Below are 144,179 nucleotides of genomic sequence, written 5' to 3'. Positions count from 1 at the left end.
GGAGGACAGAAAAAAAGAAACAAATAGAACAAAAAAACCCCTCCAGATTAGCCAGAGGAAAAAAAAAATCTGCAGGGGTTCCAAGGCCAAGAGACCACCCAGCCCCCACTGGGCATTCTACCCAACATAAGTGATCTAAATCACTCCTCATGGTCTTCAGGCTTCACGTGAAAGAATTTCTTTAACCAGGGAACACCAAACAAAACACACATGTTAATTCTCAAAAATTCCATCTGTATTCTCAGATAATTGGGAAGTGCACAGCGCCAACCTTACATAGGTGTGTAGATCATGTGACACACAGCTCACTCAGGATCATCCCTGAGTAGAATTACCATAGAGATGTGTACACGTAATAGTGGCATCATGGGACGATGGGATGGAGATTCAACACTATTAAATACATTTTGAATGTGAAAACATATATCATAGTGTTCAGCATAAGTAAAAACAACAAATAAAGAGTCCCATCTGGCCCTACAAGATGCAAAAGGCACTAAAACAAATTTTATAAAGAGACCAAAAACTGATGGCTATAACAATTACTTTCTGGATACTTTGAAATGCCATGGCTCAAAGCACTGTATACAGGTAGGTTGAGTAAACCAGTGAGATTCTCTGAGTGGCTAAATGCTGAAAATTCTTTACAAAGTGTTAAACCATAGATTCATATGGTTGTCCTATGGTGTTTTATAAAAAACTGTCTAATAAATTAGTTAAAATGTTAGCAGTGTTTAAGGATGCTACAGAAAGTAACATATTATCAAAAAAGATTACACAGGGTTGTTTTTTCCAAAAAAGAATTAAGAACATTTTAGAGGGTTCGTTCTATGGCTCAATCTCCTTGATGAACAACAATGTCAAGATCCTGGTGAAATTTAGAATAGAGAAGGTTCTCCCTTCTATGATATCACAAGATTAAATAGAGGCAGACTTCTTTTATCAAATTTATACTACTGATCCCTCACAGGTCTTGCTACCTCCGGGAAAAAAAAAAAAGCTTTTGATGGAATTAAATGGAAATATCTTTTTACTTTGGCAAATTTGGTTTGGAGCCTAACATATGCACATGAGTTAAGTTATTATACTCTAGTCCAGAGGCTTGTTCTTGTATAAATAATATACATTCAGACCATTTTACTTTATAACATGTAACTAGTCAGGGCTCCCCATTATTAGCAATGCTATTGAACTACTAGCTATGTGCTTCTGTAACAACCAACGTTAAGGAGATTATAAAAGACAAACTTAAAAAAAGGAATTTTATAAGATGATGATATGATTCTCTATATTAGTTTCCCATATTCATCATTGCTTTGAATTTATTGGAGTAATTATATTATATCCCTGGATTCACAACTGAACAAGAGGGAATAATCTTGTACATCAGATTAAACTGGATCTCTTTGCTCTGATTGTCTCAGGTCAGTTTAAATATCCAGATATTATCCTTACAAAAAAAAAAAGCAGAAAATGTAACCACAAACATCTATTCAAAATGAATTGTTCTAATGTGATAGAAGGTATCTTGTTTAATGGTATCCAGTTTGATGGAAAACATAACAAAAGTGTTAATAAATTATTATCTTAATGTCTCTTTTGAGCTTAGAGAATTAACAATGTGAAAGTGAATATTCTTCTTACGTTTCTATATCTTGTTCAGAGTATTTCAAAAAGTATTGACAAATCTTTCTTTAAAAAAATTATATATACATTTTACCTTCAGTTAAAAAGCAAACATAATATACACAGTAGGTTTAGCTGAACCATTTTGCTTTTCTAAAGACTGCAACCGGAAACTCAACAGCTCACAAAAAAAGCCTTACTTGATTCCATTAAATAAAGCCTATTTAAAATGTTAAGTTTAAATCTAGTACCAAACCTGAATATGTAATTTACACCTATGCATAGTGATACTTGTTAGGAACAGAATTAAAAATGTCTATGCATGCAATTATTTTGTGTTTATTTAATGAGGCAGAGAAAATAGGTTATTAAAAGCTAGACAAATATCAAGGTCAGACACAGAAAAGACTAACTAAACTCATTTTTGTGGAAAATAGAAATGTGTTGTCAAAAAGAGCAGAGCAGAATTTAGTAGCCAAAGTAATAATGAATTGACCCGTAACCAAACCAAACATGAGGTCATGCAACAAGGGTTAGTTTTTGAAATTCTTAAGCTAAGATACTGTGATGGCTGTCATGTGTCATGTGACGCTGATCACATGAGAGAAACTAGCTTGGTTACCAGTAAACAACATGGTTGGCACCATCGAAAAAAACATCAAAAAAAGGTTATTGCAAAAAGCAAAAAATAGAAAAAACACTCATAAATTGGCAACAGGGTGACATCACCAACCAATTACAACCTGTCTGAAGAAGGGGCCTCACTTGCCTGCATATTGTAATCAGTTCAGTTAGCCAATAAAAGGTGTGATTTTGCTTGACTTCTCACTGGTTAATAGCTGAAAAAATTCATGCAGATTGGACAAATATAAACTATAAAATGTATAAGATTCATGAGAACCAGGTTACACATCAGTAATCAACATGTGTGTGGCTGCAACACAGGCAGGATAGAAAAGCTGGCATAGCATTTGTTGAATGAGAAGGTGTATTCTGTCATTTCTGCATTAAACTACAGTGTGAGTGAGGTACCCAGGCCAACTAATGCAAAATGGTCATAGAAGGCTCATAAAAACATTAACTTGAACAGAATCCATTCTGGATATTTTGTTAATAATGTCAACGTTGTGTATCTTGGTGAAGATAATGATGTATGCACATGCTATAAGAATGTTGCTGGAAAGATAATGTAAACACTGTAAACTGTGTAAAACAGCCTGCGTGGATGGAAAGTGAATGGAAATGATCAGCCAGAAGACTCTCTGGAGGTAAAATATTTAGAACTAAATGAGAAATCCATTGCAGAAATGACAAGCATATAAATCAAATTCTGACCCTAAAAGAATGTCTAATGTAGAAGGGTCAAAAAACGATTTTGAAATTGAGATAAAAATGAAAATATAAATGAATGAGGTCATGAAGACCTTAGAAATGGATATTAACACTGGTGGCTGTCAGGTCCAATGTCTAGGGGTTAGAGGGGAAAATTATCAGGATGGGCTGGAATCCCTTGCTCATCATTTATCCATGTATAAGAATGTAAATATTTATAAAACATGCTTACTCTGAAAGAAAACACAGGAAAATAGTACCAAGCTTTATTTTAATACAAGTAGAGGACATGCTGGACAATAGGGAGAAGAACAGTAATTGATTTACACCACATATTAGGGACCAGGTTACATATTTTAGGTCCATGACTGGAAGGAACATCAGGGAGTTAAGATGATCAGTAAAGAGCTACTGCTAAACTTCTGTTAATGATGAATATGTGAAGATTTTAAAGAATATTTTGCACTAGTAGGCATTTTTCATAAACAATTCACATATACCTTTTAGGAGTATGGTCTAGGTTTCTCGTTGTTACATAATAGGTTGAAAAGCTAATGCTGACCAGAAATAGACATAGGCACTGGCCGAGTGTTGTCTACATGTTTCTTCTGTGTTCACATTGATTTTTCTTTGGATTCTTTGATTTCTTTCTCATATCCTATAGATAACTGTATTATAGTGCTGCAATTGGTGGCTCTAAAGTGATTGAGGCCTATTTTGTGGCCTCATACATGTCCTGGAAGAACTGCATGTACCATCATTTAGAATTCGAACAAGCAGTGAAATTTAAATCAGTAGTCATACAAGAAAATCATGAAAAAAGAGAATATTAAGCTTAATAGAAAAGGGGTATGAAACTAATATTAATTTCACTTTCATTCTGCACTGTATTTAGACAATAATTCAAATATCAAGATACATCATAAAATTTGATGCCAAGATATTTCAGTCTTCAGTATGGACAATGAAAAAGAAACAACAGTTCTTTTATTTATTGTTGCCTTATTAAAAAGCCCTAAGCAATTCTCCTTTGGCTTAGCTCTCCTTCTCAGGGGTGGGGTTTGATTTGTCTTCAATTTTGTTTGGTTATAAATTGATCTATTTGTATGGAATGATTACAATAAAAATTAATAAATAAAATTTAAAAAAAAAAGAAACAACAGTGCACTGAAATGACCCAGTCACAGAGCAGACCTCAATCCTGTACAACCTAAAAAGAGAGATTTTCATGCAGTTTAACTAAGCTTAATCTTTGTGATTAATTATTATTTTGTAACCCTGAATTTAATTTCACTATTAATCTGACCATATTATTTTGTATTCTACTTTTTGTATGGTTGCTGCCATTTTGTTTCTGTCATTGCATGGGTATGACCATATTGTTTGTAGTTGCTATTCTGTTTAGCTGTCATTTAAAAGAGAGATCACCTGATGCACTATGTTATCCTAGCGCACCTTTAAAAGATGGTAGCATCCAGCAGCATGCATTTGAGCTTTTGAATTCAGCTCTCTCTAGGCTGATAATTTTCATTTCCATCAAACGATGTGGCATCCTTTCGAACAAAAAGTTCCTCAGAAAAGTATTTGTTAAAGGTAATTCACACTTGTGTCTTCTCATTTAACTTTTTTATTTTAATTTTTTTTTCTACAAATAAGCCATTTGCTTTTCACTTAAATATTGTTGATCATATTTTCTGACATGATTTTGTCTTAATTTCAGCCTTTACGTCAACATAAAACTGAAAGCTGAGAGGATCTGTAACTTTGTAAATCTATTGTAAATAAATATTACATTATTCTGTTAAAAGTGTTTAACATCCATCCATCCATTATCCAACCAGCTATATCCTAACTACAGGGTCACAGGGGTCTGCTGGAGCCAATCCCAGCCAACACAGGGCACAAGGCAGGAAACAAACCTGAGGCAGGGCGCCAGCCCACTGCAGGGCACACACACCAAGCACACACACTAGGGGCAATTTAGGATCCCCAATGCACCTGACCTGCATGTCTTTGGACTGTGGGAGGAAACTGGAGTACCCGGAGGAAACCTACGCAGACACGGGGAGAACATGCAAACTCCATGTTTAACATGAAATAGTGAATAATTACAACAGGCAGCAGAAAAGTACATTATAATTTGGCATTGGACAAGTTTTTTGAAATTTCAAAATCTCCCATTGAAAAGCATTGACAAATTTTTGAATTCAAAATCTTAAAACAGAGAAACATTCTGTGTGACTTCCATTATTGATTAGTTTGCAAAGGTTACCTCAGCATGCATATTTTGTATATTTTCCTATTTTTATTCAGTTGGCAACTACTCCTAATGGCAAAATGGGCCCCTGAAACAAATTAGTCAGGCACTGAGAGAGGCATGTATGCGGAAGCTGGACCTTTGGTCCACCTCACCTCACTTATCCTGCTCCTTGATGTAACTTAACCACACTCGTAAAAAAGAAAAACAAAACACCTATCTAGAAGTTAATCTAAGAGGAAAAAAATGATGTGTCACTCTGTAAGCATGATGTGAATGTTACACCGGCATTTTATGACCATCATAATATTTCAGTATTACTCTTAACACTGTAATTCATTGCCAGGGCTTCAGACCAGCTCTCCATCATTGTCCAAGGCAGCCAACAACTGTAACTTGACACTTCAACAAAGACTTTATCTCTCATTTGTTACTTATTTTAAAAATATTATATTTAAGAAATTTAAATTATAATTAACTATAAAGCTTTACAACTAACAACAGAACATCAGTCAATCCCATTTTGACAACTGGACTCTACTGTCAGTAAAAAGTTATTGTGCAACCACATGCCTATTTGGACTCTTTTTTTAACTACATGACATTGTAAGGTACTGTAAAAAAGCACATATTTAATGTAGTCTTCGAACATATAAAATCTTCTACTATCACTGTTATTATTGATGTTATTGATAGTAATGGTTACAGAATTATAGAATAAATAAAAATGCAATAACAAACTCCTCGATGAATTAACTCAAAGAAATTTTAAATGCTCCAGCTTTTGAATCAGTTAAAGTCCCTGATCGCATCTAAATGTTATTCCATGCATAGGTTTTCTAACTTGCTTAATTTCTTAGTTGGAATCTCAAAATAGGAGTTGTGTAAGAGCGTAATGCCACTTGGCACATCTTGTTTCTCTCTCTGTCATTCCTTTTTTTTTTGTGAAATGTAACGAAGACTGGACTCCTTTGGTACTGTGTCTCTCTGGAAAATCCTTGGGTACCGTTGGTTTGTCAAATGAGCAGTTGCTCATGGAGTCCTGAATAAGGCACATTACCTGCATTGTGAGGGAGGGTCAGTTACGGCACTATGGCCATGTGGTGCGATTCCTCGAAGGTGATCCAGCTCGTAGGATCCTCATTGTTGGGGATCCGAGTATTTGGACCAGGCCAGGGGGTCACCCACTTAACCCCTGGAAGTGGCAGATAGAAGGTCATTTCTGGAGGGTGGGACTGGGACCGTGTGTCTGCCTGGGGTGTTGCCAACTGGGATCCCAAGCTGTTTTGTAATGTGGTGGGTGCGGCAACACACTGTACTGGTGCATGCTCCCCAACTTGACTTGACTTGAATCTGCCGCATCTGGCTTTTGTGTTTTTTTTAGTGGAACCCTGTTACAAGAGAGAGAGTTGTATTGAATTAGGTGCTTTATATAAATCAATGTTTTTTGAAGCAAAGCCTTCTTTTCTGAGGAGGAAATGCTGGAACACCTAAGACTCGTAGGACAATCTTTCCAGTGTCCATCATAAATGTTACCGATAAGGTATGATCAATGGTCATATTCCCAGTTATTCCAAAATCCATTTATTAGGGGACTTTGGCATTGAGAAAGCAAGTTTTAACTGCATTATGTACTGTATATTTGGTTGCTTCATTGTAATAGCAAAGTTTTTTAGTGGTGGTCACAGGTGCATATGTGCTCCCTTCCAATTTAAATGAATGCTATTTGACTCACATTCATCTCTGATTGGGCTATAACTGTGTTGTTTTTTTTCTCTTTTGTAGCTCATACTGTATTGATGCCATAGCAGAGTTTAAGCAGGGCAGGCTTTCTCCACACTGGACAAACCTTTTCGAAATAGAATAAACTTACCACGGCAGTTTCAACCCCTGGGCTGCGATGTGAGCACGGGGAACAATCTTTGCAGTCTTACTCTCTGATTGCACCTATTCATTTACTATCTGGCTCCCTTGGGTGCAAACCATACAGTATTGAACTTTACAGCTTTGTGGCTCCAAGCACAAGATTGTTAAATTGTTGGAAGCTGTTTGACAGTTAATTAGTGATGCATTGATAGAGAATGCCACAGTAGCCACTCTGGGACAGCCAATCGGTTTCCCATGGTGTGAGCTGAGCAGGTTATAAACCACAGACAAAGCTCTCTGTTGTTGTACTTTTTTTTTTTTTTCCCTGAGACGGAGGTGGGCAGGGATGTTAATTTCCTGTTCATTAACCGACCATCCACCTCCTAGCTTCCCACACAGGGTTCGCGTTTAATGGGAAAACTAAATGCAAGTTTAATTGGCATGAACATCTTTTTATCCATCTGGATCATTCATCACACAGCTTGCATCCAAGGGAAGTGAGGTGCCCTTATAAGAATATAAGTTATTGCTGTTGATGTGACCTGCATCAAGAATTTAATAGACGAACAAGACAAATCTATTTTAGTTTTATTTGTAGAGCTACTGCACTGTGAAATTAATGTTCTGATAATGGTGAGATGTGTTTAATTCACTGCAATATTTTCACCATCTTAAGCAACATAAATGTAACAATAAAAAAATAATGTAATAAGTACCTCAATGCAAAGTAAGTGCTTGGCCACCCTTGGGCTGGCAGCGACAATTGCTCTGAAATCTCCAATGAAAGGATGTTCCTTTTTGGAGCCCCTATTTTCTTTTTCAAACCCACTTAATTCAATTTAGAATCTCAGGAGGCTGGATGTTTATCCCGGTATTAAACTGTTCTTTTTTAACACCTTCTGCAAAAAGACACAGGGCCATATGTAATACTATTTAAATGCACTTATGGAAAGGAGAAAGTATTCAGAAAGCCTCTTGAAGAAACAGGTCCTGAACAACACTGGTAAAAATTACTTGCTGCTCATTACAGGGATGCAACCAAACCAAAAGAGGGAGCTTAGCTGACTGGTCAAATGATGTGAGAAATAAAACCACAAGAGTCAATGGTTGGCATTTATGCTCAAGATGTGTTTTTACAACTACTGCAAACTTTTTAGGTGGGTACTTAGTTTTTAAAGTGGCACAGTGCTTAGCATGATTGGTTAAATGGTGATTTTCAACTGATCAAGTAAATGTGAACCTGAGTGGACCGTTTGATGGATTAGTTCCCTTTCTAAAGGTTGCTCCTGCCATGTACCTCTCTGATTCCAGGATTAGAATAAGTGGGTTTTAGCATGTTCCTTCTTGCATAATGTTGTGGTTGTTACTTGCTTATTAAATATGCTTTAATTTGTCCTTTTGTCTCTTTGGATTTCTTACTTTTTTTCTGCAGAGCGTGCTAACTAAGCTAATACCATTCAACTCTATCCTCGTTTACATTATTTACTATATGGTGATGTGTTTGCTTCATTTCAGGTGGTCTTGTAATTTCTTTTGTGTAATGTGATTCCCACATGAAGCACTGACATCCTCACATTAATGAATTTGTCATCATGCAAACACTGGTTGTGACAAAATAGATGTTTTTTTTCCAAAGAATATTATACATGGAGATGTTCTTTTGCCCCCTGGCTTTGAGTCCACTAATTGTATGGCTCATTTGTACCCAACCTGTAATCAACATGGAAGAGTTTTTTTTTTCTGCATCTCTTCTGAAAAGTCCACAGGTGGCCTTGTTCCTTGTTTTCTGTTTCTGGAATGCATTTAAAGGCATATCTTTTCAATTGTACTATAGAAAACAATCCATCTACAAAATTTAGTTTATTATTCCACTGCTCTGACATACATTAAAAGATCAATATAGTTATGTCAACAGTAGAGCCCTTCAAACTGCAACCACAAATACAAACAAGAATATGAAATGATAATACATTGCATAGTTTAAATAAAATAAATGGCTACAGAATCATCTACTAGTGTCAGCTGCCAGATCTTTGTGACCAGTAGGGCAATGCAGTGGTGAGGATTTATAGAAAAACTGCCACACATCGCTGCAGTATATTAAGTCAGGCAGTGAGTGCTAGATACATGTTTCATCTGATATAGCCTGTCATTACCTTCAGTGCCAGGGAATTTAAAGAAATATACATCAATGAGCAAATTATTAGGATCACTTTACTAATATTGAGTAGGGTCTAGTTTTTCTCATAAAACAGGCTCAATAGGTTATATGTACATGGTAGTGCTGATGTACTTCCAGTAATATCTTGGCCAGCTCAGTCACTTCTGTTGTCAATACTGTGGCTGTGATTTTTGTTTAGTGGCGAGAATGTCATTTAAGTTTCAGCGTACAGATAAGCACTACAGCTGAACATTGCTGTGTACTTTATGTTTAGCTTCTAGTAACTACAACAAGTATTTAATTTTCATACATTTCCCTCCGATACGGAAACCTGATCTAAATGGATAGAGTGCTTTACGATTTGTCCCCATGCCTGAGTTTGTAGCTGGCATTTTAAAAAAAGAGGATTTTCATTATCCAGGGCCTGAGACGGGGCTATGACTGTTGTAGAAGGGAGCATTACCTGCGTTATTTGAGTGGAACAATTTCTCCATTCCACTTAAGGCTGGGGTTTTGGAAGAGGAGAAAGCAACCAATAGAGGATAACATATTAAATCCTCGAGGATCACAACTACACTTCGTCTTCAGCTTCAAAGTTGTCATGGTCAAACAGCTGTAAAGGTCTTCTTAATAATTAGTTCAGCCAATGTATGTCTTCAATTTCTTTAATTTAATATAAATTTTATTGCAATCATTCCATACAAATAGATCAATTTTTACAAAAAAAAAAAAAAATAGGATTGAAAACAATTAACCCCCACCCCTGAGAAAGAGACCATGGCCAACAGACTAAAACTTAAACTCATCAATTTATTTATTTTTACTATTTTTAATAGGTGGATACAGATAAATGGAGAAAAAAAAAGAAATGGGAAGAGAATCTACTTCCTCAGTGCTTTAAGAGCTTATTCTAAAATATTACTCAGTAGATCCTGCCAGGTTTATAAGTGATAATTTGATTTTTTCCAATTTCAAACAATACAAAACATCAGTTACTCAGTGACTTAAAAGAGGAGAGTTAAGATTCTTTCAGTTTAGCAAAATAAGTCTGAGTGCCAAAAGTGTAGTGAAGGCAATTACAGTTTGTTTGTCCTTCTCTACTTTATGCCCATCTGGGAGTACACCAAACACAGCTGTTAATGGGTTGGCAAGGATTGTGACACCAAGGATGTCTGAAAGGCACTTAAAAATTTTTGTCCAGAATGATGTTAATTTGGTGTAGGCCCAAAACATGTGACCCAGTGAGGCTGGAACTTGATTGCAGCGTTCGCAGGTTGGATCTTGCCCTGGAAACATTTTGGACAATTTTAAACGAGACAGATGTGCTTGATATATAATTTTGAGTTGAATAATTGTATGCTTTGCGCATATGGAGCTTGAATGAATTCTTTGCATTGCTACCTTCCACTCCTTTTCTGATATGTTGAGTAAGAGATCCTTTTCCCATTGTTCTCTTGGATCTTTGAAAGGGAGGGACTGTAAAATATTTTTATATATTGCAGAAATGCTGTCTGAATCCTTGAGACATGTCTTCAATTTCACATTGTCTTTTCCTACTGATGCTCAGAATTCACCCTTTATTTGATGTCCAGCCTGTACAGGGCACAGACACTCTGAGTTTAAGCATAAGGATGGCTTTATCCTCCATCAGTATAAGCAAAGTTGTTCATCGTACCCACTGCCACATACAGTAAACAGCATACACAGTTTAGTCTTTAAAAATAAGACAGAAAAAGATTTGGGGCTGGCCACTCCATATACGTGAAAAAGGCAGGCAAAAATTAAAGAAATGCATCTTTACAGAAACAATTTTAAGACAAAACTGACTAACAGGATGGATTTGGGCTATAAATATAGTGGATTAGAGGAAGAGATGGGGTCAGGGAGACCAGAGCAGGAACTGATGTGGCAGGTAGATGGATAGTGTAAGTGTCATCATCAAAAGGTTCTGAAAACGAAGCAACCAGTGGGTGGACCTGTGGTGATGTCACCGAGAGGCACGGTCTTCGGCTGGTCTGGAGAGGAACAAGAGGAGAAAGGATGAGATGACAGCGCCAACCCCTGGTCTAGATGAGAAATGACACTATTTGAGCCTGTAAACAGTTTCCCATGCACACATGTGGCAACATACGAAACAAATCAAAAGCCGACAACACAGAGGATGCAAGACTTAACTACCTTAAATGGGCATCATCATAGCAAAATGTAAATAAACATTCAAAATGAATGCAGATCAAGGCTTTGGTGAATTTAGTTGAGTTTAGGCACTGCTTCGGGTTTAGAAGGGGGAGCAAGTAGAATCACCATTTTAAAATGATTTTTAAAATGAAAACTTTCTGTGTGAGTTGAAGGGCTTTACTAAACTGTCAGCATACACTTCCAGTACCGCTCACTCAGTGGTTATGGCCTCATCGCTTTTGATATGTATTACACTGTTAATGTCTGTTAATGCCTTTTGTTTGGAAACGAGACCATTGAGGCCAGATTCTGCAGCTGTAATACAGGTTATTGACTGAAGTTTTAACAGCTGTTAAATAATAGAGAAAAATGAATACCACAATAGTATTATTTGTAACAAAGGGTTCATTATTTGGAGATACTGATGCTCATTGTGTTTATTGTATAACATTAATTTTATGTACTTTCAGGAAGGATGGATGCAAAGATGGTTAGAGAAAACAGCTTTCATTCATTTTGAAAAGTGCTGAAATTATGACAGGCTTTCAACACTCCAACTGCACTCTGGCTGACTTCCCTGATTTATTTTTGCATAAAAACAGATTTCACACCATTGGCAATGTGCAGCATGCGAACAGTATGCTACTCTTGAATGAGGCACGGATGTAAGGCCCAAATATTTTAACTGCAAATGGTTGGATTCAAAACAAATAAATGGAAAACATATCACAGCAGGTTGCTGTCCCATCAGTTCTCATTAAAAACGTAAGCTGTTTATAACACAGTAAAGGCAGGTATTTTGGAATATTGAGTTTTTATTCTCTTCAACGTCTATTCTCTTGCTTGTCTTAGTGAAGACGGTATATATAATGTGTGAGTTTCCTAATATTTGATGCTTTTTGGATGATTTTTTTTATAACAGCAGATTGCTAAGTTTGTACTGCAGAAAAAGCTCTTCACTTTCTTAATAGAAGTAAAAAGCCTATTCAGATAATAAATGAAGGAAGATATTACATGCAATTACTGGAAATTCAATATTTCAAGCAGATTTCCTTTTTGCAGTGGTGTTGAAAAACTGTCAGAATTATTTTGAAACATCACATACTTGTTAAGGAATGTTTTTACCATTGTGCTCTTCATTCAATTATTACTTTTTTGTTGCCTCTTTTAACTTTTTTTTTTACAGTTTCAGATTCCGGCAATTAAAGTACAGTCAATTTCAGTAACAGCGGGCCAGAAGTGGGATTAGCATCCTTAGCCAGTGTGACAGATAGGGGTGCTCTCGCTCCCTTGAACCCTCGGACACCACACCAGACACCAGATAAAAGTCCAAAATATTGAATTTATTATAATAATACTGTGCACAAAGCACCACTACTCCACACTACTCCTATAAACAATAAACAATAATCAATAATAAACAATCCTCCACTCTCCCAGATGCGTTGCCACCCTTCCACCCAGCTCAGCTCAACGTCTGGGATCTCCCACAGTCCTTTTATAGTCCTTGACCCGGAAGTACTTCTGAACCCTCAGTCCATGTGACTTCCTAGCACTTCCGGGTCAGATCAAAACTCTTCTTTTTACATGCCGGAAGCACGTCATTTCTTCTGTCCATGTGACTTTGACATACTTCCGGGGGTGTAGGGAAAATATTCCTTACTCCTCCCTGCAGTGTCCTCTGGCGGCCCCCATGGTATCCAGCAGGGCTGTGAATTAAAAGTCCACTGTCCATAATTCCCTGCTGGCATTCGGGACACTTCCACGCTACAGGGAGGGATCCACCTGGCGGCCTGGGGGTATTGGCCGGGATGAATGGCCGGCCATATCCCACACCGGTTGATTTTAAACCCTTCCTCTTGGGAAGGACAGACCATAATATCTACCACACTTAGCATACTAAAAGTTGACCCCTACAGACTCACACTGTGTTGCACAATCAAGTGTTAAAAAGCTGACTACCCCCAGTCCAGATTCTAGAGGTCCACAATGATTTTTGTTCAATCCCGTTTCTGAATTTGAAACAATTTTTTGCTGATAATAGAACATATTTTGAATTAATTATATTAACATGCTTGTTAAGATGGACACTCATTTGCTTCTTTTAGACTTAACCAGTTTCATTCAGCGCCATTAAGTCCTTCCTCATTTCTTAACCAGTTACCACATATGCAAGACCACCTGTGCCAAAATTAAATGCAGTCCAATGTAGGGCTGCACGATAACAGAAAAAATGATTATCACGATTATTTTGCTCAAAATTTTTATCACGATTAATAATGACGATTATTCCTTTGGTAAATGAAGTCTGTGACCAAAGCAGTGTAGCCTCGGCCAGTTATTCATAGATGCTGCCCTAATCATATTAGCTGCGTTGTCCGTTGTGATGCACACAAGTCTTTCTTCCACCAAGCCCCAAGCGGACATTGCTTCTTTGAGGCCCACTGCAATAAACTCAGCTGTATGGTCTTGTGGGAAAAACGAAGTTTGCAAAAACTTGCTTTTCATCTCAAACTCGCTGTCAATAAAATGAACTGTCAAGCTCAAATACGGTTCCGCAGTTCTGCTTGACCATAAGTCGGTCGTGGCAGCAAAATATTCAAGGCTGAGCCTGAGAATTTCTCTTTCTATTTCTTTTCGGCATTTTACATACAGTGAGGGCAGCGCAACATTGGAAAAATGGTTGCGTGAGGGAATGCTATATCTTTTATCAAGTGTTGCGATCATTTTGTTAAACCCCTCACTGCTCACGGTGGTTATTGGACACATATCCTTGGCTATATGGTACGTGATCGCCTCTGTTATTTCCCGGTGTCTTTGCGAGCTAGGCAGATATGGTATTGCGTTGAACAATGTCCCTGATATTGTTGTCTGTGTTGTGGATGGCTGGTAATTTTTTATTGTTGCTGTTTGTGCCTTCAGTCGTTGAAATTCTTGATAGTGTACTTTGTGGTGGCTTTTAAGGTGGTTGATGAGGTTTGTTGTGTTACCTTGGGACGTTTGGACGGAACAGGAGCAAAGTTTGCACAAGACTCGTACCTGATCAACATCACATTCCTCGAAATCGAAATAGTTCCAGACAACTGAGTATGACCCCTTTTTAGGAACTAACGATCGCACTTCTGCATGTTGCTCTGCCATCATATGTTTATTCTGACTGACTGTTATTGCTGCTATTGACTTCTACTGCTTCAGAAAGCGCTTGCAATCTAGACGCAGTAACGTCATAGTGACGCAGTCCAATCCGTAAACTAAGCCCATAAAAAACAGTTTGGTCTTTATACTGTAAAATCGCGACGATATTTATTAACTGATCGTGGGTCATAAATATCGTTATCATGAGAAAAAAAAGATTAATCGTGCAGCCCTAGTCCAATGTGTGATATGAAAAATACTTACTTGAGCATGAATACTTGTGGAGAATTAATTCAATCAAATGATTCATTTCTTTTCAATAGGACACACAATTTTAGTCTTAATTTGAGGTGCAATACAAAGCCGTATATTATTTGAATTCATGTGCATTCATTCACACACCAAATGTGCCTTAAATAAAAGTAAAGCAAACTCATAACATTTCTCTCAGTGTCTGCTTTGAATGGATTGCATTTCTTTCCATAACCATGTGTTGATCATGTCAAAACACAATGAAATCAAACGACCAATTAGTGTTGAGGTGAGGCAAGGGGCAAGAAGGTGTTACTATTACACTTTAGTTTAGGCACTGCAAAAATGCCTCTATTACTCATACGAGGTGAAACACGAAAAGAACTGGATTGGTAAAAAATATATATATATATATTTATTGATGAATTACAGCATTCTAAACATTGTCACCTTCTATATACTCCCCCTCCCGATCTCTACACCGCTCAATACGTATCTTCCATTGATTGAAGCAGTGCTGGAAGTCTTCTTGCTTGTGGCACTTCAACAGGCTTGCCGTTTCTGTCTTCACTTCATCCATTGAAGAAAAATGTGTTCCCTTCAGGTCACTTTTGATTTTCAGTAATGAGTAAAAGTTACAGGGAGATCAATTGGGCAAATAGGGAGGATGATCAAGGACAGGAATGTTTTTGTCAGTCAAAAACTGCTTTACGGAAAAAGCAGCATGATCATTTCGAACAATCTGATTCACCATTTTGATGTTTGAGATGAGTGTTGGCGACCTGGGCATTGAATGTCTTCCACATTTTCTTGTCCTTCCTTGAAATGTTTGTGCCACTCAAACACTTGTGTGCGAGACAAGCTGTTATCACTGTACACTGTTTTTATCATTTCAAAAGTTTCTGTGGCCGTTTTGTTCAATTTCACAACAAATTTGAAGTTGATTCGCTGTTCGATTTTTTCACCCGACATTATAGCGGCAACTTGTGTAGCGATTGTTGTGCAAATACTGACTGGGCTATTCACAGGATATACCTAGCCGGTTGGCAGTTTGAGAGGGTGTGTAGGAAGGGATATAGTTCTATGATTCACATTTGGCCTACCTCCAGACAGTTTTCCAGGAAAGCTCCAGGCCCAGTCCGGTTATTTTTGTGCCTCACCTTGTATTATGTAGCAAGACCTTAACAAACACTTCTTTGGGTCTTCATAACACTTACAGAACAAAGTGTCAATAAATTGTTTATTCGGCTCAGCAATCTGACCTACAAACAAAATTTCACTTTGAGGCGGTCTGAGGTGCTTTAACCAAGACACAGTTCTCTTGATATTACATATTTAGCGTAAGACCTTTGAATCCTCATATTAACAAGTAATTTTACCAGCATGTCAATATGCCACAATGCACAGAGATGAATGACCAACTACTGATGCTTTGTAAGTGTTAAGAAGACCCAAGGCAGTTTATGTTAAGGTCTTGTTACATAAATGTAAGCGAGTAACAGATGCAGTTTTGCAGTACCTCAAGTACCGGTGTTACAGCTCTGTTTTGAAACACTTACCACTACAATTGGGTTGATCACCAAAAGATGTGACTTAAGAAAACTCTAAGAGCTAAAACTATCATCTCACTACAAAACTTTGTTTTAGGTTAAGAACTCAAATGATGTTTAAGCTAATTATCAGTGCAGTTACATTTTTGAAGTGTGGATTGTCATAATTTGACATCATGATGTGTCATGATTTGACTTTTGTTCATTATTTTTTATGCATTTTTCTTGACCAAAAATAATTTAAATGTTCTGGGGAGTTTTAGAAGTCAGGGAATCCATTGGTCACGTTTGTGTCTCAATTTAATGTATTTTAAACATCATTATAATTAAATGACATTTTAAAGCAGTTGTTTTGATGATAGTTTGCCAATGTTATACAGGACAACTTTAAAAATCTCTAGTGTTATTTTTTTGTGCATCATTTTGATTGCTGCTAATGAACTCTTTTCTGCCTTTCTCATCACGTCTTTCGGCTTAGGCGCAGGTTACATGAATATTGTAGTTTTTTGACTCTCTTGCTCACACCTCATGATTATGAATTTGCACACTGTGAATGTGTCCTGTGTTCTTGATCTCCTGGTAATTGACTTTGGCTAGTTATTACTTCACTTTTCTCATGGTTCCATTTCCTTTTAAAGCTATGCAGTCAGTACATTCTGATCTGTATTTATGTTCTAAATCCACTGAATATATTACACCTATTCTCTCTCAACTTCACTGGCTCCCTGTTTACTACCGAATACAATACAAAATATTGCTCTTAACATTTAGAGCTCTCCACAACCTCACTCATCCCTATCTCACTGATCTCCTACAGACTTACACTCCCTCTCGCTCTCTCAGATCCTCATCTGCAGCTTTACTTTCTGTACCACACATCAAACTCTGTTCTATGGGAACTCGAGCATTCTCGCTCGTGCCTATCAACTCTGGAATTCTCTTCCCTCTCATATCCGTCAATTAGACTCAATAACACATGCCTTCAAAACTTATCTTTTTAAACTGCCATACCAATTATGAATTTAACATTATTATTGTCTGTTATCTTTGTATGTTTGCTACTACCTCTGTACCTTATTGCTAATTTGATTTTATCATCCTCTTTGTTTCTGCGGTGGGCTGGCACCCTGCCCGGGGTTTGTGTCCTGCCTTGCGCCCTGTGTTGGCTGAGATTGGCTCCAGCAGAACCCCGTGACCCTGTAGTTAGGATATAGCGGGTTGGATAATGGATGGATGGATGGATCCTCTTTGTTTTTATATTTTATTAATGTTGTTTAATTTAATTGTAAGGTGACCTTGAGTGTTAAGAAAGGTGACTATTAAATAAAATGTATTATTATTGTTTATTAATATTATTATATATAAAATAGAATGTCTGTCTGTAAGTTCCCTATACAGTCCTACACTCTCTGACTGATCTGGATAAAATTTTGCACAGTTGCTCTCTAGGAACATATGGACAAGATCGACTACCCAAAATTCTGACCCTGGGGGTCCCAGTGTTTTTTTTGTTTTTATTTTTTTTGTTTTTTCCTGTGTGCTACAGTTTGCCATCTGTTGGCTCAGAGCAAGTGAAACATCTGAAAAGACTGAAGGCAGACTAGTAGATAGAATGACCTGAGCTTAACATTACCTACCAGGGCAATGCTAAATGCTGCTTCTATCTACTGTAATATACCAAGGAATATCATGCGATTTTGTAGAGGGGTGTTGTGTGAGGCTTGATCAAGAGTGGAAATGCAGTTGTTGTTTAACTCCTCCTTTGTTGGCTTTTCCTCATAACTTAAGCACTTCGATCTGTCCACCTTGAACTAAGAGGGCGAGTCAGACATGACAGTGTTCATGGTTGCAACCCAGCAAGGATTTACCTTAATTCTGGAATTCAGTTGGACTCAAAAAGGGCAAAGTCTCAATTCATGAGAGCAGAAACTTTGATAGGCAGGCAGTGTGGATGATGGATTGGACAGCTAACAATAACAATTTGAAAGTAGAGATTCTACAAAGGGGAAATCGATCTGATAGTCATAATGGACGTCTAAGAAGGGCAAGATATAATCATAAGAAAAAAAAGAGCTCAAACTGTTATCTCTTCTGTCTGTATCTTTTTTGTGTTGTTGCTAATTATATTTACTTATTTTAGATCGTGTTATCTTTTGACGCTGATTGAGAATATACAGTTGTAATTGGAACACCTCTTAATTGCCAGTTGTGATTGGAATGCCTCTGTTGATGCCCGGTGCTCCACCCATTAATGCTGATTTGTCATCTGATTTAATCTAGTTTTGATAGAATTAATATATTTGAAAGCAATGAACGATGTGATTGATTTCTTTTTAATTGTAGCACCAAAAAGACTGTACCAAAATTAAATGCATGACATTAATATTCATTGCATGTCAGTGTATTATACATGTTTGATTACATTTAATTTTGACATGGATAGTCTCCCATAGCCACACAGCAATGCAATACAAATAAAAGATAGATCAACTGAGCATTTTATTTCCTTTATACCTCAATATAATATTTAAATAGAAGCAGGAGGGAGAAAGTAGTCAGGTTCAGTCCAGGAAACATTTGAGTAATGTTCTCAAAAAAAGAAAAATCTATACAATTAGAAATGTTTAAAGTAGTACTAATAGGCCTTATAATTCAATAACATGTTTTATCAACATCTAAAATTGGCTTTTAATTAGGAAATTAGTTAGAGGTAAACCATTGCTTTCATTAAAAGCCTCCAGAACAAGGGTCTGGGACCCCTGGCAATTGAAGTTCTCAAAAGGTGTTGCTAGAATCTTCACTCATCCTCCTCCTGAATGTAAAAGAAACACCAACACATCTTTGTCATAAATAGGTTCATTTTATCCTCTCCATAATGTTACCTAGCAATGGATAGTTCATGACTTTTTATAATTTAGATCTTCTAACTCAGGGCGAGTTGTGTTGCAGTTCTTAAATCACATATAAGAGCTGTATAATTTACAATTTATAAGAAGATTAATTTCTTTATACAGTAATAGTATAGTAACGAGAATGACTCACCACAGCCTTATTCAACGACCTCAGCATTACTCCTTCTGATTTATATCTCATTATTCTGATGACATTCAGTAGCCTAACATTTTATTAGCCTACTTAACAGATTCATCACACTGCCTAGTCACCGACAAAGCTTGATACACTTTTGTGTCTATTGTGTATGATCCACCACTACAGCTGTGTTGTAAATACTCTTCTTTTCATATTATATGAAAATCCAGTGTTTCTAAACCCCATTATGTATTACACTACACTTGTCTTGAAATAAATTTCATCTGTCACATATCTTCCCACTAATACATTACATTCAAATTTTTCTAAGGATTGGTGATGCTGATTTATAAAGGTATGCTACACCTCCAAGTATAATTTCATCAGCAAACATTACCATCTTGGATCCAATACACTTTACTAGGCTATGTTTATAATTAAGGAAGAGCACTGGGGCTAAAACTGCCCCCTCGGAAGTACCACCTTCCAGTACAAAGCGGCCCCCCAAAAAAATATCATCAGCAGGTTTCTGTTAAGTTAGCTGGTTGCCAAGTTCTATTTTAATTTACTGTATTTAACATTTCTCATTGCCTCCAGTTGCTCTGATTTTTATTTCTGAAATTAGAAGTGAATAACATACTTTTCACCCATCCTCTACATTTGAGAAATCAATCAGAATACAGAGAAATCAATCAGATTAGTCCCATGGGTGCAGTATTTCCCAAACCTATTCTTGTTTTCATTTCTTTTTTAATTGCTGTTAAAGGTTCTTCATTTTTATTAGTTATCTGCAATAGACATTCTTTTATAGCACCTGTTTTCAGGGTTGACCCTGATGCAACCAGAATTACCCTCAGTACATCAACATCCTATAATGGAAGAAGAAGATTCAGAAAATGAATAGATGAATGGTTATAGTTTTTTATTATTATTATTATTTTTTATTTTTTTTTTTTTTCCAGGATCCTCTAGAAGTCCATTATAAAGAAACAAGAATTGCACAAATTAAGTGACAAAGCAGTGACAAAACTGATTCTCATTTCCTAAGTGGCAATAGTGCTGATTGCGAGTGACTCAGTAATCTCCTAATGCTTTCCGCTCAGAATGTTACAGCCTGATGTGCACTGAAGAGTACAGAAAAATCCTGTGGACTCCAGGAACTCCATGCAGAACAACAACCCAACAACAGTATCAGTCTACAAACTTGGAAACACTGGAAGAGTGAAAGCTGTGTGTGAAGTTACAGTCATGGGTTAGAACCAGCTTTGCTAAGTGTAGTTTTATTGTCTTTTTGAGATATTTTTGAAAACATTAGAACACTGTATATGCATCTATTCTAAATATTGGGCATTCGTGACCAAGTACTATTATTCGTTTCATTTTTTGGTACCCTTGTGAGACCCTCAGTGCTTGAATTAGCATAATCAAAGCATTCTCCATGCCTGTAGAATGAAATGATGGCAATGCTAATACATGCATCGTTATGTCATCGTGTGATTCTCCCTCAATTATGGTCACTGGGATTTATTGAATCTTGTTATACAATGTTCTAGGTCAGCCATACATTAACTGTGAATAGTCTATAGGACGTTCAGGAACTGCATTAAAAAGAGTTTTTGTTTTCCTGTCCTCCATTAATAACTGAACACATTTTCATTTTTTGTAATTCACTCATCCATCCTTCCATGTTTATACCCACAAAATCCAGTTAAGGGTTATGGGGTGCAAACAAGGACAAACTCTGGATGGGTCAACTTTATTTCCACCATTGCAAACATTAAAAACAACAAAAAAGTATGTAGTTGTGTTTTTAAGAATGTATTACAACCAGTTTTGAAAGGTTTGGATGAAAGTACAGTATGCAACTGTTGCATAGTGTGGTGTTTCTTGTTACTCTATTATACTAAGAAACCTATTAAGAATACAGTGGAACCTCGGTTCACAACCATAATTCCTTCCAAAACTCTGGTCGTAAACCGATTTGATCGTGAACCGAAGCAATTTAGGATTATATGTAAAACATAGGATTATATGTAAATACAATTAATCCGTTCCAGACCATACGAACTGTATGTAAATACAGTGGAACCTCGGTTCACGAACGTCTCGGCACACGTACAACTCGGTTTACGACCAAAAAGTTCGCCAAACTTTTGCCTCGGTTCACGACCAAACACTCGGTATACGAACAAGCCAGGTTCCCTTTCGGTTTGTTGATGTTCATTCTCTCCCTGTGCATTTCCTGTGCAGCGAGCGAGAGAGAGCACGAGCGCGCACACACACACACACACACACACAGAGGCAGCGCAAGAGACAGAGGGCTGTACACACACACACAGGAGCACGCGCGAGAGAGGCGTGTGCGCACACACACAGGAGCGCTCTAGACAGACACACTGTGAGCTGAAAAGCTGATCGCACCCCCAGAGAATACAGACGCCCCTGGGAAAACCCCTAAGAAACATGGACAGACTACCTTCACATTCCTCCTTTCCCTTCTTGCCGGCTCTGTCGCGTAATATGCCTCTCGTGCGGTGCTCCGCCTTCTTAAAAAGCCTGCACGGGCTTCTTTCAGTTTGTTAAATTGGTTGCTTGCTTCTCCTTCTTTCTCTCTCAGACAATCTGTGCTCCTGGCGGAGCTGTCATCTCTGACTTGTCATGGAGCACGTTTAAACTGTTGAAAAGAGACAAATGTTTGTTTGCAGTGCTTTGAATAAAGTTACTTTTTTTCTACAACCTCCTGTGTCTCTGTGCAAATCTGTGACCCAAGCGTGACAACACACACAGGCGCTCCAGGCTCGCAAAAGAGAGACGCACGCACACACAGGCGGGGGAGAGAGAGGCGCGCACACACACAGGAGCGCGCCAGAGAGACACACACAGGTGCTCCAGGCTCGCAAAAGAGAGACTCATGCACACACACACACACACAGGCGGGGGAGAGAGAGGCGCGCACACACACAGGAGCTGCTAGAGAGATACACACAGGCGTTCCAGGCTCGCAAAAGAGAGACACACGCACACACACACAGAGTGATTGAGGGACGCATAAGTTAGAGAAGGCTTGTTTTTGTTTTCAGTTCTGTTTTCAGTGATCGGTTCGTAGCCTGCATTGTTGCAATGTTACTTTTCTTGGTGGTTTATTAAATTACGGATTTTTCAAATGTTCCTTTTTTCCCCTGTGCTTAAAACTCATTAAAAAAAGTGTTTTTAGCGAGAGCGGTTCCTAGCACTATAGTGCGAACTATTGCAGTGTTAGTTTTCTCTGTTGTTAAAGGTTTTCTCAGTGTTATTCAATGTTTTTACATTTAGTTTACCATTACGCTGTGCATTCTATGGTATAATTAACTATATTTGTGCTTAAAAACTAAAAAAATGTATATATTTACATACAGTTTCTACGGTCTGGAACGGATTAATTGTATTTACATACAATCCTATGGGAGAAATTGCTTCGGTTCACGACCAACTCGGTTTACGACCAGAGTTTTGGAACGAATTATGGTCGTGAACCGAGGTTCCACTGTATATATTTTTTTTAAGTTTTTAAGCACAAATATAGTTAATTAAATAAACCACAGAATGCACAGCGTAATGGTAAACTAAATGTAAAAACATTGAATAACACTGAGAAAACCTTGAACAACAGAGAAAACTAACACTGCAATAGTTTGCGCTATAACGCTACCAACTGCTGGCTAAAAACACTTTTTTTTTTAATGAGTTTTAAGCACAGGGAAAAAAATGAACATTTGAAAAAATCCATAATTTAATAAACCACCAAGAAAAGTAACATTGCAACAATGCACGCTACGAACCGATCGCTGTAAACAGAAGTGAAAACAAAATCAAGCCCAGTGCATTCTTTAACTGCCTTCCTACCTTATGCGTCCAGCTCTCTCTCTCGCGCTGCCCGTGTGTGTGCGTGTCCAGGCCCGGTCTTAGGTATTATGGGGCCCTAGGCGAAAGGGGGGTCCAGGGGCCCCCTGAGGGGGGCGGAGCCCCCCTGGAAGCTCTGTGAAATGCGTGAAAATTAGACCAAGGAGTCGATCTGGGGCCCCCCGGACGCCGGGGCCCTAGGCGGTCGCCTACTTCGCCTATGCCTAAGGCCGGGCCTGATTGGGACAAATAATGCTGTAGTATATTTAAGTATATATGACAATTGCTCACTCGGACAATTTGTTTTGGGGGCCCCCAAGAAGGCGGGGGCCCTAAGCCCCTAAGCTATAGCTTGTGTAGCTTATACGTAAATCCTGCACTGTGCGTGTCTCTCTCTCTGTCTCCCGCTGCCTGTGTGTGTGCGTCTGTCTCTCTCTCGTGCTGTGTGTATGTGTGTGTCACACTCTCTCGCTCTCTCTCTCTTGCTCGCTGCACAGGAAATGCACAGGGAGAGACTTAACATGTACAAACCAAAAGGGAAACTGGCTTGTTCGTATACCGAGTGTGTGGTCGTGAACCGAGGCAAAAGTTTGGTGAACTTTTTGGTCGTAAACCGATTTGTACGTGTACCGAGACGTTCGTGAACCGAGGTTCCACTGTACTTTGAATTTAATTCACTTGTAGGATTGTACAATTTTTCACGTCTTATTTTAGTACAGTAGGCTCATCAGATTGTTACATTTTGTGGAGTCCTTAGACCCTAATATCCATCCATCCATTATCCAACCCGCTATATCCTAACTACAGGGTCACAGAGGTCTGCTGGAGCCAATCCCAGCCAACACAGGGTGCAAGGCAGGAAACAAATCCCGGGCAAGGCGCCAGCCCACCACAGAAACCCTAATATCAGCTAGATTATTCTACTAGAATACATTCAGTTCAAATTAGTATGCCTCATTCCTCTATACAGTTAAACAATGTGCTTCAGTTACTCCTACCTCAATTCACACTTCAGCAAGTTTATTACTTTGAAATCTCTCCACCTTGTTGAGTGATTCAGCAGCACCTTTGCCTCAGGAACATCAGAGAATCAAATTAGCATGTCTTTGAATGTATTCAAGTTAATAAAAAACATTGATTTGCCTAAAGAAACTAAACTTATTGCCAGTGCCATAACAGATGCATGTTGTATAAAGCACAGTGTTCTGACAAGGGCAATACAAACAAAAGCAGGTAAAAAAACAGAACTCCTCTGATTTACCAGACAAGACATATGAAGAAACAACATGTATGGACATTGTAGTTCCAGTAAGAACAGTACGCTGCTATGCTAACAAAAAGCCATGGATTACAAGTGACATCAAGGGCCTTTTGAACCAGAAGAAAAGGGCTTTTAAAGGCGGTGATCAGCATGAGCTCAAGCGCATGCAGAAAAAACTCCTACTCCAGCTCAGGGTGGCGAAAGAGCAGTACAGGAGAAAACTGGAGCAGAAGTTGCAGAAAAACAGCATGAAGGAAGTGTGGGACAGGATGAAGATCGTCACTGGCTGCAGCTCGAAGCGGGGTGCCACCATTGAGAGAGACGTGGAGAGAGCAAACCAGATGAACAACTTCTTTAACAGGTTTGACCACCCTAACCCACTCTCACCTCAGAGTACTGCACCCTCCACCTATCCTTCTGCTGATACCAGCATAGGTGAGAGTTTCCCCCCACCCACAATTATAGCAGCCCAGGTAAGCAGAGAGCTGAGGAGACTTTGTGCCAGCAAAGCAGCGGGTCCAGATGGAGTATTGCCCCGACTGCTGAAAGCCTGTGTGTTGGAGCTGGGGAGTCATCTACAGTGCATCTTCAACCTGAGCCTGGAACAGGGGAGAGTCCCCAGGCTTTGGAAAACATCTTGCATCACCCCAGTCCCAAATGTATCACGTCCTAGTGAGCTGAATGACTTCCAGCCTGTCGCTCTGACGTCTATTGTGATGAAAACCATGGGGCAGCTGCTACTTCACCACCTGAGGCAACAGGTCCGCCACACACTCGACCCTATGCAGTTCGCTTACCAGGAGAAGGTGGGAGCGGAGGATGCCGTCATCTATATGCTACTCTGATCCCTCTCCCACTTGGACAGAGGCAGTGGTGCTGTAAGAATTATGTTTCTGGACTTCTCTAGCACCTTCAACACCATCCAACCTCTGCTCCTTAGGGACAAGCTGACAGAGATGGGAATAGATTCATACCTGGTGGCATGGATTGTGAACTATCTTACAGACAGACCTCAGTATGTGCGTCTCAGGAACTGCAGGTCTGACATTGTGGTCAGCAGCACAGGAGCACCGTAGGGGACTGTACTTTCTCCGGTCCTGTTCAGCCTATATACATCGGACTTCCAATGCAACTCGGAGTCCTGCCATGTGCAATAGTTCGCTGACGACACTGCTATTGTGGGCTGCATCAGGAGTGGGCAGGAGGAGGAGTATAGGAACCTAATCAAGGACTTTGTTAAATGGTGCGACTCAATCCACTCACACCTGAACACCAGCAAAACCAAGGAGCTGGTGGTGGATTTTAGGAGGACCAGGCCCCTCATGGACCCAGTGATTATCAGAGGTGACTGTGTTGAGAGGGTGCAGACCTATAAATACCTGGGAGTGCAGCTGAATGATAAATTGGACTGGACTGCCAATACTGATGCTCTGTGCAAGAGAGGACAGAGCCGATTATACTTCTTTCAACATCTGCAATAAGATGCTGCAGATGTTCTATCAGACAGTTGTGGCAAGCGCCCTCTTCTACGTGGTGGTGTGCTGGGGAGGCAGCATAAAGAAGAAGGACGCCTCACGCCTGGACAAACTGGTGAGGAAGGCAAGCTCTATTGTAGGCATTGAGCTAGACAGTTTGACATCCGTGGCAGAGCGACGGGCGCTGAGCAGGCTCCCGTCAATCATGGAGAATCCACTGCATCCACTAAACAGTATCATCTCCAGACAAAGGAGCAGCTTCAGCGACAGACTGCTGTCACTGTCCTGCTCCACTGACAGACTGAGGAGATCATTCCTCCCCCACACTACGTGACTCTTCAATTCCACCCAGGGGGGTAAACGTTAACATTATTATACAAAGTTATTGTCTGTTATACCTGCATTTTTATCACTCTTTAATTTATTGTTTTTTATCAGTATGCTGCTGCTGGAGTATGTGAATTTCCCGTTGGGATTAATAAAGTATCTATCTATCTATCTATCTATCTATCTATCTATCTATCTATCTATCTATCTATCTATCTATCTATCTATCTATCTATCTTATTACGTTTGAAACGTCTTACATCAAATTATGGAAGACATATATAGACATGAAAGAGTGGATCTTAAATTGGCATTACATGGCACAAAGCAGGATCTAAAGCTGTTTATTGTGCCATTCCAGGACAGGGCATATGGAGTCTGCTCAGAGCTGCCAGCTAACCTAATGAGCACGGCTTACCGTTGTGTGTACTCTCCGAAAAATGAGTCAGAAAGTGAATTTTTTTCAACAAGAAAAAATGTTATTACGTGTAACAGAAACATGTAAATATTAAAATGTCAGCATAAATACAGAAGTAAAAGCATCTAGCGTCCACTGCTGTAATGTTGTAGATTTACTACACATCCTTTGTGTCACATGTTTTGAAATAGTCAGCTATGCACAGTCCGATGTTGCAATCGGGTCAGTAGAAGCATGTTTCTTTGCACAGTTCTGTTATAATATTTGTTTCTGTTGCTTGTGAATGAGAGGGTAAAATGGCCTGATCCACACAAACAACAAGCCCATTGTGTTAGTACAGCACAAGGCTTAACGATTTCAACGTTTCCCCTGACACGAACAACAGTTGTTGAATGGTGATCAAAGCCCAGGGCTAACATCTTTCTTGTCACAATTATTTTGCCTTTTTGCCACATATCAACTTGCACAATGGTTAACCATCAGGTGACCAAGTTCATCAGGCATATCATGGTGGTTTGGTCGTACAGTGCTGTATGCATCAGTTTCAATATCCATGTCAACATCTAATGACCACATCGCATTGTCATTACTATCACTTGTTTCAACTTATGGTTCAATTTCAGTTTGTTCTAAACCTGGTTTTACTTTCTCATTTGTACACCATTGTGTTTTGGTTGACGGTTTCACCTCCATGAACATTGATTAAAGTGGTAAAATGCATAAAAATAGTCATGATTTTTTGCAGCATAATGTTATTGTATCCACTAGATTTTTAGTCTCAAGTGTTATTTGGGCATAACACTATAAAAGAGGATCATTGAATCACCCCAAGTATATCTTGGGTTTAACCATAATTACATTGAATTCCGAGCCCGAGTCATGCTCGAGGTTAATGCCAAGGAGGTTACGTGTGTATTTTGTCTTTGGCCCCTTCCATCTCACTACATTCCTTAGCAATATTAATTGTGTTACTGTCATGTCATATCATATGAGGACCTCTAGTCTGGCTCATGCACTTTACAACTGAGTCTAGCTGCAGACTTCCAGAGCTGTGCTCCGGTGAGGAGGTTGTCGCTTTGCATTATATGCCAGTGATGTTACGTGATAAGCCTGGACACACTATGGTTAAGATTAGGATTGTGGGATGGTTATCTGACTCAATTCAAGCAAACCAAGTGACAAAAACATGCAGTCCAATTGGCTGCCCAGCAGAGCTGCGAAGGTCTGCAGCTTTGATTTTTTTGGATAGTGTTTTGCATAGTGTTTTTTTTCTTTTTTGGTCTTGTGTTCTTCTCTTTTCTAATTATTTTGGATTGCTCATTTTAGATTGAAGACTTTAAATGAATATTTCTTTATTTGTTCCAGCTTATTTTTTATGAATCCTCTCCTGCCTGCTTGTCTACCTCTGCAGTCAAATAATCATGAGATGTGTTACGAAAAAAATATGATGGTGCAACAGCATGGCTTTTGTCTTGTGGTGAAGCAGCATAAGAGCCTGACATAGGGAGTATACGTAAACTCTGCATAGACAGTAACAGGGCCAAGATTTAAACAGTGTGCTGCAGCTGTGACATAGTACCACTAACCACTGCACCACTTCAACTAGATCCTCAGTAATGAATCTCAGTGTTATTCTGATAAGTGTCTGTATTATCCATTGTGCAGAGTAGCCTGTGCATATATTACACTGTAATGCTAGGTACAGACCTGCTCTTTGTAAAAATGAGGGCTTTTAAAGTTACACGTACTGTGTACGATTAAAATCAGCAAATGCTTTATAGTGTCCATTCTCCTGTTTGCCCTTTATTTTAACTTGCTGGAGTTTTCAACAGACTTTGTTGTCAAGTTATATCATTCAAAAATATGCTTAACCCAATTCTGGATTGCAGGGGTTACATTATAGTCCACAGGAATAGTGATATTCTAAATACAGCAAAATAAAAACTTTCAAAACAAAAAGAACAAATTGATAGAGTTTTAGAAGGTAACGAAAATGGATTTTGGAAAGCAAATACAGCTCTTTCGCTCTTTATAGATTACTGTGTTAAAACAGCTTTGTTGCCCTATTAGAAATCGTTGCAGACTAGAGTTGGTTTGTGTCGTGTTAACCTTGAAGAATGTTTCCAATTACAACTAAGGCTAACATCATGATTCTTAGTTGCAACTGCAGAAAGGCTTTGCACAGCTGAGCAGTCTTCATGGAAAATAAATAAATGGAAAAAGGAGTAGAATAACCCAAAGTGCAGCTTGTAAATCTGTTTCTGTACTTGGAAAGCCATCTGTAGCTAAACTTGTGGAGGAAGTGTCGCTATAGTAGCCGCCATGATTGCAAACAGAAACAGTCTGCAGAGTCTAGATAGTGCTATCACAGCAACATGTGTGTGACCCCATGCTGATAAGGACATGTCAATGAGCGTTTCACACTTTGACTTCAGCAGATTTACAGGGAGAATGCTTGTCTCTTTTTTATATATAGTTTATGTGTATGTATATACGGTATACTGTATATAGTCATTATCTTTTAAATAAAAGACAAAAGAGTGTTTTGAAGGCTTGGGAGAGCAGTGGTTACCCCTTTAATAATGTTATTTTGCTTAAACCTTGGTAAATATTTTGCTGAATAGGTATCCATATATGATTCTGCTCAGGTTCTCAGGGTATCCATATCTGTTGATCAGTAATTAATGTTTTCTTAAGGTAGCGGGGTGATAGATGGCTGGGTGAGAGGTGGAGGCTGGATGACATTATGGTTCTTCTGCCTGGTCACAGTTTTCTGGACTGCAGGAGGAAGTACAGGCTTGCTACCTGACTGCATAACACTCAACTAATTCTTCTAGGTATTTGTTATGTTAGACCCCGAGACATATGGGTATTTCCTTCATGTTTGATTATATGTATTGTGACAGATAGGGGTGCTGTCATCCCCTTGAACCCTCAGACCACTCGTCAGACACCAGATAAAAGTCCAATAATTAAATATATTATTATAAATAAGTGCACAAAGCAGCCTCCACTCCACAATACTCATAAACAATCAATAATCAATCACAATATACAATCCTCCACTCCCAGCAGCTCAGTCACCCTTCCTCCCAACTCGGCTCACTGCTGGGATCTCCCACAGTCCTTTTAAAGTCTTTAACCCGGAAGTGTTTCTGTCCCTCAGTCCATGTGACTTTATAACACTTCAGGGTCAGGTGAAAACTTCTTCTTTTCTTCAGCCCGGAAGTACGTCATTCTTGCTGTCCCCTCGACTGGGAAGTACTTCCGAGCTATAAGGAAAATAAAAGTCCCTGGGCCTTGTAGGTCAAATAGGTCAAATTCAATTACAACAAATATCTTTTCAATGAAATTTTCATTGCAACAAAATATTGTATGGTCCCAAGAGTTTCCCAATAAGACAGAGTCTATAAAAATCTTGTTACTACAAAATACATTCAGCAGATACTTTCATTACAACGAAGTGCCCAAAAGACCTTGAAATGCCTGAATGAATCATCCACAGAGCAGTTTTTTCTGTGGTCGCGGCTCAGTAGTGCACAACCATCCCCAAACAGAAACACTGTAATTTTTTCTCTTTCTTTGAACTTTCCTCGTACTGTTTTTGTGTTTGTTTTCTGTGGTTTTCAGTGATACCTTTTGCTTATTGCTTGTCAACATTTGAGAAACATCCATTGGAATTTAACTCATTGTCACCCTCCTATAGAAATGGCAGACACAAAAAAACAACAATAGTTCACATTAGAAACAAAAACTTGACATTTTTGCAGCTCTCAATTCCGGCAAAAAGAAAAAAGACGTTGCTAATGAATTTCACCGTCGACATTGTCAACTTTATTAATAATTTATTACAACAACATATTTGACCTGTGTAAATATATATATATATATATATATATATATATATATATATATATAAAATCCCTATGTGCGTCCAGGGGTACGTGTGTGGGTGTCTTCTGGTGAAGTGCGCAGGGCACGGTGCGATGCGCGATATTACTGTCAGAGAAAGTTAGAGGCGTTTTACAGAAATACAAACCAGTATTACTGCGAGAGGAAATTAAAGGTACACAATACAGTGACGCATATTACAGCCACATACAAGCCAGTATTACTGTCAGAGGAGATTAAAGGCATATTACCGACGCGCACGGCTGTATTACCGCCAGAGAAAATTAAAGGTATATTACGGACGTACAAGCCAGCGGACGTACAAGACGGCATCCTTCAATAAGGGCGCGCGCAAAAGGGCGAGCATCAAAAGGGCGACCTCAATTGGGCGCAGTGAATAAAGGCGCGCGTAAATAAAGATCTGCACCTTTGTTGCTCTTCACATATTCCAGAGCCATTTGAACTAAATTATCTACGAACGCCTTTATTCGCCTAATTGAGGTCGCCCTTTTGAAGCTCACCTTTTTGTGCGCGCCCTTATTGAATAGAGCCATACAAGACAGTATTACTGTCACAGAAAATTAAAGACACACAATACACGGCGGCAGCCCACGAAGAACGGTCAGCTCAGCAAGTAAACATCAACAAAAGAAAGGCTGAAAGAAAGAAAAATACGACCAACAAAAAGAATGAGGTCAAAGTCCCTTGCCATTTAATATAGACTGTTCCTACTAATGTTTTTGCAGTACTGTTCTAGCGCCCGTTATTGTAACGGGCTAAATGACTAGTATATATATATATATATATATATATATGTATTGTCACACACGTGTTTGGGAGTCAACCAAAGGGACCAGAAAACGACAATACCACCCCAGACCCTAGGGCGGGTTGAACTAAATCTCTCTCTTTTCTCTCTCCACAGACCAGACACGAGAAATTCTGCCTGTATCCGATTACATTTCGACGACATCACTTCCTGTGCCAGCCACTTCTGGTTCTACCCCGATGACATCATTTCCCTTGAACCGCCTTAAAAACCTGCCATCCTCCATACTTGATCAGTTCCATTTTGGACTCTAACTGTGCGCAAACTTAAGCCTTTTGCAGCCAGGGAAACTATACGGGTTGCTGCCCCAACCCTTCGTTGTGTTTACAGCTATTTATTTCACAGTACGTATGTATTTATTAGCATAGGTCCAGAATTCACATCTAAAAGTAAACAGCCCTTTAAAAATGAGTCAAGACGAAAGTCAAACTTAATTATTTTTCAAAGGAATTCAAGTTGCTTTGTGTCTTCTTGAAATCTAAAGAGTCCAACAGCATCCAATAGAGAGCTGTCTCGTTAGAAAGCAGCAAGGCTGTGTGGGGTACTCTAAGAGGCAGGCATTACAGACAGATAAAGCTGACTGTATCAGACAGTCAGTCATGTATAAAAATTTGTAATACCATGGGATATGAGACTTTTGGAGGAAGACAGCTCATCCTGTATTTGTTTTATCTGTTCATGTGAAAGTGTTTTCTCTGTAAATGAACCAGTGTGCTGTTTAGCTCTACTACTATCGGTGCGAGTGAAGCACTGCATTTACGTTCCCCATATGTCGCAATATAATATCCAGAAATAGACTGGCACCCAGTCCAGGGCTGTTTCCTGAATTGTACTGAATTGTACCTATTGCTGCCAGGATAGGCTCCAGCCCTCCATGACCAAAAAAACTGGAGTAAATGGATTTAAGAATGTTGTACGATATACTGTACAATAATATTTGCATGGAGATGATTCTGAACCTGAAAGGAGTATTCTATAATGCTGATTTTGTAGGAGGCTAAAGATTATCTGTGTTTTAAAAAATGTGAATTGCAAGTTGATGAACTTGGAGTTTAGACTGTGTATGTCTTGTTTTTTCGGACCAACAGGGCTACCAAAAACCACAAAATGAAGTATTTGGTTTACATTGGATGTATACTGCTAAAATGCCATACGCTTTCAGGCATTCATTCTTGCCAAGTGAATATGTACCAAGACCTTCATGCCTCAATTAAAGTTGAGTTGAACAATTCTGTCTTGGTGAAAATATTTTTTAAAGAAAACCCAAGGTCAGGCCAGTCTTCAGCATTGATGACAGAAAAAATGTTCCTGCTTTTTCATCATTCCTTGTATAATGAAGGGTTATCATTGTATAGACTAACCATAATGCAAACTCAATCTTAACCCTTTTGGTAAACACAGCATATTTTTTAAAAAGTTCCAAATGAACAATGCCTTCGAGTGTGCAAATCACAACTATCAACGTTTCTGATCTCAGCATGTATGAGTGCTGTTATCACTTCTTAAATTGCTGATAACCATCATCTTTAGCCTTCTATACCCTTAGCAGTGGCTCACTGGCCTGATGAACTCTGATAACATCCATTCAATGGACTGATAATAAGGCAATCCACTGAGAAAAGAACCGCGGTACCAGTCTTCTCTGAAGTTTGGAGGACAAGCATTCTCAAGGAGACAGCCAATGCTTAATGTTATACAAACATTAAAACATTAAACAGGTTAAGATAGATCACTTTTCTTATTTAAATATGAAACCATCAAAATAATACAGGAGAAGAAGCAAATGAATTTACAAATCCTTACTCACAATAATATCTCTTGTCTAGCTTGGGGTGTTAAAGTAGCAAATACTCTGATGAGGTACAATAAGTGGACAGAATTATGGTTCCTGTTTTCATGGAACTGTTTATTTTTATACTCAAAATACTGCATTTGTGGAGCAGCCCTGAAAACACGTACACAGTGGGCCTCTATGGGCAGACCATAGGCAGTGTGGGCTTTCAAAAATCTAATTAAAAACCTCACTGACCCAATGTGGGGGCCGCTACAAGGGGGCCTCTTAACAAAGTTCTCCTAGTGGCACAAAATGGATTAATCACTGGCAGCACAAGTTCAGTAAGTTCCTCATCGGCCCAGTGATGGTTTGGTAAGGCTGGCAAGCGTAATCACTACCCTGTAGTTTCCCACTTTTTAATGTTGTCGCAGAGTAAGTAACCACAATGAATTAGCATTTTCAGTGGGGTTAAGATTTGGATTGTAGAAGTATAAATAACACTTCAAAAAGGATTGTATTTATATTGGCTAAAATTGTACAATTTGTGTATTATTAGTAATGATTACGTCTAAAAGGTTGTCACACCACAAAAAAGCTGGACAAGTACCAATAAATGCAAAGGCATTTTGTGTTTTGTAAGAATAAATTGTTTAAAGCTACATTAGTATGGTGTGTTGTTTCTCCTTTCCCTAATAAATAAATTGTAAATCTTCACAATTGCATATCATTTGATAAAAAGACAAACACTATAAAAAAATAAAAGGACCAGTAAGGGTGGTGCAGCTGTAGTGCTGCTTCCTCACAGTAAGGAGAACTGAGTTCACATCTCAGGCCCTTCCTGTGTGGAGTTTGCATGTTTTCCTGTATCCATGTTGGTTTCATCCTACAGTCCAAAATTATGCAGGTTAGGTGGACTTGTGGTGCTAAATTGGCACTATGCTGTGTGTGTGTGAGTGTGCTGTCTTTGTGATAGGCTGGTGCCCTGTCCAGGGGTTGTTTCTGTCTGTGCCCGTTGCTTGCTGGGATAGGCTCCAGGTGCCCAGCAACCCTACATTGGATAAACAAGTAAAGAAAATGGATGGATAATAAAATGCTGACTTTTTCAGGTCTCCCTGCCTGTTTGCCTACACTGGCCCAGTGGACTGGGGCTAATGTTGCCCTGATATGTAAATTAAAATTGGGCCATTGTTAGCTGCACACATAGGGCCAATATATTTGCGCACACTGGGCCTACACTGGCCCAAAGTCAGTTTGTTTGTTGTGAGGTTACCTGGTATTGTATTTAAAATGGCCACATTTTTTCTTCAGTCAATAATGTCCAAGACTGGTTAGATATTTGATCATCTTCAAGAGATATTCTACCCCAAAACACACACTATCTTATGTTACATCATAAGGCCAAGCAATTTATTCCAGTCCACCTCAGTAAGTATGTGACACTCCATGTAGTGGGAAGGATGGCACCAGACATCTTGAACTACATCTTGTAGTTCGGAACTGACCGGGTTCAGACTTGAGAACTGGCAGACATGGAGATACAGAAAGATGGTAGTTCCAAAAACAAAAGTGGGTTTTATTTACAGGTGCGCAAAAACGCAAAAGCAATGTTTCAATCAAAAAACAGTGACTATATTTACAGTGATTACTCGGCAGTCCAAAAATAAAAAAAGAATCCAAGGCAAAAATTGTATATACACTAAAAATGTCTTCCTAAATAAAAATATGATCAGGAAGAATGCATGCAAAACAAAGTTCTTTCAATGATCAACAAAAATATTTACAAAGAGAAGCAATCAGTGTATATACAAAAAATGACAAAAAGTGCACCAAAAACCTAAACTATATAAAAACATCTACCAAAATAGTACTACAACTAGGATATATCTACATCTATTTATATACAAAAAAGAAAATATATACAGAATAAGTCACATGCCCCCTCTGCTTGGTATACTGTTAGAATTAGCTATACCAAACTCACTCTCTCCAGTCCGACTTACAAGAGACAACCCCTAGAGGCAGGAAGCTCCTTTTATAACAGGGAATGAAACTCTCAGCCAATCCTGCATCACACCTCTCTCTGCCTCCTATAGAGGCTGACGCAGGTGCATTCTGCATATGCGCTATGCTCAGTCCTCTCAAGGTCAATGTCAATGTCAATGTCAAATTTATTTATATAGCACATTTAAAACAACTTAGGAATGCTGTGGCCAAAGTGCTTTACAATAATAGAATAAAAGAAAAACACACAATTAACATGAATAACATAAATAGAAATAAAATCAATTAACATAAATAAAATAAATAATAAATAGAAGTAATGTTATATAATCACAATGAGGAAACCATCAGTATTACTGAAGGTCATGGAATGCAAGTGGATAGAAATGAGTCTTTACTCTTGTTTTGAACAGTTCAATTGTAGATGACTACAAGCTAATATTGGAGAAACAGAATCAGACTTTCTTGCCCCAACCAGAAAGCGAGCGGCAGCATTCTGGACCAACTGTAACCTGCGTATCAGGGATTTGCTAATCCTAGAATACAGCGAGTTGCAGTAATCAAGGTGAGAAAATATAAAAGAATGAGTAGCTTTCTCAAGATCCCTAGAAGATAAAAAAGTGCTGACAGTCGTGACAAGTCAGAACATTAGTACAATCTAGACAAGAACAGGCCATTCAACCTAACAAAGCTCGCCAGTCCTATCCACTTATCTCTTCCAAAAAAACATCAAGTCGAGTTTTAAAAGTCCCTAACGTCTTACTGTCTACCACACTACTTGGTAGTTTATTCCAAGTGTCTATCGTTCTTTGTGTAAAGAAAAACTTCCTAATGTTTGTGTGAAATTTACCCTTAACAAGTTTCCAACTGTGTCCCAGTGTTCTTGACTCATTTTAAAAATAACAGTCTTGATCCACTATACTAATTCCCTTTATAATTTTAAACACTTCAATCATGCCACCTCTTGATCTTCTTTTGCTTAAACTGAAAAGTTGGACACCTTGTGGTGAAGAAAGACCTGTCCATATCAGTACCACAGCCTACAGATTCCATATCATTCAGTTGATTATCATAATTTTGAACACTATCATTATTGTCAAAATATTCATCTAGTTGCTTCAAAACATCAGCAGCTTTATACCTTTTTTTGCAACAACGTAACTACATATTGCCTATATATAACACTATCAGGGGTGGCACGGTGGCGCAGTGGTAGCACTGCTGCTTTGCAGTAAGGAGACCTGGGTTCGCTTCCTGGGTCCTCCGTGCGTGGAGTTTGCATGTTCTCCCCATGTCTGCGTGGGTTTCATCCAGGTGCTCCAGTTTCCTCCCACAGTCCAAAGACATGCAGGTTAGGTGCATTGGCGATCCTAAATTGTCCCTAGCGTGTGCTTGGTATAGGGGTTTGTGTGTGTGCGTGTGTGTGTGTGGGTGTGTGTGTGTGCGTACCCTGTGGTGGGCTGGTGCCCTGCCCGGGATTTGTTCCTGCCTTGCACCCTGTGTTGGCTGGGATTGGCTCCAGCAGAGCCTCGTGACCCAGTGTTAGAATATAGAAGGTTGGATAATGGATGGATGGTTGGATAACACTATCTTCCACAAGGTATTGCAACCCAAAAAAAAAATTTAATGGCTATCCCCTGGCTGGCAGCACTGTAGCTGGCATCTTTGACATGGCAGTAAAGCTTTCCAGCATGCTGGCTACATCTATAAGTTTTCTCGTATGTCGTGTCTTGACTGGCTCAATGAGATAAGAGTTTACTCGTGCCTCGCGGTCAAAGTGTTGAGTCACAAACTGCCCAAAATGCATGTTTTTGTGATACAGTAATCCCTCCTCCATCGCGGGGGTTGCGTTCCAGAGCCACCCGCGAAATAAGAAAATCCGCGAAGTAGAAACCATATGTTTATATGGTTATTTTTATATTGTCATGCTTGGGTCACAGATTTGCGCAGAAACACAGGAGGTTGTAGAGAGACAGGAACGTTATTCAAACACTGCAAACAAACATTTGTCTCTTTTTCAAAAGTTTAAACTGTGCTCCATGACAAGACAGAGATGACAGTTCCGTCTCACAATTAAAAGAATGCAAACATATTTTCCTCTTCAAAGGAGTGCCCGTCAGGAGCAGAGTCTGTCAGAAAGACAGAGAGTAAAGCAAACAGATCAATAGGGCTGTTTGCTTTTAAGTATGCGAAGCACCGCGGCACAAAGCTGTTGAAGGCGGCAGCTCACACCCCCTCCGTCAGGAGCAGAGAAATAGAGAGAGAGAGAGAGCCAGAGTAAAACAAAGTCAAAAATCAATACGTGCCCTTTGAGCTTTTAAGTATGCGAAGCACCGTGCAGCATGTCCTTCAGGAAGCAGCTGCACACAGAAGGTAGAAACGTCCCTATCGTCTAGGTGTGCGAACAGACCCCCTGCTCAAACCCCCCTACGTCAGCGCAAGAGAGAGAGAGAGAGAGAGAGAGAGAAAGTAAGTTTGGTAGCTTCTCAGCCATCTGCCAATAGCGTCCCTTGTATGAAATCAACTGGGCAAACCAACTGAGGAAGCATGTACCAGAAATTAAAAGACCCATTGTCCGCAGAAACCCGCGAAGCAGCGAAAAATCCGCGATATATATTTAAATATGCTTACATATAAAATCCGCGATGGAGTGAAGCCACGAAAGGCGAAGCGCGATATAGCGAGGGATCACTGTATTACAAAATGAGAATAATAATCTTATATATAATTCACCTGCCTTCTCACTCACTCACTCACTCACTCACTCACTCACTCACTCACTCACTCACTCACTCACTCACTCACTCACTCACTCACTCACGTCCGTCCGAAGCCGAATGCACAGTCGCCTTCTGCGCACTCACTGACGTCAGTCTGAAGCCGAATGCGCAGTCACCTTCTGCGCCGCTGCCCGAAAAATCTTACGAGACCGAAATCCAACCCCAACATCGTGGCAGGCGGCGGATTTAGCCTACGCATTATACGACTGTCTTCAAGAAGGTATATTCATGACTTAAACATTTCCAAGTTCGTCTCACTTCCAACTTATACAAATGCCTCCATTGAGAAAATTTACTTCATCCAACAAACGTCCGTCCAAAGCCGAATGCGCAGTCGCCTTCCACGCATCCAACCTCAACATTGCGGCAGGCAGCGGATTTAGCCTGCGCATTATACAACTGTCTTCAACAGGTACATTCATGACTTAAACATTTCAAAGTTCGTCTCACTTCCAACTTATGCCTCTAATGAGAAAATTTGCTTCATCGCGGCAGGCGGCGGATTTAGCCTACGCATTTTGGGATTATTATTCTGAAATCCCAAATCCTTCCACCCAGGCGTAGGATATTAGCCCCGATCACAGCCAACCCTCGCACTCAAAATAATACGTAAGAACAAATTATTATTAAGTACCTTCAGCGGGCGAGTGATGTGAAGGTGCAAGTAAAAGATGGGCCACATCAAAGGAAATTACTACCAAACAGTGAGAGTGTCTTCACAAAAAATGTAGTCTACAGAGAGATTTTACAACTTTAGTTGCATACTGACAGGCCTCCAGTATACAAACAAAAAACGTTGTCATAGATAGCATGTCTTTTTTAAGTGTACAGTATTTTTTGCTGTGATAAAGTCATACATATCCCAAACCTCTTAGTTAATTATCATTACTTACATCACTTTATTTATTTCTTACTTATCATTTGTTCTTCATACACTACTGACACAAACTCGTGCCTGTTTCATCTTATGTTGTCGAAACTGGCTTTTTGTCTTGTATTAATATTAATTCTTTACATTTGTATAGCGCTTACTCCAAGAAAAACTCACATATGGAAAACACATATTCTTCCTATGGAAAGTACCAACTCTAAGAATTTAATAACATTTAACTATATTATAGGTTTATAGGGTCAACATTGTGAAATGTACAGAAGTAGCATAGCAGCAGTGGAAAAAAGTCCAGAGAAGAGCAACTAGGCTGATTCCAGGACTGCTGGGGTTGAGTTATGAGGAAAGATTAGAAGAGCTGAGCTTTTCTGTTTAAGCAAAAGAAGACTAAGAGGAGACATAATTAAAGATGTTCAAAGTTATCAAGGGAATTAGTACAGTGGATCAAGACTGTTATTTTAAAATGAGTTCATCAAGAACATGGGGACACAGTTGGAAACATATTAAGGGTTATTTTCACACAAAGGTTCTTTACACTTAGAACCATAGACACTTGCAATAAGCTAGCAAATGGTGTGGTAGACAGTAGGACTTTAGGGACCTTCAAAACAAGTTTTTGTTATTATGGAAGAATTAAGTGTATAGAACCAGCGAGCTTTGTTGGGCTGAATGGCCTGTTCTTGTCTAGATTATTCTAATGTACAATGCAACTCTTACTGGCATGTGCCAATCAACCTGCAATATGTCGCAACTCTCTGGCACCATGATTAGCGAGCATAGCCACCTTACCTCAAAACTTTTGTCTTCCTTACCCTAAATAACTACCTTATCATAATTTTTTTTTCTTGCCTATAAACTCTCACAACACACCTTACAGGGTCTGTGAATTGTTCTTTTGCACATTTTTTCCACAAATCTGATAGTTTAATTGGGATAAGGAATTCTTTCCACTGCAACCTCAGCTCAATAGTATTGACTGTTGATTGTCAGTTTACTTTCGTTCTTTGGATTAATGCATAGACTAATTTAACATTCTCAGACCTCCTTGACTAAATTAATGATTTTGGGCAGGCTTATCGCAGATACAGTAGGTTAAGGTGCAAGTTATGAACAAGCCCTGATGCTAATCCATTGTAGAACTACGTATTAATAAGTCACTTTTAAATTCAAGAGATCCATATGACAATACTACCACATACATACATGGTTCTATTTTCGACTCAAGGGTAAAAAAACAATAGAAACGAAATACAAGAGCAGAAATATGAATGCTTTGTATGCCTGACCTCAGAGTGTGCAAAACATTTTAAAATGTTCAAGTAGGGTCTAAAGTGACAGGTCTGCACACAGTGCCTGTATCTGCTACCATTACTGGCTCCTGTCTTGGGAAAAGAAGATTAAAACTATTAAGCACAGGCATTAGAGCACAGCACTATAAATAATTGCTGCTCACTTTGTCGTTTAGACCTCCGTATGTCTGCAGATTGGAAGAGAAGGAGGATTTTATCAGGGCTGGGTACACCATTGTTTTTCATGCCCGCCTTGCATGATAAATGGGCGCCTGCGTAGAGTGAGGATATTGCTAAATTACACCTGCCAAGCATAATGTTGGCCTATTACTCATTTGTTTGTTTGATTTAAATTAACTCTCCCCTTCTATCATTCGATCTGCCCTTTAGCAAGACTCGCACTTTACGCAATACAGAGCAGCACTTTACAGAGATCGGAAGCTAGAGAGGAGCCATTTTCTGTGACAGATAGTTGTGGGAAGTTTTCACATTTTCTGTACCTGCTCAGCTTAGCACCCCTTGTAAAAAAAAGACAAGGGTGATGTAATAAATTGCTTGGAGAGGTTAAGGTGTAGCCCATTCACAGTGTTAACTTGTTACTTTCCAATACATCACAAATTTATCCCACCATCTGCCACAATGTTAGGCCACAGGAGCTGTTGCTTTTTGTCTTTATTAGCATCATTCAGGCACTGTCTCTGCCTCTTAATGACTCGCTATGCTGAACTTCTTTGTTATTTTATCAGGGCACAAGATAGAATACAGAGTACAGTAATCCCTCGCTATATCGCGCTTCGCCTTTCGCGGCTTCACTCCATCGCGGATTTTATGTGTAAGCATATTTAAATATATATCACCGATTTTTTGCTTGTTCGCGGAACCTGAACCAGAAGGAGGGGGTGTGAGCTGCCGCCTTCAACAGCTTTGTGCCGCGGTGCTTCGCATACTTAAAAGCCAAACAGCCCTATTGATTTGTTTGCTTTTCTCTATCTCTCTGACATGATCTGCTCCTGACGTGCACTCCTTTGAAGAGGAAGATATGTTTGCATTCTTTTAATTGTGAGACGGAACTGTCATCTCTGTCTTGTCATGGAGCACAGTTTAAACTTTTGAAAAAGAGACAAATGTTTGTTTGCAGTGTTTGAATAACGTTCCTGTCTCTCTACAACCTCCTGTGTTTCTGCGCAAATCTGTGACCCAAACATGACAATATAAAAATAACCATATAAACATATGGTTTCTACTTCGCGGATTTTCTTATTTCGCGGGTGGCTCTGGAACACAACCCCCGCGATGGAGGAGGGATTACTGTATGACAAAGCTGAAGTTTCATTAAGTGCGTGTAACAAAAGTAAGCAGAGCTGCCCAGTCCTAAAATGGTTTTGTAGAGACAACATGGAAAAAACCCTTCTTACTACAAAAGTTATTTCTACTGAATTATTTTTATTTAATGCCATGAAGGTAAATGTAGCACAATTCATTGTTAGATTGTTTTTAATCTATAACTTGTAAACAAATAAGGCACAGTTCAAATGAAGAGTTGGGGCGCTGTATATTGTGAAAAAAAAACACTGCACAAATTGAAATTGGCCAGAAAAAGAAGTTCATGTTTTCAGATGTGAGTCCATCAATCCTACTGGCCTCTTCAGGAAGTGCTGGCAACTATACGTGTTCTACCCTGGTAGGGAAGCTTGGTGTGGAAGTGTGCAAGTCTTCAGTTATCCTCAGGTCTTGGATCCTGTGGTCTGCAGGTAAAAGTGGAAAATGTATAAATGACAGTGCCCTCTTATGTCCAGGAGTGGTATTACATTCAATGCACAAGCCCTGACATTGCATAATAATGACAACATACTGTAAAAGAATGAGTCTCAACACACTGGAAAGGTTTGGGGCAGCCAACCGTATATTGCCCCTGGCTGCGAAAAGGGTTTTGAGATAGGCACTGGTGTGCATAGATTGAGTTCCAGACTGAACTGATTTAGTGGTGGAAAAGATGATGGCTTTACAGAGTGATACCGGAAGTGATGTCATCTGAGGCTGGAAACCGGAAGTGACGTCGTTCTTGGCACCCGAACCGGAAGTGTCGTATTTCTTGGAGACAGAACCGGAAGTGAAACAACAGTTGTTCTTAAATCAGGTAGGTTTTCCCATATTTGGCCTGCAGAGACAACAGAAAAACGTTTAGAGCACCTCGCCTCTCCTTGCCTGGTGGATAATTACCTCCACTTGGTCCACTCAGCTTCCTCCTAATCACACGTGTGTGACAATACATAATGCAAAGTTGACTAACTCTACAAAAACACTTTTCCCATTTATTTAAAATGGGTTGACTTACAAACACAAATGCTGAGTAACTCTACCAGACTGTAACAGCAGCAAAGCTCACAAGTTACAGCTATTCTATCCTTCTGTCTCTTCATGTAATCCCAGACACACTCAATGATGTTGAGTTCAGGGCTCTGTGGGGGCCATACCACCACTTCTAGGACTTCTTGTTCTTCTTTACACTGAAGATAGTTCTTAATGACTTTGGCTGTATGTTTGGGGTCGTTGTCCTGCTGCAGAATAAATTTGGGGCCAATCATACGCCTCCCTGATGGTATTGCATGATGGATAAGTATCTGCCTGTATTTCTCAGCATTGAGAACACCATTAATCCTGACCAAATCTCCAACTCCATTTGCAGAAATGCAGCCCCAAACGTTCAAGGAACCTCCACCATGGTTCACTGTTGCCTGCAGACACTCATTATTGTACCGCTCTCCAGCCCTTCGACGAACAAACTGCCTTCTGCTACAGCCAAATATTTCAAATTTTGACTCATCAGTCCAGAGCACCTGCTGCCATTTTTCTACACCCCAGTTCCTATGTTTTTGTGCATACTTGAGTCACTTGGCCTTGTTTCCACGTCGGAGGTATGGCTTTTTGGCTGCAACTCTTCCATGAAGACCACTTCTGCCCAGACTTCTCCGGACAGTAGATGGGTGTACCTGGGTCCCACTGGTTTCTGCCAGTTCTGAGCTGATGGCACTGCTGGACATCTTCCGATTTCGAAGGGTAATAAGCTTGATGTGTCTTTCATCTGCTGCACTAAGTTTCCTTGGCCGACCACTGTGTCTACGATCCTCAACGTTGCCCGTTTCTTTGTGCTTTTTCAAAAGAGCTTGAACAGCACATCTTGAAACCCCAGTCTACTTTGAAATCTTTGTCTGGGAGAGACCTTGCTGATGCAGTATAACTACTTTGTGTCTTGTTGCTGTGCTCAATCTTGCCATGACATGAAACTGTCTTCCACAACCTCACCTTGGTAGCAGAGTTTGGCTGTTCCTCTCCCAGTTTTAAGCCTCCTACACAGCTGTTTCTGTTTCAGTTAATGACTGTGTTTCAACCTACTTGTGACATTGATGATCATTAGCACCTGTCTGGTATAATTGGTTGATCATACACCTGACTATAATCCTACAAAATCCCTGACTTTGTGCAAGTGTACCTATAAGAATTGATGCTGGTTTAAAGGCAAAAGGTAGTAACACCAAATATTGATTTGATTTAGATTTTTCTTTTGTTCGCTCACTTTGCATTTTGTAAATTGATAATAACAATAAACAATCATTATTTATATTTCTGAAAACATTCGTTGTTTACAGCATTTTTTCACACCTGCCTAAAATTTTTGCACAGTACTGTATATATATAATGTGTTTTAATAATCCACCTTATTAATAAAAGGACATGTGTCTGTGTCACTGTCTGGTTTCTATGTCTCTGTCCTTCCAAAAGATGGCCCATCACAAAAATATTTAGTTATGAAATGCATTGCATTTGTCAACCCAAAAGATGCCGCATCACAAAATTTAACGCTGCTTCTATGAGTCCTATACCAAGTGGCATGTAACAGACATATGCATTGCATTGGTCATTCCAGCTGGCACAATACAAATATCCACTTTAATAAAGGGATAGGTTTGTGTGTGTCTGCCTTTATCCATCCAGTTGCTATGTCTCTGTCATTCCAATAGATGGGTCATCAGAAACACTTTTATGAATTTCATACCAAATGGCACATAATAAGGACATATGTATTATATGGTGCACTGCAAACTTTAAGGCTGAGGTCTATGTTAATTATTTAGATTTTAATTTATCTTAGACGGGTAGCACACCTAGTCTTTATATATAAAGTGATAAGACATTCATTCATCCTTTGCCCAGGCATAATGTTGTCCAGTATCCACAAGAAGACAGTAATATCTGATGAATCAATGCAAACCGTAAACCGTGAGTTGTACATCCATATGTCCGGGCATCACTGCATCTAGCATCCACAATGGGACAGTAATGTCCAATGAAAAAGTTAACAAGACAGACAAAGACATAAGGATGTAAGGCATATCCGGTGAATGGGCCTCCTTATCATTAAGCCCATTTTAATAAATGAACATTAAATAGCGTTTTGCTATGCGTGTTGATTCACAATCGCTTATGCTTCCTAACTGATTGATATCCCTGAAGCTTAATTGATTTTGTGTTAGACTACGATGATTATGTGTTCCCTTAATTTTTTTGAGCAGTGTGTATATCCAACATTGGCCGCAACAGCTCTGTGATGTCATGCTGGCCTCATAAAGTATTATGGGGCACTGGGGAAAACGAAAGCAAAAGTCAATCTAAGCAAGCCATGTAATGAATTTTCAGGTAAATTAAAATATTTGGCAAACAAAGTCAGCGTCGAGCCCAGTAAATTCACTGCAAAAAGTGCTTTGTCAAATTTTGTACATGAACACTAATGGCTCAAGGCTGTGGGAACATTATGGATTGCAGGAATCTCTAAAGTGGACCACCCTGACTCTAGAAACTAAATGTTTAAATATGAAATGTAGAGGAGAGTTTGGTGAAGGGGATCATTGGTGCAATTGAGAGGCAAATATGGAAGGAACAATGGAGAGAGCTGTGGTAGCAGTATGGTCGTGGGCATGTGGACAAGACATGTCAACACTCAGAAACGATTTTATCTAAATAATAACAAAGCTCAGGAATAGCTAAGGTTTTGTTTTCTTTACCAGTTTTCATTGTACTTTATTTTCTCCATATTACACCATTTTCTATTTTTTCATTTGCAACGAGGGATGTTCAAAACGTTTCCATACATTTTTTTTAACTCTATTTATCAAGAATTTCAATTAACATCACTTTTCTACATAGTCACCTTCCTTTGCGATGCAATTTTCCAAGTGTCGTACCAACTTTTTAATGCCATCAGCAAAAAATGTTTTTGGTTGAGCGCGTAGCCACTGATGCACCGCTGCTTTCACATCAGGGTTCTTTCTTCATTCCTCATGGTTGTAGCTGTAGCTGGACGTCCGGAGTGCTCTGCAACCGTTAGGCTAGTACGGCCATTTTCGAACATTTCAATCCACTCATAGACGACTCTACGAGAGAGAATTTTATCCCCATACTGAGCACACATGCAGAGATGACTTTGTACTCCCAGCACACCTTCTGCCCACAAAAAGCATATGACAGAATGCTCTTTGAATTCCTCTTTGGTGCAATTTAGAAGTTTCACAGCCAACTTCACCACAGGATGACAACTCTTATACTAAACTGCACGGGTAGCCAGCTTGCCAGACAGAACTAGTCACATGACACTTTCAGACACGACCAATTACTACTCCTCCTGTCTTCACCATTTCCAACGAAAATATAAAAGTGCTGAAACTTTTTGAACGACCCTCATAATAATAGGTTCTTTGTTAAACATACAGAATAAACATAAATTGACAAAACTACATCTGTAGGATTAATTTGAATTTCTTTACTGGAATAGGTTTACAATAAGTACAGAAGTAGCAGTCTGTATTCCATCCACGGGTCATGGAGTTATGACAGCACAGCTAAATCGATTCTTACTGCATAGAGTAGCCACCTCTCTATATTCTACTTAATATTAAGCTATCAATTTACTCAATATGCACAGGGTATGAACTTGGCCAAGCTGTTATTGTGTTGCTCCTTGCCATTACTCATACTGTATTGCACTCACTGTTCACAAGAAAAACTGTACAGGCTAGTGAAAGGCACTATATGAAATAAAACTGAACTGATTATTTGGAGACTGCATTATAGCCACATGGTGCAATATAGTAATGTTGTCCTTGACATTCTCTCTGGGTGAAGTTCTTCTGCCTATCCAGTCATTGGTTAAACCATACAAGGTGAATGTCATTTACAGAAATATTATACTTGATGCTCCATAGTATTAAGCATATTCAACCTGCAGTATATCAGGATCCATTTCAGATGTCAGCTTTGCATTTTTCTTTCCTTTAACTAAAAAGATAAAATATAAAACCCAAAGTAATAGCTGTTACCCTCCCAAAAGGCCTCAGTTTCTCACAGCAACCCACTGCTAAAAAGCTAGCATCGGCACAGCACAGTTCATAGGTAATTATATGCTTCTGGTAGCAATTAGGTAACATACTGTATGTGCAGCTATATGCTGTTTGATGTGGAATATCTGATTTGTTGCTTTTTTATTCAAACAGCGCAACGTGATCAAACACATCCTCTGCAAATAAAATAAAGACATCAAGCAGAGCTTCAAAGGCACAGCATTGCCCCCATGCAAGCAGCTTTGTAGGTTTCCTTTCATTATACTGTATCAACACTCCATAAGGTGTAGTTTTTGTGCTGAACTAAAAATAAGAAATAGAAATAAGTGACAAAAAAGAAGACAGTTGATGGTTCCAGCATCCAGCACAGAACAACATTTAACATTTATATAAAACAATTTGCCTAGGTTGCCCTTAAATTCTCAATATATACTGTATATTGTAAGATAAGACAAAGTAAAGATAAAATGTTGGGGAACCTTGAAGATAAACCCCGTATAATGGATGGGGAAAAAAAAAAAATAAGCATCTCAAAGAGGTCTTTTCAGAGTGGAGGTGAAATACAGACTGACACAAAATGGCAGCAAAGCCCTGTAAGGGGCGGTTTATACTTCACGATCAGAACGTGTACACGCACGCATCATGGCTGTCACGCGTTCCCAGTGTTCATTTGACACGTCCTTTAAGCACATCCTCAGAAATTAATGTGATGCATGCGTGAGTTGCAGTGCCAGAAAAAAATCGGGGGAAGCAGTCTGTTCAAGTTGGAACGTGACGTGAGTCTCTGTTTACTATCAACATGTGACAGCCTACAGGATCAATGTGCGTGCTTCAATGTTTAATAAATGGCTTGATGCAGTGAAGCAAATCATCAAACTTAAATGCTGACATACACATTGTTTCTTTGGGATAAACAAAGTCAAATACTTGTGCTACGTAGTGGGCAGGGGACCAGTTAAACCACAGTTCTCCAAAATTGAAGCCATCCTGAACTGGCCCCATCCGATGACCAAGCGGAAGGTACAGGGTTTTCTCGGATTAGCGAATTACTACTGCCAGTTTGTACCTCGTTTTTTGGAAAGAGCTGCGCCCTTGACTGACCTCACGAAGAAGAGGGCCCCTTTCAATGTGGTATGGGACAAGAACAAGGAACATGCATTTTGTGACTTAAAAAGGGCCCTTACTTTGGCACCTATTTGGAAAACTCCTGATTTCTCTTCTCCATTTATTCTCCAGACCAATGCTAAGGAGGCAGGTTTGGGTGCCGAAAACCCCGTGATGTATCTGAGCCGGAAACTGCTTGACTAGGAGATCAGGTATGTGGCAGTAGAATAAGATCCCTGGTGATTAAATGGGCAGTGACCCAACTGTGATGCTATCTGTTGGGTCGAGAATTCACCCTGGTTACGGACCATGCAGCACTCCAATGAATGGCTGTGCACAAAGAGTCGAATCCTCGGGTCACCAGGTGGTATTTGGATCTTCAACCATACAGGTTCACTGTTGTTTATAGTCAGGGTACTCTTCAGACTAACGCCGATGCACTCTCTCTGGTATTTGACCTCTCGTTTCGGGTCGCGGGTGGGGGGGGTGGTCTTGTCACACATGTGCGATTAGGGGGCAGCCAGAGGGACCAACAGAGCATGAAAACTTGAAAACCTACCAGATGTGGATCTGATGCAGCATACTAGTGCTTCTCTCCTTTTTTCGTCAGAAAGACCAAAGACCTGACAAATACCGATATGTGAATTCTCTGCCAAAACCTGATCCCATCATAGGAAGAACTCCCACATTCCGATTATCCCTACTTGATGACTTCAACCCGGTCATCCTCTGATAACATCACCTCCATCACCTTTTGTTCACGTCATCTCCTCCCTGTACCAATTTCCGGTTCATTCGCCATAAATCCAGACACCTTTCCAACATCATTATCGAGTGTATATTCTTACTTTAACTATGCTGTACAATGAACAATTAATTTTGGTTCATCGACAGAATATGGGGATGGTTCCCCGACCCTTAATCTGTCTTTTTGGTCTCTTTTCTTCACAACATGTATTTGTGGTGCTTTTCTTCACCTATTTCTTGCATAGGCAATACAAGAGTTGTATATTCCCTACTGTAATGACACTGTCAATTTTAAAGGTCTCACGTACCATCTTCTGTACTGTCTTTTTGTTTTTTTGCATCTCCTCAACAACATCAGAATGTATTTGAGCCACAGAGGAAACAAAAAAATTACAGACACAGTGAAGAAAAAAAGTCTATTTCATGATTAAAGTTACTTTAATCCTGTAGTTTATTTTCATTATAGTAGAACATTGTAAACGTTGCAAACGTCATCTTAAAACTCATCCAGTTTTTAATCGCTACATGCTTCTGGGGCTTCCTCCTGCGCCGACAGTAGTGGCAGGCAGTAATTGCTACAAATAACACATTCAATTTATGCAGGCGCATGCATCACGTGAACTATAAACCCGCCTTAGAGGAAGCCATACCGGAAGGGGCAGGGTCATGAAAAAGTGATCTGGAAATGATGTCACTGGAGCATATGGTTGTCTGGTCTGTAGGGGAGAAAGGAGGACAAGCATTAGGCAACAATACCAACCATGGACTTGTGGTGGAATTAACATAAAATAAGATTTCAGGTTGTTTCCTAAGCGTACGTATGTGACAATATACAGTATATTAATTAAATAAACTGAAAGATCACTAAGAACATTCAAGTGAGGTAAGACAGCCACAGTGCTATAAATGTCATGTATGCTTTGTATAAACTAAGCTTAGATATCACAACTCACAAGTGGAGCTTAACACTTACAGTACATGTTGCAGAACCAGCCTAACTCCATGCTCCTGATTAGACTGTTACATTAATCATTATTCATATTATTATTATTATTAATATGGCTGACACTTTTTTCCAAGGTGACTTATAAAGGATATGTTACAACTGTTTAAAATTTTTGTGTTTTATTTATTTATATTTTTATTTTACAGTGGGAACACACTCAAAAGTAAGTGACTTGCTCCATGTTACACAGTGCCACACAGGTGAGTATTCATCCAGCAACCTTGTGGTGTTAAGTCCTGTGCCATAGCCACTTATGTAACTATTTGAACCAAGTAACCTCAGGAAGACCCTCATGGCCCAATGATCCAAAAGAGAGATAAGGTGAAATAAAAAGTATAAGACTTCTGCTGGGAGCCATCAGGAGATACTAATGTAAGGACTGTCTCAGAGCTTGTGAGCAATCTGACAAGTAATTAGGACCATAGGAACCAAGCTGTTTGTACTGACCTGTACATGATGTCTTCTGGTCCCATGGTGTTATCAGTATAGATTTCTGTGGTATTATCTCTAAGGAGGTTATAAGCACATTTAGTTATGAAACCTTCCTGCTGTCATTCACAGAGCAGGTTAAAAATAGTGTAATGATAACAAAGATTGATCATTGAGTAGTGGTTGGAAGTGTTCATATGAGTGTGAGTTAAAATTAAACTTCATAGAGTATTATGATCTTCCTTTTCATTAAAATTGTGCTATATTAGAATAATTCAAACTTGAATTGAGAAATGAGCATGCATTATACTTTGACTCAGAACTGCAGGGTACAAAAATGTGACTTTCAATTGGAGTGAGGCCTTCTATGGCAGGTCAGATTCTCTGTGAGGTTACAGAGAATACTAGAAATAAAAGCCTCAAAGAAAAAAAACAATTCCACTGACTGTTGGTGAGCTGTCTTTTCTTAAAGACCTGCTGCTGGACTCAGTCTGGGAGTTTATTAATATTTATAGTTTTGTCTGTGTTTTGAAGCATAAGGGTGATAGTAAGCCATGGTGTGACGTGGATTTCTTTTTTAGGCTTGGAAGCTTGTGGAGTGATGTAAAGGAAACCTGTGGTGGATCAAAAATCAAGGCATTCCCAAAGTCTCTATTCAAAGAAGCCTGCTAGTGAGATCATTGTGCTTTAAAATTCATACCCTGCCTGAGGTTTACCCACCTGCAGTGGTAGCTTGCCCATCATATCAGAGTTTGTGTGAACCATTTGAAGCAGTCAGAACTATGAAGAATAGCATTCCTGCATTCAATTACATGGCATAATCAAGAAAGAACAAAACATTGAACTACCAACTTTGTTGCTCTGAATTACAGTAAAAATTATGCATTCCAAGTCCCCAATAACTGCATCCGAGGATTTACAGCGAGGATAGAAATTATACAGCTAGCACCAGAGTGGCATTGGACCCCGACACTAAACATACAGAGAGAGAGAGAAAAAAACAATCAGTGGAAATGAAAATATAAATCTGTTGTGTCAGAAACAGTGCACCACCAGACTATTAGATTACCTGGTTATGACATTGCCTAACAAATATCAAAAAGCAGGAGGGAAAATATAAAAAAGCTACACACAAAAACTAATAAATAAACATATCTTATTGCAAGTTGTTTAAGAAAAAAATAATATTATACATTTTTTAAAATACCAAAATAAATATAAAAGTTATGCACAAAAATTTAGAAACATAATTTTATATAGCACAATCCAAAAAGCAAAAATACAAATTTAAATGACAAAGTAAATAATTATTGAAATATGTAACAAAAGTACAGCCACAGATTTTTAAATGGGAAGAGACCAGAGGATGAAATGTAATATGAATTGACAAAGGTCAAAACCAGTAAGTGAAAACACCACCGTCAAAGCCAAACAGTCCTAATCAAAGTCAAAAGACAAAACTAAAGTTTTGTACCAGGCAACCATAATCAAAAATAACCACAACCGTTTGAAAGAGTTTATCTGTAATCTCAGATACCAGGAATTGAACTGTATCAACCTTTAAACCACCAGTGAGTCACAGGTTATAACCTCTGAAACCACACCCCTTAGCAACAGGTTATAGTATCACAGAAACAAATCCAGAAAATGGGGGCATCCATGTAACAAAAAAAGATTTTTGGAAAAGATGCAAAAATAATTTTACTTTAAAGGAATTCTCCAACCAAAATAATATATTTTTATAAGTCAATTGCCCCATGTCATTTATAGTGGTTGCTAAAAAGAAATGTTTAATCTTTATGCTTTCATGCAGAAAGGATATCACAATTTTCTAACAGAACGGGACTCTGTATTGATCAGTGCTGGAGAATGTTAAACGATGTGAAGAACGTACATGGATAAAACAAACAAAAAAAATCTAATGTTACCTGTGTTATAAATTCCATTTGTAATTCCAGTCTAATCTGGAGTATTGTCCAACACCTTAACAATTAAGATAACAACATAAAAGACAAAACACTGAAAAGAGTTACGTGTACTAAGACAGTGAGTCAAAACAACTGCTGAACAATTAAAAAACAATTAACAGAAGTAAAACCTAAGCAGAACAACAGAGGCAAAATACAATATACAAAAAGACAAAACACAACACCCTGAGGCAAGACACACACAGAGTGTAAGGCAAGAAGCAAATATGGTAGGGCGGTCCTTTGGGTACAGCCAAGCAGAAAACAGTATGCTGTGTGAAATCGAGTAATCTATTTGATATAGATATTATAAAACAGTGTGATCTGGTGGCGGTGTGGCTAGCGTTGATACTTTCCCCCAGGAAACTATGGTATTAGAGAGTTCTGGGATTGGAAGTCTTCTTCAAGGTCTGAGTGGGACAGTCCGATACATAACTTTTTGCTGCCTGTATGCTACGACAAACAATGAAATAAAGCCAGTATGACTTACCGGTGTATACAGGCCCACTTCAAGCCCTGATCGTCAGTAAAAAGATTCAGTGTACAAAGTACACATTGAAAGATGCTGCCAGTTTCTTCCTTTCTGCACTACTTTGGAGTGTTGTGGAGGTATCTTTGTGGGTGCCCTCCAGATCTGATGTGAGTTCTCTCACAATATGTATTATTTAGAGTCTGCACACTGTTGTAAAGTTTGCGCTGCCCCTGACTAGGTATTTTATGTGCTTTGGTGACTGTTCAATTAATTAATTTATTAGGAAAAGCTGGGTGCATAATGAATTGCAACTCTTCTGTATTACCTACAAAATTGGGAAATAAGTTACATACAGAGAACAGTACTTCAGATATGATTCTACTAACATGTACCTCACGTTGTCATTACTTTCCATATAATGATATCTGGTCATTTTCAATGCCTGAAGTGAATAATGTTTAAAAAGTTCGATCCTTTGATCACAGGTAAACCAAATGCAATTTTGAATTGTAAAATTCTTGGCATACTGTATCCATGAGTATATATAGCAATAACAAAAAGCACATGAAAAACAGTGTTCTAAAAACAACAAAAAAGACAAGAAAAAGGAATTTAAACATAGGCAAAGGAACAAGCCCTGGCTGAAGCCTGGCATCCAGTTATTTAAGGGCCACACAGGGCTTTTGGGTTCAAAAACATTAAGAAATATTGGGGGAAGTTCATACTTTAACCAAAGCAGGACAGTCGATGTAACTGCAGTGTTTAAAGTCAAAGATTTTTAACTTTCAGAGCTGGAGTGTGTCTGTGTAACAGACTAAAATACTAAGTTAGTTATTTGGAACTTCATCAAATCCTGATAATATTCATTATGTTGCATGTTTTCCTGTTGTGTTCCTGTTATATTTCCCTACTCTGTTTATGGTGTTAATGATATGTCATCAGTGTGAGCTTCTCCCAGTGTTCGTTGTGCTACTGTGAGAGGAGGTAAGCACACTGTTCTTCTCTGCATAGTAGAATTAAATAAATTATTTTAAATTGCTTGAATTAAATTTTTTTGTATGTGACAATAATGATAAATAGTAGTGTACAACTGTTGTTTTGAAATGTTTTGAATAATTTTCTTTTAATTTTGGATATGTGTTAATGTGAGTGTTCAACAGACTTTCCATGTGGTTTTTGTTAATAGGAGGAATTGTATCCGTACAGCCTGAACAGTCGTTTTTTTAATTTTCTCTGTGTTAACATTTCAGGTATTATTTTTTATTTTTGTATATTGAGTGGTGCATGAATATATGGATGTTGTTGTAATTTAGCATCTCATCCTAGTGTTTGTTGTTTTTCTGTGAGAGGAGGAGGAATTCAGTACAGCTTGAACAGCCATTGTCTTATTTTCTCTGTTTTAACATTTCATTCCAGCCTGTTATTAAAAAAAAACATCAATAAATCAACAAACCCATTTGCGGTTGCATTAATGCATGGCGGTTTGTATGGCACATTACAAATCACAACACAGAAGCTTCAAGGGTTAATAGTATGGCATGTGCAGTGGAGACTGTTTAAATCTGCAGTTGAGAAGACAGTTTGGGGCAGTGGCTGAAAATAAGGACATCGTGGTGAAACAGAAAAGGTGTGCGAGAAGGGAGTGCTCTCTGTAATTTTTGAAAGGTGGCCCAGTTTAAATGAGCATGAAGGTGAGTAGGTATGAGTTCTGTGGAGGGTTTGCACTTCATCCATGTTCGGCTCTCACTCAGTTCCCACGGATGGTGAGGAGAAGACCCGGAAATGGATAAGTGAGTTAGTAAATGAATGGATGATTGGATGGATGACTTTGTTGTAGTATTAATCTGAGCAACACCCCACTTTAGTGGTAAATGAGACTGATTCACTACAAGTTCTTGAACAATGACACAAACTTTCACAAAAAAGAAGAAATTACACGTACATGCATACATTCCCAAACCCTCCACAGTCCATTTGAGTGCTACAGGGGACCAGAGCTTTCACTAAAAAGCTGGAAGCCTTAGACATGGCTCTGACTTACCACCGCACACTCACACACCCACACCCACACTTAGGCTAATTTCAAACCACCACTTTCACTTAACCTGCACATCTTTGGGATTATGAGGGAAAAAAATGAGTATTGGGAGGAAGATTCAAGCAGACACATTTGCCCTGGCAAAAGCAGGGCATGAAATTATGCGACACAAACTAAGGACACTAAGTCTATGAGGCTGCAGTGCCAACAATTGTACCAGCTCTGGGAAAAAAATGAGCCTCCCCCCTTTTTCTTTTCTGGAAAGCTAGAAGTTAAACTGGAGGCATCAGCAGAAAGGCATAGATCACCTAAGAAACCCGTCAATAGAAGAACATGAGAACTCCACATGCAAAGCAGAATGTCTTACTGTTTGAAGGGGTCTGAAATGGTAGTGATGGAATTTGTACCACAGTTCATACTAAGTATGCCAAATTGTAAATACCAAAGACACTAGCCTAGTGGTTAATTAAACAAAAACAGGCCAGTTCTGGGCAAGTGTTTGCAAAGAAAATTAATCTTGATGATTTCTGCCAACCCTAGTCCCGCTGCTGTTATTCTACTTCATCCTTTTCAAATGTGGCAAATAATGAAGCTAGAGAAGGCTGTGCAGTGTTAATAAACGCTCTCAGATTTTGGGTCAAAGGCAAATGTCTTCTGTTCCAGTTCCCATGCAAAGATTAACATACCCCCTGCTGCAAGAAAAGAAAACCCCATCAAGTGATTTGGATGTGAAAATATTAGAGAGTGGTTTGTTAACAGAGAAAAAAAGTTAGGATTGTCGCTTTTAAAAATCAGACTCTTCAGAAAAGGAGTTCTAATTAAAATACATACAGTATACTGCTACATACCTGTACATGCAAAAAAGTGCCCTCTGAGGTTTCAGAGGAATATATATAGTATGTGACAAATGAATAATCAATCATTATTCTTTATTTTATATAGTGCTTTTCAAAGAGTAAAATATCACAAGGTGATTTACTTAGCAAGCAAGGATCTGATTTAATGAGGCTCTCTACATTAGCTGCTGGGTCCTTGTGAATCGGTTCCCAACCTGTTATGCTCTCTTGTGATTACAGGCTGCTACCATTAAAGAGAGACAGTGCTGATTGATCCATCCTTTAATGTAAAGTTAAACTACCTGGAAAACATTTTATGATGATGTTCAGTGTGAAAGATTTTACTGCATTTCAAATATTGATTGGTGATTTCAGAAAGACTGAACTTTGAATTAGCAGACACCTCTGTTGTGAAGTATGTGAGGTTACCATATGTGTCAGTAGGTACAAGCCAGTCAACGTGCACACAGTCATGGCAAAAGACTGAGAATGACAGGTTTACATGATATTTGAGAAAAAAAAAACGATGAGAGAAGAAATCAATAAAAGTTCATTTTATTAGCAAAAAAGGGAAAACCTTTCATTAGCCTTAACTCTATCTTTGAACACGAGAACATACAAACACACACATACAGCATCTATAAAATGTATTCACCCACTTAAATGCTTTCAAATTTTATTATTATACAACATTGAATCACTGTGACTTTAACTTGGCTTTTCAATAGAAAAAGCTTCTTTAATGTCAAAGTGGAAACAGATTTTTACAAAGTGATATAAATTAATTACAAATATATAACAACTTTTGGCATTCCAAAATGTCCCCTTTAAGAGTAATTTTACACACTTATGGCTATATACAGTTCTTGTTTTTCTTTAAAATGCAGATCTGCTTTTTTCGATAGTATTTCTTATTTCCTTGTTCATCTAGAGAATGCATTAATTATCTTATTTTTTCAAATGTTTTGCTATACATTTGCCCATCTTTCAATCTATACAGTTCAGGGTTGCAGAGAGCCAGCTCTGGATTAGGTACCAGTCTATCACAGGCAAATAACAAAGAGTTTTTAAGTTTTAGATATATCTTTTATTAACTCCTTGAGGGCTCAATATTTTCTTCAAAATACATGGGGGTGGCTTGATGGTGGGCAGGAATGCGTGGCAGGCCGGCTGCCTGGCTGTTTTCATGCGGCAGGTGGGTGGTGGTGGAATCAAAGTGTGGCGCAATCTGGTTTGTACCTCCTGTCATCGTAAGTGGTGGTCCTCCCAGGTGAACGTTGCCATAGGAGCATCAGCTACACTAATGTGTTCAGCGCCACAATCAGCTGGGGAACAATCAGCTGATGCTGGTACCTCACTTTCGTTTTCGGTCTCCATCTCCAGGTCACTTATTTGAAAATCAGAGTCCAATTCAGCGATGATACGCAAAACGTCACCCATATTTTATTCTGCACATTTGCTTTGGTCTCTCACCAGATGTGAAAGCCATTTTAGAGGTCGTTTGCTTGTCGCTACTCATGCATGTGCAAGAAATCAAGGTCAAATCAATGAAGTTAATGTTCCTTCTAGCAAAGAGAGTTGAAATAAAACGTAACAGTGAGGTTTGTCACCGTTTAGGGACGATTACTGTCCTCTACCCCTGAATTTCGACAAAGTCAACGTCCTCCCTCAAATAGTTAATCATTTACAAGAACTACAAAAATGTCAAAAAGATATACCATACTTTATTTTCAAAAAGCAAGTGGTTCAGTCAAAAAAGAAAAATCAGTTACTCATTGGCAATGGTACAATGTACATTGTTTGTACACCATTGTTCTATAAAACTGTGAAAATTATAGGTCATCTTATGAAGTTTATAATCTATAAAAATCTAATTTTTAGTTGTGCCCTAAAGCCACCTACTAAAGCAGTCTCTCTCTCTCCCTCTTAACTTTTTCTTTCCAGGTAATATAAATGGCGAGCTTAACCTAACCCTATAAAAAAATTGATAGGTTACTCACACTCCTTTTTTCTTGTGAGTTACCAATACCATAAATGATCACTAAAACATACACCCATGGCAGTAAAAACACAACCAAAATCAGATAAAAGAGGACTAAGTTGAGAGATGGGGCCTCTATGGATCAGACTTGTTTTTCCAGCACATCCCACATATCCTCAATCAGATTGAGATCTGGAGAATTTCAAGGGCAAGTCAACACCTTGAACTCTTTCTTTTGTTCCTCAAACCATTCCTGAACAATTTTTGCAATGTGGCAGGGTGCTGTAACCTGCAGAAAGAGGACTATGTCATTAGGGAAAACCGACGCACACACACACGGCCATCTGCATGTTCTTAAAGAAAACGTGATTCATCAGTTCAGGCCACCTTCTTCCATGTTTCTTGGTACTGTTCTCACATTCACGTGCCAATTGTAGGGACTTTCAGCAGTGGACAGGAGTCACCCCCTATATAGCAAGCTGTGATGCACTGTGTGTTCTGAGCAGCATTACGTTTTTCAGCAATTTGTGCTTGTAATAAGTGTATAAGTTTAATATGTCACTGTACTCTGTGCAAATATATTTTATAAATCTGCCTCTTTCTTCTCACGTGCACAGTTGACACAGAGCCAGATTTAGCACAGGGGTTCCCCATATAAGAACTGCAAGGCAAGCATTATAAGACATGCCAGTTAGGGACAACTGCGAAATGGGCAGTCAGACTGATGACCATTGTATACTATTTTTGTGTGTCAAAGTCAGCATGAAACTGTATCCTCTTTTGCCTTGTTTTGAATGGCATGATTCACCTAAGTGGGGGCCTGCACATGAAGAAAGTGTATAAAGCCTTGTAACATTGCCCGGCACACCTTTGAAGCCAATGGACGGATGGAAGATAACGTCATTCAATCCTGAAAATCCTTCCATTGCATGGTGAATATGATAAACTCTACATCTCGGGCCCCAACTCCTGAACTCGGTTCTTGCCATGTTCTTCCTTCGTCTGTTATGCAGCGTAAGCCATCATTAAACAAAATTATTTTTCCTATGTGACTTCTTACTGCCGTATCACTAAGGGAGGGGATTCGCCTTTTTATATATTAAATTTATATAGATTCGGGTTATGTAACACACCGCAATTACAAAAGAACTCATTCCCAGGGAGCTAACACTCCCTGTTGGATACACTGCTACAGTGGCTCTTCTGTAGGATCAAACAGATGTACTAGCCTTTATTCCCCACGTGCATCAGTCAACTTTGGGTGCCCATGGCCCTGTCGCCGGTTTACTCATTGTCCTTCCATGGACCACCTTTGGTAGGTACTAACCACTACCAATTATGAACACTCCACAAGACCTGCCATTTTGGAAATGCTCTGACCTAATCATATAGCTATCACAATTTGACTTCTTCAAAGTAGCTGAAATCCTTACGCTTGCCCATTTTTCCTGCTTCAAACACCTAACATTCAAAAACTGACTGTTCACTTGCTACCTAATGTATCCCAACCCTTGACAGATGCCATTGTAATGAGATAACCAATGTTATTCGCTTCACCTCTTAGAGGTTTTAATGTTGTGACTGATCGATACAAAGCATTACAAAGTGAGAAATGATAAAAGCATTAATTAGTATTTTTGTAGCAGTGAAACTAAGATATTGAGAATTCGTGTGATGCTCCTTAAATGGAAATAAGTAGATTTACAAGTGGCTTGTATTTGTGCATTGAAATAAAATTCTGAGTCAAACATCACCTCCAGATTACGCAAGGAAGAGATAAAAATTGAATTTGTTGCTACCTAAGGTTAAATAATTGCCAGATAGGTTTTTTTCATGTCTTTATCTGATTCTACACAGAACACCTGAGTTTTGTCCATATTGAAATACAAACAATTGAGCTCCTTTATAAGTGAATTTTGTAGTATCTGATCCGGAAGGGAGATATGTGATGGTCATGAGCAACTTATTTAACTGTAAAATGATTTTGATAAATGTTTATGCACCTAATGTCGATGATAAGGAATTCATACAAAACAATGTGAACACTCATAAAATTATAATGGCTGGGGACTTTAATTGTGTTTTAAATCCACTCTTAGATAGGACTCCTGTCATAGGGGGGATGACATCTAACACTGCAACGATAATTATCCAGTTTGTAACTGACCACAACTTATCAGATTCCTGGAGGTTTTTAAACCAAAACTCAAGAACATATTCTTTCTACTCACCAGTACATCATTGCTACTCAAGAACAGATTATTTCTTTATAGATAATAATTTCTTGCCTATGATTAAATCTTGCAAGTACGGTGCTATTGTTATTTCCGACCATGCACGTCTGATCTTGGAACTAAAGTATGTCCCACACACTCCCCTCGTAGATGGCGTCTTAACCTGCTTCTATTAGCAGACGAGAACTGTACAGAATTTATATCCAAACAAATCAGTTTCTTCCTAGAGACAAATACATCCTCAGAGGTTTCTGCAGGAATACTCTGGGAAACCCTAAAGACCTTCTTAAGAGGACAGATTATTTCATATCTTTCCCACAGGAATAAATTAGAAACCAAGAAAGTATCAGAACTAAAAAGCGAAATTACTAGAACAGATGAAAAACATGCCAAGCAACCAAGCGAGGCTCTACATAGGAAAAGACAGGCTCTGCATTCAGAACTCAACCTCTTGACAACTAAAGAAACTGAACAACTAATTTATAAAGCAGACATCATTACTATGAACACGGAGAGAAAACTAATAAGCTTTTAGCTCAACAAATCCACAAGCAAGAAGTTCGCAATGCAATCCCAGTAATTACCAACACGAACGGAGACAAAATCATTGACCATAAAAATATAATGCACACATTTAGAGACTACTATAAATCCTTATATTCTACTGAGTTTAAAGAAGATAACACACAATCTAATGCATTTCTGGATACATTACAGTTACCACAAATAGATACCTTTAGTGCGGAGGAACTGGATAAACCTCTGGTGCTATCAGAATTACTAGATGCTATAAAGTCACTTCAAGGCGGGAAAGCAGCAGGCCCTGATGGCTACCCTGCAGAATTTTATAAGAAATTCTCCACTCAGCTAGCTCCCCTCCTATTAGCAACATTTACAGAAGCTAGAGACAATCAAATTCTACCTCATACTTTTCACCAAGCCTTAATCACCGTCTTTCCTAAACAAAATAAGGACTTATTTCAATGTGCATCATACAGACCAATTTCACTTCTGAATAATGATGTTAAGATACTCTCAAAAATCATAGCTAGAAGGATGGAGAAAGTGCTGCCTTCGGTAATATCACAAGATCAAACTGGATTTATCAAGGGTCGACACTTATCCTCCAATCTTTGACGCCTGTTTAATGTAATATACTCACCAACAAAGTCAAACACCCCAGAAATATTATTATCATTGGATGCAGAAAAAGCATTTAACATGATTGAATGGAAATACCTTTTCACTACATTAGAGAAATTTGGGTTTGGCCCGAACATTTGTGCATGGATCAAACTACTGTATACCAATACAGAAGCTTCAGTTTGTATTAACAACATTTGTTCAGACTACTTTAAACTAGAACGTGGTACCAGACAAGGATGCCCCTTGTCACCACTGCTATTTGCAATCGCCATTGAACCACTGCCGGTTCACTGTCGAAATGTTGATCAGATAAATGGGATTATCAGAGAAGGACTGGAACAGAAAATTTCTCTATATGCAGATGATATGGTACTATATATATCAGACCCACAACATTCTGTGCTTGCAGTCTTAGAAGCACTTACCAAATTTCAAAAGATCTCTGGTCTCAGAATTAATCTGAATAAAAGTGTACTCTTTCCAGTGAATTCTCAAGCATATAATATTAGATTAGACACCCTACCTTTTATCATTGCAGATCAGTTTAAATACCTAGGGGTAAACATCACAAGTAAACATAAAGCTCTTTATCAACAATATTTATTTCAAAACATTGCAATATACATCAATAAATCATTTTTTAAGCAATTAGATTCAACAATATCCTCATTTATTTGGAACTCAAAACATCCACGTATCCAAAGAGTGACCCTACAAAGATCTAAGGCAGAAGGTGGCATGGCTCTACCTAACTTTCAGTTTTACTTACTGGGCAACAAACATACAAGCTATAAAAACCTGGACAGATATATGTGAACATACACAGGCCTGGTCCGCAATAGAAGTAAAATCCTGCAGTATTTCTTTATATTCCCTGCTTTGTGCCCCAATAAATGCAAGGTATCAGCAATATACTAATAACCCAATTGTGCTTCACTCACTCAGAATATGGAACCAATGTAGAAAGCATTTTAAGATGGAGAAGCTTTTATCTATGGCACCTCTGCAAGAGAACCACCTCTTTCAACCCTCCCAAACATATGCAGTTTTTAATATCTGGAAAACATTTGGGATTAAAATGCTCAGAGATCTTTATATAGACAACATCTTTGCATCCTATGAACAATTACATTCCAAATTTAACTTTCCAGCTACACATTTCTTTCACTATCTTCAAATTAGGAACTTTGTTAAACAGAACCGTCCCAGTTTTCTTCATCTTGCACCCTCGTCCATGCTGGAAAAAATGTTGCTCAATTTCAAGGACTTAGACACCATGTCTGTAATATATAAAATTATTTTATAGTCTCTTCCTTTCAAAGATCAAAGAGGACAATGGGAAAAAGATCTCTTAATCAATATATCAGACAGGGAGTGGAAAGTAGCAATGCAGAGACTTCGCTCGAGCTCCATATGTGCAAAGCATACAGTTATTCAACTCAAAGTTATATATTGTGCACATCTCTCTTGCCTAAAACTGTCCAAAATGTTTCCAGGGCAAGATCCAACCTGCGAACGCTGCAATCAAGTCCCAGCCTCACTGGGTCACATGTTTTGGGTCTGCGCCAAATTAACATCATTTTGGACCAAAATTTTTAAGTGCCTCTCAGACAGCCTTGGTATCACAATCCCTCCTAACCCATTAACAGCTGTGTTTGGTGTTCTTCCAGATGGGTTTAAAGTGGAGAAGGACAAACAAACTGTGATTGCATTCACTACACGTTTGGCACGCAGACTTATTTTACTAAACTGGAAGAATCCTAACTCTCCTCTTTTAAGTCAGTGGGAAACTGATGTTTTATATTATTTGAAATTGGAAAAAATCAAATACTCAGTTAGAGGATCTGTACAGAATTTTTTAAAAACTTGGCAGGATATAATCAATAAAATTTTAGAATAAGCTCTTAAAGCACCAAGGAAGCAATTATCTCCGCATTTCTTTTTCTTCTCCATTCATCTCTACTGGTCTATTAAACTCATCAATTTAGGTATGTTTACAAGCCTTAAGTTTTACCCTGTTAGTCATGCTCTCTCTCTCAGGGGTGGAGGTCGACTTGTTTTTCAATCCTATTTTTTGTAAAAATTGATTGATTTGTATGAATGATTACAATAAAATTAATAAAATTATTTTAAAAAAAAATAAGTGAATTTTGAAGACATAGTAAAAAATGCGAAAGCTGATCACCATATGAAGTTGAACATCAGCAGTATAAATATGGATTTGTATACTTGCATTATGAATAAAGCAATTATATATACTCCACCCTAAAAGGGTTAAGAATAAGTTTATATATACATTTAAATTCTATATTTAATCTATTGCAATTTTGCTCTTTTTATTTGCCACCTCACTGTAATATGTAAAATTGAAGTAAGATTTGATTTATTAGTTGTAAGTAAACACAGTGTGGTTGATCTAGAATGAGCAGCTGGGGATCTTATAGCAAACTCATGTTGAATGAAGAAAAGCAATGCAGATTAAAGAAACAGTGAGCAACATGGAGTAGGCCCAACATCCTGTATCCCCTTCTCTCCACTACCTCGCTAATCAAGTGACGTTAAATCGGCCCGGCATGAGTGAATGTCGCTAAGCCCCCAAGTGTGCCATGGGATGAACTGGTGTTCTATCCTGCCATCTGCCTGAGGCTGTTTGGATGCTGCAGCTTCCTTAAGTGTCCTGTAGTGTGCTAAACATGCTCATAAAAATGGATAGATGTTTTTCTCAAAGTGCATCAATACAGTTCATTAGTATTCCTAATCTGTACCAGGTGCAGAAGAAGAGACGAGGAGTGTTGATTTTCAATGTCCATATTGATAATTGAGTTGTTTTACAGCAGCTGTGCTCATAATGCACCTGAGCACGGGTCACAAGTTTTGACTGCTTTTATTCTGCCTCTAATTTTTATTAACTAAGTGTGTACTGATGTGTAGAATTGCATACTTTCGTAATGCACCATAGAGGGTTATACTTTTTATCTTATTGTACAATGACAGTCAAATTTCTATTACATCTGTGCAAAGAATCACATGAAAAGGCAATTCCCCTTGCAAAGGTTCTGCTTTTCACTAGGGGTGGTAGCATTTCTTCATCATCATCAATTAATTGGGCGCATTTGATTTGCAACACCTGCTTCTGTTTATTCATATGGAAGCTGTAAGGATGTACTTACTTTTTCACATATAGCTTCTGCATGTTTTCTTATTTTTTTGTTGAATTTAAAAATAAAATAAAATAAAATGTTGGATGTATTGCTTGTAACTGGGGTAACATGTATCAAATTTTACAGATAACTGTTACTAAAATCATAGAAATGAAAAAGGAGGATACTTATTTTTTCCACATGATGGTTACTTGTAGCATAAACAAAGTTGCATATATTCCACTAAAACACAGAGTAGAAAACTGGAATGCCAAATATAAGTTGTTGTCTATAAAACTATAACAAAGGAGAATCACACAGCCATACCTCCTTTTTCAGGCATTACTGGGTAATGGGTGGTCAAGGTATTTCTGAATGGAACATCAGTTATTCGTAATGTGATCCACATACCCACAAGCTCAAGGCTCAGGTGCATATGCAACTTCCCATGCAGACATCGGGATTTATAAAAGAAAACATGACAGAAGAATGTGGGTATATTTACAGTGTGAGGGACGGCCGGTGTCTTTACTAGGGCATCTCCTTAAAGGAAGGACAAGAGGAGCTGGCTTTTGAAAGGCTACTTGGTAGCCCCGCTGGGTTGCAACGGCGTCTCGGATTCCCACAAGGCTGTACAGGAATTACTGTTTGTCGGCTTAGCCTTGTTGGGTTCCACAGATGCCTCCAGGTGAAGCTGTGGGGGGCTGCAGAGCCCTACTTTGGGCTTCCACCACACCTGGGAGTAATTAAAGTCTTCCTTAACAAACCACCTGGAATGCTCCCGGGTGTGGCTCATAAAGGAGCCAGCTGCCTTGCAGAGACGAGACAGAGTTGGGAGGAGGAGGTGGGCGAAGCTTGCTGAAGGAAGAGTGGAGGTTGAAAGACAGACAGAAAAAAAGAAAAGTTCTGCATCATATATTGTGCTTTTGTACTGTGCTGCTGAGGGGAATGATTTTGGGAAATGTTACCCAATCTAAATAAAAGTGTGTGTTGCTGCACTTGTCTCTGTGTCTGCGTGTCGGGTGTTTGGGGAATGCTGCATCCCCTGGAGGTCACGACAGCAACTCTGAGCCATGTGTATGCAATGGAAACTGAATAAAGACAACAGCCTTGATCAAGAAAGGAAACGCATTCAAAGCAGTTAAATGATGACACGCACGCATAATAATTCATATCACCAAGCCATTATTATAATGTGTATTGGCATGACAAACATTTTACAACTGATAACTTAATGTATCAACAGTATTTTAGTTCCCTTTCAAGAAGGCCAATTCTGCGTATCTGCACTGAAGAGTTTTTTGGTTTTTCCTCAGTTTATATTGGCAAACTGTTGTCACTTCTCAGGGAACTGGCCAACAGGACAGGAAACTCTCAGCCAAGCTTCTCTCCATCATGCCTGGTGTGCTGGAAGCCATTAACTGACCGAGGAGGCACTACATCCACTTTTTGTATGGTGTAGGTGCACATACCTTAAAAACATAGCAAGTTTTTCCCAAAATAATAAGGCATTTTCCAGCAGTTCTGGGTCTCCTAACGTAATTGGAGCACTTTACAGTACTCATATTGCAATAAGGGAATCAAGCAAGAATGAAGCTGCTTTTGTTAATCGTAAGGAGTGCCACCTGTGATGCCAAAATGAGACTGACAAATTTGTGTCTCAGTGGCCTGGGTCAACCCGTGATTCATTTATTTAATCACAAAGTAGCTTTGACTGAAGTGATGGTACTACTGTATATGTGGTGGCTGGCATGTTGGTAATGTAACTGGCTGAACCCTTAGTTTTTCATAAAGCTTGTACTATTCATTGTAACAGCAATCAGCAAATTACATGTGCCAGGTGATATGTGGGTACCTTTTCAGATGGTGGAACCTTACACCATTCCCTGAGCCCCAGAATGCAGAGGAGTTGTACCATAATGATGTGAATGATCTTGCGCTTTCAGTTACAGAGCTCTGCCAGGTATTCTGGAATGCAGGGGCGGTGCCTCAATGCGTCAGGTGGGAGACTGCTCTGTAAAGCCAATGAAGTTTTGCAGAATCATGATTGCATATGTATGAGGCTGATTAGCATTCTTCATATATGGATATTTCAGGGTGGCATTCGAGGCTCATTCACATATACACACTCACAACATGATTGTGATTAATAAAGGTAAATTCCACAGAAAGGTGTACATGGCAGGTTTTATAAATCAGATTTTTTATTTTGGTGTGTGCATTTTCCTGTTTTTATTTGTCGTGTGTATATTTTCAGGCTTGAATCCACACAAATTTTTATGAATAAGGCCCCAGATCAATTCAATTTTATGGGAGGACATCAGAACACGCATAAACGTGCAACACCAACACAGGGAAGGTGATCAGAATAAGTAATTGAAGTACAATTTACATCAGTGGTTTGCTTGAACATATGCCATGCCAACTCACTTCTTCTGCTGCTTGTAGTTGTACCGTGGAACTGTTAAAGTAAAACATGCAAGCAACGTTAAGCAAAAAGTTACTTAACATATCCAGACATGATTGGAAGAGGAAAGGAGCTCTCCAAGTGTGGCTTTGTAAAGTATCATCCATAGAATGACTAGACACATATTTAGGATTTCCTTTGTACTAAAAACAATCGCACGGCTGCATTACCTGCAGATTATAATCCTTCAATATTTTCACTGACGCTGTAAGTTATCAGCTAAGTACCACGATGACTTATCATGGTCCGTTGCAACAAGCAATTTTGTCTGGAGCCTTCAATATATTTTACGTGTTGTCAAAAACTTGACTCAAAGTCATAGAAAGGTTTGGGGCAGCCACCCATATAATTGGTTTCCTGGCTGCAAAGTCGTAAATTAGGTACAGCACTGATGTGCACAAAACTGAGTCCAAAACAGAACTGAGGGAATAGGGAAAAGGTGGAGGCTTTTAAAGGGGGAGACAGGAAGTGAGATCAAAGGGGTCGGGCTCATGAAAGTCTTCGAGCCCGGACATGACATCACAGGGGCCGGAGCCGGCAAGGACTCCTTCCATAGGCTCAGTCCCGGAAGTGACGTCAAGAGGACCAGGTGGAATCTCCCGTGAATGGTCTGCAGGAAAGGGAGAAAAAGAGTCAGTGCACTCTGCCACATCCCGGTATGTCTCGGAACTGCCCTTACTCAGGCCCTTTAGCTGCCTCCCATGCGCACGTGTGTGACAGTGTTTATTGAGTACTTATTTCAAAAATATTATTTTAGAGAAGATTGAACTACAATTAGCTGTAGACATTTCACAATCAACAGTTAACAAAAACATACAAAAAATATAGTTTTTACATCACTTGAGCTGGAATCTGGCATTTATAAAAGCTACCTCAGTCACCCCAAGCCTATTTTGCTCAGTTTAACTGTGTGATATGGTAAAATATTACTAAAAATGTATTTTATGTACTTAACTAATACATGTAATTATATTTAGCTATTTTCTAATATGACTCATTGTTGCAAAAATATTAAGTTAACATAATTGTAATATTTGCCTCTTTGATGTAGTAAATAAAACCAATGTGAAATACTGTATATCCCAACTTCCAGAAAACCCCACATGCACTTCAGTGTTACAACATTGTAGATTTACAGACTTATTGAAATTGTATACTGTAAGTGTCGTAATGTGGACATAAATGAAAAGAAAAATGGGTTAATTGTTCTTCAGTGTAAAGTTTTCCAATTAGATGAATGTAATTTTTTTTTTAATTAATAAATGTGATTTTTGTTTTTGCCCGGCAGAATCTGAACTACTAGATAACACTGCTGGAGTAAATGGACCTGTAGATTGATCATGCTGACATTTAAAAGCGCACATTGAGTCTGGATTACTTTGAAGCTCTTGTCTCATCTAGAGATGCCACACAAACATGCATTTAATGAGCTGTGAAGACATTTCAGGTCTACATAGCATTGATTCACGCATTGCCTCATTTAAATGCTTTGCACTGTGTTCTTGCCGCCGGTCTAATATTTTAATTGCCCTCATGCTTAAGCATTAACATCATTTAGATGTTGCCTGTGGTCCTTATTGTCATTTTGAACACTCTTACAAGCAAGACATCTACTAAATTTCAGAGGCATTTCACCTCTACACCCCCCATAAATATAAAAGCTTTTATTATATTTTTCTTGGTTTCTGTGAATGTATAAACTCAGCCATTACCTATTTGGCACGTAAGTGTAACAGAAGACCTGCTGCTGTTTACAAGTCAAGGAGTCTACTGTTTTCTTTGAAAATGTTTGCATTATACAAATCCAATCCACTTTTAATCAAGGGCATCTCAGCTCTTCAATTCCTGCCTTGTTTCCCAGTCTTTTCCTGGTTTCTTCATTTGTGGAGATGGCAGATTCTCCTTATGTCTACAAGTTTTGTTTTGCTTCTTTCTTCACTTACTTTGGCTTCCTCCCACAGAGCCAAAATACGTACTATATGTTAGGTTATTTGACCATTGCAGTTTGACCCAATGTGAGGATTTCCAGCAACAGGCTGGCTGTCCCTTCAGATTTCGTTCTTACTACCAGCAAAATGCTGCCGAGTCTGATCTGAGCGTTAGAAATAGCAGGTTCAAAAAATGTATAGATGAATTGTGCAATTAGCCAAACATAATGTTATTTTACTTCTGCTCACATTGTTAAGATATGAATATGGGTGCTGAAGTGATTAGTGTGGCTGCCTCACAGATTCAGGTTCTTGGGTTTAATTCCCATTTGTATGCAGTTTGCATGAACTCCATATGTCTATGTGGGTTTTCTTCTGTGTGATTTAGCTTTCCTCCAAAACCGCAAAAGACTTCCTGGTTAGGGTTATTGGTGATTCCAAACTGGCCCAATATGAACATGACCCTAGATTTGATTAAGCAGATTTTAGAATGTTAAGATATTAGTATTTGTTACAACTGTTAAATAGTAATAACCAGTAACGGCGCACTGCACAATAACATGCAGTGAATACACTTGACTTGAGCATTCCTACTTTTCATCCACTTTCTCTGTACATTTAGCACTCGTTTGCTCAGAGGTTGACGCGCTTGCTGCTTCCTGAGCAGCTCTTCTTTTCTCCACCCTAGCGGCCCACTTCTTCTCTTCTTTTGTTGGCATCTTTTCACGTTAAAACTGATTAAGTCAGCGTTTGTGTTGCAGTTACTGCTGGCCGCTGCCAAGAGTTGATTCTACAATAAAATAACAATAAAAAGAGGAATAACCTTGGAGGTCAATCATCACCCCGAAAGCGGATAGCAGACGTCACGTAGTATATGTGTACCAAATTTCAGGTCAATAGTTCAAATGGTTTGCAAGCTACAGGTGATTTAAAATCCTGGACAGACAAACGGACAGCCGCTGTAGCGTATTATATAAGAAGACATATGCATGTGTGTAACAAATGCAATTTCCATTTTATAAATGAGTAGTGTGTTAATTAATACAAAATGGAAATCCCAAGGCTACTCTTGTACATAGGTAACTCACGGGAAATGTAGGAATGGCCTAATTCACTTCTCAATACAAGGCAATACAAGTGCATTTAATTTTAATAATTTTTGTTTTTTCTGACATATTTTTAATGAATGTGCATAACATAGCAAATACCACAACATTCTAAAACACTGTCCATCTTATAATCATTTCAGAGGTTTTATAGGAACTGCATTTGAGGGGAAACAGTGTGGATCATATTTTACAAGCACAGTGAGTTGTGTGCCCATCTGTTTTATCAGCAGTCCAGAATCGGACAACCAAAAACAAAAACCTTGATCCTGTTTAGCTCTGCCCGTCACCTGTCCCTTCCACCCAAAAGGAGATATAACCTGCTGGAAAGTTCATGTGGATTGATGCACACAACTTCAGGGATGTTAGTTCAAGGAGTAAACACCATTGTTCCGCTTGATCACTCCCTGTGTTATTTCTTGATAATTAACTTCATCCACACACACCAGTAGAGATCTCACTCATCCCTTACTGTATTGGAAAATAAAATGCTGCGTTCTATATTGAATCAGTAAGGGGCATGATTTGACTCGTATTTTCATACACATCATATCATATATGCACTAGCTGTTCAAATGCAAATGCCTATCAGATAGCCTTGGTGTCACATTCCCTCCTAACTCTTTAAAAGCCATGTTTGGTGTACTTGGCTTGGCTTAAAGTGGTGAAGGACAAACAAACTGTAATTGCCTTTACCTCACTATTCACATAGAGACTTATCTTCCTCAACTTTAAGAATCACACCCCACCACTTTTAAGTCAGTGGGTAACTGATGTCCTAAACTATTTGAAATTGGAAAGAAAATCAAATTCTCCATCAGAGAATATTTTCAAAACCTTTTTAAAATGTGGCAGGATCTAATCAATAACATTTTAGAATAATCTATGGTGGGGAAAAGGACACTCTTCCTTCCTTGCTGCTTCAAAGATTTGCTTTGTTGGCTGGCACTTCTCTTTCTTTTGGGTGGGGGTGACATTTTTATTTTGTTAAGTCTGATTTCATTGTATGGATTGTTATTTGTTTTTAATTAAAATTGATAAGCATTATCAATTATAAATAATTATAAATTGAATAGCATCCCTAGTTTTTAACATTGGCTGTGCCATTTTGGGGTTGTTTTGTTGGCAGTTGTTAGGCTGGACAATGAGGAGTGTATGATGCTTGACCTACTTAACCCTATTAACAGGATAAAGGTCAGTGATGCCATTTCCTGAATGTCCAAGATTTGATTCACAAAAGTAGAAAAAAACCTCTCTGTGCTGTATCATTTCTTATTTTTAGTATTACGACTACCAAGTATGATGACTTTTGCTTCCCTCTGTTTCTGAATTATGTCTTGCGTTTCTTGGTTTTAGTTGCATGTACCTTTTTTGGCTTACAATTTACCACTCTGTTTTTTTGGCCAAGATTTCAGCGACACATCCTGACCTTTTGTTTATTTAATTATTGGTTTCCAGTTTAAGGCTTTTGCTTGAATTCTGACTATTCTGTGAGATTTTCTGATGCCATTATTTCTCAAAACTGCTGTCCCTATGAGCAAGCTGTATAGATTGGGCCTATGCTAGAATAAGAAGTTACTACATATGTCTTTGGATATGCAAGAAAAACTCCTATATCTAGAGAAATTAGTATTTCTCATTAACATAAAAATACATTTTTGGGACATTCACAAGCACACCCTCCTAAATTACAGTACTACAGCAAGGCTTAACTCAGTCCTACAGGTTGCTTTTTGGCTGATTTTCTCTCAGCAAAGCTTACAATTAAAAGTTCAATCAACACTATGAAAGGACATCATGTTTATCTGGGCTCTCTGTTTGTTATATTATTTATGTTGATCTCTGAATGAGTAATTTTTGAGATCACTATTCCACTTCATGGATAATTTGTGAAACTGTCTATAAAGAAGTCATCAGAGGGATGGCTATACAGTACCTTTTAGCCAACAACTGACTTGTGGAAATATGCTACAGTTTGTTATGTTTTGCTATTTTATGCCCATGGTCATAATGCAGATTGTAATGTAAACCAAAAATCTTTTATCCATAAAATATTGTCCTTCCCCAAACATTATGTAAACATGTCTTTTGAGGTGACAGACTTGGAGAAATAGCCTGCTCAATGATTCTATTTGCATGTACATTTCTGTACTGAATTCAGATCTCATTCAAACATACATAATTAAAAAAATGCTATTATAGGTCTGTTAGATTGTGTAAAAAAATTAAATAAACTTGAAATTGTTTCTTGCAATATTTAATTAACCAGGCATTGGGCTGCAGTTCCTTTTGTTTGTTTTAGAGCCTTATCGCTTTCTGATTGCCATAGTAACAATCACAGTGCATTTGAAAGCACACAAAACAATGCCTGGTAACATAATCGCTGCCGCACTCCCTCCTGCATGGACCGTTTCATTACACTGAATACATCGTGTCACTGCTGCACTTGCTTTTTTTTAACAGCCAGCCGTGTGCACATCTTTGAGCGTAACTGATGGCATTAAAACACCACTTTATAGAATATCTCAGCAACCTTGTAAAGGAGGAAGCCACTCAGTTATTTAATTTGCATGAGGAGTATTCCCATACATTCCTTGCTAATTTCTGTGCTGAATATTACAAAATAAAGCTCAGTCTGTTTCCTAATTTAAAGACATGACATGTCGGAGACAAACGAAATCCTCTTTACTTTCCTCATGTTTTAAAGGTCAATAAAGTCTCTGTGTGTGGTGGGGGAGTCTCTTTGTAGGAAGTAGCATATGCATGCTCTAAAGCTGATGCCAAGGCGCATGTGGTCAGAGCCTCTGCCTTTTTGCTGGAAATGGTCTCAGTCAAATTATAACTAAGCATTCCATCTTGCATAGACAATAACCTATTTGGTTTCTTGGTTTATTTGGCAGTATTCCTATCTGTTACTGAAGATTTATTTATACCTTTCAGGCTTGGTGACTACGTATCATCAACAGCTTTGGATAACTCAGACTGTTAACCTCAAATACAGAAGACATTGTGACCCTAAATGTTTTGGGTAAGCAAGGCGGAGTGCCATCTCTGCAGATAAGGTAAGGTCCAAAACGTTACTAATATTATTTTTGTATTCTCTTTATTATTATTATTTCACATTTATCTGCCAGGTTTTGCACATCAGTGCCATCACTGCCCTATTTGCTTAGCAAAATCACTAGTCTCTAATTAACACTTAAGGTGTATATATGGTGTGACCACCAGGGGGCACTGCAGCACCTCACAGACACAATTCCTGATACACAGTAAATAAAAGGTGTATTAATAATACAGTATTACCTTACACAAAGGCTTCAAAATTGGCATAAACCAAACTTAATTCTTCTCTCTCTTTTGTTCTGTCTTCTATACACCACCCAAGCTTTATCTGTCCTTTACACCCGACTTCAACTTACCTGGATGAGGTTGAGCCGCTCCTTTTATCTTGGACCTGGGAGTACTCCTAGTGCCAGGACATAGCCAAATGAAAATACTTCCAGGTTTAATTTGGAAGTCTCATAAATTAGGGAGAGCAACTCCCTGCAGCATCCTTTCACGGTGCCTGTGGACCCCATTAAGGCTCCCCCACTGCACTATAGTTCCCAACATTCCTTTCAGAGTATCTTTATGGGTCCTGAAGCCCAGGGACCATCTAGAAGGTCAGGGGAGCATACAGCTTTGAGACGGAGCCTCCCTTGATCAATCTGTTACATTGGCTTCCCAGCTGGTTAAGGGAATGGAAGCAATCCCAGCTGAGACACCATCCCATGCATGCTGTCATTTACAATGGAAACACTTCTTCCATGTAAACACTTCTAAGGGTTACTACAACAGTCAACTGATGAGGTTGCTCTGCATTGTTACTGACAAAGTGTCATCTCCACATGTGGTGGTGTGCTTGCTAGCAGTGTGACCTCAAGGAAGACATTTAATTTAAGGGTCATCTTGATGTTTAGAGCTCACCTGAAATATATTTAAAATAAAGGGAATGCTTCTGTGAAAATCAAAATACATTTTTGAGAACAAATGGTTTAAAATTTGACCTTTGGATTGTTAAATTGAATTCAAATGTCAGTTTTGCTGGGTTTAGTTATCTAATATATTGTAAAGTGCTCATTCCTGACGACTTCTTTGCCTCAAGTCCTTAAATGCCTCTGCTACACACATGTATATTTACTGATGTGACCAGTGAAAGCCTTTATCTATAAATTAACTAGTAGAGAATGGAGAGGCAGAGGTTAGAAGCTTTATACAGCCTGGGATCAGTAAGATGACTAAGAGGGAAAATCAATATTCAGGGTCAGGAATAATCAATGTCTGAAGATAGGGTAAATAGTTTTTACTTTTACGTCTTAAATTTTAGCTGGGAGACTATAGAAGACTCATTCTAGGACTACAGAAGCTTTTCATTCTTAAATGGGATGGCTCTCATAACATCACAAAAAAATGCATGCAACATTACAAGCGGGAAATGTCAGGGCATCCTCAGCAGCCAGTGCAACACATTGAGAAGAGTGATGTTATAAATGTGGAGAAAAAAATCACTAAGGAAATAAACATTAAAATTCAGTCAACCACAGAGAAACACAGCCATGGGAAATTCCAGCCAACCAACCACAGTAGGTTTAAATGCAAGCAGAACCAATGACTGTATCAGATCAATTCATTTTTTTGGAAGATGTAAAAAGTTAGAACAGTGTTGAAGCCCCACTATGTTCTGTCCGAATGGATGTACTAGTCAATACGTTTTTTTCTCACCTCTGCCTCTATTTGTGCTGTTCTATTACACTCTATTAAGGTAACATTGTTCCACTATCAGTTGAAGAGGATATCTTGAACGCTTAAGCTTTGTAACACACTGGTGAGGCCTTACCTGGAGTACTGAGTAGAGTTTTGGTCTCCAAGCTTCAAAAAGGACAAAACAGCATTAGAAAAAAGTGTAGAGAAGAGCAACTAGGCTGATTTCAGGGCTACAGGGGATGAATTATGAAGAAAGTTTGAAACAGCTGAACCTTTTCAGTTTAAGCAAAAGAAGATTAGGAGGTGACATGATTGAAGTGTTTAAAATTATGAAGGGAATTAGTATAGTGGATTGAAACTGTTATTTAAAAATTTCACACAAATATAAGGAAGTTGTTCTTCACACAGAGAATGATAGACATGTGGAATAAGCTACCGAGTAGTGTGGTAGATAGCAGGACATTAGGGACTTTCAAAACTAAGACTTGATGTTATTATAAAAGAATAAAGTGGATAGCACTGGCAAGCTTTGTTGAGCTGAATGGCCTGTTCTCATCTAGATTGTTCTTATGTTCTAAATTCTAATGAATTAATTAGATGGCATCTACTAAACTAGATGGTTTATGCCCATGTGGTCACTTTGCTGAGACTTTCTTATTCTTTTTTTAGCAGGGATAGTAGTTAATCATGTGGGAATAGTCTACTGTCATAAGTTTTCAGATGTCTGTCTTCATTGCACCTATAGTTCCATTCCTTTTCAAATAACTGCACACCACCCTTGGTTTGCTCTGCTACTATAGGTATTGTCAAGAAACACTTGGAGAGGCTAAATGTAAGATTCAAGAAAAAAAAAAGATAGAAATTCAACTAAAACTGAGTCATAGAACAATGTGTGTAGATGTTCATTTTGAGGTTTTTATAAAAATGGACACGTTTTCTGTCAACCCCAAAGTGTGGCGATCTTTTGGTCAACGTCAAGCAAAGTTTACCTTGTTGTGTGTTGCATGTGATTAGCAATGGTGTTCAGTAGTTAAAGGCAAAAATATGCATTCTGGCACAAAGTGTAGCTTTTATATTGCTAACTCAGTATATATTGCATGTGTGGCAGATTAAGGATTCATTTAGTCAGATGTAAGTGAATCAGGGGGACATTTTCTTCTTTAAAAAAGATAATAACATTTTATTTATATAGCCCTCAAATTTTTATGCATGCTGTATTACAGATAGAATAATTATGCTGAAAAGTTTTTACAGTGCTTTGTGAGAGCTGAAGCTTTCTTTATTTGGTGCAGAACTGGTGCATTTTTATAAAAGAAATTATTTTTTTCATATTTTTATGTACGCTAATAATTTATATTTTCACTTATTCAAATCTTCATTGTATATTATTGATAATTTTCAATAATAGTCAATTTTAGGCATCCCAAGCTAATGGCAAGATGTCCTCATTTAGCTTCCAGAAGAAACTGAATTTTGACCAAACTCAGTAAGATATTTAGATTCCAGTGAGCTTCACAATTGCATTTGTAGACAGGAACAGATCCCTTCACAAAATATCTTTCAAATATTGCATTGCAAGCCATTTGGAGAGATATATGATGACTGAATATAAAGCTGAACTAAAGACATCATTGTGTTCCTGTGATCATCCCTTAATCGACCAGTTACTTGTTACATGTTGCATTATACTAAATGAAGTATTCACATCAGAAGGGATTAATAATAGGTTTTCTGTGGCTTTCAGACATTAGACTACCAATATTGAAGCATCTACAGTGTGACAGTAAAACATAATAACTAAAGGCTGCACTTTTGATGCCTGTCTAAAGTTGTTTTATGGGACTGTGAGTTCATCTTACCAAGTGATGTTGGTGCAACAAATGTGTTTTGGTTCCTCTACCTATTGTAACTTCTTGTTTGCATTAGGTTGAGATGAGGTGTTCACTTTTATATGTTCATCTTTATGGTACTGAATTAATAATATTAATAGTAAAAATAATTTAAAAAATAGCAATAATAATAAGAGAGCTTGTAGCAGCACCTGACCTAGTGATAAATGACAAGGAGACCTTCAAGAATCTGGAGCCAGGCAAGGTGTACAAGTACCTTGACATTGATGAGAGAGATGACATTAAGTACAGTACAAGCTTATGAAGTCCAAGATCACCAAGCAGGAATATTGTCGAGTGCAACTTGCACTCAATACCGAGCTCAGCTCATTGAACAAGATCTCAGCCACCAACAGTCTGGCTGTACTGGGTGCCCTATACAGATTTCACATCATCTCATGATCCTCTTTGGAGGTAAAGAGCACAAACCAAAAGCAAATGTTAAGGGTCTCGACATCTCTTGACGCCAAGGAGGCCATGGATTTTTAGAACTTGAGACATTGGAGGAGGTTGCGATTGTCTTTCTCTGTGAGTACATTGAGTAAATGACAGGTGGCTTCTGCAACTGCTGCTCAAACACCACCTAGCTCTACACGACTGCAAATCCATTTTGAAGAGAGGCCACAAGATTAAAAAAAAGGTAAGGTTTTCTCAATACTGCTTGCGCTAGCAACGAGAAAACCAAGCGGTTACTCAAGTCCGGGATCATGGAGGTGAGGATGCAGAGCTGCAAGGAGAAGCCACCGAGCCACCAGTTCTTCAACAACCTGGACAGGCCATACATCAATAAGGAACTGACTTGGCCTTTTGCACTGCAGGTGTCAAGGGGGAAATGGAAAGCCTCATCACAGCTACTCAAGATCAAGACTTGAACACCTGGTACCACCTGAAAAGTCTGTCATGGGCTCACCAGTGAGCAACAAATGGTGCCTGTGTGGTGAAGCTGAAGAGACCATCAGCCACATAGTGTTCAGATACAGTGTACTGGCTCCAAAGTAATATCTTGAACATCACAAGGTCGGTACATACATGAAGTGAAGGATGTTCTGACGGTGGACAAGTGGTACGAGTATACACCAGATATGGTCAGTGGCACTGGAGATTGTGTTGTCATGTGGAAGAAGACAATTCCCAAAGACTATAACTTCACTACCAACAGGCCAGACATTGTGTTCAACACCAACGAGAGCACTTTGTGCGTCTTTATTGATGTGACATCCTGGATTGACTATAACATACTGTGCAAGGAGGCCAAGAAAATTGTAAATCATAAAGACCTTGAGATTGAAGTCAGATACATGTGGAATGCAAAGACTAGAGTGGCTTCAGTAATCGATGGCGCACTGGGAACCGTCAAGACTTGCCTCCAAGAGCAGCTGGACAAACTGCCCTGTAGATACAGTGTAAAAAATATCCAGAAGATTATAATCTTTAGCATGGCCAGCATTCTTAGACAAATCCTCAGCTGAACAACAAGCTGAGTTCAAACCTAAGAAGTATGGCTGACCTCTGGTGAACACACCAGCGTGCCTTACTGTGCTGAGAGGAGGGTGGTGATAATAATAATAATAATAATAATAATCTTATTTGGTTGGACTCTGCATTGCAAAATATAGGATACTCTTCATAAAGACTCAGCAAAGCTCACTCTATGACTCCAAAATAAAGGAGTTTTAGTTCATGTCTGGGAGCTTGGCTTGCAAGCAGGATGGAACCCCAAAGACCCTCCCAGTAGCCAATCAAAAAGCTTGAGGTTTTGCTGCTTGCATATTTCTGTACAGGTCAGTGCCAACACATAGCTCTCCCTCCATGTATGGGAATTTAGACAGATGGGGCCTCATCAAAGGCTGGTTCATTGAAAAGAATCTATATCTTTTCTGAAGAAAGAAAACAGTAATGCCATAATAACATATTGTTTAATCCATTGTGAAGTGCTGGTTGAGAAAACACTTAGCATTGAGTTGGAAAATGTTCTAGACAAGTCAGGTCAGGTTGGGGAGCATGCACTGGTACAGCACATTGCTGCACCCACCACACGACAATACAGCTTGGGATCCTGGTTGGCAACACCCCCAGCTAGACATGCAGTTCAGTCCCACCGTCTGGAAATGACATTCTATCTGCTGCAGCTGGGTGTTACATGGGCGTCCCCTTGGCCTGGTCTAGCCACTCGGGTCCTCAGCAATATTCCCTCTGGGAATCACGCCACATGGCCATATTGCCGTAACTAATGCTCCTGCACAATGCAGGTAATATGCCTCATTCGGGACTCCATGAGCAACTGTTCATTCAACACAAAGTTAAACCAGCGGTACCCAAGGATTCTCTGAAGAGACACGGTACCAAAGGTGTCCAGTCTTTGTCTCAGGTCACTGGATAGTGTCCAGAAACATTTGTAAAAATGATTAAGTATATACAGTAAAACCTAAGCCTCTTAAATTTCTTTTGTTTACCAAGATGTTGAGCAAAGCATGTTCATCTCCCTCTTCTTCACAAGGATGAGATATTTTTTTTACCCTTGAGAAGCAAAAAGAATTCTGAATGTCACTTGCGACTGGTACCTGAATTGAAAAATTATCATACTAATTGGTACTGTACATTTAAACAAGATTAATTCCAACATCTAAGAAAAAGCTAAAGATCTTCCACTGATAAAATCAAAGCTGAAGACCCAAGTTACCTTTTGGGATGCCATGGTAAAACAAGTCAATGTGGGTATGTTACCTCACACTGTTGCAACAGGGAATAAAGAGATAATGCTATTCATTTCTAAGCATCTTGAAGTACTGAAAAAATATTCATTATTATTTTTCAAGTTTGCATACTAAAGAAAATGCATATAAGAATATGGGCTAAGGAACCCGTTTATTGTGTCACTATTATTCCATTCTTAGCTCAGTCTCCCAGAGAAATAGAAATGATTTGAAATACATAATGATGAGTTTGAAACTCAAAAAAGTGCTTCTCAAGAAATGAAAAATGAATATCTGCATATTGAGAACAAGACTGATAATTCTACTACATTTTTTTTTAAATTGTATCTGTGTGAGTCAGGATTTTCTGTACATGCAAATACAATAACTATCAAGAGAGCACAGTCTGGAATTTGGGTTTAATGTGTGCTGCTGTATTAGTTGCTGTGCACATATGTTGGGCTCAGTCACATTTACAACTAACACACCATCACCTATTAACAGACTGAAATTTTGTAAGGGATTATCTGTATCTGATACTTCTGTCTTGAGCCCTGGATACACTGCAGCTTTGAAAGATGCCCATCACTCTTGGGATACCATGCACATTCAGAAGTTGCATCATAATTTACCAGTTTGAGCATCCCCTTGGTAATCTATTATTCTATCACTGTCAATTTTTAACAATTTCTCACAGTTATCACTTTCATCTTCACACCCTTTACATGCCTGTATTCAACTTGCCGTGTTGCTGCAAATGCTGTGTCATCACCGGCCCTCATCACTAGTCGCCGTTCACTGGGGTTGGCTCTTGGTGGCTAAGCTGTCTCATGGATAACAGTTAAAATGAGTTAAAAAAGAATTATCTAATGGTAGGAATATATGAAGAATAAATGTTTATTCTTAAATTTGATAATTTCAGGGCCCAGGTAAATCTGTCAGTCAGTCTGTCATTATCCATCCATCCATCCATTGTCCAACCCGCTGAATCCAAACACAGGGTCACGGGGGTCAGCTGGAGCCAATCCTAGCCAACACAGAGCACAAGGCAGGAACACTGCCCACCATAGGGCACACACACACCCACACACCAAGCACACACTAGGGACAATTTAGGTTCGCCAATGCACCTAACCTGCATGTCTTTGGACTGTGGGAGGAAACCGGAGCACCCGGAGGAAATCCACGCAGACACGGAGAGAACATGCAAACTCCACGTAGGGAGGATGCGGGAAGCAAACCCAAGTCTCCTTACTGCGAGGCAGCAGCGCTACCACTGCGCCACCGTGCCGCCCCAGGTAAATCTGGTTGTGACAAAAAAATTAAAATATTTTTTATAAATCATTATTTTATTTCAGTTAGTCTTTTCTGCTACTTTAATTGTTTTGTTTAGTTTTAGTTTTTCATTATGATTTTTTTAAGTATTATACAGGGTGAGTCAAAATTATGTTAACATTTGAATGGCGGAAACAATTTATTCACACAACATACTTCATATGTGCAAGATAATTTAAAGGAATGTCTCAACCTGTTCGCCATCATGTTCAACACACAAAAATCAACGAGCAACAGTATCATTTAAAAGATGGACGCACATTTCATGGGGAATAGATGATACCACAGTCTGTATTCTGTCCTTCAGGTCATTGATATCATGAACTTTCCTGCTATACATGCGCTCCTTCACCATAAACCATAACCAGAAATCACAGGGTGTCAAATCAGAGGAGTGTGGAGGCCATGACAATGGTTCACCTTGACCTATCCATCGACCTGGAAAGGTGTGGTCAAGATAAAAATAACCCATTAGTGTTAAGCTAATTTTGACTCACCCTGTATTTCAGTTTATGAAAATTTATTAACAATGTAATGAACTTGTTGATGTGGCTGATTTATTGATTGGAGTAATCAGATTGCAGATGATGCCCCTTGCTGACGCTGAATCTAAAGCCTAGGATGACATGTGGAAGTAATCTGGCTAAGTTGAGGCACAAAATGGTCAAAAACTTTGTCTTCTGTGAGGCTGATATTATTACCAATATTTTGAAGTAGGTCAGTCAAAGACAAGATACCCCGGGATGCCAACATGTCTTAAAGTGAAACTAAACTTTTAAGGACAGATAGCAAGATTTTACTCTTGAGCATCCCCTTGGTAATCTATTATTCTAATCTATTCTTATTTCTTTCATTGAAGAAAGGGAAGTTTGATTTTAATTGTGGTGGGTGTGTGTGTAAGAGAGAGTACAGTGTGTTTCTTTCATTTTTGGGAGGAGCTGATTAGAAGGTGGGGTGGTTTTAAGTAAGTCTGGGGTGGGTTATTTTTGTGCATGTGAAGTTCATGGTTGTTTTCTTTATTCACAATTGTGAATGTGATGAGTTAATTGTACTGTAATGTACTCTTACTGAGTTAGAAGTGAACTGTCATGTGTTCACTAAGCTGTTGATTTGTGTGCAGTTTTTATATTATTTTGTTGGTATATGGCACTCCAGTTCTTATTCATAAAAGGAGTATTTTAAAGGGATTAATTGTATTTGCATATTAAGGTGCACAAATCAGTCAGGTTCAGACTGGACCCAACCGGTGGACAGAAGTTTGTAGCAACGAATACTACTGTGAGACAGTGGACATCTTTCATTAATGATTAAACCTTGGTCAAGAAAAGGTGCTTTCTCCTCATGTCTTGGCATTGGAGTTGGGGGGCAGACAGAAAAAAAAATTTTTTTCACATCACAACCTATACTATACATTGTTTTCACTTCACATACCAAGATGAAAATCATACATTGGTGTTCATATAAAGTTACAAGTAAATCAACTTATACAGTATTAATACTTTTAAAACTTTTAAATTGAGGATCTGTTTGCCAACAGCAGAAGCTATCAGATGTGTGAAAGAGGATAATGCTGTATACAAAATGTACTATACAAGCTGAAATAATCTCCCTCAAGCTAAATTTGAAACACTAATCTGTAAATGAAGACATATAGAATGTTTTTTTCTTTTGTTTTATCACCTGTACTTTAACAAATTTCACTTGCTGACTAAAAATCTGAAAACCGTTTTCGTCCAGCACGTCCCATTTTTTAGTTATGATGTTCGAGGTCTTGGACAACTAGGGTGACTGGACAGTAAAGGTGATGCATTTCAGCATTTAAGAAATAAGTTTGGTCTCGAGAAAAGTGAAGCCCAAATTAAGGAAGGTGTTTTTGTTGGCCCTGAAATCCGTGAACTGATGCTTGACAATGAGTTCAAAAGGAAACTGAAGCCAACTGAATCAGCACCCTCATTCGTGCAGGTTGTCCAGAATTTTCTTGACAGACAAAGAGCAGAGAGTTATACTGAGCTTGTGGAGAATACGCTGAAAGTACAGTATATTAGCTTATGGGAGCCAGAATGTTACTGAAGATGCATTTTTACATTCTCATCTCGACTTTTTTTCCACCAAATCTAAGCGATGTTAGAGATGAGTATGGGGAAGGATTTCATCAAGATCTAAAGGTGATGGAAAGCTGATATCGGGGGAAATTCACTCCGAGCATGATGGGTGACTACTGTTGGTTCATGCAAAGAGAGACGAATGTGCAATACAAGCTCAAAAGCAATTGCCTCAGACAATTTTGAGCACACTGACCTCGCTTTTATATTGAGGTAAATTGACATAAATATGCTTTAACGTATCTCTGGTGTCGTCTTCTTGTTTGTTTTCAGAAAAAACACATTTTTCTGAAAAACAATTTTGGTGGGACAGAGTCCAAACTCCAGATATCGTGTTGATATATTATATTGATACTAGTCATTTAGCCCGTTACAATAACGGGCGCTAGAACAGTAGTGCATAAATATTAGTAGGAACAGTCTATATTAAATGGCAAGGGACTTTGACCTCATTCTTTTTGTTGGTCGTATTTTTCTTTCTTTCAGCCTTTCTTTTATTGATGGTTACTTGCTGAGCTGACCGTTCCTCGTGGGCTGCCTCCGTGCATTGTGTGTCTTTAATTTTCTGTGACAGTAATACTGTCTTGTACGGCTCTATTCAATAAGGGCGCGCACAAAAAGGCGAGCTTCAAAAGGGCGACCTCAATTGAGCGCGGCGAATAAAGGCGTTCGTAGATAATTTAGTTCAAATGGCTCTGGAATATGTGAAGAGCAACAAAGGTGCAGATCTTTATTTACGTGCGCCTTTATACACTGCGACCAATTGAGGTCGCCCTTTTGAGGCTCGCCTTTTTGTGCACGCCCTTATTGAAGGATGCCGTCTTGTACGTCCGCTGGCTTATACGTCCGTAATATACCTTTAATTTTCTCTGGCAGTAATACAGGGGTGCGCATCAGTAATATGCCTTTAATCTCCTCTGACAGTAATACTGGCTTGTATGTGGCTGTAATATACGTCACTGTATTGTGTACCTTTAATTTCCTCTCGCAGTACTACTGGTTTGTATTTCCGTAAAACACTTCTAACTTTCTCAGACAGTAATATCGCGCATTGCACCGTGCCCCGCCCATGCGCACTTCATCATAAGACACTCACACATGGACACCTGGATGCACATAGGGATTTTATATATATAGATTCAAAGTGTCAAAACGGCAATGATGTGTATCTCAAAAATCTGATGTGCTAGCTTAATTCCAGTGTAAAAAACTTAATAGAGAGCTGGTCTGAAGTTCCCAGTAGCAAACAAAAAATATTTTTTGTAGACCAGTGCACATTTACAAGAGATGTGCCCTTAAAAAAATGTTTGGATGAAAAATGTACCTTTAATTTTAGATTAATTTTAGTAACATAGTGTATTCATTAGGGAGGGACAACCCCAACTATCCTATTAATTCCCCTAATGTTTCACATTGACCCATCTTTCTCCCAGAGATTCTGTTTGTTTATATGCATCTCTGCATTTGGCGGCTGCAGGCAATCCTGTGAATACTTTCAGTGCTGGATGGCCAACCATCCATGACTTGTCTCCGATTTGAGTGTTTTGGTGATATGATAGCCTTTATTTATCCATAACCCTAATCAAGATAAAACAGTTACAAAAAGTGGGTGGCTAGGTAGAAATTTCCAATTTATACAAATGAGTTTATTAATGTTCTTGTTGTTTTTATTGCTAACCCCAAAATACCTTTTTGCAACTCTGTGTATGTTTGAATCAATGTGCAATTAATCACATTTCAGCAGACATGGAGAATCTGTCAGTTTCATGCAAATGGTGGAAGACAATTTAGAGTCAGAATAAATTATTTTCAAATTGAAATTCATGAGACACAACATTTTGGCATTTAGCTTACAAGTTTACTTTCAGATAATGCTTATTGCCTCAGATGTTTCTTATATGTATCCCACATATAACTCACCCTAGCTCAGAGCAGAAGGCCAAAAAAACCTTCCTTATAAATAATGTTTAATATACAAAGTATAATCTAAGAAGGGAAAAGCAATTGGAGAACACAAACTGAGAAAATAAAAGATGAAAACTAGATTCTGTTGCCTCTCAGGGGCTCTTTACTGTGCTGTTTAGTCCTTAGCCGCTTGGTCGAGCAGCACGCAGAACACCACTTGCGCACTATTAAGACTGTGCCACAAGCATCAGATATCTTCCAAGCTCTCTCTGTCTCTCTTTTTCAATGGCAGCTCTGGCCATACCACCTTCGTGCCAATATGAATCTTTAACACACTCTAAACTTAAAGACTTTCTGGACGGTTACTGTATATATTTATTCCTGGAGGCATTTCCAAGGCAATCCCTAAGACCCAATTTCCTAAGGCCCTTTCCAGGGCCAGAAATAATTTACAAAATGTCCTCTAGCCTCGCCTCTACAGCTCCCTCAGGCTGCCACATATCTACCTACACTCTTGAACCCAAATATGTTTTAAAGGACAAGGTAACTTATATTTCAACTGCTCATTAATATAAACATGGGACTCCCCTACACCAGTATACACCCCACACCCTGAAAAATGTTTGATTTATGTTTGCACCCTCTACAAAAGTAATATCATATTTGAGGGTGAAGAAATCACATTTTTGAACCACAAATTGTAACATATACAGTATTACATGTGAACAAACTGAACTAAAGAAAAAATAAACTTTTAATACAGTGAATAACATTTCAATATAAATTGAGCAATTTACCTTTACGAAGCTTAGACACTCGATTGATGATCCAGGGGTTGGTGTATCCCACAAAGCATCAAGTGCCACGAGGAAATGACACATGATCAACAATCGAGGGGTTTGGTAGACTGGAGGCCCCCATGAAGCAATGCAACACTAAGTAGTAGAGCACAGTCGACAGGCTTTGTCCCCCAATAACATCTGCACTGCAGTTCAAAAACAGATGCACTGCGCAGTTAAAATGGCTGAGGTACTGTCAGGTCTACCACCAGGAGAGATGGGCTCAGTGAAAGCAGCAGGTGTTGCATCCAATTCAGTCCCCCTTGTCCCCGATGCCAAAAATATCAATCAAACCTTGAAATGAATGACTTTTCACAATCAGGACTTGCACAGAACTCAATAATAGACCTTACCCTTCTTCACGTTTCATTGCAAGGTGCAAATTCCATTCTCTTAAAAAATGTTTTTTGCTTTTACAAATACTCCGCCCACAGGAAGGAACCCATAAGAATGCACATTTCTGCAGCTCATTCACAGAAGATAATTGCGTGAGCAATGCTTGATTCTTTTCATATCATAGGACAGGAGCAGCTAACTAATTAAAGACCTACAAATTACGGCACATGGCAAGACACCGATTGCACGACAATAAAGATTGGAAAACACCGAATTAAAGCAATACCGAGTGCCACTGTGAACAATGCTGCACATCCCCTCTCTAACACACTAACACTGAAGACTTTCTGCCAACAATTCTCTATCAGCTCTAAGTGCATCTTACCACAAATTTTGGCACTCCTCCTTTTAAACACAGAGAAGAACACATATTACCCTTTCATCCATATTTTTTTTTAATATGGGAGAATTCCCACCAAGAATATGGATCATAATGAGTCTATATCTAAACGTGTCTGTCCTTGGTTTGACACCCTGACACATACTGTATGTGTGTAATAGTACAGTAAAAATACATTAATATTTGTGTGCTATTGTTTAAATTATGTTTGGATACTTCATTGGATTTGTTCTTGTATAGCACAAAAGCACAATCTGGTGGATTCTGGTTGCTCTAAAGCTATGGCAAGCATCCATGTATCGACTGTGAATTGGGAAACTTACACTGAGTGTTAACTTTCAAATATAGCCATCTGCTCAGTTAATGGCAACACCATACAGCAGAGCTTCGCAAACTAGGTCCTGGGGACCCTCTGTGGCTGCAGGTTTTTGTTCCAACCAGCTTCTGTTTTTAATTGGACTCCTGGGCTAATTAAGTGAACTGTTATTTCCCAAGTTCTGTGCTTTCGGAACAATATAGCACTTAGAAAACTAAGTTTTGTAAAAAAAAATAAAATAAAATGTACCAAGCAGTTATATGGAATAATGTTTTTTTTCTTTTTAACAATATTTTCAACTTGATTTTCATTCTACTTTTCCAGGTGTTCTAATTGTTTAATTAATCCACTGTTTTCTAATTTGTGGGTCTGACGCTAAAGTAGTCGCCTTTGATTATTCAGTGTTGTTTGCCTGGGTATCTGCTCTGCTCATTTTTAATTGTCATTAATACAAAAGGGGAAAATTGCACAGAGAAAGGGCAAAATATAATGAAATTAACAAAAGAGAGTTAAGCATTTAAATATATAGCAAAAGCAGAAAAATTTCTAAATCTATATATATAAAAGCCAAATACCACTGACTCACTCATCACAAAATCTCCCGAACCATGAGGACTTGGGACTTGAAATTTGAAATGTAGGTTACTCTTGGCCCATAGGTGCTCACTAAGAAACGGTTTTAAAAACTTTGTGGTCCAAGTGCGAAATTTCTTATAGTTTTTTAGACTCGTTTGTATGCCTGTCCGCTTTTCACGAGAGAACTACTTAACGGATTTAGATTTTTCTATTTTTTTAGATTTAGATTTTCTATTATTTTCTTGAACATTCCATTGATTTTGCAACTTTCTCATCGCACTAAGTATCATAGTTCACTTGCGGTACCAATTTATTAGCGTGTATCCTTGAGAGACTCATCGGGGTGCGGGGAGGGGCCCTCCTCACTCACGCGTCTGCCTCGGGGCGTAACCTTAACTCCGCTTAGTTAGCGAATGAGAGAACTACTTAACTTTTTTTTTCTATAATTTGCTTGAACATTACAATTGATTTTGTGACTTCTCTCATTGCTCTAAGAATCATAGTTTGCTTGCAGGAGTGATATATTTGCGCTAATCCGAGATAGAGGTTGTGGGCCAAGGGGAGGGGGAAGAGTGACATCAGGAGTAGAGAGCTGGGCCGGGCCCTCCTCACTGTCCTGTTTCACTAATAATGCGGGCGAAGCCGCAGGGGATGGCTAGTGTCTTATAAATGTAAAAATAATGCTGCTGTGCTTTTCTGAATCCAGAGTGTTACCTCCTCCAGAGCGCTAGATGGCAGCCCCCCTCTGTTGCTGTCCCGCAGGGCTTCATGGGAGTTGGAGTTTGGTGCAGCCCTGTTGGGATCCATGGGCGCTGCCAGGAGGTGCTGTAGCTGCTGCTGAGTCCTACAGAACAGCTCTTCTGCCACACCTGGAAGTGCTGCCGGAAATAGGTCATCAAGCACCTGGAACACTTCCGGGTGCATTATAAAAGGAGCCAGCAACCACTACTCCAGGAGCCAGAGTGAGGTGGAAGGTGGATGAAGCTTGCTGAGGCGGAGTGGAGGAAAAGAGAAAAGAAAAGTAAAGTATTGTGTTGGATGCTTTGGACTGTATTGTGCCTGTGGGAAACGAGGAAGGCATTTCCCACAAGATGAAGAAAAATAAAAAACATTTGTGTTTATATAAGTGTGCCTCCTACATCTGACTGTATCGCATTGGGTGGCTGGCTGGCCCCTGTAGAGTTGTCACAAGTGCAATTCAGAGGGAGAATAGGTAAAACTTAAGAGTTAAGTGGCTTTTACTGATAAAAACTGAAACTGTTAAAAATGTATCTGAAAAATGTTTACCTAAAGATGATTTAGTGACTGGAAACAGATGACTGATTGATGAAAAAGACCAAATGGAAGTTGACACAAGTTGGCTACAGATAGTCAACCAAACGTGGAATACAATGGACTGATAAAAGAGGCTTACCAGAACACACAATTTATTTTACTTTATCAAGGATAGGCAATGGCATGCTAACTAGTGAATCTAATTTGACTGATATGGTCGGAAAAGAATAAGGAAGACAACAACTGATGAACTAGATGGACATACTTGTTCTGATAAATTCCGGTTGTCATTTCCTGTACACACCAATGAGGAGATGTGGACATAATAAAAACCCCAGAGGTCCTGGATACATTGTCTTGGCTTGGTGGTAACAGAGTGTTGGATGGAATGAACAAGATCTTTTATTGAAAAACAGCAACATCTGCATGCCACAGGGTTTTCATACAAAGCTGTCAATTGGGTGTATCCTATCATGGTTGAAGTGTGCCAATAAGAGAATGAACTTTGTTAGTTGGGTGGTGCTCCATGACACGAATTGAACTCAATGAAGTGGACTGCCAGTCACTCAGTTTCAATCCAGTCATCTGTGGAGTGACACTGAATGAATTATTTGGAGTAGAGATCCACCACTACAGAGTCAACATGGTGCCACCCTTTGATTAGTAGCTACCCATAAAGAATTCAAGTTTTGTTGATGATAAATGGGAACCTGCAAGGTTTGATACAAGTAATAAAATGGCCATTCAGTGTAAATATTAGATGCACTGCAATATAATTGTGATATATTTTAGTTCTCTACATGTTTGTTTCTTAACACCAAGAAAAGTATCATTTTCTTAGATAAAACCTTCTTTTGTAGTTTATTTTTCTTGGAAATGCCACGGTTTTTAAAGGCAAATCAAAAGTGTTTAAAATGTAAATATGTGTTCATGGACTGCACTCTAGCAGGTGCTGAGCTGTCAGCAATACAATGAAAGTAAAAAAAAAAACTCAAATCAAAACAAAATGAAAAGTCCACCTTTATGAGTTGTGCGGCAAGAGAATGAAAGTCAATGAATCATCTCATCCTGACAGGGATAGGCTGCCACTAAAACACCCCCGGCAAGTAGCAAATGAAATGGAACGAATTGTAAAAGCAGAGTTGGAAATGACAGCGCAGAACAGGCTGGCGATTTATGAATGGGGGGTTATAAAGATTTATAGTCTGGAAGCTCTGGGAATTTGGCCACTCAGGTTCAGGCCTGGCTGATCAAATCCTTAAGTCTTGAGCTTCTGAGAGCTTCTTGCAGCTCTTCTGTCATCCTTGAAGAAGTACACATCTGATTAATGTTAGGGATGTCCCAGGTTTTGACAGAGGTTAAAATTTGTTGTTTGCACAAGTGAAAATATAAAGAGGGAGATGGAGTAAAATAGAAAATGGTGACAGTAGCAGCCACATAGGAACTATTAAGTGTTATGCTTTAAAGTTAAATGCTTCTGTGCTGTCACTCAAGAATTTTTTTTAAAAAGTTAATTAAGGTGTTGTAAAGATAACTTCAAGTAAACTACAAAAAAAATCAAGTTTAACATTATCTAGGCCTTTGACACATTTTCTTAATATATTTCACTGTAAATAACCCAAACTGAAGATACAAACCCTTAGCACCTGTAAAGTTATATTAATACATTGTTTTAACCTTCCTAATTCTGTTCATTTATATGGGGTGCAATTTTTCTCATCAGTCTATTGTACAACAAACATGGCCACTCACAGATAGTTCATTTAGATTCTTCAATTTACTACCATTCACATTATTGGAGTGTGCATGGAAACATGGAAAAAATAAATCCAGAAAAGTGAAAATGTGTGTAAATCTACAGACACAGTGTCCAGGGGCTGAGATCTCAGCCCACTGAGGCAGAACAATATCACCCATTTTAAAATTAGATCATAAAATAAATCAAGTATTTATGCTTAGTTTGGGAAACCGTTTTTGAATTTTGCAGATTTAAGATTCAGTGGCAAGACATTTCTTGCTTGGAGTGTAATTTCTACCCATTTATTTGATCACAAGCAACTGCTTTCTCTTAGTTTAGTGTGTTATGATAAAGAAAATAGTTTGAAACATACGGCATGAACTATTCTCATTGCTCTTCTTGGTATTTCACTGTACTCTGTGCATGTGACTACACTGGTTTAACATGTTTTTGCTATATTTAAGTGTTTGTTTCCTGGGCATACTAATTTCCTTAAACATTTCAATGATGTCTATGTTGTTAACTGGTGACTCTAAACTGATTCAGTATTAAGAGTTATGAGATAGATAGATAGATAGATAGATAGATAGATAGATAGATAGATAGATAGATAGATAGATAGATAGATAGATAGATAGATAGATAGATAGATAGATAGATAGATAGATAGATAGATAGATAGATAGATAGATAAAGATAAACACTTGGATGTTTAAATGTTTAACAGGATGAAAATCATAAAGATAAAAACAAACACAGGAAGAGTTCGGTCTACAAGATGGCTTCCTTAGCCAGTAAAAGATAGCTTCCAGTACAGGTACAATTAGTATCCAGTATGATCACTTCTTAAGTAGTGGAAGGGGTGGGACTTCAAGAATTTGGATCAAAGTGACGTCATGGTCCTTTCAGTGTGTACATCACCATTCTAAGATTAGAGGGGCAAATGAAGTTAACAACTGTGTGGCAACCTTTTCAGCTTAAAGTATAAAGTATTAGCCACAACACCATACACAATACCTTACTACCTGGTATTCTCCCAATTTTTACCTCAACCAAGCAGCTTGTTTGGCATATGTATATATATATATATATATATATATATATATATATATATATATATATATATATATACACACATACATATAATTATATATATATACATAAATACATATAATTATATATATACATACATATAATTATATATATATATATATATATATATATATACACATACATACATATATATATATATACAGTGGAACCTCGAGATACGATCACCTCTGTATACGAGAAATTCAAAATACGAGGAAAGTATGAGCGAAAAATTCAGATCTAAATGCGAGCATTGGCTCGCGTAACGAGCCACGAGCCAGGCTGTGGGTATAGCTCGCGGCTTAGCAAGGGGGCGTGGTAGCAGTTGCGAGCCGCGATCTGCGGTGTCTGCGTTTCTCACTTAAGTGCACAGGTGGGAAACTGCCCACATCCATGATTGTTCCTGTGGCTGATGGGCTGCAGCTGCCATGTCCTCCCCGCATATATAGAGAAGCGCGAGCAGGTTAAGGGGGAGAAAAAGTAAAAGAAAAGAGAGAGAGAGAGAGAGAGAGAGAGAGAGAGAGGGGGCAGGCAGGCGGGCGAGTGAGTGCAGGCTCGCGTGTAACTGAACAGTGAGCTGAACAGGCGAGCCAAACAGCTGAAGCAGGACGGTGTAGAGAAGGTCAGCTGCATTAAGTGTGTCTCGCCTGTTGCAGAGCCCGCAGGTGAGACGCTAACAGAGAAGTAGCACCGGGGATTGTCATCTGTTTTTTAAAGACGGCATCCTTTTGACGTTTTAACCTCGTGTTAAAGGATTGTTGTTATTCTTGTGTATTTTAAACCTCCACTTCACAACTGTTTTAAGGATTATTTATTTAAAGATTTATTGAATGCTCTACTGCACTTTGGACACCTGTTTTGATTCTTTTAATAATCAGTTATATTATTTACCAGTGTTATTTATTAAAGGTAGACTACAGTATATATAATTTATCAGTGTTATTTGTTAGGAAAATTGATTTTTATGTTAATATATTTGGGGTGCAGAACGGATTAACTGGATTTCCATTATTTTCAATGGGGAAGTTTGTTCTAGATATGAGAAATTCGCTATACAAGCTCAGTGCTGGAACGTATTAAACTCGTATCTAGAGGTTCCACTGTATATATATATATATGACAAAGTATCTGCCAAATAATACAAAGACTACACAACATGTGTTTTGCCCTTATTGGGGTTCGTCAGGTGTATACACTTTTACATCCCCTTACAGGGATTGAACCTTAGCCATCAGCGCCTGAGGCATAGCCTCTGACATTGTGCCATGGCAGCTGGTTTGCATATTTCAGAGGGTGAAGATCGGAGTACAGTATTATATTCTTAGATCTGAATAGTAATCTTATTATTTAGGTGGTTACCTACCAGATAATGCTTGTGGTTGGTTGGCCAGTCATGTTGTGTACTTTTTGTATTAGTTAGCAGATACTGTATCACATATCTATGAGCTGCATCTCACAACTGAGAGGACGTTGTGGATGTTTGCTGACTGACTAACCAACCTGGTAGATTACCACCTAAATACCGTATATACTTGCGGATAAGTTCTCCCGCAGATAAGTCGAGATTTGATTTTGATGTATAATTTCTGGTATTTTATAATGTCAGTCGTATAAGTTGAATGCAGAAAACTCACGCTATTGGTCCAAGAGATTATGATATGCTAGCACCCACCTGAGACAGTAACCACGGAGCACACTGCCTTTTTTACTATGTTGGTGTGGCAATGCGCTGTATCAGCATGTGCTCCTAACCTCTCTCTCTCTCTCTGTTATGCCTACATGACCACACAGTAATACCCGAACTATTCTGAAGCAACATTTGCTTGGATTTGTGTTTTTTGTATGTCACACCGTCACACACCTTTATCGTAAGAGCGTCCCTTATCTACGATGGAGCGTTCGATCAGAAGAAAATATGAAGCTGGTTTTAAATTAAATGTCGTTGAAGTAGCGAAAGAAATTGGTAACTGCGCTGCTGCAGCAAAATTCGATGTGTCTGAGAAACTGATGTGAGATTGGAGGAAGCAAGTAGATGTAAAAAAAACAAAATTTAAGTGTTGTATTTTTTCAGGTTTCAAGACCCGACTTATACATGAGTATATACCATAATCAGATTGTGAATCAGAACTAAGAATGTAATATACATATATATATTGTCAAGCTTGGGTTGCAGAGTTGCACAGTAGATAGGGTTTCTAAGGAAGATTAACTTTATTGCTGAACAGTCAGAAACAGATGCAAGAGTTTATTCAACAGGAGTTTATCTTCGGCACACGAGTGCACTCGCAAATGTTGCACTCCGGCTCCACCCTTCAGCTTAAAAGAAAACAAAGTCTTCTTCATCCAGTATGTTCAGTAGCTTGGAAGTAGCGGCTGAGGCAGACAGGGTCTGGGGAAGAAAGGACAGAAGAGTGAGTAATTGTGCATGTCAGGGCTTGGTCTTTTAAGTGTTCTAAGCATAGTGTGAGAACCATGTTGTGCAGTAAAAAAAAAAAGTTGCAGCTGATCCTACAAAAGATAAAAAGTGTGTTTGTTTCCCATTAAAATACTGTTTAGGAGGAGGTGTTTGAATGGGGAGCTATGTTTCTTAGCCATTGGTTTACTGTGTATCATAAAGTCAGCTCAGCATCGGCGCGCAGCAGCCAGTGTTACGTGGTAGGAATATGGAGTAGAGGAGCCGCCATCTTGAGTGATGGCTGCTGCCGTTAAAGATGGTGAATTGGCTGGGACACCTGTCACCATATATATATAATAATATATAATAAAAGTTGTGATACAAACCGGGTTCTCCCATTTAACTAACTCAAAATGTCCAACAGAAATAATGCCTCTTGGCATTTATGCTTCATGCCCTTAGGCATAACTGAAACAAAAAAGTTTGGCTCCAGCCACAGACTCAGGGTCTATCTGACAAGAGTTCCGTCTGGTGGGTTGTTCTGGTTGCAAAAGACGCCTCTTTACGACTGGGGAACCAGAAGGTGCAGAGCTAAGTGTCCTCACTGGGCTGTTACTCTCTGCTGCGAGGAGAGAAGGAGAAGAGAATGTTAGCGACATTGCCCCCTCTCATCCCAGACAGGATATTACATACCTAGATTGAGCCTGTGAGGAGATCCCCTGAGATGCATGTGTGACACTATATACACCTGTATTCTTCCTGTAGTTTTTCGCCTGCTGCATAGATATAAAACTAAAGAACAGATTTTTGAAGTGCTAGCACTGTGTCATGACAAATTTTCTGTTAATCTTTCTCTTCACGGTTGGTGATGGTTGGTGTCATCAGAAAATTTCATGTTGGATTTGTGTTTGGCCACACACTCACAGGTGAGTAAGGACTGCAGAGGTGGACTGAGCAAACTACCCTGCAAGGTGTCTGTGTTCAGGATGAGTGAGGGGGAAACTGATGCCTAATCTTCACATGCTGGGGTCTGCCAGTTAGTAAGTTCAAAATCCATTTTCAGAGTGTGGCAATTGGCCACAAGTCAAAGAGCCTGGTGATTAGCTTTGATGGTACAGCCGGGATGCTATGAATTGCAAGGGATAATGCATCTTCTGTGACCCTATTACACACAGTTATTCTACATACTATATTTGTAATTTTAGCCTTTATTTGTTTTTATTATATAACTTGATCTCTCCTACTTCATCCCTTCTAAAACATGTCCACAAGAGCTAATAATATGAAGTTCCAGACTTGAAGGCACTTAATGCATCTGTACTACATAACAAAGCATCCTTACTTGAGAGCATTACATGAGGCACTGTAGTGGATAACATGTTGAGAAATATGAGCAACAGTTTTTGTTTATTTATTTATTTTTGTACATCTGCAAAAATGATCAATTAACTATTATGAGTTTAGGACAAATTTCATCTAAAGAGAGAACAGTGAAAGGGCAGCTGGACAAAGGTAAGTGGCTATAATGTGTAATAAGAAAGTGTGAAAAAGCTAGATGAGCAGATCTGTTAATACATAACCTGTTTGTATTCAGAAATTAAAATTAAAATGTGCAGACAGCCATAATGGACTACATGTTTTCCTGGCCATGCACGTGTGATGATGTTTTCATTAAATCTCTAAAAGAATAATTACTTTTATTACCTTCTATAACCAGGTACTACCCTTTTTTCCAGATCTTTACATTAGAGTCCATTTTTCTTGAAATTTACAGTAACTCCTGACTTAAATCCAGCCAGCTTTTCCTAGCTTTTAAAATTGCCACTTCTTCATCTATGACTTTCCACAGTCCCTGTTATTCAAAGTAATTTTACCATCACCATCTCACTTTGTGATACCAGTTTGGTCTGCTAGCTTTTGAAACTCAGCCAAGAAAATATCTACCTTCTGCTAATTTTTTCCTCTTTTTTTTGTAAATTTATACCATAGCTATCTGTAAATTTCATTTTGTTACTTTGCTGTCATACCATAGCTATTCTGAATTTATTAAGGTTATTTTGATGGTTGTTTCTTAAAATCTGTTATGTTCTCTTGATAACTGATAATGGGACAGTTCTTGTTTTTTTTGTTTTTTTTTCTTTTTATTGCAGACGTCAATGGGACAGTATCAGGACTGTGATCTGACCCAAATAACATACAGCTGTGAAACAACAGTGTTATCCACTACGCCATCATGCTCTCCTCTGAAAACATTTACAGAAAAAAAGCACAAAAGGCACTGTGCATCAGATAGTTTAGTTCTGGTTTTGATAGCATTTTGTTTAGTTATCAGTTTGTTTTCAATTTTTTCTACTGTTGAAGCATCAGGCTTAAAGGGTGGGTGAACTTTGTTCAATTAGACCAGAGATTTTGAGGGAAACTGGAGTGTGCAGAGAAAATTGACAGAAACCTAGGGAGAATGTGCTAACTACATTCTTACAGTGGTAGGACCAAGAATGAAACCCAGGCCCAGGATCAGTGAGGCAGTAGCATTACCTACTGCATGATCATTGCACACCCCTATTTAAAGACACATCATGTGCTGATATAAATAGAACAAAATTAACACATTTTATATTATTGTAATAAACATACAAATTATACTTTTGAATAAACAAAGAAGCCACAAAACAGGAAAATAAACACGAGCCAGGGAACACACCCTGGCTGTAACATATCATTAATAAATTAAATCTCTTGATTTGAGTGAACTGATTAACATGTTTCCTCCCTGTGTTGAGTTTGCATGTTCTCTCCGTGTCTGTGTGGGTTTCCTCTGGGTGCTTTGGTTTCCTCCCACAGTCCAAAGACATGCAGGTTAGGTGCATTGGTGATTCTAAATTGTCCCCAGTGTGTGCTTGGTGTGTGTGTGTGTGCCCTGTGGTGGGCTGGCGCTCTGCCCGGGGTTTGTTTCCTGCCTTGCGCCCTGTGTTGGCTGGGATTGGTTCCAGCAGACCCCCGTGGCCCTGTAGTTAGGATATAGCGGGTTGGATAATGGATGGATGGATTAACATGTTTGGCTTGTGCAGCATCATAAGTGGTCACAGTAAACAAACTGCTGAGATGACCACATCTACACTTCACTTATAATTCACAAATCTTCTTACTCTTTGCTGCTCCTTCTTGAAGTGATTTAAATTCTTTTCCCCTTAATTTTCAGACATGCACTCTTTCAGTTTTCTTAGAAACATTTTCTTCATCTCTCCTATCTATTGGAGTCTCAGTGTTTCCTCTTCTTTCCTGCAGTTGGCCATTTTGGTAGTGGGAGGGGCGATCAGGAGTTAAGAACGGCATTCAGATCACATTTCTCTTGCTCACTTGGGCAGTCTTATAGTTTGTGGCCTAACTTCAACTCTGGCTCAACAGAAACAGAGAGAATGGCCCACTGGTAACTGTCGCTGGTTCAAGAAATGAGCCAGCTTTGGATAGGATACAAATCTATGGCAAGGACCACTCAGGCACACACCCACACAAGGTCCATTTAGGATCACCAATAGCCTAACACAAATCTTTGAGAGGAAATCTCAAGCAGACAAAAGGGAGTAATGTGCCACATCATCTCACACAATGGAAAGGTGCGTGTTTGCTTAATAAAATCAATAAAAGCAGCAGCACTAGCTTTGTCAGGAATGGGTCCAGCAGTGCGACCAGGCACGCTAAAGGGTTTAGGTGTGGGCACTACTGCGACTAGAGAGGTCTATCAGATTACCTGAGATCTGGGGCAAAAACAGTGAGATGAGGAACACTGTGGTGAGTGAATTACCGTCCACTGCAGGCCATTCCTTGGTGATCTTAACTTACTGAGGAATCCTGTACCCTGAAGGGTAACACCATGTGATTATTTTGTCAACTGAAATTGACAACATGCCCTGTTATGACTTTGGTTAAGTTGATTATTTTTTAGGAAACTTCATGATTATTCTCTACTTGTTCTTCAGGGTTATGTTTTGTGTTATATCTCTCAGGGCATGCTTTCTGTTCATATCATGTGAAGTGCAATGTTAGCCAATGAATAAGCTGAATGTGCTGGACTCCTGACCAATGAATGAGGCGGGGAGGTGTGCCTTCAACTGAAATGCTCGGATGCACATGAGTAACATGAAACCTTTTCACAGACTTTTTGATATTGTTTGCTGTTGTGTTGCACTGGTCACCATAGACTCCTGTTCTATCAGAAACTTTGTTATCTCCAGTCTGCATGAAAACATGAGATTAAACATTTTTTCTCAGCCATCACTACAAACTATATGGGATAGGTATATGTAAAAATATCCTTTTAGGGTGCATTTTTATACATGTGTGGAATCAATATTTAACTGATATGTGTTTATATGGAAGTTTTTTTTTTGTTTGGAATGTTTTTCTGGTGGGCGGCACGGATCGCTTCCCGGGTCCTCACTGCGTGGAGTTTGCATGTTCTCCCTGTGTCTGCGTTGGTTTCCTACGGGTGCTCCGGTTTCCTCCCACAGTCCAAAGACATGCAGGTTAGGTGCATTGGGGATCCTAAATTGTCCCTAGTGTGTGTGCCCTGCGGTGGGCTGGTGCGCTGCCTGGGGTTTGTTTCCTGCCTTGCGCCCTGTGTTGGCTGGGATTGGCTCCAGCAGACCCCTGTGACCCCGTAGTTAGGATATAGCGGGTTGGATAATGGATGGATGGATGGATGGATGTTTTTCTGGTAATTACTATGTCATCCATTGAGATTCTGATTGCTAAAATACTACAAATAATGTATTATGGCTATTTTTTGGTTTTATAGACTCGATGGACATTTTGGTAAGTTCCATAGTAATCACAAAGCAAAAATCAAGGAAAGCAAACCTCAAGGTGAACTTTCCATTTAGAGAACATGGGCCACACAGAACTTCACACCCTGGGCTGGTACACAATCATATCTTCTCATAAAACCCATTCTGCCTACTGGATGAAACAGCTTCTCTTTTAAGCTACTGGTAACTTGTAAGCAACATTACATTACATATTACAATTACCATAAACCTGACTGTTGCTATATCCTCTGTGTTATATCTCTGTGTCAGATCTTATAAGGTATGCTGACAATTGTGCAAAAATAAGTCATCGTCCTGTAGTGACCCTTCTGGAGGGAAAACAAGGCAGGCTGGATTGTTGACTCATCTACTGTTATGGTTAGCTCTGCTCACTAGAGATTTGGCTTAATTAGAAAATCTCACGGACAGGCTGATGTGCAAACTACTGTATATGAAAATTGAGATACATTTTCCTTCAACTGCTTGAAGGTTAATGTCTATACAACTATTAAAATGATTGTGCTTTAGAATGACACCCTTAATTGTGGACAATTTCAGCTGTCATGTCTGTTGAGGTATTTAGAGCCTCGGCTTCATGCCCTAATAATTAATTTGGAGCATATTATTTCAAACTTTCACTCAAAAAAAAAAGGTTTTAAGGAGTCATAGATTATTTCTGGGAAATGTAAATTAAAAGTTGAAAACATGAAAACATACTGTTTTTTCATTTTTATGAAGTGAACCAATTCAGCTAAAGGACGTTGAAATGCAATGCTGAAAAAGATGAGAAACTGAAAACTGACCATTGAGAGAGAACCAAAGAAGCCTAATGTCTACACTTATTTATATTGCTGTTTCAATAAAGATGATGAAAACAAAGTTTTACTTTATTCAATGGAGAATATACCGGTGTGAACTCCAAAAAAGGCCATACAAGGGAATAAAAAAGGTAAAGGTTATTCCCTCTCTCAGTAAGAAAAAGACACAGCCTGTTTTGGATCTATAGCCAAACCTTCATCTCAGTTTTTTTGGCATGAGATTAACCTTTACCTTTTTTTCCTTTAGTAGATGTACTCTGACACAGCTCTCAACTAAAAAAAAGACATATATGTTTCTGGAAGATGTCTGAGGAGGGTTTAGCACCAATCCTCAAATGTAATTTAACTTATATAGCACAATTTAAAATGCTTATCTTAATGTCTTTGTAGTTGTAGGGAAAATAAATACAACAATAACTCTTTCTCCACCACCACTGATACTACAAATATTGATAATGGTGTCCTGTGCCCTGCACCCCATTAACACTGAATTTGTATTAAATGAAGCTGTTAAGTTATAATAATAATAATAATAATAATGATACAAGAGCATCTAACAACTATAAAATAGAGAAGTTTTTAAAAATAGATGAATAACAATAATAATAATGAAAAAGGATGCATCAATATGTAACTTTTGGTCAGTTCCGCTACTCCACCTTCCCAACACTGATTTCAGTTAGTGACGTTACAAGGGTATGACAGTTGGATATGCAGAATGGGAAACTAACACTGCAAGATAACCTAAAACTTTTATTTTTACTGATTTTTCATTGGGTGAGCAATGCCCTAACCCCACCTACACACAGCCATACACCTAATTTCAGTATTACCTTTTCTTTATGTGCAAGCTTAATTCAAGTTTCAGTATAAATATTTTTGACCTTAGCAAACTTCCTTAGTTTTAAAAGCAAATAAAAGTTAAAAAAATACCCTGTGAGTCTTTTCATGTTTTTTTCTTGGTTGTTTTTAAATGGTGTACTGTGGCCATGAATATCAGTTGTGGACCTTGCTTGCAGTATGTTTTGACTGAATGCCTTCATTTTCTCCAACAACAGCTTAAATGATAAAGGAGCAGCAGACTACAAAGCAGACAACAGAGTGGCTTTTTTCCATTTAACTTTTAGGTAGGCAGGATATGTGTTTTAGATGACTAATTAAATTTGTTGAATTTTATCTATATATATTAATCTTGCTTTTGTGGCACATGGTATTTTCAGATAAAGCAATTCATACTGCTATTTTGCTGTTGCTGGTGTTTAAAGTGACAATTAATACTTCCCAATTATGGCACCAGAGAGGGACAAAGTGTTGCATGCTGCTTAGACATGAAAATAAGAATCTGTACAAATAACAACAACTGAATCTGAACTTAAAATACCAATGAACTTTCAATACACATATGACATTATATGTAGACTGTGCTATCTGTCTAAGATGGGTTGAAATCTAAGTAACCAACGTAGACCTCAGCGTTAACCCTTGCAGTGCACCATGCAATGCATATGTCTCTTGTTATATGCCATTTGGTATGGGATTTGTAATAACAGTGGTAAAGTTCATTTGTCCATTGGAATGACAAATGCAATTGATACCAAAGGCAGAGGAGAGACCAGGAGGCTATGAATATGCAGCCACACTGGAAAAGAAATGCAGAGAAATTGCATGAGTTGCTTTCTGCTGCAAACAGAAGGGTATGTACAATGCTGTTAGGCATACAATGGAGGAGGGCAAAGTTTGAAAATAAAGTGGGGATATGGACAGTGGTACAGCCAAAAGGTTGGACAAGACTTAAAATGAATGATGGTGTAGGGCAGGCATGTCAAACTCACTACCATTGGTGGGCCGCTTCGACTGCCATACATGCGTCAGCGGGCCGCACTGTAACAAATACTATTATACAAAGTTACTGTAGCTTTCTTTCCAATACTGAAAACTTTAAAAAATGTAACACTTAAAGTTTAAAGAAAAGCAATTTATTTCCATACAGTCTCCATACAACAGTGTAGAATTAGAGTCTTAGCCTCTTAGCTATGTCCTTATTATATTATATTCATTATATTATATTCATTGCTTATATAGGAGCCTTACAGTGTGAGATTTATTTCTTTTGTCCCGACACTTGGCATCTCTTGTTAGTAACCAGTTCGTCAATATCAGGCTTGAAATCTTGTGCAGCTGCAACTTTTATGAGGGATGAAAGGTGCTCAACGGTAAGTCTTGAGCGATGTGGGGTTTTGGTAGCTTTCATTAACGAAAACAATTGCTCACAAAGGTAAGTGCTTCCGAACATAGACAGTACTCTCGATGCCAACTTACGGATCTGCACATACGAGTGTGGCAGGTAAGCATACAAGCCTGGCACACCAACTTCGTTGTACTTTGCCTTCAGAATAGAATCTGACTGCACTTCAATCAATTCCATTTGGATATTCTCAGGCGCATTCTCAACGTTGTAAGAGAACAGTGCAATGTCCTGTTTGTGTGAACTGAAATCACGAAAATGCTCACTGAATTCATTGCTCAGTAATTCAAGTGGGAAAACAAATCCTCCAAAATCCAAATTTTACTTTACTAAATTTACTTCAAAGTTTACATTATTATTATAGCCACCTGACCTACAATAATTTTACAAACTCAAAATCACAAAAATATGTTAATAAACAACTCACCAACTTCTCGCGTCCACTTCAGATCTTCAGCTGTAGTCTGCACTAACTGTTTGTTACAATACTTGCACAAAATTACATGAAACTAAAGCAAAAAAAAACGTGAAAATATGTGGGCTATTACTACTCGTGATGGTCAGTTCTGCCCAGTGGCCAGTCTCAGCAGCCCAGTCAGTAGTGTAGCCTTAGCAGGGGCGACTCTACGCTCATGGCGGCCCTGAGCAGAGAAAGAACCGGTGGCCCCTTCGCCTGGCAATGTCAATACGGTATCTTATGCACGGCGGATGGCCACATCCTTTGCGGACACTGCATAGCCGCCTCGTGCTCATGACACGCTTCTATACATGCGTGTCCGTAACTTGAAAACCAAGTGGTGGCCCATGATATTCTCATTACAGCAGAACGTTATAATACTACATATAGCTTACTGCTCCGACTCTAGCGACATTTGTAAATAAAGCGTACTAATTAACAAGAAACACAATGTTTTTCGGCCACATTGCCATCAGCTGTGTCTTTATTTTCTCTTTCTGTTTTATATTCAATATATATTGGCGTGGCGGCCCCTGGGATTTGGCGGCACTGTGCAGGTGCACAGTTTGCACATGCCTAAAGCCGCCCCTGCTGCCCGCTGCTGCAGCCTAGCACTTCAGTTGTGACGCCGCGACTCATTAACTTTGGTCAAGGCTCGTGGCTATACTAGCAGATGACGTTTCCGGTACCGTAATGCCATGGGAAAACGCGCTTTTGTCAGAAGGCAGAAGTAAGAAAAGTCAATAAGTAACACCGAAGATGCAGAATGATTCAATCACAAACGATAGTAATCATTTTGTACAAGTTCAGTGCTAACTAGGATCTGTCATGCAGGCCGCGTGTTTGACATGCCTGGTGTAGGGGATATTGTGAGGGAGGGACAGGATGTATAGACAACGTTTGACACAGACAAGGAAGTGTCCAAGACCAGACTGTGTCCAGGTGGAGACAATTAAACAATTGTTTTGGGAGGGCAGCTGGGCACAAGGAGTGTGGGCTGATGTGGAAAGATCATTGCAAAAGATTGAAGATTCAGTTATTTGATTTTAGTATTTCATTTTGAGAGGTGAGGGTCTAATAGGCAGTGGTAGAAGCTCAAAAAGACATTTTGATCTGGCTTATTATTGGTCTGGCAAAGAAGAGGATATGGGATGTAAGCTGTATTCTGATAAAGTGAAATGTTATAGAAAATCGTAGAAAATACATTAAAGCATAATCACTAACTTTAATGTGTATCCCTTATATGTTAAGAACATGTGAGGTTTAAAATAAGGTGAATTAGAAAAAAAATCCAGCAGAGTTTGAGCTGTGGTGTAACTTCCCATGCAGGAGAAAGCCATATTAACATGCTAATAAAGCATAAGATTGGTCTCGGCCTTCAAAGAGGAACATAGCTATAGAGTCTAATACCCATTTGATCATTATGCTGGCATTGCTTTTTAAACCTGGCATGCATTGCATAGGGAAAGTGCGAGCCTCGGCTGCTGGCCCAATAATATTCAGCAAATTCTCATATCATTGGGCACAATAACTTTTTTCCAAGGTTCCAGCCAACTTGAATTGTCCCACTCTCTAATAGAACATGCAAGAGAGAAGTGAACAGGAGCACGTGCAAATTAATGAAACTGCACTCATTATTCTGTGAATAAAATAACATGTCACAAATACCACACAGTGAAAGGCTACAATCTTTTAAATTTTATTGTTAAATTTACCTATGTTGTGTATATCCCTTTTCTAGGGAATTCCAAAGCAGATGAAAGACTCCATTCAGTCCTATCCTGCAAATAAAACAAATTCATCATGAGACAAATAATATTTCAATACTGAGCTTATAGCATACTGTGAATGGGTACAATCATTTTTTTACTATTTTATATATTTATTTTGTGTGCAAATTTTTTTCCTATATGAAGTTCAAATTCAGAAAAATGGCTATCTTTCTTTCTCTCACAATGCTACTTTATTTCTTACAAACTTATGTTGAATGTTGTGTGCTTTTACCATAAATATTTCTTGCTCTGCTGCTGTGGGCTGGCACCCTGCCCGGGGTTTGTTTCCTGCCTTGCACCCTGTGTTGGCAGGGATTGGCTCCAGCAGACCCCCGTGACCCTGTAGTTAGGATATAGCAGGTTGGATAATGGATGGATGGATGGAGTTCTTGCTCTGAAAACGCCTGTCTGTTTTACAAGTCAGTGCTGTCTCTCTGCTTTGCTTTCTTGACCAGCCTGGGTGGGTTCATTACCTGACCTTGGGGTATGTCAACACTACCATGTTTTCATTTAATAATGAAGTTTTTAAACAAAAATGTACTCCGTCAATACTGGTGTTTTCATATCATTTACAAAAGTACCCTTGTCCATACTAAAATGCCTGAAAATGCATACAACTTAGACCTTTGCCTAAACTGGGCATGCGAGTATCAGAGGCAAACCCCTTATGAAAATTTCAGTGCCCATGAATATCAGATTGCTTTATCTGTGATATATGCTTTTTCAGAACAATTAGCACAGAGAGGACCCTGAATTCGTTTTCACAGCATAGAGAGAGAGAGATAAAGAGAGGTTAGGGGCATGCGCTGATACAGAGCATTGCCGCACCCACCACATGACAGACCAACTCAGGATCCCAGATTAGGACCCGAGGGCAGCCATGCAGCGGGTGGCACCACAGCACCACACTAGTTCAGTGTGTGCATAGAAGAAGAACAAAATTCTTTAAGGAACAGGAGGGTACTGCCGCTGTGTCACATTAATGCACAGATTACAGATAAAAGTCACAGTCTTCAGAATTGGCAATGGCTGTCTTGTCATTAAATAAAAACAAAGCAAACGTTAAAGCAACACTTAAAAAATTTAATCCGTGTTAATTTGCAAGATGATTGATTATAAACAATGAACAGCAATCGGAGAGCATCTTGTTTCAAAGAACACATTTGTAAAACTAACCCAATAAATAAATTAAGAGCCTGTGTCTATATTGTTGCTTTACTGCATTGTGCTTCCTTATCTCTCGCTGTTTCCTGTAATATTGTGAGGTCAGCTGCATTCTACACCCATTCACTTCATTAAGCGCCTTGTTATCAATTTTGTGCTCCTCCTTACTGAACAGATTAAGTTTATGTAATGAACGCTGTTAAGTGGCTGCCAACTGAGTTATTTACAATCTGATTTTCACAAGGCTCTTAATTTTTCACTACAACGGCAAACGCTGCCAGCCATGGAATTTATCGAAACACTATAGCTTCCTGTAAGTAATTTGCTTTTTATGCATATATGCAGCATTCAGACTTTACAAAATGCAATTTTCATGCACACAGGTAAGCTGCACAAAAAGCACCATGGAAAGCAACTATTTTATGACGATGATAATTCACTTTATTTGCCATATACAATTTCTTGAATTAGGAATTTGTCATTTTTCGCATACCACGACTTAACTCTCTAGAGACACAGAGATGGAGAGAGAAGCCTGGGGTCAGAATATATGATTAGCAATTTGTAAAGCACCACGGGAGCAATTGCAAGTTAAGGACCATGCTCTGGGGTCCAACAGAGGAGAATTCCTTCTGGCGCTGCCGATATTCGAAGTGGCAACCTTCCAGTTACCAGCTTAGATAATTTAGCCAGGGAGCCACCACTCTGCCTGTGCCCACAAGGCTGGAAAATGTTTTTCTTCCATGCAAGGTGACCTGTCAGGCAATGAGCCATTGTAATGAGCAGGATCCAATCACGGAATGCCACAAAATAAGCATGAACCAATCAGAGCATGTTTACAGTATAGTTTTCGGAAAACCACATTTGTACCCAGCCACACTGAAACACTAACGCTATGCTTTCAGAAATATACAGCTCTGGGGAGTGTTTTTCAGGGGTTGAAAATGACAAGGTAGTGTGGATGAAAGGTGAAAACATACAGAAATGTATATCTTTTTAAATGAAAACACATGAGTGTGGATGGGGCTTTAGGTGTGAATAGACCCCCCGGTAATTCATATTCAACAGATCTCCAGTTCACCAGTTCACTAAATGACAATAAAATGTTTTTAGCTAATTTTTTGCCTTTCTGAGTTTATTATCTGACACACTTCAGCAATCAAAAAGCTTTATCACATTGGTCTAGTATGTGTTTTCACAAAATTCCTGTACATATCGAAATCCAGTTTACAATATTTGTACTTTTGGAGAAATTCAGGAGCTAAATATATAACCTGACCCACTTATTGTTTGCATGTTATTGTAGCCGAGTTTGTGTTGAAAATAAAAAATATATTAAACTTTGGAATAATTTTTTGAAAATTTAATGAAATTTGCACAAATGTCAGAGCATGGCTAAATCACACAAAATTACATAATTTTGCCCTCAGTTTCCAGAAAGTTAATACAGAGGCCTGGGTACTGAAATCAATAGGATGTGGAATCTAAAGATTAAGATAATATGAGTGGTCAGGAGAGCATTAGATATACTCAAGAATGTTTCAAATTTAGGTCATCCATGTGAAGGTTATGTATAGATCGCACTCACGGCCATAGCATATATGCATCTTCAAGGAGGTTTAGTGCAGATCTTTGATGTTTATGTGAAATCTGAACGTTCAATGCACTAGCTCACACACTGAGATGATATAAACTGCCTAATAGTAATAAAACGTACAGTCAATGTGCAAATACTGATTATTTTAGTGTAATGGAATCTTGAGGTTGCGGGTTCGGATCCTACTACTCACACTGTGTGACCATGAGCAAGTCACTTCACCTGCCTGGGCTCCAACTGAAAAAAACAAAAGAAATGTAACCAATTGTTTCATAAAATGTTCGTAAGTCACCATGGATAAATGTGTCAGCCAAATAAGTAAGTGTAAATCATATTACAGTGATTCATTAGGCACAGAGCCACAAGACTTTGATAATAAGTCCAAATCACAGGAATGTGCAGCAAGGATCCATCAGTGGGTTGAAGATACCTGCTGTGCCTAGGAAAATTACAGATTATAGATAACAATTTTTTCCCAAATGCATATTTCATTCATCCATCTATTTTATAACCCACTTCTGTTGAACTCTTGGTTCCAAGGAGCCATTGCCTATCCTAATAGCTTTGGGTACAAAGCAGGGACTACTCCCACATGGCCAGTCCTTCATAGGGATTTTGAATTAATGATACATTGTATTAGTAATAATTTATATTTAATAAAATAGGCAACTGAGATAAAATCAGAAGTCTAAAGATTTCTTTTGTCACTCACCAGTCTGTGTAAGTGCTTAATGACAGCTTCACTTATCGCTCATCATCATTTCTTTTGATATCTAGAGAAGTCTTTTTCATTTTTTATACTGGTGAGGTCATTAAGAGTCTCTGGAGTAAATGTCAGTGGCATTAGACACTTTCTTCTCATCCTTGGTGCACTTCAGCATCACACACTTGAGTCTTGGGGATTAGCTGTAAAAATAGCAAACTCCTCTTCCCCACCTCACCCCGTATACCTTCTTTTTTTGTATACTCTAGTCTGAAGCACCAAATGTTCCGACGGCTGATTATTCCAATCACTGAGGATCATCTGATCTTTTACTACAGGGAAGTACAGAAATCTCTTATGACTTTTTAGAATATTTGCTGAGACGGGGGCTGAAATGTCTTAATCAAAGCTTTCCAACAAAGCTTGACGTGCGGGCACTGGCTTTGGGCATGAGCTGCAGGATACTGCGATATGACAGGAGCTCACTCCGGGGAATCAAAGTGCACGATACAGAGATGTGACAGCCGGCAGCTGATTATGCTGTCAGGTGCTCTTCAGCTGCATGATTAAATTGTGCCTGAACTGCTTTGTCATTCCAGATGTACATTTTACAGGAGACTGTGTGTTTACAAGCAGATGAGAAAGGAAATGCTCATGTCACGTAATTTTAGAGACACACGTTTATAGATATGCACAAAGTGGCAGGCAAAATATGGACTAACAATAGACAAAAACACCCTTGTTTACGCATGTTATGATGTTGTCATCACTTAAAATATACAGCTCCTTCCTTTTTGAGTGGGACAATTTTTATTTGATTTACCCCTCTGCACCACAGTTTAAAATTACGAATCAATCAAATCAGATATGACTAAAGTGCACATTGCAGACTTTCATTTAAGGGTATTTGGATACATTTCAGCCACACCATGGAGAAATGACACTTTTTCTACATGGTCCCCGCATTTCAGGGCACCATAATGTTTGGGGCAGTGTTTATGATTCTTCAGGTGTGTTTCATGCTTCATTAGTGCAGGTATAGGTTACCTCGGCCTTACCTAGTTGCCATTGTTCGACATGAGTTATGCCAATGAAAGTCAAAGAAGCCATTATGAGGCTGATAAACAAGAATAAAACCATTAGAGACATCGGTGAAACCTTAGGATTACCTAAATCAACAGTATGAACTGTGCAGTGGATAGCGCTGCTGCCTCACAGTAAGGAGACCCGGGTTCGCTTCCCGGGTCCTCCCTGCATGGAGTTTGCATGTTCTCCTCGTGTCTGCGTGGGTTTCCTCCGGGTGCTCCGGTTTCCTCCCACAGTCCAAAGCCATGCAGGTTAGGTGGATTGGCGATTCAAAATTGGCCCTAGTGTGTACTTGATGTGTGTATGTGTCCTGCGGTGGGTTGGCACCCTGCCCAGGATTGGTTCCTGCCTTGCGCCCTGTGTTGGCTGTGATTGGCTCCAGCAGACCCCCGTGACCCTGTGTTCGGATTCAGCAGGTTGGAAAATTGATGGAACAGTATGAACTACCATAAGAAGAAATAACTCACTGGTGAGCTCAGTAATTGCAAAGGGACTGGTAGACCAAAGAAGACCTCCACTAATGATGACAGAAGAATCCTCACTATGATGAAGAAAAAGGTCCAAACACCTGTCTGACAGATCAGAAACAGTCTACAGGAGGCAGATTTGTATGTGTCAGAGACAACTATCCACAGAAGAACAGAAATACAGAGGCCACACTGAAAGATGCAAGCCACTAGTTAGCCACAAAAAAACAGAATGGCCACATTACAGTTTGTGAAAAAGTACCTAAAAGAGCCTGCAGAATTCTGGAAAAAAGTCATTTGAACAGAAGAGACAAAGATGATCCTGTATCAGAGTGATTGCAAGAGCAAAGTGTGGAGACAAAAAGGAACTGCCAAGATCCAAAGCAGACCACCTTATCTGTTAAGCTTGGTGGTTGGAGGTGTCATGCCTTGGGCATGTATGGCTGCCACAGGTACTGGCACACTTATCTTCATTAATGATGGAACTGCTGACTGCAGCTGCTCAATGAATTCCGAGGTTTACAGAAACATCTTAAAATGCCATTATTGCCTCCAAACTCATTGGATGGTGCTTCATCCTAGAACAAGATAATGATCCCAAATGTACTACTAAGGCAATACCGGAGTTTTATAAAACTAAAAAATGGAAAATTCTTGAACGGCCAAGCCATTCACCCGATTTAAATCCAAATGAGCATGCCTTCAATATACTGAAGAGAACAAGAGGACAAGCCCCCCAAAACAAGCAGGAGCTGCATTAGATACTGCATTAGATACTTGGCAGAGCATCACCAGAGAAGATCCTCATTACCTGGTGATGCCTATGAACTGCAGACTTCAAGCGGTCATTACATGCCAGGGATGTGCAACAAAGTACTAAATATGACTGCTTTACTAGCCCTGCCATTGCTGTGTCCTAGACATTATGGTGCCTTAAAATGGGGAGACCATGTAGAAAAAGTGTTGTCATTTCTACATGATATGACCAAAATGTATGTAAATACCGTTAAATGGAAGTCTGCATTATGTGCTTTAATCATGTCTGAATTGTTTGATTTGTAATTTTAAACTGAGGAGCAGAGGGGTAAATCGATTAAAAATGTGTCTTTTTCCCAAACATTATGGAGGGCACTCTATTAAACATTTAATACACTTTTTCTATGTATTTCTTATTTAGTTTTGGATGTTTTGAATATCAGAGAACAGGTTGGTATCTTTATTTCATCTCACTCAAATTGTTAGAATTATTTATCCCTGATTATTTATTTTTTATTTTCATTAATGATGATGCCATTTCGTCTTAGTCATGGGTGCCACTCTTTTAAGTGTCAGGATGCAACTCTTGATTGCTAGAAAGTGCAGTCCCAGATATCTCACCACATGACATCACAGATGATGCTTTATAAGCCGACCCCAGAGATCTGTTAGCATCTCAGACTGTTGATACATCAAACAGCTTTTTGTAAGAAATTATAGAGAATTCTGCTCTTGAAAACCTTAAGCAATCCTATTTCACTTTGATTTTTGGTCTAGCATTTGGGCTTTGGCAACAAATATTTTGACTTACCAGTTAGTGACTTGCTTCTGGCTTCAGGCCTTTGATTAATCTCCTGATCCATTCAAAAATGAAATACAGCTTCAGTACAGTAGAATCCCAATTTTCTGAGGTAGAGTGGACCATTGCTCCCTCGTTTGCTGAAAACTTGGAGAAAACGATAAACTGTGAAATTTCCACAATTTAAAATTTTTTTTTAACATCCTAACTGGGAAGCTCTGTGAGCAAATAAATTGTGCATGATAAGACACACTGGGGTACCATCACCATGTACTATCAACAGACTAAGCTGTGTTTCATTTCTTCTTTGCCCTGGTTGGAGCTAAAAAAGGTAGCGAGAGATCAGCTGACATTGCCAAGGAGGTGCAACCCACACAGTGGTCAGAGATGGGCTCTGTGTAACTGACAGATGGAGGTCTCCATTTAACTGATGCCACAAGGTGCTCACCTCTGAGCCAGAGGACATGATTTCGCATCTCACCACTGGCAGTTCACCACAATCCTAATTTCCGAACTAAAATGCTTCGTGGTGCGAGTCCACAGTAATTCAATTGGTGATAAGGGTTGGATTTGCACTGTGGATAGGTGGTGACACTGTACAGAGAAGGTTGGGGCTGACAAAGGTAGATCAGTTGACATCACCTCAGAAGTGTGCTGCTCACAGTGGACAGAGACAGTTTCTGGGCAGCTGACAAATGGAGGTCTCCATTTAGCTCACACCACAAAGCGCTCGCCTCTGAGACAGAGAACACAGGTTCACAGTTCACCACAGCCCCTTCAAATGTATAAACACAAAAATAAAAATGAATGAAACAGTAGAGTATGTGTGCACAGTCAATGCAGGCTACATGCTGACAATAGTCAAGGGTCTCAGTGGAGGAGGAATGAGTGAGTCACGCCCACATTCCCACAGTCACCAGCCGCTTGAGCGCTCACGCAGTACAGCTGAGGTGCAGTGTTCACAACACAGCTTTTATGAAAATATAAAAAAGGTAATATATTACACTTACTGTTTCACATCAAGAATGAAGTCGCAGTAAACCTGGGTGTGGACTATCATGGTTCTAATGTACTCAAAAATTAAATATGAATATTTAATTTAATTCAAAGGAAGGTTCTCAATTTTATAAAAGATTTAGGCAAAATTACTTGTTTGTAATTTTATTTACACTTCTGCACTTTCCTATTCATAAGTTCAAGGGAATTCAAAAATATATTACAGGCAACAATTGACACTTATTCCAGTAGGTGGCAGTAGTATTGATTTCAGTTTTATAACTTTATACATCTGATCTGTAAAATTTGTTTTCATATTGGATCGTAGGGGTGCTTAAGTTTTTGCCTCATTGACTGCAACTCCTAAATCAAAGTTTCTCTTTCATTTAAAATATTAGAATGTGCTGTTTCATCAAAAACATTTTTACACTTTATACATAATTATGGTATGACATAATTATGGTGAACTACTTGCTTTCATTTTGTTTAAACTTCAAAGTTTAAGATGTTTAAGGAGATTCCAGGAATTGAAGGAATTAGGAAATACATCCATTGTTTCTAGAAAATAAACTGTCAGGGAGCAGTTCATTCTTTTTTGCCACTAGGTATCAGTAGTATTTACGTCACGTTTTTGATTGCGTGTCTCCATTTTTGAAAACTGTAGTATGAGATCATGAGAAAGGTTTCTTCGATGCTTCACTTTCCACTACTTTTTAAATCTAATTTTAATATTCCATGTAATATTTAAGTACATTCTGCTTCCCACAAATGAAGGACTGAGGTAAGGCTCTGTTCCTGAGTTTTGTTTTGTTTCACTTTCCCAGTTTGTTTCTTTTCTTTTTTTTTGTTAAGGCTTTGTGTTTAATTTTGTTAATAACTTTTTCATGTTTATTTATTGTTCTTATTTACCTAATTATCTTTTGTTTTGCTAATAATTTAGTTGCTTTTATCTAGTTAATCGAGGCTTCTAATTAGCTTACGGTGCTCAGGTGCTGCAGTCATTAGGAGTGCAGTTACCTGAGGGCTATTTAGGACATTTGCTGTCACAGCCACTTTACTTGCAGTTGTGTTCTTCACCTCCTTTTTGCCTTTGCACATTTAGGCGTGTGGTCTTTTGACTACTTTTGTAGTTTGTATTTGGAGTAACTGTTGCAGTATATAAGTATATTCTGAGCTTATTATGGTTTTGTATTGTGATTCTTTTTGAAGGTTTTCTATGATTGCTCAAATTACAAACCACAAGCTTTAGCAAAATCTGAACTAATAAATTGTTTTGCTGCACCAGAATCAATATTTATCCTTGTTTCTTTATTTACAATTGACACAGGAAGAAGCAAATTACTTTTGAACTGAGTTTGAGTACAACCACTCATCTCAGCAACCCAGATAGATAGATAGATAGATAGATAGATAGATAGATAGATAGATAGATAGATAGATAGATAGATAGATAGATAGATAGATAGATAGATAGATAGATAGATAGATAGATAGATAGATAGATAGATAGATAGATAGATAGATAGATAGATAGATAGATACTTTATTAATCCCAATGGGAAATTCACAGGAGATGGGCTTTAAACTTAAGGTAGCTTGCCACTATGTACCCATGCTTTCCACACTAAAAACACAAGCCAGATGTTATACGATGGTGTCTTTCTTGTGTGCTTATAATAGTTATCTCCATAGCCTCCTTTTGCTGTGAAGTGCAAGGATTAGACTTTTTTGACAAAAGGAAGCGAAAAACATTTAAAACCCCATTACTCATGATTTCGTTACTCACACTCACTACTGTTCTTTTGCAAAATACTAAATAGTTCAACTAATGTTTCCTCTAAATCATACTTAGCAGTTTCATCCTTAATCTCTTCAGGTAAACCACTTCAGAAAACCATAACAAAGGTGTCTGTCACTAGAGTTTTGAAACAGATAATAAACACAAAAAAACAGCACTTCTTTTAATGCTTACAGCAATATGTAAATCAAATGCTTTTTTTTACTTTGGTTATATTTGTGAATAAAAGTGCACGTTTATTTGATATTTGATATACTAAAGTCTTCACACATTATACACTTCACATCATTATTAGTATAACATGGAAAAAGTTTCTACTTTAGGCATGTGTTCAGCATTTCTTGCCTCGCTTTATTTCCTTTCATCCTACACTTACCCAGATCTTTGTAGACACGGAACACACATGAAATAAATGTATTCCAGATAACGATATACTGTATTCAACTCCAGGCACCTCACACACAGATAAGGAGCCTTGGCTTGAGCTGGGAGAACTTTTTGCCCAAGTTGAGCTCTGTCAAGGAGGGCAATGGGACAGCAGGGTGCTTGCTGCTTGTGCTAATCAACACATTTACAAAACAAAAGACGCTGATGGAGAGGTGTGAAGTAATTTAAGGTAGGCCGGAATTACGAGTTATTTTGTAGGTTTCAGGGATTCTAGTGTTAATTATAATGAAGTGTTGCGTGTAGTTCAAGCTCAATCAGGTGTGACAAAAAATCCTGGCAAATTCCTTGATAAAAGTATTTAGGTTCAGCATGCAAAGGTGTTTATTTACAGAGAGAGCAAATAAATAAATAAATGCTACTTTAGCCTTATCATCAGTATAGGTGCAGTGCAGAAAATTGAAAACTTATTTTCACTGCATAACAAAGCCGTATAATTTCTTCGGGTCACCTAAGAAGTTTGCTGGTTTGGGAATATGTGGCTCAATAGTAGCAGCAGTCCCCTGGAGAAGAGCTTTACTGGCTTTTGTCAAAACACTGAATTCATTCAGTGCATGTTGTATGGTAGCCACAAGTGTATTCACTTGCTCTTTCATCGTGACCTCCTCTTCTCTTTAATTATTAATTTCAGTCACCATGTTTTGATCATCTTGAGGTCACTCATGTTTTCCTTGGTGTGTAATAAGACTTTCATTTCATTTTAGGCTTAGAAACATGTAATGAGAGTAACCAGGTCAGTACCGAAAGAGACAAAATAATCAGGCAAACAAAACACAAGAATAAAGTGAGAAGCAAAGTCGAATGAAGAAAGAAGTGCAAAAAACTAAAATGAAGCCTGACACTAGGGTCTACTTGTTAGAAAGTCATCAAACGGCAGAAGTGTTTTGTATTGATTTTTTTTCAAACTGAAAGATGAGACATGTTGAAACTGCCGCCATACTACTACCGTTACATTCTGTGACATAACTGACCTGACAATCGTGGTCATGTGACAGCTCCTATTACATTATGAAAATAAAGACTGAGATAGGAAATAAAAAATTAAATTTTCTCAAAATAAATCGAAACAAAAAGACATCCTTCAAAACAGAATCTGCACAATACAAACCATAAAACAACTCAAAATAAATGTACTGTATGTACTGCAATAACTCCTGCAGTCTTTGTTTTTGGATTTAGTGAGACTTTTTTGTTTAGTTCCTTTTTCAATTCTTTTTGAGTCATTCTTGGCTTTGTTAATTTATTCTATTATTATTATTATTATTATTATTATTATTATTAAGGATTTATAATTTGGATTTTGTATTTCAAATTTAGAATTTTTTAAAAATTGAATTCAATAAATAGGTTTTGCATTGGCAAGGTGTGTTAATGTTATTGGTCTTCCCATTTCTGAAAAAAGTTAAATTATTTATTGATTGTTTAATTTTTGTCTTATTTGTTGTATTGCTTATTAAGATTTTTGCTAAGTATACTTCAGTTTCTGTCTACTAACTCACTAAAAGCTTTTAAAGTTTGCCACAGTCTTACATTAAGCATATGCAGTAGGTTTAGGCCACATGCTGTACATGGATACTAACTAAGCAGTGTGTCTCTGTGGAGTTACATCAGTTTTAATATTTAAATCACAGTTAAAAAACTACATGTGACTCTTTGTGTTTTACATCAGCCTGTCAGTCATTTCCAACCTGCTTAGCTGTGAATAGGGTCGTGGGGGTCTGCTGGAGCCTATCCCAACTAGCATAGGGCACAAGGCAAGAACAAACCCTGGACAGAGTGCCAGTCCATCACAGGTATTTTAGTTCAGTGATCCTTTTATTAACTCACAACCCTGAACACTTTTACATATCGCTATTCATTTTACATTTAACATTCAATTGAAATTTCCATGGTGCATAATTATTTTATAGTTTAACATTTCTGTTTTACATTGTCATGATTTTGAGCTTTAGAAACCCATTTGATTTTTCTTAGTTTTTACCTTTATGTTGACCTCATTCGTTTCCTGAACATTTAAATGCTTAAAAGTTATTCTTTCTTTCTTAATATTCCTCATTAATATAGTTTGCTTATATACTTTATAAAGCATATTGTTATGACAATCACTTGTTAAAAATAAATGAATCCTTTTATTATCAGGGTCTACAAGGACGATAAAATATACAATCTAAAATAAAAATCTGAATGATGTTCAGAAGTAGATTTGATCTTTTGTGATGCAGCTTCTTTCACATAAAGAGTGATGGCATTCATTTTTGAAGTAGGGATTTTACATATAAACTGAAAAGAGAAAAGGAATATTCTCCAAAGAGCACCACTTAAATTATTAATGGAGAAGCAAGTCTTGGTTTTGGAACAGTCTGTGAAAGGCCACCTCACAGCACTTAGTTACTAGTTTTGAATCTTGGCCCATATACCTAGTGCCATGAGGGGGGCAAAAAGGAGGCATTTCTCCTTTAACTAAATTATCTCATCCACCCCACTTCTTTTTTGGATTAAAGGATTTTTGATTACGTTTACTTGAGCACCAAAAACGGTTGTGCATTGTCAGTGGTAAATAACACTACTAACTGCTAATTAACACATTTATAGTAATACTTCCACACAACATCTTCATTTTTTTTTCATTGACTTGATTTTGTATTTGGGTGGGAATAGAAAGAGCAGCTTTTGTCATTTTTGATTGCACCGTTGTTGATCAACACTTCGTAGAGGGATTTCTTTGATTAGAGGGAGTGAAACCTGCTGAAATTCACCAAACGTCCTATACATTCCAGTTACTACATAATTTTCAAATTGCCTTTAGTTTTTGATTTACCCTTGTAATTACAGTTACCCACAAGTCAGATTTGGAGTGATCCTCTCTACAGTGTAAACCCCAAATAGCTCTCAGGACAGTATTTTGCTGCCATCTAGTATATAAAGTAGCATTATGCTGCAAAAATCATGAATGCTTCTATGCATTCTGCCACTCTAAGTTAACTCATCAATATTCATAAGTGGGGAGGGGCCATCAACCAAAACACAACGGCTTGCAAATGAGAGGCTGAAACGAACATTTTAGAACTGAATCTGAATCATTATTTGAATCAAATGATCATAATGACAATGTGAGTTGGTCATTGACATAGATTGTAAAACTGATACATGTGGCAGTTCATCAGCATAATGCTGCATCAGGGTCAGGGCCGTCTTAACACATGGGCACACTGGGCAGTTGCCCAGGGGCCCCACGAGCATTGTGGCCCCATGCTAATCTATGTATGTTGTGACTTGCTGAGGGGTTGTATAGCCAGGGGCTCAGTGCATTGATTTGCCTGTAATGCTGTTAAGACAGCCCCGATCAGGGTGCAGTGGCAAAAAGGCAAAATAATTGTTATCAAGTTGAAAAGACAAAAAAGATGTTAGTCCCCTAAGCACTGTTCACAAATGCAGCAACTGTCAGTGTTCATGTCAGGGAGTTGTGGAAGTCACTAAGCCTTATACTATGGTAGCCAATAATAACACAATGGGCACGTCTATTGCACAGTTCAGGCAATTTGCATTCTACCATCTCTTGTGTAAGCATCTCTTCTAGTGTAATGATTACAACATTGGGCTATGCTTTGGTGACTACTTCAAAACATGTCATATGAAAAGCATGTACTAAATGTGCATTAGTACAGCAGTGGACACTCAACATACCTTTAGTACCGTATTTATGTTGTTGTTTTGGTATTTACTGCACATACTCTGTTACGTGTAATAACATTTTTTATTACTGAAAAAAATTCTATGCTTTTGACTCATTTTTCGGGGGTAAACATAACACTAAGGAGGTTAGGGAAGATGAATGTTGTAGAAAGTCAAAGATACAACCAACGGACATTTTGCTAGAGAAGAGGTTATTAATAAGATAATGAAATATCAGTTAAATAAGAAATATGACTTTATAATACTAAATTTTAGTCGACAGGTTACAGTTACTTAATTTTTCATTGGAATTGAAAGCAAAAGTAAAATTTCACCTAGGTAAATACGAATGCCCCCCTTAGAATTTCAAATGCCCCTACAGTTTCTTCTCTGGTACTTGCCTAGCCGGGCCCAGTCATTGAATGATTTTACAGTTGTCAAGGTGTGTGTGGACTTTTATTTGAATTCCACATCCCCCAATTGTGGATGTTGGGTTAATTTGCAAACCTGGGTTGTATAGGTTTATGTGTGTGAGCGCAAACTACAATGGATTGAGCCCCTACCTTGGGTTGAACCCTGCCTTGCACCTGAGACTATATAGATTCCACACCTTTAGCCCTAAATCAGATTGAGCAGGTTCAGCAATAATTCAGCAATTTTTAATGTTTGCTTTAAGGGCATGGGTATAACAACAACATTGACAGACATTGAGTTCATACTTTCATCTTATATATTGCACTCTATTGTGGTGTTTGTATTAATGGAATAAGGTAGAGGTTGGCTTAGAAATGAAATACTGAAACATTTAAAATAAAGAGAGAGTAAAAAAAAAATACTAATTAAAGGGATGGACCTGTTAGACCTGTTCATTTCCACAGTCATGGGCATATGGCTTCCTCTCTCCTCTATATACTATTATTGCAGAAATCATTATGTTAATCTTAGGGCTCTATGTTTAAATGGGCCATATGCACTAACTCATTCAATGGTCTTAAGTACAATTAATATCCATAAGCAAAATGAAATTGGAAACCAAATGAGTAAAGAAAAAAAAATTAAATACACTTTCATACCAAAGAAATTATTTTCTAAGTGACGACGCTTAATCGAGGAAAAATTCTCATTAGCTTTTCATTAGGTAATGACTAGTTTCTAAAGGATCATTTATCCACATACGTTTTCTTTATGAATACTTCTTTCCTCAAAGTATCCACAGTATATTAAAGCAGAAAAATGTCAGCAGATTTCTCTGCAGCAGTGTTATAAAATGAGTGCTTGACAGAAATGAACACAGTTGTGTAACATGCATCTTTCTTTCACAGAAATGCAGCCAATATTGAGTTTATGTATAAACCTTTAATACCAACTCAAGAAAATTTCAGACATTATCAGCATAACCTCAAAATGACAGTATGATGTTATAGCTTTCTACATGTTCTTCCTGCTCTCATTGTCTGATCAGATCTGGATATATCTAGACACCCTGTCAAGTGTAGTAGGTGCAATTCCATACACCATACTTCACTGTATATGCAGCAAAAGAAAAGAGGAACGGGTACGGCGTTAGGGTATCCTACTCATACAGCACTTTTCTATCCATGCCTCCCATTTGCCATTGTCACCAATACCAGGTAGCTGTGGTCTGTCCTTGTGACGAAGTACTTTGAGAGACTGGGCCTGGGACATATTAAAAAAAGTAACGATAGCCTCCAGTATATAAACAGTCAAAGGGGATCTCATGTTCTGTGCACATCATACCATCCTGGACCATCTGGATCATAAAAAACTGTTATGCCAGAGTCCTGCTTATAGACCACAGCCCAGCACTGACACTGTATACAATGCTGTGTGTGGCGGAGTGGTGGCTCTGAGGCTAAGGATCAGTGCTGGTATCCAGAAGGTTGCAGGTTCGAATCCCCGTCACTGTCAAAAGAGAGATCCTACTCTGCTGGGCCCTTGAGTAAGACCCTTAACCTGTAATTGCTCCAGGGGCGCTGTACAATGGCTGACCCTGCGCTCTGACCCAAAGGGGTATGCGAAAACTAACAAATTCCTAAAATAAGAAATTGTATAAAGCGAAATAAAGAAGAAAAAAAAAGCTGACCTCCAAACTCCTCAATTTAGAACTCAATGCCACCCTCTGCAAGTAGACTTTAGACTTCCTAACTAACAAACCTAAGCACATCACATCTTAGCAGTGCTACCTAAAGCAGACTGCAATTCTCAGATGCCCAGAGGTCACTGTGAAACTGGGCAGCTGTTGCCTCCGTCACTGCTGGGAGAAAGAAGATGAAGCGCTGGTGTTATAAGGGAGCCGTAAGAAGCTGACTGGAGGGATTGTGATTGTCTTGTGTGCTTTTTGTTAACTTCTTTCACTGCTACAGCAGAACCTCTCAGTTGGATTACAATTACCCCTACCCAGACAGATCACAGTTAATTCCTGAATTTGTGTTCTGTGTCCTACATTTGCTTGTTTGTGTGGTTTCGCCTGTTTTTGAAAATGTCAGCTTTCCACTCCAAGCAGTGTCAAATATACATCGGACAAACATACCACGGCAGAACAAATCTTATTACATTAATTTCAGGAAGCCATTTACGGGGTTTAATCATTACACGTCTTCATCTGCATCTGGAACTTGTTTATCGTCTAGATTAGATTAGATTAAATTAAATTAGATTAGATAAAACTTTAATAATGCCATGGAGAAATTCAAATGCAGACAGAAGCAGAAACATAAAAAATAAGAATACAGACTCACAGCACAGATAATAGAGGCCAATCAATTGCTAAATAAATAAATAAACAAACAAATAAATAAACTTAAAAAGTACATTGGGTAGAAGCATTAAATAGCCTGATATCAGTGGGCAGAAAAGACCCTCCCAAGGCACTTTTTAGCACACCATGGTGGAATGAGCCTGTGCTCCAATAAAGTGCCTCCTGGAGAAGATGGAGAGGATTTTTCATGTTGGCATCCAATTTTGCCATCATCGTCTTTTCCACTACAGCTTCCATTGTATCCACGGTTCACCCTGTGACGGAACAAGCTTACTGATAAGTTTGTTCAGGCATTGTGATTCTTTTGTGCTCAGGTTGCTTCCCTAGGAGACTGCAGTGCAGAACACCACACTGGCTACTATGGACTGGTAGAACATATCCAGCAGCTTGATGCACACATCAAAAGACCTGAATCTCCTTAGCAAGTACGTCTGCTCTGGCCCTTCTTATATAGTGTCACTATGTTGTCAGGTCAGTCCCATTTGTTGTTTATGTGAACCCCTGGGTTCTTGTAGCTCTGCACCACTTCTATGTCCTCTCCCTGAATGGTGACAGGCCTCAGAGACTTCTTAGCACATTGGTAGTCCACCACCAGGTCTTTTCTCTTGCTGATTTTGAGTTCCAGGTTGTTGTCCCTGCACCACAAGACAACAACTTTCCTGTTATTTTTCCAGTTCCATTATTAATGCAGCCTATGATGGATGTGTCATATGAACATTTCTGTAGATGGCAAGCGCTGGTATTGTACTGGAAGTCTTTTGTGTAGAGCATAAACAGGAAGGGAGACTGGACAGCTCCCTGAGGTGCTTCAGTATTAGACACCACCATTTCTGATACACAGTCCCTCAGATTTAAAACCTGCTGTCTGTTGCTCAGGTAGTCCATCATCCAGGAGAATGTGGGAGCATCAAGATTCAAAGCCTTGAGCTTTTTCCCCAGTTGATGAGGCAGAATTGTGTTAAAAGAACTGGAAGAGTCAAAGAACATTATCCTGACAGTGATACTGACTTTGTCCATGTGGAGCAGGTACTTTACTTTTTGTTCAGAGAATTATATTACATTCCTCTTCATCCTTTCCGATATTTATGTGTGACTGATGTTTTTGATCAATCTTCTCCTAACAGCTTGGTCCTGCATTTCCTTCGCCAGTTAAATCCTTTTCCTTCAAATTTTATTTTACTTTATTTATCTACCTCCTCTTTGACCTCCCTAACTGCCCCCCCCTCATACCTCCATTCCCATCACTCTTTTGCCTACACATTCATTGCCTCTCCACATTACATGTTCATACCACTTCAACCTACTTTCCTGTACTTTCTTAGATATCTATCCCACTTTAGTTGTACCTCTGATTGTCTCATTTTTTTTATTCTGTCCTTTTCTGTAACTCCACACATCCATCTCGACATTCTCTTTTCTGCCACATCTAACTGCTTCTCCTGTGCTCCCTTTACTGCTCATGTCTCAGCTCCATACATCATTGCTGGTCTTACCACTGTTTTACCTTCAACCTTCACCTTAATTCTTTCATCACATAATACTCCTGATACCTTCTTCCAATTGTTCCACTCACACTGCACTCTATGGGTTATCTCTGCATCAGTTTTCCCACTGATTTTTGATATTTAAGTGTATCCATTCTTTTCAATAGCTCTCTGTGCAGGATAACTTCTGATTCCTGGGGCTTCATGTATAACGCCGTGCGTAGAACTCACACTATAACATGGCGTAAGCACAAAAGCGGGATTGTGCGTACGCACAGAAAAATCCAGATGCAGGAATCTGTGCGCATGCAAACTTTCACGTTCTTCCACTACATAAATCCCGATCAGCATGAAAAGTAACGCACGTGCACGCGCCTTCTGTCCCGCCTCAACTCCTCCCACAATTACGCCTCTTTGAATATGCAAATCAATATAAATAGCCTTCTGTGAAAAGACAATGGGAAAAGCACAGGGGAAAATATAAGAATTTCAGTGAATACCAAGTGGAGGCAAAGGAAAAACGTACTATTTGTTGGTTTAAACAGTGGTATAATCAACAAAAAAAGTTGATCGAGTGACAGAGTGTCGGAAAAACTCGAAAGATCAAGTTCACAAAGTCGCACAGTGCCCGAAATAAAAAAGAAATCACATATCAAAGTCGCCGTGAAAAGGCAAGTCGTAGCTCACCGTCTTAGTGTCATATGAAAGCGTATTAGGGTACAAACAAAAAACATAGGCACACAGTGGGAAAAAAGCACGAAATGTCAACTTTAATCTCGAAATTTCCACTTTAATCACGTAGTTTATTTTGCCATTAAAGTAGAACATCATAAACTTCATCTTAAAATCGTTTCATTTACTAGTTTCTCAAGTAGCATGTTAAATGCTTTGTTCTGTGTTTTATCTTCTATGTGCTCTATGTGTGTGAATCACTACGTGCTTCCGTTCTTTCTCTTTCTCCGACAGGACACAGAATGCATTACATTCGAGATATTACAGCTCTCTGAATAATTAAAATACTGAGATGTATACGTGATATCATTTTCATGATGATAGGAATGAAAGCATGTTATTAAACATGGGAACACGGTGGCGCAGTGATTGTTCATATCTCACGCAAGAGGCTTGCTGCGCCATGTGCGACCTTCGATGAAATAATTTATTACAGAAGTACTGTCTCTTTCAAACGTACTAACCTCCAATTCCTGTCCTTCCTTTTCTTTCTCCAAATACCCAATCACCACACAATCAGCTCTGTAATAGACGTTAAGCCATCTGTAAGCTTAGAACGCCGATTCTTCAAAACTTTTAAGAAACATTGAAATATCTTCGTAGTACATGTTTAATTATTCTATTCGTCTATCCTTCCAGTGTCGTGTCAGCACCAGCAATAATACAGCGCAAGGCAGGAGCTATCCGTGAACTAGCTAGCGCTGCGGCACCGTGTCCTCACATGTTTAATTATTAACAATACAGATTATTTAAATGAAGTTAAAGTTTTATCTGTATACTATAAGCAACATATTTTGCTGCATTTCATCTTAAAAATGATATTGTCATCATACGCGCTTTATAAAGTGGCGCAGGTTGTGCAAGATTATAACTGTAGTGTAAGTTTACAGTGAGGTCATTGTACTTATAAGTACAAACAGTTCTACAAGGAGCACTTGATGGACTGATTGGGTGCGTTTATAGTTCTTGGGATGAAACTGTTTCTGAAACGCGAGGTCCGTACAGGAAAGGCTTTTGACGCTTTTTGCCGTGGTTGAGGTAGTGTGTACTTGAAACTGTATACTGATAATTCTCTTTCCGATCAGCTGCTGCTGTGACTCCCCACTCAGATACAGTGATATAAATACTCCGAGTGGTGCAGTGAGAGTAATATGGAAAAAGATGATCCGCAGTGGCAACCCTTAACGGGAGCAGCTGAAAGAAGAAGAAGATGCAGTGAGAGTAACAACGCTAAAGCAGTTATGGTATTTGGAATACTATGGCTATTCCCTGGACCATTATATTGCTACAGGTTAATTACAATCAGATGCATTACACTAATAAACAATATGCAGTTAATTTCAATGTATTTATAAAGCCGCGTCAGAAACGTGGGTCTAAGAAAGGGTGACCACACAGGAACAGTAGCACTGCTTTGACGCTGGGTGCCGCCAGTCTGCAAAACCGAGCGGAGAAATTGCGTACGCCAAGGTATGAGTTACCGTGGAAATGTGCGTGGCTTTACGCCAAGTTTAGGTTTTATACATCGCGATTTGAGTGTGAAAACATTCGTACACAACATTTCTGTGCGTACGCACTGTTTATACATGAGGCCCCTGGTCATCATGAAACCTCATAGATTCTGTCTTCTTCCTGTTTATCTTCATTCATCTATCTTCCAAAGCCCTTCTCCATTCTTCCAACTTCCTCAAAACACTTCATCTTTTCTGGAGCTACACAACACAATGTAATCAGCAAAAAGCAGGCACCAGGGGGATTGGTCTTTTATCCTATGACTCAAAACATTCATAACCAGATTAAATTGGTAAGGACTTAAAGAAGATCTCATGTGCAGAATTATTCTAACTGGGATCTTGTCTGTTAACCCTAAACTGAGTCCTCACTCCATCATAAATATTCTGGGCAATGCTCACATACTTCTCTCTCCTCTCTCTTTCATGCACCTCCAGATCTCAGGTTCTGCAACAAGCCTTCTCCAAATCAATAAACACCTTATGCTTTTCCTTTCTGTTGTTTTTTTCTTTTTGAGTAGCCTCAATGCAAACACTGCATCAGTTGCTCCTCCCTATTGTAGTCTCTTCCTGAAGCCCCCCTGGTTCCTAGAATTTAAGTCAAACATTAAAATTTTCTTTAAGAATATACTCCTTACACAATGGAAGTCCAAGGGTTTATTCAGAATTAGTTTATTTTTATTTTATATTATGTTTCTTATGAAGAATTTTTGTAAGCACACTTGCATTGCACTTATCTGACATCTGATTCACTCTAGAGATTATAACATTTGTAGGAAGTTGCATAAAGAATACAGGATATAAAGTATTCATCATAACTACCTAAAAGGGATGTGTGTGTGTGTCTGTGAGGTTTCATTAACTATGATAATTAAATAACACTTGAACACAGTGGGTTGTAGAAGGAGCTTAATGTATTACAGGATAGTTCACATAATTCTGTGGGTATAAAAAATGCAGCTTCTCCTTAGTAACAAGTAATCTTTTTATGCCATTTAAGAGTGGTCTGTTTTAGTGCTGCTACAAGATGCTGCTGCTATGAATCCCTGGGTAAACCATAGAACTGATTTCAAACATTTTTTTTCACTCTTTGGAGGAAGTGTTAGAGACAAATACCACTGTAGCTTATGTTAGTATGAAGAAAATCTATTAAGGTTAACGTGCTCAATGATTGCTGCAAACCATCAACATTTTAAAATCTTGAACGGGGTGGCAAACTCCAGTCCTGGAGGGTCGCAGTGGCTGCAGGTTTTCATTCTAACCATCTTCTTCATTAGTTTTTCCTGCTAATTGACTTCTTTTGCCTTAATTTTAATTAACTTGATTCGGGCCCCTTAGTTGTTTCTTTTTCTTTAATTAGCTGCCAAACAATAATGAGACAAAACAAGGTGCCACATGACCAGCTCACCCGTGCCCATCACACAATAGCTGAAAATAAAGAAAGGTGAAGGTCTCAGTGAGGTTGATCTCTCAGGTCCCCAAAACATTTTGATGGTGTTCTTAGAAAAAACAGAAAATCAACAGTTATGGAAATGTCTGCTGTATCAGAATGAGAGCAGCAACAAGCCATAGAATTAAATAACGAGTTTAATTAACAACAAGAATTGGCTTCTCATTAAGAAACTGGTTGGAGTGAAGTTAGTTGGAGTTTGAAGCCCCAATTTAGCTGGTCAACTGTTGACTTGTTTCACATTTGATTTCTGTTTGGCTGTCATTTAATGAAGAAAATAATTAATTCAGAGCACGGAATCCTTAAAAACAGGGCTATTAAAATGAAGGAAAAAGAAGTTAATTAGCAGTGAAAACTGGTCACTGCTTAGGAAAAGGGTTACAATGAAAACCTGCAGCCACTGCATCACTCCAGGACTGGAGTTTGCCACCCCTGATCTAGAATTTCATATTCATTTAAGTCAGAAGTGTCCAACTCTGGTCCTGATGGGCTGCAAGTGTTCATTCTAACCATCTTCTTAATTTGTGAGCCATTCTGGCTGCTGCTTAACTTGTTTTGCCTTAGTTTTAATTGACGTGACTCAGACCCCTTAACTGTTTCTTCTTCCTTAATGAGCAGCCAAGCAATAATGAGACACAAAACAAGCTGCCACATGACCAGCTAACCTGAAAATAAAGAAAGGTGAAGGTCTCGTTCATGTTGGCCTGCACAGGTCACCAAAATATCTATAAAAAAACAGAAAATCAACAGTCATCTGTGACAGAATGAGAGCAGCAAAAAGTCACAATATTCAATAACAGCTTTAGTCAACAGCAAGAATTGACTTCTCATTAAGAAACTGGTTGGAGTGAAATTGGCTGGAGTTTGACGTTCCAATTTAGCTGGTCATCCGTTAGCTCGTTTCACATCTCATTTCTGTTTGACTGCCATTTAATGAAGAAACTAATCAATTCAGAGGACGGAATCCTTAAAAAGAAGGCTATTACAATGAAGGGAAAAGGAGTTAATTAGCAGTAAAAACTGCTTGCTGATTAGAAAACGGGTTAGAATGAAAACCTGCAGCCACTGTGGCCTACCAGGAACAGAGTTGGGCACCCCTCATTTATATTCTGTGGTGGCAATGATAGATTGGTCATCTAGCTCTGTGAAGAGGAGTACTTGTATTCTTTTTTGTGTGTTGTATTTACCCCATTTCTTGATAGCCATTGCATGCCCAATCTACCTGGAAGGGGGTCGCTCTCTAAATTGACTTTCTCAAGATTTCTTCCATTTTTTCCATATAAGGGTTTTTTTTGGGGGATGATTTTTTTCTTGTCTTCTTAGGGAATCAATGCTAGGGGTTCTATAAAAAAACAGGACCTATTAAAACCCTTTGAGACATTACGTGTGTGATTTAAAATGTTGTTGCTGTAAAAGAATGAGATTTCAAATTCAGGTGGCCAAATTGCTGGACCATGACAAGGTCAGGAGCTTAGAAATACAGAAAGATTGTAGAATAGAACTATTGCCACACTGGATTAAATGGAGGTGGGATCATTTGGATATGTACTTACAGTAGAATAGCCCCTTGGTACCTCCCCCAGAAGGTCCAGAAGAAATGGCCATGTAAGAAGACTTGGGAAATCAAAGACTTGCTGGAGGGATCATATTTTGTGGGAGTGTCTGGAAATCCCCTTAAATGCTGCTGGGAGCAGGTGATAAAAAATATTGGGGCCTGTTGCCATTGTAACTTAGGATAAGTAGAATGAAAATGATGATGAACATGTTTTTTATTGTAAATGTTTGAGTAAACCGAGCAATTTGTTTCACTTGACCCAAACTAAATGAGGAAAATAAAATCTTGCCAGATCTTACACTTACCACTAGATGAAGATCTGTGTATCTCAGAAGTGCAGTTAAAATCCCCTACTGCGCTCAGCAGAGTTTTGTCTTTATTACACATAAACAGCAACACAGCACAACAGCCACTGATGACAAATGGAGCTTTAGTTTGAGAGGTGTGGCAATTAATCATGCTGATATATGACAGTCTTCAGGACAGAACATAGGCCATTAACCATCATGCTTTAGAAAAACTAAACCAATGCACCTTGTAGTCAAAACTGCGGAGAAGTCTTGGTAATTTCCTTCAAAAGCAGTTAAATAGCAGTTTGTTGTTGTTTTTTTTTTAACTCCACAGTGACTCTCTTGCAAAGAACAAAAGGAAAGAGTGTGGGAATCGTTTTGTTAAATCAGAGTTTTTATGAGTAAATATAAAAAATGATTTGCTGGATTATACAATGTATACAACTCACAAGGTATTTTCACATCACTTCAGAACAGGGGCTTTAATGGCTTGCTATAGTGTGTCAATTGGACCCTTATTGCTATGTAACACAAAAAAAGTCTTTGTTACCTCTCAGTAGTAAGTGACTGCTACAATATATGCTGCATAGGTAGTCATTGTTCTAAGGTGAAGTCATTGGCACTTTGTAAGTCTTTTTTATATCAAGCGGTGCATTTGACGAGGTATTGTTCCACAGAAGTACCTGACTAATAATTTCAATAGGCAGACTGCAATTTAAAGCATTTGCTCTATTTTAACGTAAAGGTCCTCAAGCCAAAATGAATAATAATAATAATAATAATAATAATAATAAATTTTATTTATATTGCACTTTATATTTTAGCAATCCCAAAGTGCTACAGAGTAAAAATAGAATAAAAAATAAAAAAAACAGAAGAATCTATAAAATACATTAACAAAATGACTTTCTAAAAAGATGAGTTTTTAGGTTTCGCTTAAAGGCCTCGGTCGACTGTGGGGCTCTCAGGTAATCAGGGAGGACATTCCACAGTCTCGGCGCCACAGATGAAAACGCCCTGTCACCCATGCTGCTGAGCTTAGTTCTGGGTACTTGAAGAGTGTTAGTGTGTACAGAGCGGAGGGAGCGTAAGGAGTTATGAGGGGTAAGGAGTTCCTGTAGATAAAGAGGGGCATGTCCATAAATGCACTGATGGGTAAGAAGGGAGACCTTATACTCTATTCTGAATGAAACAGGGAACCAGTGAAGGGTTTTCAGAATTGGGGTGAAGTGATCATGCTTTCGCACCCTCATCAGGATCCTGGCAGCACTGTTCTGAATATACTGGAGTCTCTGGATACTCTTGCCAGGAATCCCAATGAGGAGCGCATTACAATAATCCAGCCTGGAAGAGACAAAGGCATGGACGAGCTTCTCTGCATCTGCTAGGGTGAGTAATGGGCAGAGTTTGGCGATGTTCTTGAGATGGTAAAAAGATGACTTACAGAGATATTTGATGTGGGTGTCAAAAGTAAGTTGGGAGTCCATTCTAACACCCAAATTAGTAACAGATGTGGAAAGAGGAATATTTTGGCCAGAGAAAGTAATACTGGTGATGGTAGAGGAGCGGAGATGATGTGATGTACCAACTAAGATGGCTTCTGTTTTGGATCTATTCAACTGAAGAAAATTGAGCCTCATCCATGCCTCTATCTCCTCCAGGCAGGTAGTCAATGTAGATGTTGGCAGAGGAGCAGTAGAGGAGGTGGGAGTAGTCCTGAGGTAAAGCTGAGTGTCATCGGCATAGCAATGGAACTATACACTGTATGGACTGTTTACAAATTGGTATGTATTATCAGATTGGTTCATCAGGTAGTGCCTCGGGTACTGTCCCAGGGTGTTTGAGTTCCAGGTTCAAATTTAATATGGAATGGAATGCATCCTAGGATATTTTCATAAGGCTGATCTACAGTCATGGACAAAAGTTTTGAGAATGACACAAGGATTGGTTTTCACAAAGTTTGCTGCTTCCGTGTTTTTAGGTCTTTTTGTCAGATGTTTCTATGGTACACTGAAGTATAGTTACAAGTATTTAATTACAAGCATTCCATAAGTTTGAAAGGATTTTATTGACAATTACATTAAGTTTATGCAAATAGTCAATATTTGCAGTGTTGGCCCTTCTTTTTCAAGACCTCTGCAATTCAACCTGGCATGCTGTCAATCAACTTCTGGGCCAAATCCTGACTGATGGCAGCCCATTCTTGCATAATCAATGCTTGGAGTTTGTCAGAATTTGTGGGTTTTTGGTTGTCCACCCACCTCTTGAGGATTGAGGTTCTCAATGGGATTACTGGGGGGTTTCCTGGCCATGGACCCAAAATTTTGATGTTTTGTTCCCCGAGCCAGTGCTCCATCATGCTGGAAAAGGCATTGTTCTTCACCAAACTGATCTTGGATGGTTGGGGGAACTTGCTCCGGGAGGATGTTTTGGTACCATTCTTTATTCATGGCTGTGTTCTTAGGCAAAATTGTGAGTGAGCCCACTCTCTTGGCTGAGAAATAACCCCACACATGAATGGTCTCAGGATGCTTTACTGTTGGCATGACATGGGACTGATTGTAGCGCTCACCTTTTCTTCTCCGGACAATATTTTTTTCCAGATGTCTCAAACAATTGGAAAGGGGATTCATCAGGGAAAATTACTTTACTCCAGTCCTCGGCAGTCCAATCCCTGTATCTTTTGCAGAATATCAGTCTGTCCCTAATGTTTTTCTGGGAGAGAAGTGGCTTCTTTGCTGTCCTTCTTGACACCAGGCCATCCTCCATAAGTCTTCACCTCACTGTGTGTACAGATGCACTCATACCTGCCTGCTGCCATTCCTGAGCATGGCCAATGGCCAGGAAACCCCCCAGACTTTAATGCCATTGAGAACCTGTGGTCAATCCTCAAGAGGTGGGTGGACAACCAAAAACCCACAAATTCTGACAAACTCCAAGCATTGATTATGCAAGAATGGGCTGCCATCAGTCAGGATTTGACCCAGTAGTTGATTGACAGCATGCCAGGGCGAATTGCAGAGGTCTTGAAAAAGATGGGCCAACACTGCAAGTATTGACTCTTTGCATAAACTTAATGTAATTATCAATAAAAGCCTTTGAAACTTATGAAATGCTTGTAATTATACTTCAGTATACCATAGAAACATCTGACAAACAGATCTAAAAACACTGAGGAAGCCAATTTTGTGAAATGTAATACTTGTGTCGTTCTCAAAACTTTTGGCCACGTTTGTACTTAACTAAATTGCCATAGTGATAGTATCTTTAGGGTTATACAAGTTCTGGTGTTGCAATCAGATTTGTGTATTGTGATGCCCTGGACCCCCAGCCAAGATCACCTTCCTGTATCCGAGGCATTGAGAGTCATGACCAAGTTGAACCACTGGCAAGTGAAGAGACAGATAGTTGCTCTGTGTCTGAACTGAGAACTTTATTAAAATAATCATTTTTAGAATCATAAAAACATTTTCCTCAAATAAAAACACAAGAATAGCACCAAGAAGAGTGACCACCAAGAGGTTCTTCCATATAAAAGTCAGAGCATCCCAAAGGATTTCTCTACCCAGACAAGCGGCACCCGTAATCAATTCGCACACAGCACTGTTACAGCGCTTCTACCATCTGAGACCTCCAGGGATATCAAGCAAAGACTCCTGCAACTTTCTTACACTACACCTGTCCCTATATTGCTTTCAAAGCTCATCCCTTTCCTGATTACCCTCTTGCTCCACCCATACCTTCAGTTCTTCACTGCTCCTCCATAAATAACTCAAACTCAACAGGTTTGGATTCTTACTGCAGCCATCGCTACTCCAGTCCAGGACACCAAATGTGTCTCTTCACACGTGTACTCAGTCCTCCTCTCTCTGTACTATCCTGTCACTACTGCTCCATCTGTTCCTCCCTTCTAGCACTCGGCCTACCTTTATAAACCTTAGAGCTCACTTATCACCCCTACATCAATTACTCGGACACACTGGGTGGTGCACAAATTTTCCCCAAGTGCTAGACAAGGTGTGAGGTATCATATGTTTCCATGGACTTGACTAGCCTGCTTTGTGCCTGAGTCTATAGAAATAAAATAAAAAATCATGCCCCACTATAATATATCTTTTTTTTGTACATTGCAAACGTCTTTGATCATCAGAAAGATGGTGCCATTGAATAGGCCATTAGATAATGTCTGCTGCAGGGTTCTACATGATTTGATGTTGATTTTGTTTCTGTAGAAATGTCATGTAAACCTAATTATATCTAATGGAACATCAAAAAAGTATGACGCCTTGTAATGCATTAGAAATCTGCAATAAGTAACAGCAATAGGGTCATCAGATCTGCAAAGGTGAATTAACTATGAATTATGCCAAAAACTAAAATCTGAAAATTAAATTTGAAAGTAAACTTTAAAAGCAGCTGGAATTTTGTATTGAACTGCTGTCTCTAACACTCCCCTGTTTCTCTTAAGATTTGACTAAATGCTTGGCATTTAAAAATCCAGTATCCAGTGGAGAGAATAAACCCTGCTTGTTTGAAATTATTTCATTTATCTAGGCCTGCGTGATTAAATAAGCCTGGCAACTGAGAAAATGTGAAGGCAATCAGGCTTGGATTTATACAGACAGAACACAAGTCTCTAGTTCTGATCCACAAATGAGACCATCCATTAGTACACTACTCACTACACTGTTAAACATTTCTTCTCATAGTGGGTTAAAGTCTGCTATATAGTGCATTTCATGTCTATGTATCTGTCACAACAAATATATTATGAGATTTCCCTGGTAAAGAAGGAAGTTTTGAGGTAATGCTGTGTAGGAGGAGAACAAAACAGAAGGACAGATGGGATGGCCGGCTGAACAAAGACATAACTTTATGCCCGGCTGGACTAATATGTTGGACGGTCCATTACTCATATGCCAGGTGGCAGTGGTCTTCATGTTGCAACCCAATTGGGACATCCACAGGGGTGCTTGGGAATTGGAGTCTGGAAGCGCACCCGCGTTGGGATCGCTGGATCTTGGCAGAGGGTGCTGTTAGGGGAGGACCCCAAACACAATTAATCTGATTTCAAGGTCACAGATGGCCGAAACCTATCGTGGTGGTAGAGGATGTGATGTAGGAGCCAAGCCTGGAATTTGTGCTGTAAGAGATGGCCGGGACACCCCTGAGATGGAAGGATAGGGGAAGGCAACTACTTGTGAACACTGCCTCCCCCAAAACACTAGATGGCAGCTTCCCTGGAGGGTAGCGGTGCCCCGGATTCCCACAGGGCATCCTGGGACTTACAGTTCGGTTTCTCTGCCCTGCTGGGTACCGTGGGTGCCGCCAGGAGATGCTGCAGGGGTACCTAGGGAGTCATGTTTTCCCCATAGCCCAGAACTACTACTGAGTCATGGAGACAGAAATCCAAAAGTACTTCCGGGATGAAGAAAACTCAACTTCTCCATTTGACCCGGAAGTGCTGGCAAGTCACGTGGATGGAAGGACAGAAGCACTTCCAGGTCAAGGACTATTTAAAGGACTGCTAAATACCCATCAGAGGAGCCTGAGTCGGGAGGAGGTGGACAATGTTTGCTGGGAGGTGTGGAGGAGAAAAGAGAGAAGAATATTGTGTATTGTGATTGATTTACTTGCCTGTGTATTGTGGCTGTGGTGCTTGAAGGGCACTGTTAACACTAGAATTACCAGAGCCTACGAAAAAACTCGTAGATCCGTCCCACCTTAAATCGCTTCACACTTCTCCATCAGCGTCTTTTGTCCTGTAAATGTGTTGATAAGCAGCAAGCAGCCTATTATCACTTCCCCCACCGCCGCACAGTTTTCTCAGCTCAAATCTGTTTACCTGCTTGGAGTTGTATAGAGTGAGAAGTCAAGTAAAATGACACCTTTTATAAATACTACATCGTTATTTGGAACACATGCATTTCATGTGCGTTCTGTGTCTACAACGATCTATGTAAACACATCGTTAAAACAGAAACGTTTTTCATGTTTTAGTAATAATTGACAAAATGTACACATGAAGTTTAGATAGCCTGCTTGCTGCTTATCAACACATTTACAGGACAAAAGACGCTGATGGAGAAGTGTGAAGCGATTTAAGGTGGGACGGATCTACGAGTTTTTTCGTAAGCTCTGGTAATTCTAGTGTTAAAGAAGAAAATAATTAAAATATCTTCTTGGTGCTTTTACCTAGTGTCTTGTATGTCAGTCTGTTGGGTTTAAAGGGGCAACAGTGCTACCTAGTGTCCATAGTGCCAAACCATTGCAAAGACCATTTCCAAACAATTTAGAACCACCAAAGAATCTATAATGCACATTTTGAGATGTGCAAAGATAAACAGAATAACTGGGGACAAAATTTGCATTCACATTTATTTGCTTAGCAGAAATGTTTATGCAAAGTGACTTACAAAAGAGTAAACAACAGTCCCGGGGACTGTATGGGAACAAGTGTTATAAAATTGATCAATTCAAGTGAAGAACTCCAGCTACAGCTACAATTCATACGTTGCAAAACCTATATTTCACCCAATAAGGGAGTCATTCTACCAGCCAGGAGTTATACATAAAAGAGTCTGGATTGAAGTTTGATACCATGCGTAGGTGGTATCACCAGACGCCATTCATCAGCAGACCTGAGTGGGTGAGAAGGAGCATAGTGCTTTTCTAGTATCTATATATAAAGTATATAGGTGCTAACTCATTGAATACTCTGTAGGCAAGCATGAAGAATTTAAATTTAATATGTGCCACTACAGGGAGTCAGTGTAATGATCTGAAAAGAAAAGTGACATAGGCATGCCTTGGCTGTCTGAACATTAGATGTGCTGCTGCATTTTGAATCATCTGCATTGACCTGGTGGCACATGCTGGTGGTCCTGCCAGCAGAGAGTTGCAGAAGTCCAGATGTGACAAGACCATAGCCTGAAACATGTGTTGTGTTGCATATTCTGTCAGGTATTGTTTGATCTTGCAGATATTGCACAGAGGGAATCTGCAAAACCCAGGGATCATTGTAATCTTGTAGATACAAGGAGAACATAAAGGTTCATAGGTTTATTATTGACATGTGTACAGAGTACAACATCATGTCATTGGAACTGAGAGCATTGACTCTGTGAGGCAGCAGCACTGACCAATGCCTCGCCAGGATACCTGGTAAGTCACAAGAGACTGTAATAAATTTTATGATATTCAGGAGATTAATAACAATTTCCTCTAATTGAATGGAATGAATACAAAGAGTCACATTGTTACATTTATTCCTGCCATCAGCTTGTGTTGCTTTTCACTCAAGTCCATGAAACATTGCATTTATTTTGTATAAAGTGGTATTAATTTAACTTGACATAAAACAACAAAAACATTACTCAATCTCAATGACACCTCCTTTGTGTGGGGATCATGGTAACTTCTTCAGTGAGAAGATTCTGCAATTGCAGCATTATAAGAACTGTCCATTAAGCTTTAGATTTCCTGTGAATTCCAGATAGATTTTCATACCAAGGTGGATCTTCACAGATTTTTATGTCTAAGCCAATACTATACCCTGTCTGCACACCATATTTTGAATCCTTGCTCACTGCACAGAAGAATGAAGGACCATTTCAAATGTTTTGTGAAAGTCCATACATTCATCTTCTGATCAGTTTCACAGCATTACAGGGGGCAAGGAAGAAAGAAGCCCTAGGTGACAATCCATCACATGGCCCACCTCAAAGTCACAGTGAGCTTTATTGTCATCTCAACCATATACAAGTATACAGATAGACACCTACTCAAATACTGGGCCAATTTAGTTGCCATTCAATCCAGCAACATGATTTTCAATCATAAAAGGAACTTGTAGTCTTGAAAACACCAGAAGAAACCTGAGATGTAAACCGACACATGTACTTTATTACTGCCTGTTTTATTACTATAAATGTTATCCTTCTTATTATTTTTTTTAATAAATCAACAACAAAATAACACAAGGTACTGTATAAACAATAAACAACCATAGGAGTTAAACAACCCAACTACCTTATCCCATCCTGAGCTAAAAGTTAAATTTTTCAGGATAACTCGGTCACCAAAGAAGGCTAAAAGTATCATGATCAAACCACACCAGCAAACTGAAAAAGAGCCTTGGATAACAGAAAACAGAGTCAGGTGGCTGCAGCAAATCAGCATTTAAACAATTGAGCAGCAGTAGTCCACGTTTCATTTGAATTGCTGGAGGCTCCATTAATCCATGAAGCAGATAATTCAAGGTGGATTAAATTATAGAAGAAGGACTGCCAATTGTACACAGTAACATGCTCAGGTGCCCTCCAGCGAGACAGAAGAATTAATTTCACTACCACAGTAGCAAGATAGAATAATTTACATTGAGGGGGGGTTTAAGCAGAAGTATGGAAATGCCTAAAAGAAGGAAGATTTGTGGAAACAGTTGATTATTTAAGGAAAGAAAAAAAAGATAAGTGTCATATGTGTGTCCAAAATAAAAAACACAGGAGGGCAGTGTCAGGTAAATCAAGGGGGCATAACTGACAAAGTGATTCAAGGTGGGGCCCTTCAGATGACAATTATGGGGAGTAAGATAAAGTATATCCAGAACTGGATGTACCGATAGTTGAGAGTTATGGAGAAGTGCCTAACATTAGAGAAGGTATTGTCTCATATGAAGGTAAGAGAGAGGGCATGGTCAATGGACTAAAGAGAAATTAAGGGGAAAAGTAAATTACATTAAAGAGTAGAGGGTAGTAACAAGGGAGAGAAGAAGATGGAGAGTGCTGCAGGTGAATTTGTAGCAGAGTGGTTAGAGAAATCTTGCATGTTCTGAGCACTGATCAGAGGTTTAGGTAGAAACAGAGAGTGGAAGTAGAAAATTTAAAATGAACGTGTAAAGAATAGAATGTCATGAGATCTGAACTATCAGACAAATCCAGCAGTGCACCGATCCCCATATGCTGCGAAGAAGGAAATACACAGGGCTGGGAGAATAAGGTTATGAAATACGGAAGTGAGAGGACGCCATCTTTCAGACTGTTTAAGTAGCTTTTCAATATTGGTGTCATGTGATAAGACAGAGCCCAGGGAAGGCTTAGAGAGTTTAAACTTTAGGGATGTGAACAGAATAACTAGAAGAGAAAGTGGCCAAGCAAGGGAGGATTCTACAGGGAGCCATGGAGAATGGTGGGAAACACAACAGCAACATGGCTAAATAGGACAGAAGGTGAAAACTCAGTGACAGAAGCCTAGGTCAGGTAGTGACATTCCTGCCCTCAATCTGTCTCTGACTAGCGTTGAATGTTTAAGGTTTGGTCTCATGGCAATCCACAAAACCCTTTAAATCAGTGCCCTAACATTAGTCCAATATAGGAAGAGGGAGCAGAGGCATAGAATTTATGAAATTAAAACAAGATGCAACATTCATTTTAAAAATGGAGATTGAAAAGAAAGGGACAGTTTAGACCAGTTGTTAATGCAGGCTCTTACAGTAGTGAAGATACAACAATATTTGTTAGAGGTTATATCTGAGACTAAAACAGAAATACCAACTCCTAAATATCTGAGACTATTCAATATAGGGATAGCAGAAGAGAAGGAGGCTTGATGGTAAATATCATTAAGAAGAAAAAGAGAAGACTTACTCCAACTGATTTTATAACCGAACAAATCTATTGTTATAAACGGTTTTGTTTTTTTTTCATAAGATTTCATAAAAATTTCAAATCAGTATCTTCCCTCTTTAAACCACTGCTGTTTATTATCACAAGCATACTTTTGTGTATAATGAAACACTAAGGTGTATGTGTCCAGTCCCTCTAACCTATCTAATTGGTCTGATTGTCTTTGGTGTGATTGGTCAGATTGGCGTTGGTGATGTGATGAAAGAGGAAGTGTGTGTGTGAGGATTAAAGGCATATGAGGCACACTATGAGAGTTGCCTTCAAAAACAGGAAGTATAAAACAAGACAGGAAGTGAGAAAGGCACCTCAAAAATAATGTCTGAGAAGCAGGCTTTACAGGAACACAATTGAAGGAGGAACTCACAGGGAAGAGCCATCCACACATGCAAATAAGTGGAAAAGGGCTGAAGGTACATGTAGGGCATGAGATAGGTAATAGAATAATTAAAAAATGTTTGCTGTCTTCAACAGGTGTAGTGGCTAGTCTTTTATAATACCTATACATTTTAGCACTAATTATCATAACTATTCTAACAATCTAATCTCAAAGATGGGTAAATTCTTCTTTTTATGAAAAGGTATAACTTTTATGAATATTCTCTGTTTGTAGTGAAGTCTCTTCAATGATGATCCACTGTGGCAACCCCTAACGGGAGCAGCCGAAAGAAGAAGAAGTAGTGAAGTCTCTTCAATAAATGTGAAGGGTTTGTATACTGAGTGACACAATGGTTAACACAGTTACCTAATATCATCAGAGTTCTTAGTTCCAATCTCAGGCAAAGGTAACTGTCTGCATGGAGTTTGCATATTATCCTTCTGCCAGCTATATGCAACTCTGAAATGGACAGTCAGTTCAGAAAAATTTATAGGTGGATGGCTTATAAACTGTAGCTAATATTGACTTATTTGAAAATATATGCATAAAAATACCAAATGTTTGTTGGGTTTTAACAATTATATTGGTAGTTTAACATTCTTTATATCAGGAATACCAGACTCAGTTGCTGTAGAGCAGTAATGGCTGCAAGGTTTTGCTCCAGTCTGTTTCTTAATTAGAAGCTAATCATTACTGCTAAAGGAATATGCATTTTTTCTGCTTAAGTTTACTTCACTTACTCATTAAGTTTCACAACTTACTTGTTTCTATAACTTGGCTGTGCTGATTATGCGACTAACCACCTCTGCTGAATCCTCTCAGTTTAAAGAAGTAGAGGTTCTTCTCCAAGGTCCATATACACTTCAAAGCTCCTCACCCAGTCAAGGACATCAGTATAGAAACATTACATAGGAACTTCATTTTGGCCACTTGTGCTTACAATCATATCTTCCAGCCGCTGACACACAGCTTAAAGTGAGGATGGGGATGCAGACTGAAGAGTGAACAAGGAGCTTTGTCAGAAATTAAATTGGTCATTTCTATATACACATTCTCAATTTCACTTGTTATTGGTGAATACAATTTATACACCTACACTTTTCTTTTTTATTTATCTAGGTTATTGTTACTGCATTAATCTCAAGGAACTGTTATGGATTTTGTAGATATTTAAAAAAAAAAAAGAAAAATATATATACACATTCTGATGCTACAAACCTGGCATTGTCATTGCTGTTTAGAGCTGTTTTCCTGCCTTATGTCTTAACCAATTTACAATAAAAAATGCTTTCAGTCATGGATAATGTTATTCGAAATGGCTTTCAAATGCTATTAGAACAACTGGAACATAAAGGTAGGGAAATGTGCTGAAATATGCATTTGTTTTCCTGACAGTGTATAGTATGCAGGCTGTGAAATATGGGGTGTTCAGTTGTCTGGAACCTTCAAATTAACCCTTTGGGCTCCCAAAAATGTCTCAAAAGCACATTGTGGGCATTCCCTGAAAATAAATCTAAAAATATATATATTATGGTGTTATAAATCCCTCAGTGCTTATTTCTGGCTTTGCGAGGAAACAGGTTAAAATGCAAATTCAGACAAAATTCACTGTTAGGCTATTTCCTTTACGTTTATCCTGCTTTACTCTTGAAATGACCTGCTTCACCATCCCTGCTCTTAACTAACTGGAGCTACAGAGATATGGTATTAATAAAATTTTATTCAGAATTAACTCTTATCTAAAACGAAGAAACAAAAGCACAGTTTTCTGCTTATAGATTTTTGAATTAACGTTAAAAAAATCAAACAGAGGTTCGCTTCCCGGATCCTCCCTGTGTGGAGTTTGCATTTTCTGTCCCGTGTCTGCGTGGGTTTCCTCTGGGTACTCCGGTTTCCTCCCACAGTCCAAAGACATACCGGTTAGGTGCATTGGCGATTCAAAATTGTCCCTGGTGTGTGCTTGGTGTGTGTGCTCTGCGGTGGGCTGGCGCCCTTCCCGGGGTTTGTTTCCTGCCTTGCGCCCTGTGTTGGCTGGGATTGGCTCCAGCAGACCCCCGTGACCTTGTAGTTAGGATATAGCGGGTTGGATAACGGATGGATGAAAATCAAACAGAACAAAGAAATTGCCTGAAAAGAAGAAATTTCAACCAAAAGTTTTCCTGCTGTTGAAGAGAACATCAGCATTACAATACCAAGTGAAATGGCAGCTTCTGCTCTCCTGCACAGAAGTATGTGTGTGTACCACAAAAAGTGGCCATTCTGTGAGACGCTCATCGAAGTATATGGTAGTATAGCTTTTGTTGCAGACTGTTGTCACACACGTGCGAGTAGAAGGCAGTTAAAGGGCCTGAGTAATTGTAATAAAACATCCGACTAAGGGGTGGCGGAGTGCGCTGACTGTCTTTCTCAGTTCCCTACAGACCTTTCCTGGGAAATCCTGCAAGGTTCCGGCTCCTCAGAAGACATCACTTCCGGTGCCGACCCCTTTGCTGATGTCACATCCGGTCCAGAAGACATTACTTCCGATTCTGGCCCTTTTGATGACGTCACTTCCTTTATGGGCCTATAAAGCCTCCATCTTTGTCTGTAATAATCAGTTCTGTTTTGGACTCTGTTCTATGCACATCATGCTTCAAAAACTTAACTTTTGCAGCCAGGAAAACAATATACGGGTGGCTGCCCCAAATCTTTATGATGTCTGCTTTATTATCACAGTGTATCTGTGGATGATGTGACTTGTCTACTTAAGATACTTAATCCACTAGAATGGACTCAGAAAATATTCTAACCCCTTCAGTTTCTGCACACTTTATTGTGTTGCAGATGTAATTTTAAATGGTTAAATTAGCCATTTTGCCTATTGCTTTTAGACTCAATAACCCCTAATGTCAATGTTTTTCAGGAAAGTTTGCAAATTCGTTCTAAATCAAAAGCTTGAAATCTGCCATTTTTGTACGTATTCAGACCCTCTGCTGTGGCACTCCAGATTTTGACCAGGTGCATCCTGTTTGCTTTAAATACCCTTGAGACGTGTCCAGAAACTTGATTGGAGATCATTTTTGGTAAACTGAATTGTTTGGATACAGTTTAGAAGGCACACACCTTCATATAAAAAGTTGCACAGTTCACACTGTATGTCAGGACAAAAACCAAACAATGAAATCCAAGGAACTTTCTATAGACCTCTGTGATAAAGCTGTGGTGTGACATAGATCATGGCAAGGGTATAAAAACATTTGTAAGCTTTCCACATTCCTAGGAGCACATTGGCCTTAATAATTGCAAAAAGGAAGCAGTTTGGAACCACCAGGACTCTTCCTTAAGTTGGCATCAAGTTAAGTTGAGAAACTGAGCAATAAGGGCTTTGGTCAGGGAAGTGACTAAGAATCCAGTGTTCACTCTAACAGACCTTTGGATGTCCTCTGCTGAGACAGGAGAACTGGGCAGAAGGACAACCATCTCAGCAGCACTCCATCAATTAGGTATTTATGGGAGAGTGAGTAACTCCTGCTTGGAGTTTGCCAAGTGGTATTTAAAGGACTCAGAGAGCATGACAAAAATGAATCTGGTCTGATGAAACAAAAATTTAACTCTTTGGGCATAACTACAAACACTATGTCTGGCAAAGACCATGCACTGCTTATCTTCTACTGAATTCCATCCCTGCTGTGAAGCACTGTGGTGGCAGCATCATGCTATGAGCGTACTTCTCAGCAGCAGGGACAATGAGTCTGGTCAGAATTGATGGAATGATAAATGCAGCCACATACAGAGAGGTCCTTGAAGAAAATCTGCTCCAGCACGCACACAACCTCAGAATGGGGCGATGGTTCACTATTCAGCAGGACAATGTGTGGAGATGGAAGCCTCTGAAACTGCTGTTCTATAGTCTTGCCAAAGTGGCTTTCAAATACATCTGTACTTAGTGGCTCAGTAAAAACTGTCTTATCATCATTCCCATATGCCTTAGCATAAAAAAAAGAAAAATATTTGAGTGTGACAACCTGTTTTTGACAATAATGTTTCAAACTTACTTTTGAAGAGGCTCATTTATCTGTTATGGGGACTTTAATTATAATGACTGGAGAGCTCATGGTTACCTTCCTACTAAATAATCATGCATGTAGTGTAGATAATATGGGAGTCTAGTCACTATTTATCTTATAGATCAAGACAGGAATGGTTTCTAAATGTGTCTATTGGATTTTTCTCCTGTTTTTTTCTCACTAAAGAAGTATGGTTTAATGAACTGACAATATTTATATCTATTTACCCCCATAGTGGTATATGTGTGTGTGCGCATATGTATGTACACTCAGATGGACTGTGCCAGCCTTGTGCTTTAAGTGGGTATTAATAGTGGAATACTGGATGGATAAACATACCTACTTCATATATACACGAGAGAGCCAAAACTAAATTATACCTTAAGTATTAAGACTGCTATTAGAAACATTTTATACCCAATTTCATTGTACAGATATCTTCCAAAAAGCAAGTATGTGCATTTAAATGAACAATTATGAAGGAAGCATTATTAATTACAAACACCTGGTTTGAGTAGCTTATTTAACTCTTAATTCAAATCATTGAAAATGAAAAGGAAATAAAACATAATTTCCCCTCAAATGTTCAACCAAGGGGCAGCACGGTGTTGCAGTGGGTAGCGCTGCTGCCTCACAATTAGGATACCTGGGTTTGCTTCCCGGGTCCTCCCTGCGTGGAATTTGCATGTTCTCCCCGTGTCTGCGTGGGTTTCCTCCGGGTGCTCCGGTTTCCTCCCACAGTCCAAAGACTAGGTTAGGTTAGGTGCATTGGCGATTCTAAATTGTCCCTAGTGTGTGCTAGGTGTGTATGCGTGTGTGTGTCTGTGTGTGTGTGTGCACACCCTGCGGTGGGATGGCGCCCTGTGTTGGCTGGGATTGGCTCCAGCAGACCCCAGTGATCCTGTAGTTAGGATATAGCGGGTTGGATAATGGATGGATGGATGTTTAACCAAGGTATTACCAAATTAATTAATTGATTAAGAAGTGGTGTAGCTGCGTTTTCCCAAAATTGCCAAAGTTCAGCAGCTCTAGCATAAAAAATGGGATTCAACAAAAGCCTGAGGCGCTGAAATGATTCCACATACAAAATATCTTTTTTTTTTTAAAAAGTTTTAGTTAAAATTCAAAGTAAAACAGTTCACACAAAAAAAAAAAGAAAATTAAAACAGCAAAAAAAAAAAGAAAACTTCTTGTTCAGAAAAGTTTTGTTCAAAGTTTAAATCTTGTTACATTTCAAATTGTTGCAAGTCACTTCACAACATTTCTGAACGATTCGAAATGGTCAGAAAACTGTATGCCTATCCCATTTCTAACCTGAAAATGGGTTTTTAAGTCCCTGTGTACTGGGACCTATTCTAAACAACAACTGACACAGTTAACACACTGTATCTTAGTTATAGCAAGAAAGTTATATCTCATACTAACTTACTGGGGGAAAAGACTACACAATTGTCTATGACTATGAAAGAAAATTATATTCTATTGAAATTAAGCAAACACTAATATGAGTTTAACTCAAAGCTTTAACTTTCTAAGATTGGCTATTACAAGTGGAACATCTGAATCTGCTATCATAACACATTTTTATACAGGCTGTGATGGTGCAGGTCCTGCCTCATGCTCCCTTTTCTTGTTTTGGGAGCCTCTTGAACCCAACACTGTCGATAGTGTAACCAAATGAGCTGACAGATAGGGACCAACCACATGCTAAACAACAGGATGGTGCAAAGTGCAAAAGAGCTTTTATTAATAATAAAATAAAAATCAAAACAGTTTCTGTTCAAAAGTGCAGATCCCAAAGTTCATAAATAATCCATAAAAGTAGTTGAAGTGTAGAGGATAAAAAATCAAAATAAATAATTCCATTAAAAGCAGAGGTTAAAAACGCAATCTCTGGATCCTTAATATTCTTTTCAGTAATGGATAATCACAGTCCACCTCATTCATCTCCCTGGTTCACCCAAAACTAGTGCAGCCGGCAGAGACTTCGCAGGCACGATCTTCATCCCCTGACCCCCATCTTGGCTGCCTCCCTACAGCGCAGCCAGACCATCCAAGGTCGGCACTCCTCCCATCATCTTTCACACTCTCACAGTCATACCTCGGATCCCTGGGAAGGTCATCTACCATGCTCGCCCCACTCCACACCATTGATCAGTGGGGCGAACCAACACCTACGCTTCTTCATGGGGTGCCTGTTCGTGCTGCCTTTTCTCCCAAGGTGACCAGGTCATCCTCTCAAGACTGCTCATCTTCCTCATTTTAACCTCCCTTCCGACAATTACCCCAATTACCCAATTACCTCATCAACTGACACGGCCAAACGGATTATTTATACAAAAACTGCCTATTTGTTCTGAGCCATGGACCCGTAATTTTATATATATTGTCACGCTTGGGTTACAAGATTGCACAGAAGACCAGTGGAAGTTGAAGAAACTCGAATTTTTATTCAAACACTGCAAACAAACATTTATCTTTTAAAACTGTTTCAAACATGCTCCTTGAAAGAGTTTACACCTCCGCTTGTCATTTAAAAGCAACCAAGGATTTCTTCTTCGGAGGAGGAATACGTGCCAGGAGCACCAGAAGTCAGAGAGAGAGAAAGAAGCAGAAAATCAATTTATAACCACAGAGAGAAGTCGGCACAGGCTTTTTGACAAGGCGGAGTAGCGCGCGAGAGGCAGATTACGCGACAGAGCCGGCCAGAAGGAAAAGGAGAAATGTGAAGGTAGTCTGTTTATGTTTCCTAGGGGTTTCCTAGGGCTTTTTCCCGGGGGTGTCTGTATCTTTTTGGGGGTAGGATTAGCTTCGCAGCTCACACCCCCTCCCTCAGCTTTATTCAGGTTTCCGTGAATCAAGCGATTCTCCAGACCCGGTTCAAAGAGACGTGACAGCACGTCAGCATTTATGTGTTCAGACCCAGGTCAGTGTCTGACTTCAAAACTGTAAGGTTGTAATCCTAAAAACCATCTCATAAGACGGGAGTTTGTATCTTTTTGACGGTATAACCATTGAAGTGGAGCATGATCAGTTACTAATGTGAACTTCTGTCCCCATAAGTAATACCGTAGTGCTTCTATAGCCCATTTAATTGCTAAACATTCTTTTTCAATAGTTGAATAATTGCGTTCTCTTGGGAGTAATTTCCTACTCAAGTACGTGATAGGGTGTTCTTCACCCTCAAATACCTGGGAAAGGACCGCTCCTACTCCGAATGCACTAGCGTCTGTTTGTAGAATAAAATCTTTAGAGAAATCAGGATTTCGTAGCACTGGATAAGATGACAAGGCTTTTTTTAAATCTGAAAAGGAATGTTCGCAAAGTTCTGTCCATATAATAGGGCGGTTTTTTCTTCCTTTAGTAAGCTCTGAAAGAGGAGCAGCTCTATTTGTAAAGTCAGGGATGAATCTTCTGTAGTAACCAGCTAGTCCCAGGAAAGCGCGCACCTGTTTTTGCGTTTTAGGATGTGGGTAAGCAAGCACCTCTTCTATTTTCCTTAGTTGTGGACGAAGTAAACCCCTGCCCATCGAGTAACCTAGATAATGAGTCTCAGACATACCTAGTTTACATTTCTTAGGGTTAGCAGTTAATCCTGCTTGTTTCAGGCTATCAAGTACAGCTTGTAGGAGTTGTAAATGTGAATGCCAATCATTGCTGAAAATAACTACATCATCAAGATACGCCCCAGAATACTCAGAATGTGGGCGTAGTATTTGATCCATCATTCGCTGAAAAGTTAAAGGGGCTCCATGAAGACCAAATGGGAGTCTTGTAAATTCATAAAGTCCATCAGGAGTTGTAAATGCTGTTTTCTCACAACTATTAGCCTCAAGAGGCACCTGCCAATAACCTTTTGTGAGGTCT

The sequence above is a fragment of the Erpetoichthys calabaricus genome, chromosome 3, assembly GCF_900747795.2.
Source record: "Erpetoichthys calabaricus chromosome 3, fErpCal1.3, whole genome shotgun sequence".
NCBI lineage: Eukaryota > Metazoa > Chordata > Cladistia > Polypteriformes > Polypteridae > Erpetoichthys > Erpetoichthys calabaricus.
This window is presented reverse-complemented; position numbering follows the sequence as displayed.